This window comes from Haliotis rubra, unplaced genomic scaffold (assembly GCF_003918875.1).
Source record: "Haliotis rubra isolate DU_JTF1 unplaced genomic scaffold, ASM391887v1 Scf369, whole genome shotgun sequence".
Taxonomy (NCBI): domain Eukaryota; kingdom Metazoa; phylum Mollusca; class Gastropoda; order Lepetellida; family Haliotidae; genus Haliotis; species Haliotis rubra.
Window position 1 is genome coordinate 612,644 of NW_025767045.1, and position 140,928 is coordinate 753,571.

The window sequence follows — 140,928 nt, forward strand, 5'->3', positions numbered from 1 at the left end:
ACTGGTGCATCCGGCTACTGATACACCCGGCTACTGGTGCATCTGGCTACTGGTACACCCGGCTACAGGTGCATATGGCTACTGGTAAACCCGACTACTGGTGCATCTGGCTACTAGTACACCCGGCTACTGGTGCAGCTGGCTACTGGTACACCCGGCTACTGGTGCATCTGGCTACTGGAACACAAGCCTACTGGAGCATCTGGCTACTGGTACTCAAGGCTACTGGTGCATCTGGCTACTGGCGCTTCCTGTACCCCAATTCTGGCTCATCAGCATGGTTGCTTTCAAAGAGTAATGACAAATACATGTATATAAATAACGAAGTTGTAGTTGGTTCTATTTACTATCGCTGTCATCACCAATTCCATCATCACAAGAAGAAGTATCTTCATATTATTTTATTTCGTAACGTGTCAACCAAGTCAACGAGTCTGACCACCCGATCCCGTTAGTCGCCTCTTACAAGCATAGGTTCCTGAAGACCAATTCTAACCTGGATCTTCACAGGTTCACATGTTATTTACCTCAAAATTAGATACAGTGTACGATAAAGTACATATACTTCATATGTCAGTATATATTAGTTTCTAATGTCAATTTAGAACCTTTCCATCAATTAGATTTCAAATGCTTCGTTTTCCAGCCCAGTAATTCTGGGGTGATTCGTGGTTATGTAAATCCAAACTTGGTCTTTGTGTCGCGGTGGGGTTTTGTCCGTGTTGACAAATGTCCACCAGATTGGGAATGCTAATTCACAGCAAAAACACGGTTAGTTTCAGCGACTGAAAACTGTCGGAAACGAACAAGGTTAGTTTCCAGAAATGGAAACTGACAGTAAAGTATCATTGTTAGTTTCCATTGCATAAAGCAACTGGAAACCTTCATTCATGCTTCTATTAGTGAGAACTTGAATGAAACGATCGTAGAAAAATAAATTTAACTTCATATGCATATATCCAGAAACCTACATTAACCTACGTTAAACTGCCTATGTATTATATAGGTTTTAGTTTCGTGATGTCAGTGTTTCTGTACATCAGAATTCAAATAAAAGATATTGTCACATAAAATAAAATTAATTTCAGGAAAACGGAAACCTAATTGAAAGAATATGGAAACTGAAGATTCTTTACGTTTTGTTTGGTAAACTTACGGAAAACTTAAATTTATAAGAGATTTGATGGTACATTTAAAAGCTATTTAAGCAGTGTAAATCAAATATAGTTTGCAACGACCACAAAAGTAGCGGATGATTTGGCCTATTTTCAGTGTACCATGGTTTCCCTTTTGGTTTTTGTGGGAACCATATGTTATCGATTTTATTCGTTTGATTAGTTTTTCACAGATACCTGTGGTGAGACACACTTTGATCGCGTTTTTTTCGCAAACATCCGTTACCATGGCTATTTCACAGCAAGTCATATGTCTGCAAATTTGGTAGTTGCGAATGAGATTACATACGACTAGTCATTGAAGACAGCGGTGTGTATCCACAGTTATCTAGAATATCTATGACAAACATTAGCCAAGTATTTTGAGATAGGTTTCTGTCATAATCTAGTTTCACATAGTATTTATACTTTTACCTCATAATCCTAGCATAATTAATTATTATTATATTTATATGCGCTTTGAAACCTCATAAAGAATTGCACGATTTGTTTTTAGTGAATTTATAAAATGACTTTAATTTCTAGATATGGTATAGAGTACCTAAAATATAAGTGAATCATATTTCACACACATTTGTCTGTCTCGCCTAGAAGAACTTCACAGCGAAACATTTGAAGGGAAATGATTTTGTTGAATGCAGCAACAAACATAAGAAGAAAAGACAGATAACCAAGTAACGTTATAGCAAAACTATTAGGCTATTACCTTGTGGGTTGCGCGGTGGGCGAACTGGCTAAGGCGCCAGGCTAGTGATCCAGTGAGCTTGAGGTGACGGGATCGAGCCCACCTGTGACCGGGTGTAAAACCTTGGAGTCAACTTTGTGTGCAGACTCTTTCAGTGTTGTCACAACCCCTAGTGTACAGTACACAACCCTGTGCACTTAAAAGACCCCACGAATCCGTAGGTATATGACCAGATGGTGGCCACATGAATACGTGCAAACACCCAGTTGCGGGTACAGCAACGTGCAGTGAACTTGGACAAAGTACTGTGACTATGTGTCCCAGTGCACCCAGCTGTGAATGGGTACCTCGTAAGGATGGGAATGCCACAATAACTCGGTGCGCCTAGTGGCTGCAAGAGTTTGTATGCTCCCCAGGGAGTTGAGATTGACAATACGTTGTGCCGTTGAGATTGACATCCAGTGAACGAGGGAAAAACAAAGCGCCTTTGAGCAGCTGAGCGGAGCTGGATATCGGCGCTATACAAATGTATATATGATGATGATGATGATGATGGTTGTAGTCAAAAGGCCAAAATTGTAAAAGTCAAAAGGGTCAAAGGAAAGTCAAAAGGGCCATAGACTTAAGTCAAAAGGGCCATGGGTAAAAAGAGAACATGCAAACTAATATATATTGTATATGTTTTATTATATTAATATTTATTATTATTATTTGTATCAATATGTAAATAGTAACGAAAGTAATAATTTATAGTGTGACCATCATACATTCGATAGTTGATGTTTGATTAAATATTTATGTAATCATTACACAAACAGTTGTATGGTATAAAGTAAACAATTAACCACTCTGAGATTTTTGAAATAAACAACACTGAGACACTCTGATATGTTTAGAATGTTTAGGATTAGAACTACTGCAACAACATGTTGTGGATTTCTGTTAATCTTACTATTTTCTTAAAGTTTGATATCCTTACTGGTGACGAGCCAACGCTTTAACCACTAGGCTACCCCCACCGCCCCCCAAAAGTACAGAACAAACAGACTTCAGTTTAAGTTTCCTTTGAACCATTGAGAGGTGAGGTGAAATTGGGGTTAACGTCGTGCTTGAGAATATTTCGCTCATATGACGACGTGCATGCATGTGTATGTGTATGTGCGGCTGCTTCTACTAGCCCAGACTTAAGCGGGTTTTATAGTGCTAGCCCACTGAGATACCATGCCGCATTAAAGCATGAATACCCCACTCAGACACATTCTACTGACTCCGAGCCGACCAGTCCTTGTTGTACCCATTATGCCGAGCGCCAGGCAGGGACCAACAAGTACCATATTTTAACGTCTTTTGGTATGACGCGGTCGGGGATCAAACCCGCGACCTTCCGCTCTCCGGGCGGACGCTCTAACCACTACACCACGGAGGCGGTCCTTAAACCATTGTAGATCAATGTGGATCAAAGTTTCATTTGAATCATGTGTGTATTCATTAGGGCAAAATGTATTTTGCATTTATGTGCGAGTGTACATGTGTTACTGATAAATAAAGATGAACAACAAAGTATTGACTTGTTTTCTTTGAAGCCAAAGAACCTCTAACTGTCCAATATATGCCACCGTGGATATAATGCCATATTTTTCTCCCGGACAAACGGTGGCATTATAACCAGGGTTTGCTGTATACTTCAGTATCACATCAGTTTTAGTTTCACTTCAGAACTGTTCCATCAATTAGAAGTTCTAGATTTCAAACCGTATTTATGGCTGTGGATAGGACAAGCCTTTGTTGAACCACGTGGTTATGTCGTCATATTGTTTCCTGTACTTCTCGATGTCCCACAGTCTCCTGCACACTTCACACATTCCCTGGGCCTCCAGTCTGTACGCTCGTTGAACAATCACACCATGTTCCTTAAATGCGTATTCTTCATATACAGATTTGTATTTATCCTTTCTCTTCAAATACCCTGTATATTCGGTTTCATTATTGGCAAGCTGTTTGACAAAATCTGCTAAATGTTTGGCAGATTCAAAATCCATTGCATTTATGTAAGTATTGTTTTCAGCCTGTTTAGTATAATCACCACCCCCGCGAGTTATCAAAATGAAATTAAGTTCGTAGTATACAAAGAACTTTTCTGTTACATAATCTTTACAAAATGCATTTTCAAAAGACAGATAAAATTTATACTTTGAGCTCAACATCTCAAAACATGCTGGGCCATCCTTCTTTGGGCATTTATGGTTTCCACAAGCTCCATATATGTCAACTTGGACGTACTTCATGAGCTCCTTCACATACTCCATTCGTTTGCTGTCTCCGGCGCAATTGCTTACCATCCATGCAATTGTACCATTTTTCTGTTTAAAAATCGCAGAATAATCTTTATCGATGGTGTCATTTCTAGCTTGTAGAACGCCATAAGGAGCAGGGATATCACTATCCACCCTATAATCAAACGTCCAATTGAATACATTTTTCCAGCTCGGTAGCCAAATGCTTCGTTTTCCAAGCCAGTGTTTCTGGGGTGATTCGTGGTTATGTAGAATCCAAACTTGGTCTTTGTGTCGTGGTGGTGGAGTTTCCAAGCGCAGGAAATTCGCAGCAAACATCACAGCACTGCTGTTTGGTAGATACAGCTGGTTTGTGGTCAGACGACACTTCACTTCCGGGCAACCACGAAGGGTAGACAACTCTTTAATGACCGGTTGATATTTGGTCTTGACGTACAACAAAATGATCTTTGGGTTCTCAGTGACATTGCCCCGAGGACCTGACCTCAAGGAGTAGTTAACTGCACGTGAAGGAAGGGCTGGTTTCTTTGAGGTCAACCTTTGTGCTGCCAGCAGCAGACCCACCATGACCGAAACTTTCAACAGGAACTTTAAGAAGCGGCTAAAGATCTGTAAATTGAGGACACATTTGTTAAGCACTTGTACAAACTGAAAATCAGGGAGACATTTGACACGATGATATAAGATGGCGTTTTGTCCGTGTTGACAAATGTCCACCAGATTGGGAATGCTAATTCATGACACATGATCTAGTTAGTTTTGCGATTGATGAAATTTTCTGTTGTTTGTGTGCGTGTGTGTGCATGCGTGCAAGTGTGCGTGCGGCTCATGTTTGTCTAAGGATCGCTGTCTTGATTGATGCACGTCATCGTATCCCAAATACGTGGATGGATGCTCATGAGATCAATCCCTGGATTGTCTGGTCCAGACTTGATTCTTTACTACCGTTATACGGGCTGGCACATTGTGTAGTGCAGCATTAAACAAACAAACAAACAGTAGCGGAACCTTCCGGCGTGAAAGGTAAGGCAGTGGTGAAAACTACATGTATATGGATGCATGACTGGGGATGGCTGATGACACCAGGTGTTTGCGAAAAGAATAATACAAACGGAACAATCAGTCTCAACCACCAGCAAACATTCCACAGGATATTAGCGATAAAATAATGTCACTGGACCAATCAACGCTGATCCGTGGTGTTCTGTATTCTGCGTATGAGGGTACATGGACCATCATAATGCTCAGAGCTTACCAGCTACACCACTTGCCCCCCTCGCCATCAACAGCAGTTCATCCATCTCTCTTGATGCCATATCACACTGACACATACCAGCCTTGACATCCACTCTTCTGGGATCCAAGACCTCATATTCCTCAGGTGCAGTATCAACCCAATTTATCCATCCACCCTTTTGATTCTATACCAAATCACACCGATACATACCAATCTTGACATCCAATCTGTTGGGATCCAAGACCTCATGTTCCTCAAGTGCAGTATTGTCGCCATCTATCCGTTTGAATCAGCAATGTGGGAGGTACAGTTGTATTCCTCTTTTCACAATAATGGGTTCACCTTTGCACTTATATTTTGAAGCCCCGTTCATCCGATGAAATGCAAAAATGCTCTTTAGACACATCTCCACATTTCGAAAAGTTAACCGGGTACACGATAACAAAGTTTAACTGAACCAAATTTAGCCAATAATCAAATCTATCTAACACTAGATTCAATCTCTTTAGAGAAGCAGAAGGTTGGCGTCAATATGAGTCAAGTACGACAAAATCTCTTCATCTGGCTGCTTACTCAGTTTCAATATTAATTTATGAGCTTTAAATCGACCCAATTACATTTCATGGTAGCAGGTGCGCGGTATGTCACAATTACTAAACAGATTGCCACCTTGTGGTCCATCTATCCTAGATTATATTCACATAGGCCTATTGCAGATGACAGCAGCAGTTATAGTATGCAGAGATACACATAATATATTTACAAAAACACGTCTCTCAGATTATTTACAGATGTGGATGTAACGAACAAACACAAAACTCAACAATGTAATGACGTTGTTGTATAGTCAGTAACTGTTGTTTCTTGCCTTGTGGGGAGTTTTACATAATATATTTACAAAAACACGTCTCTCAGATTATTTATAGATGTAGTTGTAACGAACAAACACAAAACTCAACAATGTAATGACGTTGTTGTATAGTCGTTAACTGTTGTTTTCTTGCCTTGTGGAGAGTTTTACATAATAAATTTACAAAAACACGTCTCTCAGATTATTTACAGGTGTGGATGTAACGAACAAACACAAACTCAACAATGTAATGACGTTGTTGTATAGTCAGTAACTGTTGTTTTCTTGCCTTGTGGAGAGTTTTACATAATATATTTACAAAAACACGTCTCTCAGATTATTTACATATGTGGATGTAACGAACAAACACAAACTCAACAATGTAATGACGTTGTTGTATAGTCGTTAACTGTTGTTTTTTTGCCTTGTGGAGAGTTTTACATAATATATTTACAAAAACACGTCTCTCAGATTATTTACAGATGTGGATGTAACGAACAAACACAAAACTCAACATTGTAATGACGTTGTTGTATAGTCAGTAACTGTTGTTTTTTGCCTTGTGGAGAGTTTTACATAATATATTTACAAAAACACGTCTCTCAGATTATTTCCAGATGTGGATGTAACGAACAAATACAAAACTCAACATTGTAATGACGTTGTTGTATAGTCAGTAACTGTTGTTTTTTGCCTTGTGGAGAGTTTTACATAATATATTTACAAAAACACCTCTCTCAGATTATTTCCAGATGTGGATGTAACGAACAAACACAAAACTCAACATTGTAATGACGTTGTTGTATAGTCAGTAACTGTTGTTTTTTTGCCTTGTGGAGAGTTTTACATAATATATTTACAAAAACACCTCTCTCAGATTATTTACAGATGAGGATGTAACGAACAAACACAAACTCAACAATGTAATGACGTTGTTGTTTAGTCGTTAACTGTTGTTTTTTTGCCTTGTGGAGAGTTTTACATAATATATTTACAAAAACACGTCTCTCAGATTATTTACAGATGTGGATGTAACGAACAAACACAAAACTCAACATTGTAATGACGTTGTTGTATAGTCAGTAACTGTTGTTTTTTGCCTTGTGGAGAGTTTTACATAATATATTTACAAAAACACGTCTCTCAGATTATTTACAGATGTGGATGTAACGAACAAACACAAAACTCAGAAATGTGCAGCTCTTGTAACACTCGGACGGAAGGACTCGACATCATCACCCCGCCATTACTGGTGTTGTCACTGACTGGGTTCTCTGGCCTCGTTAATCCAGCCATCACTGTCATAGACAACACATGTGCTCATTCCCAGATCAATTCAATTCAATTAATTTCTCGAAACACCACCAAGGGTGGTACGTGAGAATACAAAAATGTGAATATTCATATAAATTAAAATGTCACGATGGCAAATAGAAACCAAAACATCCAAAACGTTAATGGATCTTTGTGGACTTAAATATTAGTTATATTACATTAATATACATAGCAAGAATGTTAAGATTACGCGTTTGTTAGGGTAATTGAATTCTTGTAAAAAGGTAAATGTGTTTGTCTGTACAGTAATAAAGCTTCGCATTTGAACAGATAACGGAGTTCATCTCCCACTGCATGGGAGTTACATCAATTACAAAGACGATATTCTCTAGGAACATTTGCCCAACGGCCAACTTCTACACGGAGGTGGTGATTACTTGTTCTGAATCTTAAAATCTCAAATTCTATATTGGTTTACAAGTTACGTAAAAGATTTGGAGCTCTGTATCATGGAGGTACTTACCCAACTCTCTTGGGGGATTAAAAGAGATTAACAGCTATGGGTTATTGATTGTGCAGGGTGAATTTGTTACCCCTGCTTTGGCTGTGACATACCTTCACCCAGCACTCCGGCTACTGGTGCATTTGTGCATCTGGCTCTGGTACGACCGGCTACTGGGTTACTGTTGCATCCGTGCATCTGGCTACTGATACAGCCGGCTACTGTTGCAGCGGCTACTGATGCATCCGTACATCTGGCTACTGGTACACCCGGCTAATGATGCATCCGTACATCTGGCTACTGGTACACCCGGCTACTGATGCATCCGTACATCTGGCTACTGGTACACCCGGCTACTGATGCATCCGTACATCTGGCTACTGGTACACCCGGCTAATGATGCATCCGTACATCTGGCTACTGGTACACCCGGATACTGATGCATCCGTACATCTGGTTACTGGTACACCCGGATACTGGTGCATCCGGCTACTGGTGCATCTGGCTACTGGTACACCCGGCTACTGGCGCATCCGTATATCTGGCTACTGGTACACCCGGCTACTGATGCATCCGTACATCTGGCTACTGGTACACCCGGCTACTGGTGCATCCGTATATCTGGTTACTGGTACACCCGGCTACTGATGCATCCGTACATCTGGCTACTGGTACACCCGGCTACTGTTGCATCCGTACATCTGGCTACTGGTACACCCGGATACTGGTGCATCCGGCTACTGGTGCATCTGGCTACTGGTACACCCGGCTACTGGCGCACCCGTGCATCTGGCTACTGGTACACCCGGCTACTGGGCTACTGTTGCATCCGTACGTCTGGCTACTGATACACCCGGCTACTGTTGCATCCGTGCATCTGGCTACTGGTACATCCGGCTACTGGTGCATCCGTGCATCTGGCTACTGGTACACCCGGCTACTGATGCATCCGTACATCTGGCTACTGGTACACCCGACTACTGGGCTACTGTTGCATCCATGCATCTGGCTACTTAAACACCCGGCTACTGTTGCAGCCGTGCATCTGGCTACTGGTGCATCTGGCTACTGGTACACCCGGCTACTGGTGCACTCGTGCATCTGGCTACTGGTGCGTCCGGCTATTGGTGCATCCGTGCATCTGGCTACTGGTGCATCTGGTTACTGGTACACCCGGCTACTGGTGCACTCGTGCATGTGGTTACTGGTGCATCCGGCTACTGGTGCATCCGTGCATCTGGCTACTGGTACACCCGGCTACTGTTGCAGCCGTGCATCTGGCTACTGGTGCATCCGGCTACTGGTGCATCCGTACATTTGGCTACTGGTACACCCAGCTACTGGTGCTTCCGTGTATCTGGCTACTGGTACACCCGGCTATTGGTGCATCCCGTACCATCATTTTCGCTCAGTAGCTTGGTTGCTTCAGAGAATAATGACAAATTTATGGATAACATCCGGCTACTGGTGCACCCGGCAACTGGTGCATCCGGCTACTGGTGCATTCGTTTACTGGGGCATTCGGCAACTGGTGCTTCTGGCTACTGGTGCTTCCGGCAACTGGTGCTTCTATCATTCCGCCTCAGTAGCCTGGAGAATAATCACAAATTTATGGGTAACAACTTTTTTTGTGAGTGCGACGGTTCGGTACAGATTCGTATACTGTTGTCATTTTTGCTGGGCGGGAAACGTGGCACTCACAGATAAAAGAAATCTAGACCAAGCATTCTAGGCCAAAACAACTATTGCTTTCTCTTGTATCCAAGATCAGTCAGACATTATTTGCCAAGGCCTGTTTCCGAATAAGCATCAGGATTCTTTCAACGCACCTAAAATTATAAGCACCAAACAGTCTCCATTCCACAGCCATAAGAAATCTCTGCTAAAAGCAGAGTCGATTGTTGTGACACTGAAAGCGGAATCTGTTGAACGTATCTGACCATATATAAGCAAATGTTTTATAACCAATATCAGATTGTGATGACGCCATTTGCTCGGGGATAGGTGATAGTCTCCTGTCCGACTTGTGGCACCCAACCTAAACTCATGCAAAATCAAGTTAGAATTTCATCGGACAGTCTGTCAAGTTAGTCAAATTTGGAAATTTCATCCACATGTCTTTCATTCAGCGTTTTTAAAGCTTCACTGAGTGAGTGCACTCAGCAATATTCCAGCTATATGGCGGCCGTCTGTAAATAATCGAGTCTGGACCAGACAATCCACTGATCAACAGCATGAGCATCGATCTACATAATTGGGATACGATAACATGTGTCAACCAAGTCAGCGAGCCAGACCACCCGATCCCATTAGTCGCCTCTTAAGACAAGCATGGCTTACTAAAGATCAACCCGTGAAGGTCCGGGTTAGACTGAGCCTTCAGTAACCCATGCTTGTCGTAAGATGCCCATCAAGGGAGGTTATCATCTCTTGCAATTAAGCGGTTCAACAACGGATCATAGCCGGATCCAACAACATCATCATATATGCTATCCTCCAGAGATTCGGGATATTTTGCAACTGCTCCTTGGGCAATGTTGACAATTGTAAAGTCACAGCCCTGACCATATCAATTGTTTGATCGGTATTCTAGACGTTGGTGAAACAAAAATGAAGCATACAACTTTATGGATGACAACGTCTTGTTTATTACATAGAGATATATGCAGTAAGCAATAAACAAGACGTGAATCAACTTAATAACGTAGTATGTTTCATTTCTTACCATATCCATTAAATGTCTAATGAGGTCACTCTTCAGTCTTGGCACGAGTTTAGATTTCAGAGGCTTCACATGATCCCTTCTCACCGAGCTCCATTTTAAGTCGAGTTTGATGGCCAGTTTGGGTCTCTATTCCTACCCTCAAACACAATAGGTGGCGCTGGAGATGGTGAGAATGTACCAGTGGTACGAGGTGTAAAGCAATCACTGAGATTATTTTCACTTTCTGGAAAGACATGATGATGATGATGATGATGATGATGATGATGATGATGATGATGATGATGATGATGATGATGGATGATGCTGCTGTTGCTGCTGCTGATGATGGATGATGATGGTGATGATGATGATGATGGTGGTGGTGGTGGTGGTGATGATGATGATGATGATGTGTGTGTGTGTGTTTGCGCGCGCGCGTGTTCCAGTCCTCCAGTCAATTCATTCTCTTGGACCAAAGATAAATCCCGCACACACTCCACCCCAATCAAATTAGTTTGTCTACAACATGCTCCACAGTTTTACAAATATCTCGATAAGGTAGACCTTAGACACTTATCCGCGTCATTTTTTGTGGCCAATGCCAGATTCGTCTAGTGTACTTGTCAATGATCATGCATAAGACTGTCTCCTACAAAGAGAAATAGAAACTGCCTGACAAAAGTCATCAGGCAATGGCCAGATATCTGCAAACTCTTCCTTCAGAGTGTCTTCCACATCGTCGTTTGTCCAACATATTGTTTGATGTTTAACGCCACACTCAGCAATATTCCGGCCAGCCTGGTTCCCTGGGTCTGTTGCGCCTGCGCTACGCTCCGACAGTGTGTCAGACCCAGGGACCAGGGGGACCAGGCTGTATTCCAGCTATATGGCGGTTGTCTGTTAATCAGGGGTCCCATATTTTTGTGGATGGATGCCATAGCCATTGTAGTACTGTTAAGATATACAGTTTTGTTAGATAAAAATCCTCAAGATATTACGGCAAGTACGGATTGCTGAAGACCAATTCTAACTAGCTGGTTCTTCACGGGTCCATCAACATAGTCTATCACTTCGAATGAATGAATAATCTACGTCACTGTAGGCAGTCCTACATCATAATCACTGAATACCCGGGGTTCGATTTCCAACATGGGCACAATGTGTGGAGCCCATTTCTGATGTCCAGCACCGTGGTATTGTTGGAATATTTCTAAAGACGGCGTAAAACCAAACTCACTCGCTGAACTCACAGTTCCTGAACCGCATTGTTTTCCCTACTGCCTCCCTCATCTACCATCTCACTGGGGCTCCTTTTCAGTTTAAATGGTATTATTTGTTACTGACAAAATTATATGCATTCAAGGACTAGGCGTTAGTCTACATGAAAACCAAAGCATTAACTACCTTGCATGGATAAATCCTATTTCGGCTGTAAACCCATCTCAGTTTTAGAGAACCCCAAATGGCGGTAGATATGACATTTTGAATGTACACAGCAACACAGAACTCCAAAGAAGAATACATGGTATGTCACATGAAATAGAATAATACCTGTTTGTACGAGAATTCCCTCCATCTGTATGTGTACCCTTAAATAAGACCAATGAATCTTATGTTAGCATCGTAGATTTTTGTAACGCGTTCAATGTTCGACGAAGGGGTAGTTCAGCAAGCTAAACGTCGTGTTCCTGCCGTTTAGCTTGCTGAACTAGACGAAGGGGCCTAATTTTCGCGCACTGTCAGCGCCGACAACTCCACCAGCTGATAATCAGATTGCGAGTCTATTTCCATGAAACATGATGCACACAGTACTGAATGTTTAAGATAGAATAAGCAAATGTAGAATTAATGTTTTTATCTTGCATTAATCCCACAGACAGTCAAACCCTCTCTGCAACCGACCAGTTATCAATATCACATCTTTTTTCTATTTTAAAAAGTAGAGACCGAAAATTCCCATCAACTAATCGAACAGCACGAGATGTAATCAAGCTATTTGTTGCGTTATTTATAATCTCAGACATCATATTCACATCTTTTGTTCATTTACATCTTTTAGTGATCTTGTCTGATAAATATTTCTCCCCTTCTAATGACAAAAAGTAACTGTAAAATGAGCCCAGCAGTATTAGGAGGCTGGTGGACCCTGATGATAACTGCTCAATAGCCAGTTCAAGTATATCCTTATATCATTTGTTTTCTGACTCTAAAAATATTTTGTTACCTTGCTATTAAATAACATGAACAACTGTAAAATGGATTACTAATTTACAATACACAACTTTATCTTCAACACAAGCAGAGCTACAGATAACGTTTTGGGTCATTGAGTTATGTTCTTGCTTGTGTTCATCTCAATATTGGGTAGGGCTGGGATGATTCACCGATGCACCATTACATCACGATACATTGAAGTTTGATACAGCTATCGTATCGTCGACTGGTGTATCAATACAAAAAGATTCACGACTTTTTGTCAAAACAGTATTATCTTAAACATGTTAAAGTACTTATTTTAGAGAAAAATACGCAAGTATGATGGAGTTACTTGTTTGTTTATTACAATAGTGTTATAGTTATACACAAATACCTTGAAATAAATCATTTTAAATCTTAATACTGTGTCATTCTTTCAAGGTGTATGTATCGTGATGTGTATGTATCGTGTATCGTATCATAGTGTATCATCCCAGCCCTACATTTGGGTATCCTAACTTTTCCTTTAAGGAACCAAATATATTGTACTCACCTCACTCAAACTCAGGAAGTAAGGTCCTAGGATAACAATGCATGGATGAACAACTGCTTTATTGCTGTGAGAGTGATGTTGATAACAGTGTTAGAACCTACACCGAAACGTCGCACTCACAGCAATAAAGAAGTTGTTCATCCATATATTGTTATCCTTCCTTTCTGCCCCAACTTCTATATGCCTCTCAAAGAAGTCACTCAAACTCAATTGGGTATTAAGCCATTTTCCATTTATTTTAAAAATACATGTATAATAAAGTTTAATTGTTAGTGTTTGTTATTTATACATGTGTACATTATATGTATTTGATCTGTTATACGAGAAACGATAAGAAAGACTGCAAGCTGTGAAGTTCATGTCCTGAAATAGAACCTCTTAGTATACCACAGTTACTTTTATCTATTCACTGGTACGAAAGCTAAGATTTGACATTTTGTGTGTACGCTTGTAAGATCACATTTATCGAGTATTTACAAAAATTCAAACGTACTTGTACACAATAGATTAATAGGAATTGAGTTTTCACATAAATATTTGTGTAATTTACGCAGATACGCAGCTTATCTGTACCTCTGACACAAAGCATCATTTGAGAATTTTCGATGTCTGTGTGATGCAACACACCTCGTCCGAAAATCTATGATTTGATGATACTTCAATATTGTTTGTATGAAAATATGATTATTAGTAAAAAATGGTAATATATTATTATCTATATTGGTATAATGGTAGAATTAAGGGTGGTCTTAAATTTTAATGTAACAGTCATTATGAAACCATGGTGACATGGTCATGATTTGTGACTTACATTTATTATATTAGATTTAAGTTGAGCATTGCATCTTTAGTCTCCATTTTTCAGTGTTAACAGACAGATGAAGCTGGAACCATGAGTGGACAGAAAACTAAGACAAAGAGAAGATCCAGCTTCACAGCTAACAGAGTGTCCCTGCTCTCTCGGGATGTGTCATCAGCTAATGGTAAGCAGGGCTTGATTTAAGAGATGTTCACCTACTTGCACCAGGATAAAAAACTAGTTGCACCAGCCAAATTCCGGTTGGACTGCTTTAATTGCAAAATGTAATGAAAGAAACATGCTATTGAATTATTTATATGTTTTATTCAGAAGTTTACCCACTCAAAAATTGACTTGCACTTGGTGCAATTTAGATTAATAACTAGGTTGCACTTTGTAATATTTAGTTGCACCAGTGCAAGTAACAAAGCACTAAATCAAGCCCTGGTAAGGTACAGGACCTACCATACTGCTCTTATTTAGATGTGACAACTGCCAGAGACTAACAGATACACACAGTATTCTTTAGCTGCTATACAATTATTGAGAAGAATTAACTTTATACACTGTCTTGGCAAAGCCCCTCAGTTGAATATGCAGTTGAATCCTTTAACACAGTCAATATTGTTCTTACAGATTTACACAGAATGGTGGAAAAGGAATTGTCAAAAGAAGATCGACTAACAAAACTAACACGACTCTGTCTTCAGGTAAACTGTTAATCATATCGCTCGTGAAGCTGAAGACCCTTTTTCGATTCCACACATGGGTACAATGTGTGAAGGCCATTACTGGTGTCCCCCTCCAAGATTTTGCTGGAATAGTGCTAAAGCAGCGTAAAACTAAACTCACTCACTCACTCTTGGGATGCCAAGGCGTTACCATTGATAACAGAGTTGTGTCCCTTGCTTGACACCTTCTCTGTGGGTTTGTTATTCACCTAGATTTTTTATTCCCCGTCTCACGTTTAGTGTGAAGCGGGGGATATAGTATTAGGCTCCGTCAGTCTGTCCGTCCGTCCGTATGTATGAATTAGAATATCTTAAGAACAGTTCTCTAGATTCTTTTCATATTTGGTAACCTAGGTTCATCGCAGTATAAGAAAGGTCCAAGTCAGGTTTGGTGACCTTGACTTTCATTTCAAGGTCACAAGGGGACTTTAACATTTTACCTGCATGTTAAGCTATCTGAAGAACCATTTGATGGATTTTCTTCATACTCAATGCCGAACTTTATCTAGGGAAGGTGCAGGGCCCAGTCGATTTTGGTGACCTTCACATAATTTTCAACGTCATGGCGACACTTTGAAGATTTCATCATATAAACCTGCATGTTATGCTTGTCAGCGAGTTCCCTCAAGAACCATTCTATGGAGTTTCTTCATATTTGACACCAAGCTTCATCCAGGGAAGGCGCAGGGCCCAGTCGATTTTGGTGACCTTTACATCATTTTCAAGGTCACAGAGACACTTTGAAGATTTCAGCATGTTAAATTGCACGTTAAGATAGTCAGCAAGATATCGCAAAAAGATATTCACTGGATCTTCTTCATATTTGACACCAAGCTTCATCTAGGGAAGGCCCAGGGCCCAGTCAATTTTGGTGACCTTCACATAATTTTCAAGGTCACAGAGACACTTTGAAGATTTCAGCATGTTAAATTGCACGTTAAGATAGTCAGCAAGATATCGCAAAAGATATTCACTGGATCTTCTTCATATTTGACACCAAGCTTCATCCAGGGAAGGCGCAGGGCCCAGTCGATTTTGGTGACCTTTACATAATTTTCAAGGTCACAGAGACACTTTGAAGATTTCAGCATGTTAAATTGCACGTTAAGATAGTCAGCAAGATATCGCAAAAGATATTCACTGGATCTTCTTCGTATTTGACACCAAGCTTCATCTAGGGAAGGCCCAGGGCCCAGTCAATTTTGGTGACCTTCACATAATTTTCAGGGTCTTGGCGACACTTTGAAGATTTCAGCATGTTAACCTGAATTGTCAACAAGACATTTCAAGAACGGTTCACTGGATTTTCTTCATAGACTTTCAAGACTTCCCTTGAATGTTTTTCAATAAGCAATTTCTTTAGTACTGTTTTACATATTTCGTACACTATGACATTCATGCCAAGGTCAAAGTCAGTCTTGAAACTATGTGCGTGTTTGAACAACTAAAGAGCAAGATATCATGAGTGGTTGACTGGTCATGTTTTTGTTGACATTTAACTTCATCTTAAACTTTCATTACTTTATAAGTTTGATTTGATAAGTTGCGGCGGGGGATTATGTCACCTAAGTGACAATGCTTGTTCATTATTTGAACATGTTAGCATTTGATCCGTGTTGATATTCTTAAAGTAAGACAGATGAACAGAACAGCCATGTTAAAATGTTCGGGATATTACAGTTTCTTATGAACATGGTAAGTTTGAAGATTCATCCTTTTTATCCCTTACTTACAAGTGATAGAACAATTCCTTGTACTTTGAAAACAACCTTGACAATACTTTAAAGGATTTTGTGGTTTATGAACTGGTCATATCCTTCATGTAAAATGTCTTGAAACAAATATTCAGAAACTCACTAGTTTAGAATAGAAAATAGGTTCACATGAAGGCATTTATCTATGCCTCCTCAAAAACTGATCTTCATACCCAGTTCTGTTGTTATTTATTGTAACCATACTCACTCAGTCACTCACTCGATCCAGGACCGTTCTGTTGCCACAATGGGGTATTGGCCATTTGCAAAATATCGTCTTGTTACCTCATAGCATTCAGGTTTCCCAAAGTCAGGAATCCTTGCTGTAGCTGGTGTCACACACACTCTTTTGTTTCTTCCACCATTTAAACTCACTCTAGCTCTGGTTCAAATAAGAACACCCATGAAGATCCAGGTTAGAATTGGTCTTCAGTAACCCATGCTTGTCGTAAGAGGCGACTAACGGGATCGGGTGGTCAGGCTCGCAGACTTGATTGACACATGTCATCGTATAACAATTGCGTAGGTCCATGCTCATGCTGTTGATCACTGGATTGTCTGGTCCATACTTGATTATTTACAGACTGCCGCCATATAGCTGGAATATTGCTGTGTGCAGTGTAAAACAAAACTCACTCACTCTTTTATTGTAGCAGTAAAAAATCAAATTTAAGGTAAAACAATTTCCAAATTTCTCAGAATGTTCGCAGACTTGAAAATGAAAAACGTTTGGACAATTTCACCATAGTTTTCCAAATTTGCTAGCCGAAGACTCTTAGTTTGTAACTCAGATAAATGCCTGGTAAGAAGCCAGATGTACCAACGGGTCTTGTTTTTGTGAAATCAATAGTTTGTGTTTCTTAAGTTACCTTCAGTGTAGTGACTTACTGAAATGGTTATTGTTGTGTTATTATTTCAGTACACAGTAGATACTTTAGCAAAAGAGTTCAAAGGTGAAGACTGGTTTGACAAGTTCCGAGTTAACGGTTGGTATGGTTCATCTTTTACAACTTTCTTCATTTCCTGGATACTTCATTTCCTCATTCATCTGGGATGTCAGTTCATAACAAATTATCCTAAAAATGAAGGATAGTTTTGGAAATAAAAAATGTATATATACTGAATGTCTGGAGTGTTCCTTCTGGATTGGTAGGCAGTATGGTGTCACTGTACCAAGAAGACGACATTGAAGGTGATGGGTATTTTTCTGTAACAATTGACATTTGGCAATGTGATGGACGTACAAGAATGACATTGTAAACCAGTGAAGTGCTGGAGTGGTCAAAATGTGTAAAGCCCATTTTTGGTGACCCAAACTATGATATTGCTGGAATATTGCTAAGAGCAGTGAAAAACCACTTTCAGTCACTGACTCTCTTGACACTCAATCAAGCTCTTACTTCCTCATACATTATCTCTCTCTCTCACTCACTCACTCACTCACTCACTCACTCACTCACTCACTCACTCACTTCACACACATACACTCACACACAAACAGTACTTTTCCACCCACTCACCATCTCACTCACTTATTCAAATCACACAACTCACAATCTCACTCAAACACTCACTCGCGCACACAAACTCATTCACGCAAGCTCATTTACCCACTCACTCTGTCTGCAGCCGAGGAAGGCGGCAATGAGGTGATCTCCCGCCTCCAGGATGAGGATCTGTTCAAGCATGCCTGCTCCAGAAAACAGTGAGTATAGCAGCCTACCTACATGTAAGGATATTCTTTGTCCGATACAGGTCTTATATTCCCCCTGATTATGTTTCTCTGTTCGTAATACCAGTGCTCCGGGGTTCCACCAAAATGGTATTTTGATCCCTGAAACTACTATTTGCAACACTTTGGGGTTGGCATCTCTGGGCACCCCCATGTCGGTGTTCACGAATAGCGTCTGCCCCTCTGACAAATCCGGCAGATTCGCCAACGGTCCGACAGAAGTCTACAACCTGCCAGCCCTAGTGTCTGACTGTATATTTCACAATGACTTTGACTGAAGTTGTTATATGTGACATGTGACACTTGTTTGCTGCTCATAAATCTTATGTTTGTTAATAATTTCAATACCAATTATAAGAAATGTTCAATCTGAAATGTATGTTTAATTTTATTCTATGGGTCCTGTGAATTTTCAATTGGTCAGGCCGACATCTGAAACTTACAGGACCCAATGTCCTGTTACTTTGAAACACCATTCGTGAACACTGCCATGTGAGTTGAGGTAAAACCCTGGAGTAAGTGATTTCACTAGTGATACAACAGGGAGGTTTGGTGCAGGTGTCTAACACATGCTGCATGAAATCTGCAAGTTTCTTCTGTCACACAAAGAATGCACATGATATTGATCCAATGAGAAATTGAACAGATCTTTTCTATGTGTATGATTTTATGTCATTTAACTTGCAGGCAACTTCTGTCACACAAAGAATGCACATGATATTGATCCAATCAGAAATTGAACAGATCTTTTCTATGTGTATGATTTTATGTCATTTAACTTGCAGGCAACTTCCTAATCCTCTGAATGACAATTTTACTGCTAATATAGAAGCAATTGAACTTAACATGAACAGGTAAGTGTTTTACAATGTATTGTGCATAGGGCTGTGATGATTCTGTATTTGGTGAATTATACAGTTTTCTTTCATGAATTCATTATTTGTGGTTACTATAAGTGAACATTTAGCATAATTTTTGAGACATAGTGTTTCTTGCTTTGAACTTGTCTGTTATTTATCAAAGAGATAGATGGAAAATGGAATGTATAACGTCAATGCATAAGCGTAAGTTATGTCATTTTGCGAAAGGCCAGCGTCATAGGCCTCTATACCACAGCATTGTTAGAATGCATTTGCTTTACAAAATGAACACTGAATTGCTTCAAACTAATCAATTACATGACATGTTTGTTATTTGAATTCTTTGACAATAAACATTAAGTATTCATAAATAAATATTCATATTTGTTACCCTATATTTGTAATGTGTATGGTATTTGCTCCATAGTGTTTTCATTGTAGCCCTAATTGTCTCTGTATTGTGTCTTTAATGCTGAATTTTTATACATATCTAGATAGTATTGTAGCAAATGGCAATTCCTGAATATTTTCTACCAGTGTAAATCCGAGTTGGAATTTGTTTTCAGCAACCAATGATTGTCATTGGAGGCGACTAGCTGGATCAGGTGGTCAAGCTCGCTGACTTGGTTGACATGTGTCATTGTATCCCAATCATAGATCGATGCTCATGATGTTGATCAATGGATTGTCTGGTCCAGACTCAACTGTTTACAGACCACCACCATATAGCTGGAATATTGCTGACAGCGGCGTAAAACAACAAACCGTCACTAGACATAACAAATTGAAATCTGGTTACATCTGTTGGTGCTTATGTAATTAACATTTCATGAGGAAAAATGTTTGGAAGGCTAGTTCTGTCTGGTGCTCTTTGCTATGACCGAGGAAATTTAAGGTTATCCATTTAGGAGATAAACATCATGTGTTGGCGAATTTCCGGGTGTTATTGAGTATTTGAAGCACGGGAATTCATTTGGAACTGACGGCGTCAGCCGGAGGTTTCAAATGAAATATTCCCGTGCTTCAAATACTCAATAACACCCGAAATTCGCCAACACATGATGTTTATCGACATTGTAAACACAAAAGTAAACCGAAAGGTCCACACTCGTTTTTTGTGTCTGCTCTCATTGACATCGAGTACGGGTACAGCAGTGAAATGTCATCAGCCGGCCGTTTCGGCTGTCTCCCATGGTAGCATCTGGAACTGCTCATTTGTGACGTCATTCGGACTTTACGTCACAATATGATTTTAATGACGTCATCACAGCTGACGACGTAACAATACAATGGTGTGAGCGATGTTTGTATGTATTAATACGCAGAGAATCTCCGGGAATCAAATACCATTTGATCACGTTTTTCAACCAATCAGATTAAAGAACACAGTGACTTTTGGTTTACAATGTCAGTTGTACAGAGATGTATAAATTTGTTATACATTATATCCTGGTTATAATGCCACCGTTTGTCCAGGAGAAAATATGGCATTATATCCGGGTTAGCATTATAACCAGGTAGGACAGTTAGATGCTATTTGGCTTCAAATAACAAGTCATTACTTTGTTGATCATTCACAGGATGGTTTGTTTTACGGCATTGTTTATGCACTCAACAAGGTGATAGAGCTGTCTTCCATAATGTATATGTAAAGATGGGCCACCCGGACCTGAGTCAGTGTTTGTCCAGTGTGACACTTGTCTCTGTTACAGGTTGGAAGAGGAGAGTGTGAGGTGGGATGCCATGCTGGGGAAGTTGAAGATGGACAAGGAGGCCGCAGACAAGTATGTGTATGTAAAGTTGGGTAGGGGGACTTGAAAGTGGAGTAACAGGCAACAGACATCGTGTAGACTCACCTAGGAGAGAGTGGGGGTGGGGAGGGGAACAACTGGTGAGTTGAAAGTAGAGAAGTATTTGTGCCTACCAGGGAGAAGAGGAGGGGTTGGAACACTGTGTTGGGGGGCTTTAAGATGGACACGTAGGCCAGAGACAAGAAAGAACAGTGAAACCTGTCTAAACTGGCACTCCATGGGACTGAAATAAAATGCCGGTTTAGACAGGGTGCCGGATTAGACAGTGACGATCATTTTCCAACATGGCTGCCATTTACTCTAGTCAGTCTCTCAATCTAGCATGCCAAGAAGAGTGTATTGGATTAAGGGACCTTGATTGGACTGCTCATACCCATGCCAGCTTAGAGCGTTTGATTCATCGTGCAATCACTACTTCCTGATTATCTAGCGTGCCAAAAGGATTAATTAGTGTATTGGATTATGGGACCTTAATTGGACTGCTCATACCCATGCTGGTTTAGACAGTGTTAATTACAGTTAAAATTGCTTGTTAGGACCGGAAAGTCATGCCAGAATACGGAATAGACAGGTGCCGGATTAGACAATGTTTTGATGATCATAATATCGTTGTAAAATAGGCCTACCAAAATTTTATGCTATTTTTGACAGTGTGCCGGATTTGACAGGTGCCGGTGTTGGCAGGTTTCACTGTTATAATTGTTTTTGTGTAAGCTCATCCCACATAATGACTGTAAGGTGTGTTGTAGAAGTTCAGTTTTGTCATTTTGCTGTTTCAATGGCTTATTGCATTCTTGGTGTTCTTGGTTTGTATTTTATGTATTTCTTATCGGATGTTTGCCAGGAAAAATGAAAACCTTGAGCTGAAGGCAGCATCCATGTCTGAGGATGTGAAGACACAAGCTATGGGCAGCTACATGAAACCAAGCCCAGACTACCAGGATCTGATACAGTCCACTCAGATGAGCCTCAACAAGTGTGCCCTTCAGGTGGGAACATGTCCCGTCTGCCCAGGGTGTTGTCTCCCTTTGGGGAGTCTGGTTGAGAATAGGTCTGCTCTCAATACGTGTTGTTCCCATAGTGTGGAGTATGGTTTAAAGTGTCACCTCTACAGTATATGTTGTTCCTGCAGTGTGGAGCCCAGTTTATGAAGGGCCTCCTGAACACAATACACTGTCTATCTATATCCAATCCAGTTTTTAAAGGGTCTTCTTTACAGAATTTACTGTGTATCTGTATGATGTCCAGTTTAAGAAAAAGGTATCTGTGCACAATATGCTATCTATCTGTGTGGAGTCAAGGTTAGAATAGGTCCACTCTACACTCTTACACTGGGGTTATAATCATTCCCCTCAATGTATGGGGAGTCTGGGGTTAAAATCGGTCCCTTCAACATATGGGGAGTCTGGGGTTAAAATCATTCCCTTCAACATAAGGGGAATCTGAGGTTAAAATTGGTCCCTTCAATGTATGGTGAATCTGGGGTTAAAATTTGTCCCTTCAATGTATGGGGAGTCGGGGGTTAAAATCGGTCCCCTCAATGTATGGGGAGTCTGGGGTTAAAATCATTCCCTTCAACATACGGGGAGTCTGAGGTTAAAATCGGTCCCCTCAATGTATGGGGAGTCTGGGGTTACAATCGGTCCCCTCAATGCATGGGGAGTCTTCAATGTATGGGGAGTCTGGGGTTAAAATCGGTCCCCTCAACGTATGGGGAGTCTGGGGTTAAAATCGGTCCCCTCAATGTATGGGGAGTCTGGGGTTAAAATCGGTCCCCTCAATGTATGGGGAGTCTGGGGTTAAAATCGGTCCCCTCAATGTATGGGGAGTCTGGGGTTAAATCAGTCCCCTCAATCTGGGATTAAAAATCGGTCCCCTCAATGTATGGGGAGTCTGGGGTTAAAATCGGTCCCCTCAATGTATGGGGAGTCTGGGGTTAAAATCGGTCCCCTCAATGTATGGGGAGTCTGGGATTAAATCGGGGAAAAGAGAGATGACAACAGGGACTGTATGGTTAGACTTTGTGACCAATTGGCTGAATTAGTTGACAGCAGACTGAGAGCCTGTTACACCACTGATCTGGACATAAACTCAGAATGTTAAATACTACTTTCCTAATTATGATTGATACATGACTAACGACATGGAAGTAATCCCAGCTAGTTGTGTTTCAGATGGAGGTCTACTGTAAGAATGTTCACCTGCTGGAGAGAGCCAACAAGATGGCTGATGCTGTGGAGGAAAAACAAACACAACTCTTATGTAAGCTATTCAATAATTAGCTTCAATAGATTCTGAATAGCGATTGGGGTGGTGGGGTAGCCTAGTGGTTAAGGCGTTCGCTCGTCACGCCAAAGACCCCGGTTCGATTCCCCACATGGGTACAATGTGTTAAGCCCATTTCTGGTGTCCCCACGCCGTGATATTGCTGGAATATTGCTAAAAGCGGTGTAAAACCAAACTCACGCACTCACTGAATAGCGATTACTGCAAATTGTGTGCACTGGATGTTTTTTCATTTATACCTAAAATAGCCCAAAATAACATTGAAGTTTTACATATAATCAACTCAACAATAGTGATTTCATCACATCACATTTACACAATCAGTGACACAGGCACAATAATGCAGCATAAACCTCACCCACTCTAGTATTAGCCAATCAAGGAACAGGTAAAAGCTTGTAGGCGTGGCCTTTTCAAAATAGGCTAATGGATACATAAAGAAGTAAATGTGATTGGTTTTGATTGACCTGTTTGATTGTTTTTGACTGACCTCTGTGATTGTTTCAGACAAGGAATCCTTCAAGGGTCTGAATACCCAGAACTCCATGCAGCAGATCTCCAACCTCGTCTCTCTCCCATCACCCACCAAGCTGATGAAACATGCCTGATTGTACATTTCCTTGTGTATAAAAAAACTGTACATAGATACCAGCTTGTTGTCAGTGCTCTCAAATCTTTAAGAGGAGTTGAGCATGATCTTGAAAAAGGGTTTAAGATGGAGCATCACCTTGAAAATGGGATCAGGATGGAGTGTCATCTTGAAAAAGTAGCCATTTCTTTGAGAGGCATTTTAGAAGTTTGAAAGATGAAAGGAAACCAAATTCTGTGGAAAATCAACTTCTTTATTGCAATGGGTGTGACATTTCGGTTTAGGTACTAAAGGGATATGACCACCTGCTTGATAATGGATTTAGTACCTACACAGAAATGTCACACTCTTTGCAATAAAGAAGTTGAGTAGCCATAGAACTTGGTAAAAAAATCAAATGTTGCCATGTCTGTAAAAAAGGTTTCACATGGAATGGTGTCATGTAACAGGGTTTACAATGGTGGATTGTCTTGAAAAGGAGTGAGATGCAGTGTTCTCATGAAAAGTGTGATGTCATACAGTGGACATTGACTGAGTTACAAATATTTTATATATACATGATAGGTAGTACAAATGGATTATACCCATGAAAATGTACCCTGATGTATTTGAAAATGCCCCAAGAAGATTCCTGGTAGATTAGTTCCCAAGCAACCTATGTTGCTCAGCTGATAGTGTGTCAATGTGGATCACTGCTCACACTAGTCACTGGATTATCTGGTCCTCAGTTAATTACAGGCCACTGTCATATTACTGCAGTATTGCTGGGTGAAGCATCAAACAAGAAGAACTCGTCTCCTCGCTGCACTGATTGGCCTGAACTGTATATCAGGTCATGATGGCCTAGCGTGTGGGGAAAAATGAGTCTGGCCATTGTATAAATGATCATCGGTGGGCATTTAACAAGAGAGGCCTGTAGTCTGACCATTGTATCAATGATCATCAGTGGGCATTTAACAAGAGAGGCCTGTAGTCTGGCCATTGTATAAATGATCATCGGTCGGGCATTTAACAAGAGAAGCCTGTAGTCTGGCTGTTGTATCAATGATCATCAGTGGGCACTTAACAAGAGAGGCCTGTAGTCTGGCTGTTGTATCAATGATCATCAGTGGGCATTTAACAAGAGAGGCCTGTAGTCTGGCCATTGTATAAATGATCATCGGTCGGCATTTAACAAGAGAAGCCTGTAGTCTGGCTGTTGTATCAATGATCATCAGTGGGCACTTAACAAGAGAGGCCTGTAGTCTGGCTGTTGTATCAATGATCATCAGTGGGCACTTAACAAGAGAGGCCTGTAGTCTGACCATTGTATCAATGATCATCAGTGGGCATTTAACAAGAGAGGCCTGTAGTCTGGCCATTGTATAAATGATCATCGGTCGGCATTTAACAAGAGAAGCCTGTAGTCTGGCTGTTGTATCAATGATCATCAGTGGGCACTTAACAAGAGAGGCCTGTAGTCTGGCTGTTGTATCAATGATCATCAGTGGGCACTTAACAAGAGAGGCCTGTAGTCTGGCCATTGTATAAATGATCATCGGTCGGCATTTAACAAGAGAATCCTGTAGTCTGACCATTGTATCAATGACCATCGGTGGGCATTTAACAAGAGAAGCCAGTAGTCTGGCTGTTGTATCAATGATCATCAGTGGGCACTTAACAAGAGAAGCCTGTAGTCTGACCATTGTATAAATGATCATCAGTGGGCATTTAACAAGAGAGGCCTGTAGTCTGGCTGTTGTATCAATGATCATCGGTGGGCATTTAACAAGAGAGGCCTGTAGTCTGACCATTGTATCAATGATCATCGGTGGGCATTTAACAAGAGAGGCCTGTAGTCTGGCTGTTGTATCAATGATCATCGGTGGGCATTTAACAAGAGAGGCCTGTAGTCTGGCTGTTGTATCAATGATCATCAGTGGGCATTTAACAAGAGAAGCCTGTAGTCTGGCTGTTGTATCAATGATCATCGGTGGGCACTTAACAAGAGAAGCCAGTAGTCTGACCATTGTATCAATGATCCATCGAGGTCTGGGCATTTAACAATAGAAGGCCTGTAGTCTGGCTGACCATTGTATCAATTGATCATCAGTGGGCATTTAACAAGAGAGGCCTGTAGTCTGACCATTGTATCAATGATCATCAGTGGGCATTTAACAAGAGAAGCCTGTAGTCTGGCTGTTGTATCAATGATCATCGGTGGGCATTTAACAAGAGAGGCCTGTAGTCTGACCATTGTATCAATGACCATCGGTGGGCATTTAACAATAGAAGCCTGTAGTCTGACCATTGTATCAATGATCATCGGTGGGCATTTAACAAGAGAAGCTGTAGTCTGACCCATTGTATCAATGATCATCGGTGGGCATTTAACAAGAGAAGCCTGTAGTCTGACCATTGTATCAATGATCATCAGTGGGCATTTAACAAGAGAGGCCTGTAGTCTGACCATTGTATCAATGATCATCGGTGGGCATTTAACAAGAGAGGCCTGTAGTCTGACCATTGTATCAATGATCATCGGTGGGCATTTAACAAGAGAGGCCTGTAGTCTGACCATTGTATCAATGATCATCGGTGGGCATTTAACAAGAGAAGCCTGTAGTCTGACCATTGTATCAATGATCATCGGTGGGCATTTAACAAGAGAAGCCTGTAGTCTGACCATTGTATCAATGATCATCAGTGGGCATTTAACAAGAGAAGCCTGTAGTCTGACCATTGTATCAACGAATGTAGTCTGATCATCAACGTGGGCATTTAACAAGAGAAGCCTGTAGTCTGACCATTGTATCAATGATCATCGGTGGGCATTTAACAAGAGAAGCCTGTAGTCTTGTATCAATGATCATCGATGGGCATTTAACAAGAGAAGCCTGTAGTCTGGCTCCATTGTATCAATGATCATCGGTGGGCATTTAACAAGAGAAGCTTAGTCTGACCATTGTATCAATGATCATCGGTAGAGAAGCCAGTAGTCTGGACTGTTGTATCAATGATCATCAGTGGGCACTTAACAAAGGAAGCCTGTAGTCCGACCATTGTATCAATGATCATCGGTGGGCATTTAACAAGAGAAGCCAGTAGTCTGGCTGTTGTATCAATGATCATCGGTGGGCATTTAACAAGAGAAGCCTGTAGTCTGACCATTGTATCAATGATCATCATCAGTGGGCACTTTAACAAGAGAAGCCAGTAGTCTGACCATTGTATCAATGATCATCAAGTGGGCACTTAACAAGAGGAAGCCCTGTAGTCAATGATCAGTGGGCTGGCTGTAGTCTGGCTGCAGCATAAATGATCATCAGTGGGCACTTTAACAGAGCCTGTAGTCTGACCATTGTATAAATGATCATCGGTGGGCATAACAAGGGAAGCCAGTAGTCTGGCTGTTGTATAAATCGGTCATCAAGGTGTCTGGCACTTTGTAAAATGAAGCCTGTAGTCTGGCTGTTGTATAAATGATCATCAAGAGAAGCCTGTAGTCTGGCTGTTGTATAAATGATCATCAGTGGGCACTTAACAACATCGATTGGGCTTTAACAAGAGAAGCCTGTAGTCTGGAAGCCTGTAGTCTGGCTGTTGTATAAATGATCATCGGTGGGCACTTAACAAGAGAAGCCTGTAGTCTGGCTGTTGTATAAATGATCATCAGTGGGCACTTAACAAGGGAAGCCAGTAGTCTGGCTGTTGTATAAATGATCATCAGTGGGCACTTAACAAGAGAAGCCTGTAGTCTGGCTGTTGTATAAATGATCATCAGTGGGCACTTACCATTGTATACATGATCATCAGTGGGCGCTTAACAAGAGAAGCCTGTAGTCTGGCTGTTGTATCAATGATCATCAGTGGGCACTTAACAAGAGAAGCCTGTAGTCTGGCGATTGTATAAATGATCATCAGTGGGCACTTAACAAGGGAAGCCAGTAGTCTGGCTGTTGTATAAATGATCATCAGTGGGCACTTAACAAGAGAAGCCAGTAGTCTGGCTGTTGTATAAATGATCATCAGTGGGCACTTAACATGGGAAGCCAGTAGTCTGGCTGTTGTATAAATGATTATCAGATGTATGGAAATCATCCAACATAATCTTCACGTCCCGTGAATGTTGGCCTCACTTCATGTATCTATTATGGTGTATGGAAGTAACATGGATTACAAGATCTTGTTTGTTGTTTAACACCGCTTCGCAATATTCCAGCGATATGATGGCAGTCTGTAAACATTAGAGTCTGGATTGGAAAATCCATTGACTGATAATTTGAGCAATGATATATTTCATTAGGGTATGATACAGTCTAGAAAGCCACCATCTGATCTCTTACAATCAACAATACCCATGAAGATCCAGGTTAGAATTGGTCTTCAGTTTCCCATGCTTGTCATAAGAGGCGACTAACATGATCAGGTGGTCAGACTTGCTGACTTTGTTGACACATCATTGTAATTGTATCCCATCTGTGTAGATCAAGGCTCATCATGATGATCACTGAATTGTTTGATCCAGAAGCGATTACTTGCCACCTTCGTATAGCTGGAATATTGCTGAGTGCGATGTTAAACAACCAACAAACAATCAGCAAAGGATGCTGGGAACTGATACATTCTGTAATCCCCACGAGAAGGATTAGGATGCAACGTACACCAGACCGGCCCCGGCGGTGACGAACACCCACACCATGGGGTGGATCCAAAGAATATGACAATGAGAAATATGGCATAACAAGAACTTTTATTACAAAACAATATTATAGGATCAACTTTTCTTGACTTTCTTGGCATTCTTCTTTATTGTTACGATCACCATAAATAAACCTGAAAGGAGAAAAGAAACCATTATGACAAAGGTATTTTTGTTAACATCTTGGAGAGAAAGATTATTGTAGTACACACAGATGGAAATTTCAATCTCATTTCCTTTTGGTGCATACATGATGACAAACGTATTTATGCTAACATCTCAGACATACTGAGAAAACAGCAGTGTTGCAGAATAATAGTTAATCTACATTATTGTTAAATCAAAAGTTCTTCATGTCAACAATAACAAAGTATGCCACTGGGTGGGTGAGTGAATGAGTATGGTTTTACTCCGCTTTTAGCAATATTCCTGCAATATCATGGCAGGGGACACCAGAAATGGGCTTCACACAATGTACCCATGTGGGGAATTGAACACAGGTTTTTGGCGTGACGAGCGAATGTTTTAACCATTAGGCTCCCCCATTCGCCCCGCCACTGGGTGACTGGGTGAAGTAATACATAGAGAATACTACACGAGGTCTCATTACATCTGAAACGAGTGTCCTTCCTATGGTATCTGACTGAGTGAAAGCGAAGTCAGAAACCATAGGAAGGTCACGAGTTTCGTATAATTCGTATGTAATGAGACCGAGTGTGGTATTTTATTTATTACCCACGTCTTACATGCATTAAATTGACAAAATAGCGTATTTTTGTTATTGTTATGGTTTCAAACCGAAACTGGTTTCATAAAGAGGTTGCGGAAGAATTTTGTTCTGTAGTATATTTTTGCATGACGTCACACTGTATTGACGTCACCATGCCATTCTTGTCTGTCCCCTTGGTAACTGATATCACGATGCATGTCAGTTGTCATCGCCTCGTACAGCCTCCTACCATAAACTACTCTGAAGCACCCCGTTTCTTGGTTTGCAACTGCTTCACTCAGCTAACATCACTGGTGGAAACATTGCGTTTATGTTTTTCGAGGGATATAATGTCTCAGTTCGACTCACAATTAAACAGCGACACGGCCATGTTCGCAATGTTTACATTCCCACAATGCATTTAAGTTGTAGAATGAATGAATTCACGTGTTTGTTATGAATGAACAAGTAGTTCTGTCACAACGTGATCTAATTGAGAGGTCATCGGTTATCCAATCAAATCGTTAGAATCTCAGGTCAAGTCGTTACGACACAGGTCAACGCGATACGACACTCGTTGTGACGTACGAGATTAGTATGCAACTACTCATACGTTGACCACGTGGGTAATAAATGGAGATATAAAAGCGTCTGCATATCTTTGGGATTCATGCTTCACTTTACAACAGTCACTGATTACTTTCCTCAGTAGATGATATCTCACTCACTCACACAAAGACGTAGTTCCAAGTAAAAACACTCTCTTAAAAATATTCCTAAATATTTGATACAAGTGACAATGAAATTGAATTGAATTCATAAAGGCACATGGTTCGATTCACTGAATAGACAAAATTGCAACAGGACTGGTATATATGTCATACCAGTTTAACCCTTTTTAAATAAGGAACCATTTATAAAAAAATATCAAGGAGGATGGTGATTGTAAAGAAAAGGGGATGGGGTGGGATTGTCACCCATTTTTGTACACATGTACTAGGGGGGTCAGCATTTATGTACATGAAATATTTAAAATACTATGATTAAAAATTACGGGAAGGGTGTGTGTGTGTTGCGTGCATGGGCATTGATTTTGTACACAACATCTTGAAGGGGTTTATCCCCCTCCCAGCCCAGTCTCTCTCTCTCTCCTCCTTCCTTTCTCCCCCCCCATCTCCACAGCACCCAAAACATGAGGACTAACATGATCAGGTTGTTATGTGTAGGACAGATGTTGGCATCCTATGGTCTTTATATCACAGATGCTTCTTGTACAATCACAGGTTATAACAAGAACTGATTATCTACATGTTGCAAAGGTATGGAATAAGTAGGCTGTGGCATAAAACAACCTTCACTCACTCATATTACTTTTGTCTCCTTAAAGAAGAGATCCTCCTGCTGGTGGTACCCAAGAATACGTTGTGAGAGGGTGTACCACGTTTTACTCTACTTACAGCAATTCTCCAGCCTCATCCCAGCATGGGTCACCAGAAGAGGCTTCACATATAATGCCTTTCTGGGGAATTAAACCCAGGTTTTACAGAGATTAAAAAGCACTTTAAGCTCTTGTCTACTCCCCCATCTGAGATCAAAGATATGCTGAAAATCAGAACTCCTTACCAATCAAAACTAAGGCCAGTACTCCAGCAATGAGAGGAACAGCGATGGCGTAGAATCTGTCTGGGAAGAACTGGTGAAGCCACTGATCTGGCTCTACAAAGGGCTGGACAAAAACAAAACAGGATGAAATTAACTTAAAACTGAAAAGAAATGAAATACACCTGATAAGTGACAACATGGTATATAAAATATATTGCTTTAAGCTTGAATGTTGTACAGTAGAAGTGGTGTAATGTGTATTGGAACTACTCTGATTTTGGAAGATTGAAAAGGGAGCAGAAAACAAAATGTGTAGTTATATACTCCGAGGCAAAACTTATTGTGACATAAGTGTTTTATTGGTCATCTTGTGAATGATGTTTTGGGTTTGAGTGAGTGAGTGAGTTTAATTTTACGCCGCACTCCACAATATTCCAGCTATATGGTGGCGGTCTGTAAATAATTGAGTCTGGACCAGACAATCCAGTGATCAACAACCTGACCACCCTCGCTTCTTACGACAAACATGGGTTACTGAAAGATCAATTCTAACCCAGATCTTCATGGGTTTTTGGATTTGAACCAGAGGTAGAGTGTATTTAAATGGTGGATGAAACACCAGAACGTGACACCAGCTACAGCAAGGACTGACTGACTGACTGACTGAGTTTAGTTTTAGGCAACAAATGGCCTTTATCCCAATATTTGCAACAGCAATATCCTGGGTGAAGATGGTTTTACACCAGAAATGGGCTTCACACAATGTACCCATGTGGGGAATCGAACCCAAGTCTTTGGTGTGACGAGTGAACGCTTTAACCACTGAGTACCCCATTGCACAGAACGGCCCTGGAATAATGTTTCAACATGATAATGCCAGACCATATGTAGCTCAGATTGTACAGCAGTATCTGATTCTTTCTCAGAAGAAGTCCTCCTTGGGGTACATATAAGCATTTAAATGTCCATTTTAAATCCTACGACAGTTGTAACTATATTTTTTAATAAAATATTTACAAAACAAAAAACTCGTTTTGTCTTGTGAGACCACCCCTACAGGGCCCCACCGGACCCCCCTACAGCCAAGAGCAGGTAACTCTCGCCGTCTACCTCGTACCTCACTTTTCATGCTGTCGTTCTGTTGAATAGACGTGCGTGGTGATAATGCCAGACCATATGTAGCTCAGATTGTACAGCAGTATCTGACATTTTTGTTGCTGTTTAACGCCGGACTCGGCAAAATTTCAGAGATTCCATCTTAATGAGAACCTTGTTGACGTGTTACCATAGCCTGCTGATGATCTATGAATATTATGACTCATTGAATGTGGGGATTCGAACCGGATCTTGCGTGGACGAGCCAACATAGACTACCCTTCCACCCCCTGAACATATCTACAATGAAATGGAGCAACATTTAGGATGTCATCCGAATCTTCTAAACATGTTGCAGAAACTTTGCCATTTCCTTCCTCGAATATGAAATGATCTTCCCAAGAACTTTCATTGACTTTTAGAGGCTTCAAAGTTCAATGAGGCGAAGGTGCCAGGCCTGCATTAATCCACTTGCTACTGACCGTGTGAAGTTGCTGGTGAACCCCCATTTTTGCGTTGTGGTTCATTAGCACATGCCAGGAGTGCTGTTCCTATAGACTGTTACCTTGAGGCACTTGTCTTTCCATGTAATGACATTTCATTCACGGAAGTATATGTTTACCACAGATTCTGTTGGTTGTTTGTGTGTCACAATAACTTTGTGTATATATATAGTGACAATCCTTTAATCTTCTTAGTATTGCACTGTGACTGATCAGTAAGTTTTGCACAGATGTGGTTCATATATCATATACTATTCACACTTTGCTAAGGATCAAATCATGGATTCAACAGAAAACTATGATGTGGGGTCAAATTTGGTTTAAATATCTAAGCTTATTGTTAGCATGTATGCTAGGTTTCAGTATGTCATTGCATCTTGTTGATTCAATCCCTGCTATTGACATGTGTTGTTTATTTGTCAATGACGCGTTCCATGATTTGCAAAATGGTTGATTGGTGCCATGAAAACCATTTTTATGGTTACTCATGTATCAAGTGCACATGGTTAGATTAAAGTGGCTGTTCGCCTAAAGAGGGGTTACCATATCATTATTTATCATTTTAAATGGATACAGTTTCAAATTATAAATCTACTTTTAAGTAAAGTTGTGAATTTTAGTGATCCTTATCAAAGTGTGAGTAGTATATACAGTACAACCAGAAATTATTGAGAATTTAAAGATTGTAATTTTTAAACAATTTTCACTCATTACTCACGTATTAAATGTGAATATTAGCAGAACATAACTCCAGATTCAAAGACAGGGGAACAGTTAGTATTTTGTCAAGTCACCATGGGCAGCAATGCAGGCTTCAATGCGGCGGGGCATACTACTGATCAAAGAAGTTAGAAAAATCCAACAATTTCCATAGAACATGTGAGCAGATGGAAGTAAATGTCCCTCGAGAATATCTGTGTACCGCTCACTGTTCATATTCCCTTCAAATACACAGAGGGGCGTTGCCCCTAACACAGGGGCTTGTAACGCTAAAAACTGCCATCAAGGTATATACTGTCACTAACGGGGTCTTTTATATAGTACTAAGACCCCGTTAGTGACAGTATATACCTTGATGGCAGTTTTTAGCGTTACAAGCCCCTGTGGCCCCTAACACAGATATGCCACCCCACACGTTAAATTTCGGACTGTACTTTGGGCGCTGATACAAAGGTTTTTCAGTTTGTTTGGTCCAGAATTTCAGTGTATTAGGAAACAGCCACACAGAACTTTCATCTGAGAAAATCACATTGTCCCAGTTAAAATTTCTATGCTGTAAGCACCAGTTCAACCTTCGCTCCTTTTGTTCAGGTTTCATGATCGGTGATGGAATTCCTCGACTTTTCTGCCAACCCATTGCATGCAGCTCAGTTCTAATTGTCTCCTTACAGACAGCCACAGTTCCTCTATCAATCATATCCAGCCTTAAGTTTTCTAAACTCCTTCGTTTGTTTTAGAAACAAGAATACCAAGCCGCCTCCTGTCACCGACAGTCAATTTTCTGGGCCTACCTGCGCTTCCCTGGTGCTCAATGCCATATCCATTTGCAATATTTTTCAAAACACGATACACAGTAGACAAAGGGATGCCTGTTCTACTTGAAATCACTTTAGCTGATCTGATGTCCTTGTTATAATACTCTAAAATCAACTTCCTCTTCTCTAAATCATCCATACTGAGGATCACTGAAAATGTCGTCTGCTAGCAAGTAAACAAAGGGGGTAACTCTTCACAAACTAATGAAAAGGGATTAACGAAGTTGTCTCTCTTGAATGAAACCAAGCACTTGATAGCTGGTCAAGGTTGTTTATACTAGAAATCCAATTAAACATATTCCTAAAATTCTCAATAATTTCTGGTCATACTATATATGTATCAAATAAGGTCACTTCCTTTCCACTTACCAACACTATGACCCACAGTGTGTAGTAGGAGAAGATGAAGCCTGCAAGGCCAACCATTCCCATCCCTGCAACCTGATCGGCTCCTGTAGCCTGCAGCATCAACATAACTCAACATCATTGTCTGACAACACCGACTGCAGCAAACTCCTGCTTACATATTCAAAGTACAGAACTGAGAATTCCCAATAAATTTTGAAAGATAAAAGTGATGAATATAAATATCTAATACTTACCATTGTGGTGTCCTCGATGGCAGATCTATCTGTAAAGACAACATCAATCAGCTGTATCTCATATTTTAAGAAAGGCCAATAACAAGCCCATAGATGTAAGTCACCATGGTAACTCATCTACTGTGAAACATGTAAATGTGATTCCACACATGGTGCTGTCTCACTAAATGGTTCATTTTCATATGCGTGGCATAAGCCGATGTGTCAAAGCTAAAGGGGTAGCCTACTGATTAAAGTATTCGCCCGTCATGCCAAAAACCCACGTTTATTCACCACATATGTACAATGTGTGAAGCCTATTTCTGGTGTGCCCTGCCGGGATATTGTGGGAATATTGCTATAAAAAGCGGTGTGACACTTAACTCAAAGTTAAAAAATGTTTAGGTAGTCTAGAAATGGAATTCGTAAGTCTAGGCAGTGATTAGTTTCGTGCAATGTGAACAGACTTGTCCTGGCTCCATTGACTTACATTGTCACACTAGGGTACATTTGTGCATTCCAATTTGGATAGGATTGTCCAAGTGCCGTGATGCTGACATACAGTCAAGACATGAGGCAAGGTCATATCTTGCCTGTAGTGACACATGGTGCAGGGGTGGAAGTAAGTTAGTAACCCATTGCCCGACATCCCAGTCCAGAGTTTTGGCTAGAGTGCACTTTACCGTGAGCAGCCCTCGCTGCGGGTCAATTATCGCACTATAGCGCTGTCTCCAGTGCTGTCTCACTATATCACGCGGTAAGTGCTCCTTCTCCCTTCACTTGCCAGTCAACCAACCTGAGGGTTCCGATCCTTAGGGAGCTGACACATCTTTAGAGTCAAACAACCCTTTACAATCCCTAGGGTTAGGGTATAGCACCCTTTACGATCCTTAGGGTTAGGGTGAGTGAGTGAGTGAGTTTAGTTTTACGCCGCACTCAGCAATATTCCTGCGGTCTGTAAATAATCGAGTCTGGACCAGACAATCCAGTGATCAACAACATGAGCATCAATCTGCGCAATTGGGAACCGATGACGTGTGTCAACCAAGTCAGCGAGCCTGACCACCCGATCCCGTTAGTCGCCTCTTACGACAAGCATAGTCGCCCTTTGTGGCAAGCATGGGTTGCTGAAGACCTATTCTACCCTGGATCTTCACGGGTCCTTAGGGTTAGGGAACCTTTACAATCCTTAGGTTTAGGGTTAGGGTATGGCACCCTTCACCTGCTCCTTGCAAGCAAATTTGTATGTCACGCTGTACCGGTGTCCAGTTGACTTTCTATTGTTAATTATGTTGCGTATTTAAAAAAAACCCAAGAAATTCTGCCGGTATAGTTGAAAAATTATCAGGGCAACTGATTTTACATGTGCCACTGTACCGGAGTACACTTGAAATTTTAAGTTATTTTCACCCCTGTTGGTGGCTCTCGGTTAGATTAGGATATACTTCATTTTTCAGTTGCAAATACTTGTACAAAATTTTCTTAAAACGTCTTCCTGAACAGCTGAAGAACACGGTCTGGTGATCGATTTCATCAGAACGTCTAACCACTGAGTTTTAGCATTTATGCCGATATACACAGACAGATTTTCCTATTGCAATACACATACTGTCAACTCGACTTGGCAACTGAATATTAATCCTTTTCTAATAAACAGGAAATAATGAATTCTAATTACTGTGTTCGTTTACGTGTTTACCTGAATTCACAATTTTCGGAAACGGAAACGTGGACCCGGAAGTTGTCTTGTACTATTAGGCACCAAACTAGTTTCAATACAGCGGTGCAAGGAACACATTATTTTCAACTTTGTCGGAAATTATTCTTAATTTTATAACAGATAAATAGTAATGTGAACAATGTATAAGTTCTTTTAAGTTACTTAATAAATCAAGTGTACTAAAATTTTAATATATAAATACACTGACACAGTTGTATAAGTAGTTTTTTAAAATATATGTAAAAAGTGATAATCAAGCACTTTCTGAGATCACGGGAAAGAACACTTTAGTTAATTAGTTCAATATGCGCTGAATATTAAAGGGCACATCACATTAAGTACAGTGAAAATTCTCATAGCATTTATAGTATGTAACCATCAGTTATTTGACGAACGCGTTAACGTCAGATAGTGCGTATTTCGTAAGATTTTCATTTATACATTTTTACGTTAACCCAGTTTGTTTCACATGGTTATATCAGCATGTTGAAACAATAATGTAATACGAAATGTTTGACGTTCTGTGATATGTTTGTGATAGTGTCAGGTCTTTGGATAGTAATTCGGTATTTTATATATTCCATAACTCGCAAAGATACTGCAGAAAAGGCTGTGCAAGTCGAACTCATCAAAGAGAAACCAGTTGAAAACCACACCAGACCATGTAGGACTTTAAAACGTGTGTCTGGGAACGATTGCCCTTCTCAGTGTTGCCACCAAAAGACTTGTGAAGGTAATACAGGACTCCATTGTGCTTGTATGGGGTATAAATATACAACCTTTAAACTGACAGTCCACAGATAAGAGAGCAGACGGCAACAGTGCAGTTGTATGATAGTAACCACTAACTTTAAACTGTGTTAAAGTAAACAAACTGAAGAAATTGTGTCTTGAATAGACATTCCCGGCATTGATACTGTATGATCCACACTAAACCAAGGCAGCAAGTGTGACCACTTGGTAATGCTTTGTAACGTTTTGAGAATTTTATAATGTTTTCATGGATTTTGTGATTTTTTTAGGTAATGCATTGTCATCTCTTTGTAGAAGCTTTTTATAATGTTTACATGGTGTCCTCACAGTGTTTGGTAGAGACTTCTTTTCAAAAGTGAGGACATGACAAATTTGTTGTAGCAGTATCATTGGAGGGTTGTGAGCAGTTTTATGGGTCTCATCTTAAGTTATTTACCACTTACCTCTCTGCTATTGTTAAAATTGTAAGGTATATGTAAGGTATGGATTGTATGGGGTTGAGTGTGCTGCAAAACGGGTGCCAGTCAAATCGCCCCAGCTACAAAACGCCCAGGCCAATTTGGTCAAAATGCCCCAGATTTTTGGTCAAATCGCCCCAAGGTTTGGTCAAATTGCCCCAGGGGGGTAGTCAAAATGCCCCAATGTATTTAAGTGGTTAAATATATGCCACAAATGCATAGTTTTTGTCAACTTCCATATTATATTCTATATATAATTTTATATAGTGATATTTCTGATAAATTTTCTATTAGTAAACTGATAAGAGCAAAAGTAATATTCATGTACATAAACAACACTATAATACCAATAATTTGGTAAAGAATTACAAGAGTAAAATGAAAGGTTTGTATAATATGTTTATTGGCTGTAAATAGTTTTTGGTCAATAAATGGCATTATGTAATCATAACAATTATGGTATAATATTTATTATTTAAACATATTTATTTCCAAAGAAAGGAACCGGATTGGTAAACAAGCATAAGCTTATATGAATACCGCTCTGGGATACAATGGAAGGAAGAATAAACTCGTCATGATGAATGTACAATGTGAATGATATATAAATGTTGCAAAAACGAGAAATAACGCCTATCATTGTCAAAAGGTATATGTCATATAAACAAAATACTTTGGATCAAATCTGCCTGTTAAATTTATAAAAGAGTGCACTGAAATTAAAAGTTCTTTGTTTACTATTGAGGAGCAGCGTTGGTTTCCAAACAAAATTGATTTTAGGTCAAATCCTTTAGTATAAAAATACATAATTTGGCGTGATATCGTTGTAAAGAGTACATGAAAAAAGAACTAGTGAGCAGAGTCTTCATAGTTATGGCCACAAGAGCAAGATGATGTCGGAGATATAAATCTTTCATACTTGTGCGCATTAAGGTCACTACATTCAAGCTGGAGACGACAATGTATAATTAGACAAAATCTGCTACCGAAATTTAAGTCAAAATGACTAGATATTAGAATCGTTCAAAATTACATTTTTGAATCTCGATAGGTGATGGTCAATTAGTGAATATGTTTTTATAGCCTGAAATGTTCATACATTCGAGCCTCAACATTTCTTTTAACTAAACACAGCATTGAATGTCAATTAGTGAACATGTTTTAATAGCCTGTTTTTATCCACACGGGCGGTTGGGGTAGCCTATTGGTTTTAGATTGTTTTGATAAGCATTATACCATTTCTTGTTGAGAAAATCTATGCATTAAACTCAGTCCTCACCTTTTTAGATTGTTTTGACAAGATTAATTATAATAACAAAATCTCTAGATTGTTTTGATAAGTATTATACCATACTTGCTTGATAAGACATAAAACTTGCTGCATTTATGGCATTTATGGCCAAACATTTTATACAAACATTTCATTTTATTCTTGTAATTCTTTACAAAAGCATTAATAACATGCAAATAATTGGTATTATAGTGTTGTTTATACATGAATATTACTTTTGCTCTTATCAGTTTATACTAATAGAAAATCTATCAGAAACATTACTATATAATATTATACGAAGTATATAATATGGAAGTTGACAAAAACTATGCATTTATGGCATATATTTAATCATTTTAAATACCCTAGGGCATTTTGACTACCCCCCTGGGGCAATTTGACCAAACCTGGGGCGATTTGACCAAAAATCTGGGGCATTTTGACCAAATTGGCTGGGGCGTTTTGTAGCTGGGGCGATTTGACTGGCACCCCTGCAAAACAACATTCAATCACCTGTGTTCATGGGAACTGATGTTTAACCTGTTCTCATTTCAGATAAGTCTGTCTGTGTTGCAAGAACAGAAAACAAGAGACCCACCCAGTCTTGCTACAAGTCATCAGAATTAATACAGACCACACAATATACCAAAATGGCAGAAGCTCCAACAAATTTTACAGAAATTCGCAAAGCGAACCCAATCTCTTCCATGTGGCTGCTGAACGCTATGAAACAACCAGCTCAGACATCGACAAATGAAATGAAAGAATGGCTTGACCAAATTGAAGTCAAATGGTTTGACGAAGCCAATGCAAATAGGGCAGCCGTTAATGCTCAGGTGTCAGAACTGCTCACTCAGCATTTTATGGCTGCTTCCAATCCCTACTCAGCGTGTATACATATGATAGAGCGATGTCGAGACTTCTACACGGGTAAAACTACTACACTCTCGTTCTATATCATGAAAGAGTTTGAGCGATGGACACGACATACAAAGAAGAAAATGGACGATCTGTTGTCACAGGACATCCGATTTCATGCCTTTCACATGGCCACCGAACGTCACATGACATTGTTTGATATGGCAGTGAAAGCATTTAAGCTCAGACATTTAGGTAATGACTATTTTCTTCCTGAAATAAAAAAATTCTTGGAGAAAGGAAAGCACAAAGAGGTAAGTCCAATTTCATCTTTGTTCGTATTCTTCTGACTGAACAATGTTTAATGAAAAAAGAATAACAAAGTGACTTTGTTTCATATTATTTAATTTAATACCATGTTAACATGCAGAATTTAAGAAAATAGGAATTTTACAAAAGAAAGTCCATGGAGCATGCATGTTAATAATGGCAAGATTGATAGCAATGTTCAAGTATACTTTTGTAGTCATTATTTCATCTCAACTTCTTGTGGTTTATTTGAAGGCCTGTCATTGTGCTGGGAAGCTTGGATTACAGGGACACTTCTCCATGGAAGAGGTAAACACGCTATTTTACATCCTTCTCATTATTATATTTGATCGTTCACATTTATTAATCACAACCTGGCCCCGATTTCACGAAACAAGTTAAATTTTTACTCAAATTTCAAACTGAGTTGGACAATTTGAAACAGCTGACTTTTTAACTCAATTGCATTTTTTAAATAAAAATGCCCAAACAACTTAAGTAATCTATCCACCAAACTCAAATCGTCTACTATGTTTGAGTTTAATATTGATTTTAGTTCATTCTGGGAAATGCATTTTCTCAAATTTGAGTAAAAACTCTAACTTAAGTTGAAACTAAGACTAAAGTTTGTTTCGAGAAATCGGGTCGGACTGTGTGGGAGCCTAGTGGTTAAATTGTCTGCTCATTGCATTAAGACCTGGGTTCGATTCCCCACTTGGGTACAGTGTGTCAAGAAAAATTTCGGTGACCCTGCCATGATACTGGAATATTGCTAAAAGCGGTGTAAGACCATACTCGCTCATTCACAACTAACCCACTGTAGGTTTTGGTTCAAATAGGCCCCAAGCAGCCTGTGGGGTTATTGACTTAAGGGATGGACTGGGTGACCAGCCTAAATGTTTTGGGGGATTGGATGTCATTGTACCTTGACGGTGTAGATTGTTGATTCACGATATCAATCAAAGGTTTTCATGTTGTCATGCTGCATGGTTCAATCTTCAAAAGGGTGGGGTGTGATTACAAGCTTTAGGGCTAACAATTTTGGGCATTATTAGGTATATTAGGTACAAATACATTTTATCTGTGGTTTAATAAACATTTTTGTCTTCTGGTTGACTTATAAGACCTTGTTTAATGGAATGGTTTCACTAGGAAAGGGAGGTATCTAAGATTCTTGTTTGCAAGACAATAAAACCAAGTTCACTCACTCACTTTCTCCCAATATCGTCTTTTCGAGCTTCAACCTTGGACTGCATTTATATGCTGACGACACTCAAATTTACATATCATTCAAACCCTTACTTTCCTCATCAGCTGTGTCTTCATTTCTCTCCATTGAAGAGTGTGTCAGCTGCATCAAAATCTGGATGTCGTCACACTACCTCAAACTGAATGATGATAAAACTGAACTCATAGTTTTCCACCCTAAGCGTCTCCAACCCAGTATCTCTCTTCCTAAATTCAGCATCGGTCAGTGTGAGATTCAGCCAAACCATGAGGTGCGAAACTTGGGAGTTATTTTTGATTCTTCACTGTCCATGGAGCCACACATCAATAACATCTGTAGAAGGGCTACACCACCACATTACAAACATCGGCATGATTCGACGATACCTGGACGTCAAGACTACAGCATCTCTTATTCAGGCATATGTAACATCTCGTCTTGACTACTGTAATGCGCTTCTTGTGGGCCTCCCAAATTATCTTATACACAAGCTTCAGAAGGTGCAGAATACTGCAGCCAGTGGTCTCTGTCAAAGAAATCAGACCACATTACTCCCGTTCTTCACTCACTTCATTGGCTTCCGTCCACTACCGCGATAAAATATAAAACTCTACTCCTTGTTTTCAAAAGTTTACATGGTCTAGCACCTCAGTACCTCTGTGCTCTGTTCCACCGTTATACTCCTGTACGTTCCCTCCGATCAAATGACCAGTGTCTTTTGACAATTCCTGTGACTAGGACAAAAACATATGGTGACAGGTCACTCGAGACGACTGGCCCTCATCTCTGGAACAATCTTCCATCTCACCTCAGAACACAACCAGAGTTAGCTGTTTTTAGATCAAATCTGAAGACGTGTCTCTTTGCTGAAGCATTTGAACTCTATGTGATATCTAGACCATCTTAGAGCCAGAGCGGATTACGGATGGGTCATTTTCAAAATTGGTAGGATTTTCTGTCCGTTCCAAATAAAAAAAAAATCTGTTAACTTAAAAGGATTTTTTTGTGCTAGAAAACATATTTAGAAGTTTACTAATCAGTAAATGTGGTATATCATTAGTCTTGTCATTTTGAAATGTATATTTAGCCACATTTTAGGGTCATAATTGGCAGATTTGCTCCGTCCGGAGGTGACGGTCCTAATATCAATGTTCACAAATAATGTAAATATAAATGCAAATAACCAAACTAATTCATATTATGCCGGTTACAATTGAACAGGCATACCCAAACTGCATTTAATTTTTTTTTTAACTTAAAAAGTTTTTTTCTACAAATTGTAACATGCTTGTCCTGTCATTTTGTGTCATGACCGTTACCAGTGTATGAAATTCCTGCAATAACTTCCCCCTGGAGCTGGTTTGTAATACTACTTCCTGTGTGTGCTTGAGCTAGCCCCTGTGCATGTGACAGCAAATGAAATAATGAAATTCAACACATTTTGCAGAAAATTGACACCATCAAATAAGTATAAATGTTATGTGTCAACCTTAATTGTCCAGACCGTTACCAATGTATTTTGTGTCAAATATATCTCTTTGTTTTTTTACATTTCAATGGATATGCTGCCCAGAAATGGAAGAGGTGGAAGGCATGTCCTTTGAAATCTTTTAGGGATCATTCATTTTTTTATTTTAGATTTACTTACAAATTGTCTTGACCGTTACTGTCCAAACCGTTACCATACTGCAAAGTAAAGGTTTGGACAGTCCTTGTAACGGTCTGGACAAAATGATTTGTATTTCAAAAAGTTGTTCATTACTATTTGAAATTTAACAAATTTATAATTACTTTAAGGGTTAAGATAAGTTTAAGCATGGAATTTTACTGTTCAAAGGAGTTTTGATGTAGTATCATAAAAAAACAGTCTCTGGTAACGGTTTGGACAAATAATAGTAACGGGTCTGGACATATCTTTAATAAATTTCAATTTTAAAGAATATGTTCCATGGTGTGATAATATTTTTTTTATTTACTTATCTATCTGCTTTTAAATAATAAAACCAAAACGAATTTATCAGGTTAAGTTTCTAGTTTCTATAAGATCTATAGTCTTTATAAATTAAAAGGTAACGGTTAGACATCTATGGTAACAGTATTCCAACCTTTAAAGATTTTTGGGTGTAAACTGTTTTAACTTTAACTGTGAGATATGTAAGGCTACCATTTACTTTGAATATTTGCTAGGTGCTAATATGTTGGCCAAACCTTTGTATTTGATAAATATGTGTTACCATCTCACGACATTAACAAAAGTAAAGGTATCCGAAAGTGAATGAAAGAAGTATATTTCGTGGAGACTAATATTGCACCATAATATCAACAGCAAAATGACATTCATGCAGTGGCCTGTGTAGCATGACCATGCGCATAGTATCATAGTTGTTGCAGTACCTTCAGAATTTAATCTTTTGCAACTTTTAGAGGATAACATTTGATTGTTACACTGATGTCCTGACCCGCTACTCAATAATGTCACAAACCGCTACTATTCATTCAATTTTCGCTCCCCAATTGCACTCTTCTTTCTCGATTATAAGTGATTTTCAACCTAGACAGGTGTGTTTTTCTGTTCTTTAGAAGCTACCGCTTTGTTTTTATCAAAAGCCTAAATTCATTCACAAGTTTCATATTGATATAACAAATGTCCAAACCGCTACCACAGCATGGAAGAAAACATGTCACATTTGTTACAAGTTAAAATTTCTAATACACATTTCACTGTCGGTCCAAAAATAGGGGTAGCAGTTGAAGTAAATAATATAATTTTTTTTCCTTTCATGTTACCTGTTTCTATGTTCAATTAAATTGTTTAAGGTTTATGTCCAGCCCAAGCTACCATTCCTGTCCAAACCATTACCACTATTGTCCTAACCTGCTACTGGTGTTAATTGACTGCTTTAATTAATTCATGATAATACATGAAACACTCCTCTTTATGCTGGTGTCATCAAAAGATGTCCTGGGCTTAGTAGCTGATGTGAATTTTAGATGATATTACCTCATGAAAGCTATATGCATAATAATGATAAATGAAAGATACAAAATAACACTTTCAAAAAATAATGATAATAGTTTTTACCTTCAAGTTTGATTAAGTCGGTGTAAAAGCTGTGTATGCCATCTTTAAAAGATTTTTATGAATTATATTTTAAAATCCTTATTCTGATTAAGAAGTGGTAACGGTCAGGACTTTCCCTCACCCTATTAATTACTTATGTATCAATTAAAAGGCCAATTAGTAAATTTGAGCCTGCATGTTTGTATTATTGAATAATTAAGTATTTGAGATTTCATTTGAATAAAACCTAAATCAATTTTTATGAGTTTGATTTTATTGTAATAAAGAATTGAAAATCCTACCAATTTTGAAAATGACCCGGATATTGGCGCTATACAAGTGTGTGTGTGTGTGTGTGTGTGTGTGTGTGCGTGTGTGCGTGCGTGCGTGCGCGTGCGCCGCTATATCTGTTCGAAGTCACTCCATCACCGGAAGCCCATTTTCTGGTGTCCCCCGACCTTGATATTGCTGGAATATTGCTAAAAGAGGCGTAAAACTAAACTCACTCGCTCACTCATTCACTCCATCACCGTGTCTCTCTGGTTCCAGATTATACTCCCGCTGCTGCTCCAAGACAAGGTGAACCTGCTGGAATCGTACGTGATCGGTAACCCCGAGCAACAGAAGGCCGTGGTGCAGCTGCTTGACCACTTGTGTGACCGGGAGACAGACATCAACAGGATCATCGAGTAGGTCACACTGATTCACCTGCCTGGTAGAGCTATCAGTCAACTCGAGACTCTTTGGAATAACACCTCCAGATAAAAATGTTACAGAAGTTGACATCCATACATTTCCCCCTTAATGTGTATCACTTCTAAATGCTCTTCAAATACTTTATGTGACATCAACATGGAGATGATACAATAATGTCCAAGTGTTCCCCATGTTAAGAAGATTCGGGTTAGAATTGGTCTTCAGTAACCATGCTTGTCGTAAGAGGCGACTAGGGCATCGGGTGGTCAGGCTTGCTGACTTGGTTGACACGTCATTGTATCCTGGTTGTGTAGATCAATGCTCATGCAGTTGATCACTTTATTGTCCAGCCCAGACTCGATTATTTACAGCTGACATCACTGCATTTACCCCTTGACAATAAACCAGTTCTCCAATTAATTTTTAGTTGCTTGCATACAGATATGTATTAAAATTTATAAAATCAACAGTATAGCAACACTGCGTATTCATCCAGTGCATCCTTTTCAACTTGTCCCTGTGTTTTTGACACACTTCACACATTAACTCTAGTTTACTGGAGTGAATATTGATGAAAATACCTGGTTGGACTGTATGACTGTTTCAGGTCCTCGGGGGTGCAGAATGTGAAGAGAGACAAGATCCAGAAAAAGACGCTGAGCAAGCTGGCAGTGAGGCTGATGAAACTCTACCAGATCCCTCAAGGTACATAATACTACATATGCAGTTTTCTTCATTCATCACACCGAAGGCCTGGGTTTGATTCCCCACATAGGTTCAAAGTGAAACCCATTTCTGGTGTCCCCTGTAGTGATATTGCTGGAATATTGCTAAAAGTGGCATAAGAAAAGGCACTCACATTTGCAGTTTGCTGTGCTGAGTTACAGCCCTTAGTTGTGTAACATGATCCGGTAAATGTGGGTTTGACACAGATTTGCGCTGATTATGATACTCGGCTTGTCAGAGCTACATCTGTGTTTTCACTTTCACTATAGTGTCAGACACCTTCTTTAATAATCTTGTACTTTTCATTTTAGAGCACTGTCCGAACATCTCCAATGCCCGAGGTGTTGGAGCGCTGAAGTACCTGATGTACAAGAGATACATAGAGGTGAGGTGCTGAAGAATTGTTGTAGTCATCAAATAAATGCTTGTACAATGAATAGTGGTTTGCTGTTTTGAGTATCTAATTGTTTATGATTACTATCTTTTTGTGTTTTATGTCAGGGGTTCAAAAATCCCACCGCCCGACACCCGGGACAAGTCAGTTTTCATTTCGGGCAATCAAATAATGGTATCTTACTTGTCCGTGGGCTACTAGATAATTTCCACTTATGGTTTTAAACTGCAAATAGACTAGGATTTAATTTCATATCAAAATGTAGCTATTAAATTTCGCAATGATAATAAAGTAGAGTTATCTTTCTTTGCTTTTTATCACTTTTCAATAAATAGTCCAGTAAACATTAACATCAAATACCATGTTGATTTATTCTTTCATAATTACATCATCATGATTATTTCATAAAATCAGGGCAAGTGGAAAATTAGTCAGGACAAGTTACTTTCTTAAAGTCACTTGCCCTGTGGTAAGTGGCTTTTTAAACAAATTTTGAACCCCTGTATGTTACCACATTGTCAATGACGTCAATGTCAATGAAGATCCAGATTAGAATTGGCATTCAGCAACCCATACTTGTCCTAAGAGGTGACTAATTGTATTGGGTGGTCAAGCTTGATTATTTACGGATTATTTACTGGAATATTTCTGAGAGTGGCGTTAAACAACGAACAAACCACATGATCAAATACTAGAAACTTGCTTATAGCAATGGAAACACTTTGTAGATTCCAGTTTTGAATGCTATCAGTAACTTAAGTTTGTCTAAGTGAGTTTAGTTTTACACTGCACACAGCAATATTCCAGCTATATGGCAGCGGTCTGTAAATAATCGAGTCTGGACCAGACAATCCAGTGATCAACAGCATGAGCATCGATCTACGCAATTGGGATACAGTGACGTGTCAACCAAGTCCGCGAGCCTGACCACCCGATTCTGTTAGTCACCTCTTACGACAAGCATGGGTTGCTGAAGATCAATTCTCACCCAGATCTTCACGGGTGTTTGTCGTAAGAGGTGACCAAATAGACTTGGTGACTTTGTGAAGCATTTAATCACTGCATTGTATGGGCTCAATTATTTACATACCACCATCACACATCCGGAATATTTGCTGAGCAACTCATGATTAATCATGCTTAATAGCCATGGGCTAGCAGGATACCATTTATTTCAATTCCAGAATATTTGGTGCCTATTTGGTGTCTTTTGGCTGACACTCTGTAGTTCCTAGATATAAACCCGTGAAGATCCGGATTAGAATTGATCTTCAGCAACGCATGGTCGTAAGAGGATCAGGTGGTCAGGCTTGCTGACACGGTTGACACACGTCATCGTAGCCCAATATTGATCAGTGGTCATGTTAGATGCTTGATTGGCATTTTAGAAGATGCTATTTAATGAACATAAAGGATTTTGTGGATTTCATCTTCGTTTTATTATATATTATTTAGAATGAAAAGAAGAGGAAATCCAGAAAATTCTTGATGTTCAATGCTCATGTTGAAGGAAAACCGAGTTCTGTGGATAGTCACCTTCTTTATTGCAATAAGCAAGTGATACAAAGAGTTCATGTTGTTTATCACTGGATTGTTTGGTCCAGACTCGATTATTTATGGACCACTGCCATACAGCTGAATGTTGCTGAGGGTGGAGTAAAAAAAACAAACCACAACATAAATATTAGATATATATGACTTTATTTCTGTTACAGAAAACGTTTGGATCTGGCAGCTGGGATGAAATGGTGAAGGTGGGTAGTTCCTGTCTGTCTGCCGCATGTGTTAGTGTGTAAAGTGCGCTGCAACTGTTGGTTCACATCCTAAATATGCCTCATTTTGAATCCTTGGGGTGGGAGAAACCCAAACCAGGCACCAAACAGCACACACTTTATCAGTCACAGACACACACTGTATCAGTCACAGACAGCAAAAGAGTCTGAAATGTTTTTCAGTGTTTGAAATCATGTAACAATAGAACAAGGCAAAGATAGTATTGTTTCCACTACCACACACAAGCCCTCGTGTCTTTGCAAGGATTAAAGATTTTACAGAATATATACACAAATTTGAGATGACCCCCGACTCGAAATGCTTCACATACAATACATTATGACAAGGCTGGACACTTCGGTGTACCCCACCCGCCTGCTTTGCCGATCGCTACGCTACCATCGATTAAAACTTAATGTAAACATAATCATGGATGATTGGCCTATCGAGCACCACTCATGACACCTACCAATTCTTTATTGTTATTTCTGCAAGTTGATTAAAACCCGATTTTGACTCTCAACTAAACGATCTTGACACAAATGGCTGACGATATATCCGCACAAAACGGGGGTGTGGTCGAAGCAAGCCCTCTGGTTGGTTGATGTTTGTTAAGGAGACATTTACAAATGATGCTTTCTTTTGAGAAGCCATTGCTGGAAAAAAAATCTTACATTTCTGCCAAGTCAAGCAGTCGTTGAAAGTAAAAAATCCAGAGAATTTATAAATAATGTGCAGATTTAGCAGCGTTGACCAACCAGAGGGCTTGCTTCGACCACACCCCAGTTTTGTGCGGATATATCGTCAGCCATTTGTGTCAAGATCGTTTAGTTGAGAGTCAAAATCGTGTTTCAATCGACTTGCAGAAATAACAATGACTGGACTGTCTCACTGACTGACTGGACTCTCTCACTGACTGACTGGACTCTCTCACTGACTGACTGGACTGTCTCACTGACTGACTGACTGACTGGACTCTCACTGACTGACTGGACTCTCTCACTGACTGACTGGACTCTCTCACTGACTGACTGGACTCTCTCACTGACTGACTGGACTCTCTCACTGACTGACTGGACTCTCTCTGTGACTGACTCTCTCACTGACTGGACTCTCTCTGCTTGACTGGACTGACTGACTGGACTCTCTCACTGACTGACTGGACTCTCTCACTGACTGACTGGACTCTCTCACTGACTGACTGGACTCTCTCACTGACTGGACTGGACTCTCTCACTGACTGACTGGACTCTCTCACTGACTGACTGGACTGGACTCTCTCACTGACTGACTGGACTCTCTCTGACTGACTGGACTCTCTCACTGACTGACTGGACTCTCTGACTGACTGGACTCTCTCACTGACTGACTGGACTCTCTCACTGACTGACTGGACTGACTGACTGGACTCTCTCACTGACTCTCTCTCTCTGACTGACTGGACTCTCTCACTGACTGACTGACTGGACTGACTGACTGGACTCTCTGACTGACTGGACTCTCTCACTGACTGACTGGACTCTCTCTGTGACTGACTGGACTGTCTCTCACTGACTGACTGGACTCTCTGTGACTGACTGGACTCTCTCACTGACTGACTGGACTCTCTCACTGACTGACTGGACTCATTCACTCTTGTTGTAGAATGCAGTGGGGGAGAATGACTTCTTGAAGGAACAGCTGGTGGAACAGCTCATGTGTTACAATGATCTCCAAGAGGCTGCCAAGTGGGCCATGATATATCACCTTGGTGATGATAAACTGCCCCGCCCTGTTCGAGAAGCCAAGGAGAGGATGGCCAGGTATGTAGAAACTGTCAAAAATGTGGAGGAAAGTCTGATGTATTGGTCTGTTGTTTCAAGTTTGTCACAAATTTTAGATGAAATAATGATGGAAATGTTTTGTGGTACATATCGCAATACATGGATCATTACTCACTCATCATTACTGCAATAAGTTGCAATATGAAAGTCAGGCCAGTACTCATCTCTACCATCCAAGAGACCCGTGAAGATCCAGATTAGAATTGGTCTTCAGTAACTCAAGCTTGTTTTAAGAGGCGACTAACAGGATCGGGTGGCAGGTTTGCTGATTTGGTTGACACAAGTCTCCCAATTGCGTAGATTGATGCTCATGCTGTTGATCACTGGATTGTCTGGTCCAGGCTCGATTATTTACAGACTGCCGCCATATAGCTGGAATATTGCTGAGTGCGGCTTTAAGCAACCAACCAACCATTCAAGATCTCTCCAAGTTCAGCTGACTCGCCTAGGCGTCTGACTGTTTTATCATAAATCACAATGCTCTCCATTTCAATGTCCTGTTTTGTTGTACAGTGTTAAGAGAAATGCTGACTCCATGCACCTACAAGAATGTCACAAGTATTAGTTCAACATCCACAGGGGGCAGTGGGGTATAGACCCGGGTTTGATTCCCCACATGGGTACAATGTGTGAAGCCCATTTCTGGTGTCCCTCACTGTGATATTGCTGGAATATTGCTTAAATTAAACTCACTTACTCACTCACTCACTCAACATCCACAGGATATTTGCCTGGCTCAGCGATGCCCTTTTTGCTATGGTTACAGTGAGCAGGCTGGAGATGGTGCTACCGGAGGGTGGGATGACACAGGGGGAGAGAACTGGGATGACGACTGCTACACGGAGCAGGATCTGCAGAAGTACTATCATTCCCTGAGCGTTCCACTGGAACAGATCACGCTGGTTGACACTCGTGACAAGCTCAGCGTGTGTGTGGCCAGACTTTGTGTGGTGAGGCTTTGTTTGTGTTCTGTATGTCTCAGTCTCTCTTTCGTAGTCTGTCTGTCCGTCCTTCCTGGTTGACAGGATCTGGCTAAATGGCTCTATGCCATACAGAGCTCCAGATAATGCCCGTATTTGCATATTTTACGCTATAGAAATCACATTTACTCAATTAATTACAAATCTGGGAGTACAAAAAACGCATAAGACTCACTTAAATCCCAATAGGTCTTAATACTTCGCGTACTTTTACTCAGTTAACTAAACTGGCTTGCGTATGATAAATTCGTTGTGGCTCCCAAACTCTACAACAGCATTAGCAAATGTTAAACGATGCCTATATATAGATATACTATTTTAGCCATAGCCACTGTCCGGACTTTACTGTAGTTGTCACAGTGACTTCCATGTTCGAGTGTTTAGAAATGGCTGCGCGAGGCAGGAAAACGTGCGTGAGTCAGCCTCATCAAAAAAAAAATTTTTTAGACTACTTCAAGGCAAGTAAACATAGTGAGGCAAATGGTTATGCTCAAGACATAATCAGTGACATTACGGATAGGTGTGATGTAGCTCAATGGTTATGTGCAGACATTTTAGCTAACCTAACTGACACTGTGAATGTAACGAAGAGAAAACGGCACACCGGTGATCATGTCTCAAAACGAACTTTGGTTGATTGGCAAAGAAAGTTCCTGTGGCTAGTCTTACAAGAAATAAACAACGAGTTGTACATGAGACTTAGGTCTATTGAGAAGCATTTATATACTTCCCATCAAAAGTTTAGACTCACTGGTGTAGATGTAGCCACTTACTTTAGTCAACGATTCTAAACTAGATTTTGCAAAATATTCTATACAGTTTAAGGATACTGTTTACACATGAACTGATGTATTGTAAAACACATTCCGTAATGTTGAAAAAATTATTGTCCTGAGTTCAATAAATGATGAAACTCAGTGAAAATTTGTGAATTCTTAACAAAACTTTACAGAAAAACGCAGCATAAACTGCTGCGTTTTGCTGTGACGTTTTGTTAAGAATGAATGATATTTGCACATGCTTTTCAGCAAGTTGATGCATGATCCTTGTGCAATTCATCCGCATAAGGTTTGCTGTTGGTTCTCCCAAGTTAGGGGAGACATTCATCTCTGATGTAACCACATATATACACATAAAATATAGTGAGTGATTAAGTGAGTCTAAACATTTAAAGGGTAGTATATTTATATATTTAGAAGTGTTAATTACCCAATAAGGATAAGAAACTCTGTGTAAAAGTACTCAATTCTGTAAACTAGTGGGAGTACACAAATTGCTAGTTACTCCTCAAAAAATGCAATTTTCTCCTACATAAACAGACCTAGGAGTAAATACCCAACTGCTTGAAAAATTATGTGGAGCTCTTTGGGCCATAAGATCAACACCTCCATCCTAATTATATGCTTAACACATTTGTCATTGTGAGTTGAAACAATGGACTTGTGTGTCCACCAAAACTACTTGATTCCTGCTGATGACAAATCAAAAGGTGTGTCCAAAGCGACATTATTTTATAAATGTGTTCTGACAACATATAAAAATTAATTTTTTTTGGTGGAAAAAGAAGGAACTGTTCCTAATGCAGCAGCATGATTAAATCCTGTGAGCTGTCGTGTTTTAACCAATACCAAAATTTCTAATTACCCACTTCATATGAAGCGTGTTATCCCTCCTTGACTATTGATGTGTTGCTATCAAGTTCTGTCAGAGTTGTGTGGTTTGTTGGTATTCATGGTGAGAAATGTGCAAATTTTGAGAAACATTTTATACTCCAAGAAACGAATAAGGGAACACTTGAAAGTACATGTGTTCCTTTATTTATTTCCAGAATTTCACCCACAGTGCAAATGCATTCCTTATGAAGAAACCTGGAAAAGAATATAGGAACACTTGTATTTTCACATGTTCCCTTATTCATGATGATTATATTTTCTTTCAACAGTGATGGGTGCAATGTGTCAAGCCCATTTCTGGTGTCCCCCGCTGTGATATTGCTGGAATATTGCTAAAAGCGGCATAAAACCAACTCGCTCACTCTTTCAACAGTGATATACGTCTGTACAGACTGGCCATGTGTCTGGTATGGGATTCAGAGCTGTCTTATCATTTCCTCAGACTTAATGATTAGTTATGATAATACCAATGATACTGTCGTCGTTATTTCATAACGTGTGTTGATCTGATGTTTTTCCAGCCTGGAACAGTGATTGGCATCGACTCGGAGTGGAGACCCGCATTTGCAGCACAGCCTCAGAGGTGAGTTTGTCATGGAACGCCAGGGTGTTGTCATGACAACCTGAATCTGTTATGATGACTTTATTAGTTTACATGTTTCAACTTTACACATGAAGGTTGGTGGGATAGCCTCTTGATCGAAAGTGTGTACCTCAATTGCAGATAGATTTGATTCTTAACTTTCTCAAGACATTGATATTGCCGGAATATCTGTGAAAGCGGAGTCTGTCTCCCTATCTCCCTCCACCCACCTCCCCCCCTTGCCAGCCTCTGCCTGCCTGCCCGCCCCACTCACTCACTCACTCACTCACTCACTCACTCACATGCTTACATAAACGCTCACACAAAAATAGCCCACAATTGTTGGCACTGTACAGATGGATGTCAAACCCCAAGTTTTGACATAATAGTGATTGCAGTTTTCTTTCTGAGTTTCCACATGTTCATTATTTTGTCTTAATTTGGTGTTAGCATCTGTAGCTGTAATTATGTGTGGATCATACGTAGTGCAAGTAAACAATGTAGGCAGCCATTCTGATTGTATGTCACAGAGTGGCCCTGATGCAGTTTGCTGTGACGGACCATGTGTATCTGATCGACTGCACTACGCTCAGGTCAACACTAACAGACCAGGACTGGGCAGACTTCACAAGGAGAGTTTTCTGTAATGAAGACACAGTGAAGCTGGGTAAGTCTCAGGTTGTGATGCTGTGTACATAGAGCTGCATAATAGTGGTAGTACTGGTGGTTTGTAAGGCAACATACAGCACTCAACACTGACACTTCAATCATCTGCTGCCACTGCACAACATTTTACTGGCACTTCAATCATCTGCTGCGTCTGACACTTCAATCATCTGCTGCCACATACAGCACTCAACATTTTACTGACACTTCAATCATCTGCTGCTCACAGCACAATTTTTACTGGCACTTTCTTCTGGCACTTCAATCAACATTTTACTGGCACTTCAATCTCTGCTGCCACATACAGCACTCAACATTTTACTGGCACTTCAATCATCTGCTGCGTCATGACAGCACTCAACATTTTACTGGCACTTCAATCGTCTGCTGCCACATACAGCACAACATTTTACTGGCACTTCAATCATCTGCTGCCACACTTTCAGCACTCAACATTTTACTGGCACTTCAATCATCTGCTGCCACATACAGCATTCAACATTTTACTGGCACTTCAATCATTTTAGCACTGACTGGCACTTCAATCATCTGCTGCCACATACAGCACTCAACATTTTACTGACACTTCAATCATCTGCTGCCACATACAGCACTCAACATTTTACTACTTCAATCACTTCAATACAGCACTCAACATTTTACTGGCACTTCAAATCGTCTGACAGCATTCAACATACTTTTACGACAATCTTTAGTGCCACATAAGTGCAGCCAAGTGCAAACAAACCTATTTTTGTGGCAGGTTACGGCCTGGAGACTGACCTATCCATGTTCACCAAGACATTCCCCAGCATGAAGGATCCCCTGATGAGGATGAAGAGGGTCGTCAATGTGGAGGACCTCAGCAAGCAGGTAGGTCATACACCTCAAGGGATGTTGTGGGGTACAGTTATCTTAAAGGCATAATGTCACACATGTTTTACAATATTTTGTCCCATATTATACATATTGGGGCATATGAACTCACTTTAGCTTCCTATTGATGCAATACAAGTCTTATTATCCCTTACGACTTGCCTGAAATCGATAATTGAAACTTCATAGCGAAGGACTTCCAAACAGGGAACACTTACCGTATATGGAATGTAAACAATTGCTCCATACATCGAATACTGTCGCATGCTGTGTTGTCGGTGTTTGCTGAACTGGTTTCAATCACAAGTTGTGCGTAGGATTTTTGTAAAGAGAGCTCAAGGGACATAACTCGCTTGAAATAAAGTTCGGCGGTTAAGGGCGCGAGAGTCGATTCAATGCAATGCAATGTTGCATTAATTCATTGGAACTTTTTAATATATTGTTGTAATCTAAATACATAATTTTTTGTGGAATAAATTATATGGTAGCCTCCCTGAGGGCTGATAGTTATTATTATTGAGAGAGTGCATTATGGTTGTTTAGAAAAGTGTGGTGTGAAATAGTGACTTTTACTAACCTCATAAACTGTAGTTGGCACATATTGCTTATGGCGAGGAGTTGGTTCTGGAATCTCAACCACATAGACTGTGATAGGGTACAGGGTGCTGGTATCGCAAGTCTCCACCTTTGTTGTCGGATTACTTTTGTAACATTGTGGTCTCCCAAAAAATCAAATTGACATCCATAAAACTCTCTTCCTTGATGACCGCCTCGTGGTGTACCAAAACACGTTAAAATATAGTACTTGTTGGTCCCTGCCTGGCGCTCGGCATTAATGGGTACAACAAGGACTGGTCGGCTTGGAGTCAGTATAATGTGTCTGAGTTGGGTATTCATGCTTCACTGCGGCATGGTATCTCAGTGGGTTAGCACTATAAAATCAGCTTAAGTCTGGGCTAGTACAAGCAGCCGCACATACACATACACACGCATGCACGTCGTCATATGAGCGAAATATTCTCAAGCACGACGTTAGACCCAATTTTCACCTCACCTCTTCCTTGACCTGATAATCTGTGATGGGGTACAGGTTGCTGGTATCTTAGCAGAACTTACACTCATGTTGTGTCTGGTGGGCATGGATGAAGACATCTTAATGTGGATGAATGCTCAAAATAACCATTTGTTTATTCCTTTAGTCTGACCTGTATTGAAGTATATTCAGGCTGCAGGGATATTCCTGGAATATTGCAGACTATGGCATTCATACAATAAATATATCAAATTCAAATTTGAATTCTCAGTTTCAAATACTTCTTGTACACGTTATGATGACAGCAATAGCAATATGATGTCATTATTTTAATGTACCAAAATCCACCCGCTAAAGCTCAAAGTGCCACATTATTACCCAGGTTAATGGAACACTCAATGTTCACAGATATTTGGTGATGGCCCTGTTGTTTTGGATGAGTCTGCGTTCATGTCTGATGGGGAAGATGGAGGACCTACAGGTAGTCAACAAGACAAGGGAGAAGGCTCTGTGAAACCTTATTCTTTCTCCAAGAAGGAAGAGCGTGGCTTAAGTGAGCTAGTCAGACAGTGTCTGGGAAAACCCTTGTGTAAAGTGGAGCAGATGTCGGACTGGGAGAAACGTCCTCTGCGGCAGGCACAGATGGTGTATGCAGGTAGGCACTTCATTCTCTCTAGGGAAGATGGTTTCGACTAATTCAAATGAGAAAGTGTGGTGGGGTAGCCTAGTGGTTAAAGCGTTTGCTTGTCCCGCTGAAGGACCGGGCTTGATTCCCCACATAGGTACAATATGTGAAGCCCATTTCTGGTGGTGTCCCCTGCAGTGATATTGACTAAATATTGCTAAAAGCGGCGTAAAACTAAAATCTCAAGCTCACTCAGATGAGAAAACTGCCATATTCAGTTTTGAATAAACTTTGCAGGTATTAATCATTGTTTGAAACCTCTAAGTTGAAATGACAGCTCCTATTCAGCTGTACCCATGAAGATCCGGGTTAGAATTGGTCTTCAGGGTAATTTTCGTAAGAGGCAACTAACGGGATCGTGTGGTCAGGCTTGCTGACCTGGTTGACGTGATAATATCCCGACTGTGCATCAATGCTCATGCTGTTGATCACTGGATTGTGTGGTCCAGATTTGATTGTTTACAGCATGCCGCCATATAGCTGGAAAATTGCTGAGTGAGGCTTTAAACAACAAACAAACAAACCTAATCAGCAGAAGTTTTTAACACATGAGACTAGGACATTTGTCTTCTGTCCTAGGGGCGGTGGGGTAGCCTAGTGGTTAAAGCGCTCGCTCGTCATGCCGAAGGCCCGGGTTTGATTCCCAACATGGGTACAATTTGTGAAGCCCATTTCTGGTGTCCCCCGCCATGGTATTGCTGGAATATTGCTAAAAACGGCGTAAAACCATAATCAGTCAGTCTGTCAGTCTGTCAGTCTTCTGTCCAGAACCTACTGCCACTTCAGTGTCCTGTCATCTGTTGCCAGCTCTTGATGCGTACGTGCTGCTGGAGGTGTACACGGTACTGACGTCGCACGCACAGCAGTCGGGGCTGCAGATCAACCTCGAGCCTCCTGTGTGTGCCAAGTGGTCGAAGCCTTCAAAAACAGACAAAAAGAAGGCCAAAGCTGCGGGGAAGAGCCTTGAACCGAGGACACTGGTGAGTGGAGGGTAATACTACTCAGGTGTAAGTGTGTGCTCTGGTAAGCAGGGGGGTAATCTTGTAGGGGCATTGGTAAGTTCCAAAGTTCCAAATTATTAATCTGGATTTTTCAGGTTCATCAATCACTTAATTGACAGGTTCGTTTTTAGTCAGGAGTAATGCTATGCAGGTTGGCTGAGGTTATAGTTTTGAGGGCACCAGTGAGTGGGGTTATGATACTTGGGGGCACTAGTTAGTTGAGGTTATACTTCTGGGTCAGCTGTGAACAGGGATTATAGTACTCTGCTCAATGTGTAGATTTGATAGAGAAATTCGTAATTATAAAAAAGCATTATTTTGATTAAATATTTAAGAATTGAAATCTTTGAACTGTAACTGAGCCAGGGTGTTTTTGGTCAGCCAGAAGCGTCCGGCCCCGCCCAGTCCGGACCTCCAATCACCCCCCACCAGCTGAGGGTGGTCGTGGACACCATGCTGCAAGGCCTCGGCAAGCACCTGCGCAGTTGTGGTGTTGATGTCATCATCCTAGAGGCCAACGATGACCATCAGAAAGCTGTAATAGTTAGTATGGAGTTCTGCCTCTGTATTGAACATGTAACCAATCCCATTAAGATCAGCTTTTCCACTCTTGAACAATACCCCACTTCTTAAAGAATACATATCAGGTGAACTTACAGCCAGTCAACGTTGAAGCCTCACAATGTTTGAGGGAACAAGTACAGCTCATTTCTGTTTCTCAAGGACCGCCTCCGTGGTGTAGGGGTTAAAGTGTCCGCCCAGAGAGCGGAAGGTCTCAGGTTTGATTCCCTGCCACGTCATATCAAAAAATGTTAAAATACAGTACTGTGACCCTGGGACAATGTGCATGCATGTGTATGTGTATGTGTATGTGTGGCTGCTTGTACTAGCCCAGACTTAAGCTGGTTTTATAGTGCTAGCTCACTGAGATACCATGCCGCAGTTAAGCATGAATAGTGAGTGAGTGAGTGAGTTTGGTTTTATGCCGCTTTTAGCAATATTCCAGCAATATCACGGCGGGGGACACCAGAAATGAGCTTCACACAATGTACCCATGTTGGGATTCGAACCCGGGTCTTCAGGGTGACGGTCGAACGCTTTAACCACTAGGCTACCCCACCACCCCTTAAGCTTGAATACCCCACTCAGACACATTATACGGACTCCACAAGTCCTTGTTGTACCCATTAATGCCGGGCGTCTGGCAGGGACCAACAAGTACTATAATTTTTCCTTATCCTGACTCATGCTCTTTTGCTTGTCTCCTTCCTCTTGCGAACATAGTGGAACACTTGTATCTCCCTAATTGAAGTTCCCTTCAATGTAAAATCACTAATTAGTACACCACGAGTTACCTCCCTTCCACAAGCGCGGGAACGAGGGCGCCACCTCTACCCATGTGCCTCACTCTCTCCTTCTTCGCCCAGTGAGCTGGACGTGAGAGCGCCTGTGTCTCCCGACACACTATATCCTTTGATTATATTTAGTTAGTTACCTGTGATAGAGATCTATAGAGGTTTAGCTAGTATCTTTCAACAATTATATATTGATATTTAGTCGTGTTTCTACTGTTTATGCGGGGCCCGTGCTGTTGCAGTGGATTACGTTGATAAAAATTCTGTACTGTTGCACATTACGTTTTTATTCTGCTGCTGATCCGCATTTAATATGCCCTAGCTGTACTGGCGCCATGTTTCATGTGATTCACGTTGCAGTTCGCGATACTAATTTATCCAATTCTACCTTTAATAAATAATTACTGCGTTTGAGGCAGCGCAGCAGATAGAGTCACGTATGCAGAGTCTAGCATGACTGATACACCTGAACCCTCGCCAGTCTACTGCTGTTGGTCGACCCCCCCCGTCTGGGTTTCCGCTAGAATGGTGGAGTGGGGCGTAGTCCGCCGCCTCAAGAAGCGCCCTGCTTCCCCAGACATCCCTTCGTCGCACTGAGGGGTATTCAACGAAGTCTACTAGAACTTTCTCAGCCCGAGATTGTTCTCATCGCAGATTGGGCCTGTATGATGATCAGCCGATCATCATTCCTGATGTACATCAAAGAATGACTGATGTCGGCAACAGTGATGTCAGCGCCAGATCAACATTCGATGATCTTCCTGAGGGTCCCGTCGCTACCAACACTCAACGCATGAGACTTCGCACCCCAGGGCAGCGTCGACCTCTGAGGGGAATTCAACGAAGTCTACTAGGACTTTCTCAACCGAGATTGTTCCAGCCGCTGAACTTGGCCTCTACGATGATCAGCCGATCATCATCCTCGGCGTATGAGACAAGTAGCGACCGGTGACAGCTACAATGACATCAGCAGAGATCGTCATGCAGCCTGATGTCTCTACACTGATGTCAGACGACTTACCTGAGGGCCCCACCACTAACAGCGCAGAGATGGCACCGACTACTTCGTCGCGAGACCATCCCAGACGAGCTACTACGGCAAATCATGGTCGTGATGATGGAGGTCACTACAGACTGGAGAAGCAGCCAGCCCAGAGTACGAGCCTTCGAAGGCTCCAACTTAGACAACACTCTAGAGGCACCTCCAGTCAACGTGGCAGCCAAGACGATGCAGCCTTCGCTGAAGGAAGTCGCAGACCACCTTGACGAAGGACCCAGATGAACAGCTCACTGAAGGCCTTCGGCGGCGGGGATAGATCATCACATTCCTCGGCTTCATCCTTAGATGCAGACTCAGCCACCAGACCTCACGGAAGCCTTCGCGAAGCTCAAATCGCCGTTCCCCAGCACCGGCGCGCAGAGGAAGCTTCGCTGAAGGCTTCAGGGCAGCGTTCGTGGAAGGCGTTCGCGAAGGCATTCGCGAAGGCACTCGGGAAGGACACCCGAATATAGATCGTCATTTAACAGAGTCAAGGGACTACTCAAGAGCTTCGAAGCTGTCAATAGTCTCCGATCTCCTCGTACATCACCACATCGATCGCCTCACAGGTTACCACACAAGTCTGCACACAAGTCTACATCACCTTCCTAGAGTGGCAGTACGACGCAGACATACCTGATGAAGGAAGACGACGCGAGATGCTATCACCCTACCTCCGATCGACCGATTGCTGCGGTAGCACAGAATCTAGACATAGCATCCCATAAAGCCACAAAAGTTCAGACACCATAATTGCGAACTTTCACGCCTAGAAGTTTCCACGCACAACATGGACCCTTCTTCAAGGCTTAAGACATCGATGAAAACTACAAGTTGATCATCGATATCAACAATAAGAACTACAATCGTAAATTGGTTCAGTTGAATCCATGGCGAGACGGTATGTTCGTTGGCCTAAATAGATCTAGAACGATCATTGAGACACTTATCACCAGATTTAAACAATCCGACTTCTGAAAATGATAAGATGATCCACTCGGCCCTACTTATGCAGAACCAGCAAGTCCCAGGTCCTCCTCGAAGAGAGCTAGAGCCTCACCAGCTACAAGGGGCGTCATGGAGGAGTAGCTTAACCACCGACCCACATCCTGTTAAACACAGAGGCCATTCGCGAAGCAAAGCTCTTATATATATATATATATATATATATATATATATATATTCTAATCGGACTTTGACTTCGATACCTTCGCGAAGGTCGCGAAGGCTAAGTAACTCAAGTCTACTTCACCAGTAGATCTAGAAGGGATACTTGAGAGCTTCGTGAAGTCTCAGGCGTTCACCGAGGAAGTCTCCTCCAAGGTCTCCATATACTAGCCACTTTCGTCATATATAGCTACTCCTCAGTCCGTTCAAGACATCGCATAAGTTGTCTATCAACTGTATGCCAGATGCCGCCTCTATAAGCCTACGCCAAGACAATTGCACAGGCTATTTACAACACAGAGCGCCGCTGTATTAATTTGTCAACGACGTTTCATAGATCTTCACAGAAATCAACTATTCGTATAAATTGCTAGTATATGCAATCCCGGACGACGATCACGATTATCTACATGCGTGAACATTACGCATATCTGCGAACAATTCAATATCGAAATTGAACAGCAGCCTTGTTACAGCGGTATAACTCATAATGTCGTCAACATTTCTGAGAAGAAATATGTACAACAAATTCAGCTTTAATTCTACAATTATGACGATACATTCATGTATACAGTCTACAAGCTGACAACTTACAAGTTATTGTACCTTTATATATAAAGAAGTCGGAATTATATTCAAAACTGAAGTACTTTCACGACAGCCAGGAAAATAACCTACCCAGCATTAATATTACAGAGCAAGGTATTTTTCGCGAAGCTTTCGCTGCGTTTACCATTAATCCTCGAAACACGTGGTCACTTTCGGGTAACTTCGGGAAGTTACGATGAAGACCGATGATTGTTCTAATATCAGCGGCGGCACTATATTATACAAGGTTCCTTTTCCTGCTACACCGGTGACATCACAGCGCTGGGTACTCTACAGAATCAAAATGCCTTATTCTGATTGGACCCGATGAACAACGCCTACACAGAGGTCGAGCATAGTTCACAGTTCAAGACATAGGTTGCAAGTGACAACTTTATATCAATGAACGAGCAAGCCTCCTTACAGCCCAGTTAACCTGAACCTTCATGATTAGGCTGCTTTCTTCAGGTTAGAGACCTCCCTGTCAAGTTTAGACAAGGGCACAGCAGTCAGGCGATTTTACATAAAGTTCATCGAGGACACAAACTCCGGTTGTGCACATACATCGTCAAGGACATCGCATACGATTTACCTAGACGACGTGATACAAGTGGATCGAAATCCACAGCGTTTCAGACTACACCTGAATTTCATCATCAAGCTACTAACACAACTAGATGGTTAGTAAACCTACTAAGTTTCTGTTTGGAGAATAAACGGAAGTTTCCGCACCAACTTGGGGATATGAATATAGTGCTACAACACCTCACAAGTGAGGTTTATGAACATGCCTGGATGACATACTTGGACTCCATGATACGATGATGCTATCACGCTGGCCAGCAAGAGCACTGTAAATTTATCTCCACCAAACCAAACAGGAAGAAAAAATACAACAGATTTTTTCCTCTATCATCAACTTACTTAGAGTGTAGTCTCACGTACTATATCTCCGTTTTGATCAGAACTGTCATACTACGTGCATACAAGACAGATGGACCTAATCCGACCCTCCATGAGCTTTAATACTCTTGATATTAGAGCCCTAACTTCTACAATTTCATCTACACAAATGTTATTTGAAATAATGGAGGGTTTATTACTGTAGATCCGATATGGTGGTTGCCAACCATTATCTGAGAGATATCACCACCGAGGACATCTCAGGTATCCACCAATTCGATCCCATGGTCCTTGCACAACAGTTGACAGTTCCTCGGAGAAGATAAGTCAATCTTACAGATTTTACTTATCTTATAACAGTACTAAATAGCTTCATGCTATATATAATTTGCTTAAGCTCGTTTTTATCATCACAGTGGTTACATGATAAATGCATTAGCTAACAAACTCTACAGAGTTTTTTTGGCTATTATATAATGAGCTTAAGTCAAGTATATTTTAAGCATAGTACTATACTCATATTGTAAAATACATTAGCTAACAAACTCTACGGAGTTTTGCTATTATATAGGTAGCTTAAGCTCATTCATATCTTAAGCTCAGTACTATGTTTATATCATATAACTATATTAGCTAACAAACTCTAAAGAGCTTTTGCTATTTGGCTTAAGTTTCATCATATCTTAAGCAATATGGTTACATTATAACATGTATTAGCTAACAAACTCTATGGAGTTTTTTATTATTATATATGTAACTTAAGCTTATTCATATCTTAAGCAGTACTATGTTTATAGCATATAGGTATATTAGCTATCAAAACTCTAAAAGAGTTTTTTGCTATTATATATTGGGCTTAAGTTTTCATCATATTTTAAGCTTTATGGTTACATTATATCATGTATTAGCTAACAAACTCTACAGAGTTTTTGCTATACATATGTAGCTTAAGGTTTCTTCATATCTTAAGCTCAATACTATGTTGATACCATATAAGTATATTAGCTATTAAAACTCTAAAAGGTTTTTGCTATTATATATTTAGCTTAAGGTTTACTTCATATCTTAAGCTCAATACTAGGTCTAAATCAACATAATAAAATGTATTAGCTATCAAACTCTGGGAGTTTTACTATTATATATATATAGCTTAAGTTTAATCATATCTTAAGCTCAGTACTATGTTTATAACATAAAAGTATATTAGTTAATAAACTCTAAGGAGTTTTTGCTATATACATTTAGCTTAAGTCTAATCATATCTTTAAACTTAGTACTATGGTTACATTATAAATCTATTAGCTAATAAGCTCTACAGAGTTTTTGGCTATTGTATATGTAGCTTAAGTTAATTATATCTTAAGCACAGTACTATACTCATATTGTAAAAATATATTAGCTAACAAACTTTACTAAGTTTGGCTATTATATATGTAGCTTAAGTTAATTATATCTTAAGCACAGTACTATACTCATATTGTAAAAATATATTAGCTAACAAACTTTACTAAGTTTGGCTATTATATATGTAGCTTAAGTTAATTATATCTTAAGCACAGTACTATACTCATATTGTAAAAATATATTAGCTAACAAACTATACTAAGTTTGGCTATTATATATGTAGCTTAAGTTAATTATATCTTAAGCACAGTATTATACTCATATTGTAAAAATATATTAGCTAACAAACTCTACTAAGTTTGGCTATTATATATGTAGCTTAAGATAATTATATCTTAAGCACAATACTATACTCATATTGTAAAATGTATCAGCTAACAAACTCTACAAAGTTTGCTGTTATATATATAGCTAAGCTTATTCATATCTTAAGCTCAGCACTGTCTATATCATATAAATATTTTTAACTAACAAACCCTAAAGAGGTTTGTTATTATATAATTAGCTTAAAATTAATCATATTTTAAGCTTAGTGCTATGTTTATATCTTAAAGTATTTTTAGCTAACAAACTCTAAGGAGTTTATACTAGCATATTAACAAGCTTAAGTCTATTAGTCTTAAGCATTGTATTAATATTATATATACTTATCATAATAAGTACATTGTAATAACCTCTATATGGCAGCTGATAAGCTGGCAGCAGGAATTCATCAGTTCAATGCCTTTATGAAGTTCTCATAGGGTTATTACAATCATCACAGTTCAAATCACTAATTATTAAAATCCAAAGTATTATATATTCCCACCTCCGCTCTGTTGGATTCTACAAGCAAAGAGCATGAGTCAGGAGGTGTTCATGCTGAAAGATGAAGATTTGAGTTAGATGAGAAAGGATGTGTAACTATCTGTTTATAAATGCTGATTTGATTGGTGATACGCTGTATCAATGACAGAAGTACCAGTACATACAGGGGTGGTGGGTTAGCCTAGAGGTTATGGTGTTCCCCACATGGGTACAATGTGTGAAGCTCATTTCTGGTGTCCCACAACGTGATATTGCTGGAATATTGCTAAAACCAGCGTAAAACTATACTCGCTACCTGGTGGTAGTTCCATGTTTTTTAGTATCCTGTAACGAGTAGTCAAGTTGATTATGTCATTGAAGGCATCGATTGTCCCTCACACATAACATGACTTGACTATTCACAGGCTGATAAATATAAACCATGAGTATTACTGAGTGCATTATAAAGCTGCAAACATTTGATGTTACGTGACTGATATTGAAAGTTTCCCTTTCAGATTAGTAAGGAGCAAGGCAGGATAGCTCTGTCTAGTGGCTACCCCTACAAGATGGTGGGTATATCCTCTCTCACAGGTCCTCAGTACTTGTTGTGTGCTTCCAGGTTGATGAGATCCCTAGCAACTCATGGTATCAGTTAGCATCTGTTTTGGATTGATTGCCTGTAACCCATATTTGTTTATCTGTAGAATTCCACCCGTGAAGATCCGGGTTAGAATTGATCTTCAGTAACCCATACTTGTCATAAGAGGCAACTAACGGTATCGGGTGGTCAGCTTCACAGACTTGTTTGACACATGTCATCATATCTTAATTTCGTAGGTCGATGCTCATGATGTTGATCACTGGATTGTTTGGTCCAGACTCCATTATTTACATTATATACACCATACAGCTGAAATATTGCTGAATAGAGTTGGGAATTGGTTGAAATCTCACAATTGATAATTGGTTCCTTACCAACAACATTCATAAAAAAAAATTGGTTACCATCAATTTTCAGATTTCCCCATTCAGCTTTTATTGCAGATAAGTATAACGTGGATCTCTCTTGTGTTTTGTTTTATTTAGACTTCCTGGAGTCTTCAAGAAATATTCAGTCACGACTTTTCAGTTTTCTAAGAATTAAACACGTTTTCAGACCCCGACAACTTCTAAGATGTGTTCCATCATCTAGTGTTTCAAACACTAAAACAGTAGTTCCAAAATCGTTTGTGTTCGATTATGAGAAAATGTGATAATTGCTTGGCTGTTTTGTCACTGAGACCAAGCTTCGATTATTTCAATTAATCGGACAACCACTATTGCTGGGTGGGTTAAACAACAACCAAACCAGACTAAACTGTATGATTCCAGGGTAGACTGGATCCCAAATACCCCATTATTGGTTCTCAGTGGCATACATGAGGATGTGGCCTTGAGACTACTTGCCCTCTCTGCTTGACAAACTGCCTTTGTGGTGTAGTGGTTAGAGCGTCCGCCCGGAGAGCGGAAGGTTGAGGGTTCGATCCCCGACCGCATCATACCAAAAGACGTTAAAATATGGTACTTGTTGGTCCCTGCCTGGTGCTTGGTATTAATGGGTACAACAAGGACTGGTCGGCTCGGAGTCAGTATAATGTGTCTGAGTGGGGTATTCATGCTTCACTGCGGCATGGTATCTCAGTGGGCTAGCACTATAAAACCAGCTTCAGTCTGGGCTAGTACAAGCAGCCGCACATACACATACACACGCATGCACGTCGTCATATGAGCGAAATATTCTCAAGCACGACATTAAACCCAATTTCACCTCACCTCACCTCTGCCTGACAGAGAACATCTACTGATGGAATGAATGTCTTAAATGGCGTGTCAGAGTTAAAGAATAATAACATGTTTGGCTTCAGATTCGGTCCCACGTGGGAGAGGCGATGTGCTACAATGTTGTCTCTCAAAAGGCCGGTGAACAGGCCACGGAGGTCCTCAAACACTTCAATGTCAAGGTCACACAGAAGGACATTTTCAGTCGATGTCAGGTCAGTAATGGAAGCTCTGGTTGAAGAAAAACACAGGTCACATGGTCTTAAGGATATTTGTTTGTCTGGAGTAATGTCTAGCTCTCCTGACTGTAAGTTGATTGGGATTATGTTGTGTTGTCCTTCATTTGACATTAACTTGGTAAGGCTCGCTGAATGGGTTGACACATGTCATCTTATCCCAGTTGTGTAGATTGATGTTCATACTGTTGATCACTGGATTGTCTGGTCCAGACTCGATTATTTACAGACCGCCGTCATATAGCTGGAATATTGCTGAGTGCGGTGTAAAACTAAACTAAATCACTCACTCACTCTTGCCGTTTTAAATATGGTTGCCATGACATCTTTGGACTACCTCGGCCATTTCCACATGCATTGTTATATTGTCTGTTAATCTTTTTAGCAAGTATGTGGCTTTTGCATAATATGAAATACTTCTGTTTAGTCTAATTTTTGTGTTTTTATCCAGTTGACTTTGACTTTTAACATACCACTGTTGTAAAAATGTCACTTCATTTTCACATCAACGACAGCTACATAGCTGGAAATTTGTAGACGCATTGAGTTTGAAAATACCCCTAAGTTTCAAAACCAGCTCAACATTGACGTTCCATCCATTTCCACAGAGATTTGTTGCTTCACTTATTGTATAAAAAGGTGACATGATTTTATGTCTCTTCATTCACTTACACGTTCTGTTCACTGATATGTTTGTTGCTTGAAGTTGTACTGAGGAATATTCTAGCTATGTGGTGTGGAAGTCAGTGTGCGAAATAACTGCTGCCCTGCTGGCTCGCAGCTAGTAAACTTTCTGTCAGGTTAAAGAATCTGAAATGCCTCTGTCCGACTGGCCAGGAAATATTTATGGTGATTGGTTCATTATCCCCTGCAACGCGTTTTTCGGGGGTATTAAAATGGACTCCGTCCGTCCGTGCGTGCATCCGTGCACATTTTTCTTTTCCGGAGCATAACTTAAAACCGTTCAATATTTCTTCACCAAACTTGGCACATAGATAGATCTGGTGGTCTACTGGTGCCTTTTGGTAGTTTTGGATTTCTGAATAAAATATTTTTGTGTTTCCATGGTAACAAGTTGGACATAGACTGAAATTGGTGGTAGTGCTCTTTTCCAGAGCAGAACTCTAAAACCGTTCTATGTTTCTTCACCAAACGTGGCACATAGATAGATCTGGTGGGGTACTGGTGCCTTTTGGTAGTTTTGGATTTCTGAATAAAATATAGTAACAAGTTTCACTTTGACTGAAATTGGTGGTAGTGCTCTTTTCCGGAGCAGAGCTTAAAACTGTTGACTGTTTCATCACCAAATTTCATGCATAGGTAGGTCTACTGGTGAACTGGTGCCTTTTGCCTTTTGGCCTCAACTGAATTTGGTGGTAGTGCTCCTTTCTGGAGCAGAACTTTGAAACCTTTCAGTACTCTCCTTCCACTTTGCTATATACACACCAATACATTTGATATAATCATAACTCGTAGACATATTCATGAAGAATATTTTGCCATTGCGGGGGATATTGATGACTTTGTCTTCTTGTTGCTATGTACATCTCCGTCAACTACGATCTCTTGCTTGTGAAATTTGATGTTGTAAAAGGACTGAATTTGTGTCTTATGTTCACTTACACTCTCTGTTATCTGGGGGTGGTGGGGTAGCCTAGTGGTTAAAGCGTTGGCTCGTCACGCCTAAGACCCAGGTTCGATTCCCCACATGGGTACAATGTGTGAAGCCCATTTGTGGTGTCCCCTCACTCACTCACTCACTCACTCACTCACTCACTCACTCACTCACTCACTCACTCACTGTTAACTGAGTTGATTTTATGTCCCATCCCTAACCTTCCCTCACCTTCCCTCATCTTCCCTCACTGTTTACAGGTCTGTAACGGTGATGAGTACCTACAAATCCCAGCCTCGGACCTGAAGATACTTTACGACAGAAAATTACAGCTCGAATCTCAGAAAAGTCGAACTAAGTCATCCAACAATGTAGCCTCCATGCTGGGGAACATGTCAGCTGATGGCGCCCACTTCCTTCAGCAATATGACGTGGACTGGGGCACAGTTACCGTGGCAACAAGCGGAGCACCACTTCAGGTGGAGGCCGTCCACAAGTCCAAGTTTGAGAGTGTAGAAATGTTCTACTGTTGTGCAGACTGTGGCAAGGTGTTCTGGGAAGGAAGTCACTTCAGTCGAGTGTGTGATCAGTTCTCTCATGTGCTCTCTGTTGATGATAATCAGACTGTGTATGATCGGCTTCGGAAACAGAGCAGCTAGACGACATTCAGCCTCTCATCCCTGGTATCTACTTACATACACTCAAGGAGGTATGGATTATCTGCCCCTGAATGGGGAGGGTACTGCATCAGCTGTATTCACCTTGAATCAGTAAATACAGTGTACACCTTTATTCCTGATGGGAGGGTTCTCAGTGAAATTAGGGGCAGCAGGGTAGCCTAGTAGTTTAAGCATTCGCATTCACCCATCATGTCGAAGACCTGGGTTAGATTCTCTACATGGGTTAGATTCTCTAAATTATTTATCGGACACTGTCTGGCAACCTAAACCTTTACTGGTCATGAATGAAATTTGCCGGTCATATCCTATTACCATACTGTTAGTACTCATTTTAAAGTTATTTTTAGCCTGGGTATTTCCGAAACATAACAATTATTGCGACCATGAAAGCACAGCCAAGACTGTCATTTCGCTTACCCATGATTTTTTTATTTTAATACATGATTATTTACCGGACACGGTGTCCGGCTGGCTTTCAATTTACCGGTCCCCAACAAATTTTACCGACGATTTTCAGGTATATACTGGAGAACGGAAACACTGATGGGTACAATATGTGGAGCCCATTTCTGGTGTCCCCTGCCGTGATAATGCTGGAATATTGCTAAAAGCAGCGTAAAACCATACTCACTCAGTGAAATTATGAACACACTGCCATTTAGATGTAACTTAGGTTGTATTTTGGATTACACTCTCTGTAAAGAACAGATTCTAATATTTTTGTTGGGTTGAGTCCCACCTGGGATTGAAACCCACATGCTCAGAGTCAGGCACCTAAAACGCGTTTCTGTTAGTTTCATGTTACGCAGTTATTTCCCTTTACCTTGCTTCTAATCATTTTGGTTACTGAACACTAACAAAGAAAGGGTACACAAGCATTTATCCTGAGGTAAACCTGGGTAAGAGTTATCTCCCCTTATCAAATTTAATTTGGGTATGCTGCTTTAATTGGAAATAATGTTGATACCCTCTGGTAACATATATATTTTTTATGTGTCAAACTCTTCATACTGCCTTGAAAATTGATTTTCCTGCTTTATTTCATATCAATACTGAAATATCTTTATAAAACCTAAAATCAAATGTAACCAGGAGCATGGGTGTTGTGCTCACAGACCAAGGAAGATGTTGAGAGTGAGTCTGGGATTCCAACCAATACTACCAGGTTTCTGGCATGCCTAAGGGAGGTAACTCTGTACAGCAGTAGTGGTGCCTTAGATTCCTAGGCTACCTATGTCACTTATGGGAAAAGAAACACTTGATGACCAGGGCCTAGATTTTCGAAGCTCTCTTAGCGCTAAGATAGTCGTAAGTGCCATACATTAACATTAACTTACGACTATCTTAGCTCTAAGAGAGCTTCGAAAATCTAGGTCCTGAAAAATAATGAAGCTACCTTCAAATTGTACTGAAATAACAAAACCATGAATCAAATACATAAAGTCACATCACAATGTTGTTTTTAAAAAAAAAATGGAACACACAGGTTCTGTTGTACAAAGCGATCTTAGTGGTAAGGTGATCTCCCATACCTCAAGCCACCTCCATGGTGTAGTGGTTAGAGCGTCCGCCCGGAGAGCGGAAGGTCGCGGGTTCGATCCCCGACCGCGTCATACCAAAAGACATTAAAATATGGTACTTGTTGGTCCCTGCCTGGCTCTCGGCATTAATGGGTACAACAAGGACTGGTCGGCTCGGAGTCAGTATAATGTGTCTGAGTGGGGTATTCATGCTTCACTGCGGCATGGTATCTCAGTGGGCTAGCACTATAAAACCAGCTTAAGCCTGGGCTAGTACAAGCAGCCGCACATACACATACACATGCATGTCGTCATATGAGCGAAATATTCTCAAGCACAACGTTAAACCCAATTTCACCTCACCTCACCTCCAACAGAACACCAAACAATAATTTGAAAGCATTCATATGCAGTGAAAAGTCAAGAAAGCCATTTTAGGCTTCAGATTGTGTAACAAATCAGACTACAGCACACACACACTTAGCATGATGTTGTAATTCATTTAACAATCAACTGGTAGCTGTACTACCAGGATGTATATACTTAAGATTAAGCTCATGGGCTCAAGTACAAGGGTTTTTCTCAAATGTTTATACATAAAGAAACCAATTGGACTGATTCCCTCTGCTTTCCCAAATATATTTAATCGTGTAATGTAAACATTTTTTTTAATGAACACTATGAGAGGCTTCCATGTTTAAGAGACAATGGTTTCCTCTAAAGTATTTCATGGTGTTTTGATGTTTTAATCTGATTTACTGCACAAACGTTTGTTAATATGGAGAGTGATTTCTCAGTTGGATGACATTTCAATCCGAAAAAAACATTGTTTAACTGAACTTAAGTACTTTATTCAGTTGATGTTTTAAATTGATACTTTTCATGTTTGCAAAATTCTGTATTAATGCCATGAGCTTTTTTTTTTTAAAACTGTTGGTTCTCAGGTGATAAAAACTGATTTTACGAAATTGGGGCTTGTTCCAGGAAGTGATCCTAGTGTGAAGATGATCATCGTCCCCATACTTTAACATAGACTTATGACAGTCGTAGTGCTATCACCCGGAAGACCCGGGTTCAATTTCCCACATGGGTACAATGTGTGAAGCCAATTTCTGGTGTTCCCTGCCGTGATATTGCTGGAATAATGTGAAAAACCATGCGTTCCCTCACTCCCACTGCTACGGTCACATTGCTAAACAAAGGTCGCGGGTTCGATCCCCGAAAGCCATACCAAAAGATGTTAAAATATGGTACTTGTTGGTCCCATTCCTCCTTCCTGCCTGGCTCTCCGCATTAATGGGTACAGCAAGGACTGGTCAGCTCGGAGTCCGTATAATGTGTCTGAGTGGGGTATTCATGCTTCACTGCGGCATGGTATCTCAGTGGGCTAGCACTATAAAACGAGCTTAAGTCTGGGCTAATACAAGCAGCCGCACCAATAAATGAGCAACTTCATATCCTCAAGCAGGACACGTCTTTCACTACCCGCAAAACCCAATTTAAAAGCCACGTAAAACCATGCGCTCCCTCACTCCCACTGCTACGATCACATTGCTAAACAGGGCACTGGACCCACTTGTACCAAGTAGTCTTAGCGCAACATGGGTACAGTGTTTGAAGGCCATGTCTGGTGTCCCTGCTGTGATATTGCTGGAATATTGCTAAAAGCGGTGTAAAACTAAAGTCACTCACTCACTCACTCTTAGCTCAACAACGATCTTAAGTCTGTTAAAGTATGGGAGTTAAGACCATCATAGTACTACGAACATTTTGTTGAACAGGGCACTGGGCCCACTCGCATCAACTGGTCTTAGCGCAACAACGATCTTAAGTCTATGTTAAAATATGGGACTTACCATCGTAGTGCTACGAACGCTTAGTGGAGCGGGATATGGTCTTTCATTCCTCCTTCCTGGGTCTAGATTTTTGAAGCTCTCTTAGCGCTAAATATAGTCGTAAGTTAAAGTTAATGTATGGCACTTACGACTATCTTAGCCCTATGAGAGCTTCGAAAATCTAGGCCCAAGTACTAGATAAACCAACCACATAGAGGATGAATGAGTTGTACGTGTACTTATGGTACCATTCTTCTACACAAGACACACCCCTCGCTTTAATACCTGTGTGTGAGAGTTATGTTGGACACTGTTTAATCTGTACATATGTATGTGTATAAATGTTGCGTCCCACTTTCACAGAAGAAATGGGTTCTATTTTATTATGAATTTATTTGACTTATGTCAGCTTGAGATTCGGTGTGAACCAATACTGTAATTTTTCTCAAAAGATGAGTCGCAGCTGAAATTAAATTGTAACAGCTTGGTAAACCAATAAAATCACACAACTTCACACTGATCATGAAATTTGGTTTTCATTTACCATAGAAATGGACACTTGTCTTTCACTACTCCGCAGAAAATAGGTTCGGAATAACTGAGGGGCAGTGGGGTAGCCTAGTGGTTAAAGCGTTCGCTCGTCACGCCGAAGACCCGGGTTCGATTCCCACGTGGGTACAATATGTGAAGCCCATTTCTGGTGTCCCCGTCGTGATATTACTGGAATATTGCTAAAGGCGGCGTAAAGATAAACTCACTCACTCACTCGGAATAACTAAGCAAACATCCGGGTTAGAATTGGTCTCCAGCAACCCATGCTTGTCGTAAAAGGCGACTAACGGGATCAGATGGTCAGGCTTCCTGGCTTGGTTGACACATGTCATCGTAACCAAATTGCGTAGATCGATGCACATGCTGTTGATCACTGGCTTGTCTGGTCCAGACTCGATTATTTACAGACCGCAGCCATATAGCTGGAATATTGCTGAGTGTGGCATAAAACTGTGAAGATCACCTCCAATTTGAGAGACAGTGTGTTTCGTAGCACGGTCGTTCTGTTGAAACCGTCTTGTGTCACCCTTGGTCTACCAGATCCACGTTTGTCAATGGTTATAGCCCAATGGTTATAGCGTCCGCTCATCACGCTGAAGACCCGGGTTCGAATCCTCACATGGGTACAATGTGTGAAGTCCATTTCTGGTGTCCCCCGCCGTGATATTGCTGGAATATTGCTAAAAGCGGCGTAAAACCATACTCACTCACACCCCTATTTCAACAATACATGTACTTCCCACATTCTCACACCTTTATCAAACACTGCACTCGTTTAAACTGTCGTCACATCCAGCATACACACATACTGTACCGAGGATTGATTGTATGTTTAATAAATGCCGAGTGATTTGATTCTCCAACAATTCTCTGGGGCTTGAACACCTATAGTCTTGGGAAAACTATTATGAAAAGGACAAATTAAATGGGTCTGTCGGTGATCTAAGAATACCTGAGATTCCGTGGATTCAACATTCCCACGGAGGTGATCCGTACGGCGTGGTATAGATGGTAAAACTTCCCTTTATTCTCGTGTGCATGAAGTGACTGCCACTCAATAATTAATCAACGACATTCAGGGGATAGTGATTTCAGCAAAATAGGTTTTAGGAAATACAAACGAGATATGAATAATGCATTATGGGAAGACAGGTGTTCGTGAAAAGCCAGACAGGAACTTGGAGAATAAAACCAATTCCGTTAATTATTCATTGATTTTTCTGACAGTAATTATTGGCAATTCCTTTAATACGGCATACGTCATTTTGTTAATTTTTTTATTAACGTGTGTACTGTTTCATTTACATACTGGAAGAAAATAATGATGGATTACTATATGTTTCTGTATAAAAGTAACCATTTTTAAAATTTATTCTGTATTTGATTTGAGACAAACATACCTAATTTGATGTGGATTACAAAATGACAAAGGCATACAGAAATTACGGAACCGAAATCGATTGCAGAATACTTTTGTTTCATTTCCATTTCGTCAATCTTAGATTTTCGTAGATCTTCGTAGAGATTAAAAGAGTTTCGGAATCTCAACCAAGTGTCTTTTGATATCAAATATATCAAATTCGTCGATAAAAGTTTTAACTTTCAGGCTTGCGGGGGCGTTTTAAATATTTATCTACGACTGTTGATATATCTAATATATAAATGTATCAACATTAGCTGATAAAAGTTTAAAACCTTGAGGAATGCTGTAGCTTTTTAAACATTTATAAACGTTTTTGATAAAAAGTTTAAAGTCAAATATATCTACACTCTTCGATAAAAAAACTTTGAAAGCACATTGTATTGGTGTAATCAATCAGAAATTGTAACGAAAGTTGCATAGTAAGAATGTGGCAATACATCACGGACGATAACGTTTCATATCTCTCAGGGTTTCCGGAAATGTAGTAATGTGAAATCACTTTATAAGATACGACGTCAAGTCCATGTGTAAATGATGCTCTTTCAACGAGCATGGGTACAATGTGTGAAGCCCATTTCAGGTGTTCCCCCTCGTGATGTTGCGGGATTATTGCTAAATACGGCGTAGGACTCCCTCTCTCACTCTGAATGTGACGGAACGTATTTTTCTTGTAACTGAATGCCTAATGAGGGCAAGGTATTCCGTTGGGTCTGTTTGGTCAAATTTATGAAAGATCAAAGTGGGGAACATGAAGTTGTTGGGTGACGACGACGACGACGATGATGATGATGATGATGATGATGATGATGGACATTTTACGAGCGCTCCCGCCATTCCGATCTTGTTCGTTTCACAAAATAGTATTATGGTATAAAATCTTTGTAAACTGTTATATTGAGTTATCCATTCAGGCTTACGAGAGACTATAAAACAAAATTAAAAGAAATTATAAGGTCAGCAGTCCTTATTGTTATTTGCTTAACTCAATCCGTCACCACCTTCTTTTCACACTGGAGCGGTGGGGTAGCCTAGTGGTTAAAGCGTACGCCAGTCACGTTAAAGACCCAGGTTCGATTCCCCACATGGGTACAATGTGTGAAGCCCATTTCTGGTGTCCCCTGTCGTAATATTGCTGGAATATTGCTAAGGCGGCGTAAAACTAAACTCACGTTAACTCAGCACTAACGTTCAATGTCGCTGGGAACACCACCAATTGCATTCATACTTGTACCCACATGAGGTATCTATCGACCCGGGCATTTGGCGTGACGAGCGAACACTTAAACCACTGGGCTACCCATGACCGTAACTTCAAATGACCATTCATCGTGTTCGGGCGGGAATATCAAGTTATTGCTATGAGACAAAAGGTAAAACCACTTAGTCCCAACTAGGAAGTACGGACACAATCATGTATGGTATTGTAATTCTGTAATGCCGTGTTTATGAAACAAGGAGTACATTGAAGACAACGAGCGAGCCAGTGATCACATTGTGTACGGCCAATCAACCGTATCATTCATAGCTGCCTGGTTCAAAACTCGCCGATTTTAAACATCACCTGCGTGGACATGTAACCACGGGTCGACGGCGTTGCTGGGAACACATTTAATTAAGAGGATTACGAAAATATGAAACTGAATAATAATAAAAAGATTATCATATTCCGCTGTTCCAGGGAACACAGTTAATGAATGGGATTGCGAAAATATGAAACTGGATAGTAAAATTCAAATTATCTTATTCTGCTGTTCCTGGGAACACATTTAATGAAGAGGATTCCGAAAATATGAAACTGAATAATAATAAAAAGATTATCATATTCTGCTGTTCCAGGGAACACAGTTAATGAATGGGATTGCGAAAATATGAAACTGGATAGTAAAATTCAAATTATCTTATTCTGCTGTTCCTGGGAACACATTTAATGAAGAGGATTCCGAAATTATGAAACTGAATAATAAAATGCAAAATTGATCTTATTCTGTTATTCCAAGATCAATCAGTTATGTGGGATGCTTTATCCCATACCTGATGTATAACGGGGCATGACAGACACATGAGTAGTGTATACGTATATAGCATGTAACGTCCCACACACGGACATCATAGTCGCCTTACCGTGTCCCATACACTGGGGTTTTCCCACGCCACAGACAGGAAGCATTGCCTCTCAGTGCATCCTACCTTTTGTAGTCTATCAACCTGGAGCGTTATCTCTTGTTGAATGGCTACGCAAGCGATTTCATTGTCATATCAATCTATGAATTTGTATTATTTTTTATCACTCTGCGCTTACACATTTGAAAACTGATATGAATACTTCGTGTAATGTCAATCTTAAAACTGTTCCGGAAATGATCTTTTACGAAGATTGTACTAGAGGAACAACGCATTGATGTGGACTTGAGTGAGTGAGTGTGTGGCAATGTAATGTTTACGTAAGTGAGGAGCAATAATAAGATATAAGATATTTTATTGCGCAAACGTTCCATGCAGAAACGGTGACAATATTCTATAAACTACATAAACAAGATATATAATGAAGCAGGGCAATAAAACATACAATAATGTGTACATTTCATAGAAATACCGATATGACTCAATCGGTTAAATGTTCATAACAAGGACTGGAGGATCTGTGTGATATAAGTAAATATGCTGATATAAACATATCCCACTTACCAGATGTAAATTCTGTGTAATTTGTTGTACATACATTTCAGAGAGGGAAGTTAAGGATGTGATGACTTGTACTTGATCCATTATGAATAGAAATGAGCTTCAGAAACTGAACTCCTGTGAGGAATCGAACCTGGGTGGAGGCGTGAAGAGCAAACTTCTTAACCACAAGGCCATACCGCCGCACGTATAAAGCATGTTTAATATAATTTTTATTATACTTAATGTTCACGCATAAGTAATGCTGGTGATAATGTCCCATGAAAAAGTATGTTCTCGCCGAAGTCCCGAACGATTCCCCATGGGTACAACTTGATATTTCTGGTGTCCCCATGATATTGCAATATTGCTAAAAACGGCGTAAAACCATACTCAGCCAGTCAGCCAGATCGATCTATACGCATTAGGGATACGATGACATGTGTCAACCAAGTCAGCGAGCCTGACCACCCGATCCCGTTAGTCGCTTCTTACGAAAAGTATGGTTACGGAAGACCTATTCTAACCCAGATCTTCACGGTTGATTAATGTAAGAATTTCGACATCATTTGGACTTGAGAAATACCCCCAAACTTTCAAACATGGATATGTGGTATATATCGCGTTAAGTAAGAATCGATTTTACACGTTGTCTTTGAAATACTTTCTCACGACTTTCGTATGAATAATACACAGTTATTAAATACACCCTTGTTAGAGGAATTCATTGTTCTACCTGTCGGGCATTCACGAAGCAGACAGGCTTTAAATAAAATATCGAAATCAATTACAGGTGGATAAATAAATTATTCGAATCAACGTCTTCGGGGTACCGAGATACGGAAACAGGAGGTGGATGCTACAAAGAAATACGAGCCACAAATTCAACCGTACACAAGACCTCTGGTCTGTCTCACAGTCTATTAAACTGTATGATTGCAGACTTGATCTCGTCACTGTATGGCTGGGATAATGTCGATGTGACGTAAGGCCCAATTCAACTCACTGTCACTGAACCACATTATTTTCCCTACCGCCTAGCCCCCTCTGCCATGCTAAAGCCCTAAATGAAGCAAATCTAGATTTCCACAGGTTCAGGGTCTCCCACTGGGGTTCCATTTCAATTTAAAAGAAATTGTTGTTGTTGTTTATTTATCGAAATTATAATATATATATTCAGAGACTAAGTCTAACAAAATCTCCCGTGCAGAACCATTGCACTAATTGATCCAGCTGATCGAGTTTCAGGTCGAACTTGTTCACAACTGGTTGCAGGAACACATTTTTAAGGTTAAAACAACCGGACGGACTACAACCTATGAATTTTATCATGTTTTTCTCCCACTTTATAAATATAATAATAATCACAAGTCCGCGATTAAAAAAACTTGTTTTGAGGAACATCTGTTTGTTTAGCGACAGGAATCGCAGTAAATATGGAAACACTCAATAAGTGTATTTTCTCCATTTCCACATCAAAGATTAGGACCTTAAGTTCCGGTCGCAGTAGAAAAACACATATCTGAACCTTCTTAAGGACAGTCTATACCATTATCTTCAAAGAGAATATGGAGCTTTCATCAAAATGTAGAGGCATCCTAATTAAAACCCTTGGTCAGGTTTTACTTACGATATATGAACATTAATATATACTGTTTTCATGCTTGGAGAGACATTCATATGATAAAAGAAATGCCCTTTCGACGCTACCATGGTAGCAGATCTTATCAATACAAAAACAGATGAAAGCACAAATAAATATGCATGCATCGGTCCGGGAATAAATTGCCCTATTTAGAAACCTTTAGATGTCAAGTGTAAATACATATGCAGTTAAATATTGGCACGGAAAGAGTTGACAGGATCGACACTCTCGGTGGGTCTTTTATCCATCAAGTCAAATAAACGAAGCGACAGGACGCAACCCATTTAAAACCTGCATCCCACGAGAACATGGACGTCTTCAAGACAGGTCCGCATAAAGCTGTCACGTGTCACGCACCGCGGGGGTCGGGCGTGAGAACTGACCGGTCCGAGTAGGACCAAGTGACGGGATAGGGGTCAGTGTGCGATAACTCATCATAACCCACTGCCGTGCTTTGAAATCTGATATATACCCTGCACTGTATCTAAACACGCTCTCTGACCACCGTGTACAGTTTGTTACATGTAAATAAAGTAAAAGGTTTCTGCTTTTGAGAAAGAAGCTCTGTGTTTGTAATTATATACCAGATGTACGCCTGCATTGGAAGTGAAAGACAAAATTGTCTACGTTTATTTCTATGTTTTAAAAACCATTAACATTTGTGGCAGTTTGAGACGACCACGTGCGCACGTGAGTGAGTTAAAGTAGAGAGAGAGAGAGAGAGAGAGAGAGAGAGAGAGAGAGAGAGAGAGAGAGAGAGAGAGAGAGAGAGAGAGATTTACATTGCACACATAGCTAAACCTTCATGTTAGAGGCACTGAAACGTGTGTGGTATTAGTATAATATTTTGACTACTTTCCCCATACATATATGTAAATTAATGATAATAACAAATGAGCTGAAATTACACTTAGCGGGGGTCCTCTATGTATGCTGATGCTATCATGTGTCAAAAAGTTAAGTCTTCAGAGGTTGTCAGGAAGTATATTTGTCTACACTTGAACATAGCAGGTTTTCGTCCCCTGCTGATTTTCTCAGAAGATGCACGATGAAGTAAATTTCGGGTCAAGGTCTTGGTCACAATTATACGTTCTCCGTGAGTTGGAACATCGGCAGAATATTTTACTGTACTTGATTATGTCATAACTTCCTTAATTTCTTAAGGCTATTGACAGTCGTGTGATCCTGTCAGTACTGTATATGTCATAACCAAAGCAGGCTATTGGACAGTCGCGTTTTCCCGTTGACATGTCATAAAGAAAACTCTTTAGTTAACAGTCACGTTTTCCCGTCAGTAAGACTAGTTGACAGTCTCGGTAACATAGATATACAGTACAACCAGAAATTATTGAGAATTTAAAGATTGTAATTTTTATATTTTTTTCACTCATTACACTCATTACTCACGTCATTAATAAGTGAATATTATAATTTGTAGAACATAACTCCAGATTCAAAGAACATCTGGTGAACAGTTAGTATTTTGTCAAGTCACCATGGGTAGTGGGCCGGTCAAGTGCCCCTACTGCCTAACATTTTACTGTTGGGAAACTTGCAGCCCACAATGTCACTTTGACACTAGATGACCAAGGTGCAAGATCTGTGTGGAACACCAACAAAATTATTTATGAATTTGAACTTATCTCCAAATTCAAAAGTTTCCATTTGTATAATATGCGAAGAGGATATAGATAACCACCTTTTTTTAAACAAACTGTTCAATGGAAGTGAAAAGGCCAGCGTCTGTCTTACGCTTGAAGATGTTCTGGGTATTTCTAGATACTAGATCATCCTCACTAGATTTCACCTTGCATGCGTCACATCACGAAGGTAAACAGATTTAATTCCGAGATGCTGTGCCTTTTGAATTTGGTTCTTCACGAGAAGGCGACTAACAGGGTCGGGTGGTCAGACTTGCTGACTTGGTTGACACATGTCATTGTATCCCAATTGCGTAGATGCTCATGCTGTCGACCACTGGATTGTCTGGTCCAGATTCGACTTATTTACAGACCGCCGCCATATATGGAATATTACTGAATGCGGTGTAAACCCAACCTCACTCACTCACTCTTCATGAGTGCTAAGTCCCTGCCATATGTTTTACTGTTGAGCAATTAGATAAAAAGAGATACTCAAAACACACCAGAGTTTCACATAATAATCTTATATCAGGAATAAGAAAAATAACCCTTGTTTTAATTACAATTAAATCCTTAACCGCATTAACAATTGGGCTGCTATGTGTGGACCCAAGTTAGACAATGAAACAATACTTTTTACAACATAACATTCAGGAGTAACCTTTCCCCAAGATTTTGCTTGATTTGTCTCTTCAAACCAGAAACTGTGCACAAGGACTCCACTATAGCTTCATGTCACCCAATGTGCTTGTTAATTAAGAGTTGACAGATGAAAATGTGAGGGCAAGATTCCAGACCACTGGTGAGGATGTTGGTCCGGCCAGCCATGATAGTTAGATATGTTTACTTTGTAACCCGACCCCCAAAGTGAGTTAGTTTTCTTGCAGATGTTAACAGACCCTGAACCTGAGGAAATCTAGACTTGCTTTATTTAGGGCTTTAGCACTGCAGAGAGGGGCTAGGCAGTAGGGAAAATAATGTTGTTCAGGGACTGTGAGACAGACTACATGGGTAGTAGACTAAGGCTTAGTCTCTGAATATATATAATTTGGATAGTAACAAACAAGCCCATTTATATTGAAAAGGAGCCCTAGGGAGACCAGAGATTCAGAGACTAAGAACATCTGCATTGGGGCTACACGTGCTGGGGTCATTACCAATTAGATGTCACATCATACAACCATCAGATAACGCTATAAGTGAAAGGCATATTTATTGGCCCTCCTGTTAAGCCCTGTCCTATCTCCATGCTGTCATCACCTCATGTGGGCCGGTCAAGTGCCCCTACTGCCTAACATTTTACTGTTGGGAAACCAATGCAGGCTTCAATGCGGCGGGGCATACTATATATTCTAATCAAAATAACTCCATTTAAGGTACCGTAACCGAGTGCATAGACAAACAGTTTGTTATACACGCCTGTACCTCAAATGCATTTTTCTGAATGAAACTTTCAATCAAAATTATCGGCTGTTAAAATATATACAAATAGCGATTGAACTATTCCGTGTTTACGCGATGGAGTTTACCTAACACCAAGGCAGATAAATACACATATCAAATGCATCAAACAACTATTTGCTGTGATGTTAGAGTGAAACATCAAGGTAATATATATATTTCTAATAATTTTATTTTTGTTTAACAGCTATTCTCTTTTCATCTAATTACAGAGATCCAGGAAATTTGAAATAACGTATTTACTATCCACAAAACAGAGTTACACTTGTATTATCAATAATATTCTTTTGGCAATGGAAATACTGGAAGTGCAGTAGGAGCACTGTTACAGCACACATTTCATACCTTTCAGTATACCTTTTAACCCCCCCGGTATTTTTCCCGCTTAGTCCCAAAAGTGAGGGGTGGGCTTCGTTTCCGGAGCATAACTCAAAAACCGTTCAATACTTTTCAACAAGACTTGGTAGATATATCAAACAGATCCTAAAGTTGTGCCTTTTGCTATTTGCAGATTTTTTGCATTTTTGTGTTTCCTGGTTTCCATGGAAACGATTCGGACTTAGTCCCAAAAGGGAGGGGTGGGCTTCATATCCGGAGCACACCTTGAAAAGAGTTCAGTATCTTTCAACAGAACTTGGCAGATATGCTAGGGAAATTTTGAAATGGTGCCTTTTGCTATTTACAGATATTTGGCATTTATATTACTCATGATTTCCATGGAAACGATTTGGACTTAGTCTAACAAAAATCAAGCTGGACTTTAAGTAACTGTCAGATGATTTGTTCTTTCAAATATGTAGGGGCCGGGGGGATATGTCATCTTCTGATGACTCTTGTTTAAAATATTTCTGACTTTATTTTAGAGGAAAGTGATTTTTTCTTCAACAAAGCCTATGGATTCACACGAAACATTTCTTTTAAATAAAACATTCATATTCTGAGATTACCTATGGATTTGCCGGAAATATTTACAAAGTTCCATATTTTTATCTCATTACAATATACAAGACCACGGTATTTAATGTGGTCTTTATTAAATAATTCAGCGCAGCCCAAGAACCGATATCATCGCTAAAGAAATTTCGGTCTTTTATCTGAAATCAAACTTCACATGAAATATAACACATACTTGAGGATCAAACAAGTTGATTAAATTTTCTAATCTGTGAAGATAAGAATCATTCCTCTGATAATGAGAAACAACCGATACGAAATTGTTAAACCTTGTCGCGAAATCTCACGCGATGCGAAATAGCGTGAGAATCCGCGTGGTGTGACGAGACTTAAGGCGGTGGTTGTTCTGAACCGTCAGTTAATTGTACAAGTCAGTTTCCTAACGTGACAAATGTTGAAAGTTTTGAATATTAGGAAACTAATGTTGGTCATGTAATGAATACGTGGCAGGTTATCTGGAATTATCAGGAGTTTTAATTTGTGTTTAATAGTGTTTTGTCGTTTTTTTATTTATGCATTGCTAACATATTGTAGTCTACTCTATCCCACAGGTTCATGTATCGAATCTTCAATCTTCATGGTTCTTTTCACATGGATTGCGTCTAATATTAAAATTCGCGGAATAAAAGAAACGAGATAAAGATAAGAGATAAAATATTTATTGTGCGAACGTTCAATACAGAAACAGTGACAATATTCTATAAACTACATAAACAAGATATATAAAGAATCACATATATATGATGCGCAATAAAACATATAATAATACAAATGTGTATAATAATAATAATGGCTTAGCACAATCATATCTTCTATATTTGTTTAAAGTTGTACATGTGGTAGCAAATAATTTCTATACTATTTGGACCATTATTTCTATAAAGGAGGTTAAATTTTTCAGTGGTAGTAAGTCTGAGAAAGTTATTAATTGAAATTAATTATGCTTCGTCAAACTATGCAGCACGAACGAATATTTTCTTCGTCTGGTTTATTTAACTGTTTCATAATATAAAAAGAGAGTGATACCTTTCAAGATAATTTAGTTGTTTTGTTGCCCAGTACCCTAGTCGAGTGCCAGGTAACATCGTTTGAAAGAAAATACGAGAAAATCACGAGAAATATTAAATGAGATTGCATACGATTAAAACTGAAAACACGTTTCTTTTTTTGTTTCACGGCTGGAACCCATATGTCAAGCAAACATGACAGATGGCTGACAATAATTTATTTTATCATGGAAATTTACCTTCCGATTCATTTCCACCCCCATGAGAAAAGCCGTTCTCGTTGACCCGCTGTCCGTCATTGTAGGAGTTGCCTCCCTTGGGCTGTATGCTGCCAGCGTTTGATTGGCGGGGGCGCGTGTCGGTCGCCTCACGTGCAGTTGTCAGTCGCGTGGCGTAGCATTGTTCCCAGGGTCGTCGACGTGAACTGCTTTCACACGCTTTCAGCGACAAACACGACGTTTTACAGCGTATTTTTCATTAACGAGGTTTTATGCTTTAACTTCCGATCTGTGTGAGAAAATAACCAAGTAATGTAATGAAAGGCTTGAGAATTATGTTTAGTGCGTTACGCCGCACGTGTAAAGCACAGGTTGCACGTGGTCATATGAATTATTCCTTTTGTGTTGGAGCTGTGTTTGGCTTTAGAAAGAATGGTCGGCGATCGAACGCAGTGCATCTGTCCTGTAATTGAGACTGACTGACGCTTACAGAAAGTATTGATAAATAGTCTGTAATTCTTGCTTGTGGGACCGACGGTACTTAAAACTTCTTGGGAAAATGTCGGCAACGTCGCCCGACCTCTCGCGTTGTCCGGAATATGTCCTACAGCACTTAATGTAATGAAATTGTATCGATTCCTTTCAGTGATAACGTTTGGTTACCTTGGAACTTTTAGAATGGAACAGATTTGTGGCGGTAAATCTATAACAGATTGTCGCGATAATCACGCATGTAAACATTCCGTTTGTTGTTCACGCTAATTATAGTTTTCTATATCTGATAAAAATGTCTGATTAAATCTTGTCGATCGTGGCAGATGAACACTTTCTGAATTCTGACATTTTTTTTAATATGTTGGATATGTATGGGGAAATAACAAGCGTGATTTTCCTTCAGCTAAATATAGCAGTTTGACAAATATTCATTTATGTATAAAGGGTGAGTATGGTTTTACGCCGCTTTCAGCAATATTCCAGCCATGTCACGGCGGGGGAAATGTTTTTCACACATTGTACCCATGTGCAAAATCAAACCCGATTCTTTGGTTAACCAAAACGATTGAGGCAGAAAGAGTGTGTGAGTGAGTTTAGTTTGTACGCCGCTTTTAGCAATATTCCAGCAATATCACGGCAGGGGACACCAGAAATGGTCTTCACATATTGTACCCATGTGTGGAATCGAACCCGGGACTTCGGCGTGACAAGCGAACGCTTTTACCATTAGTCCCTGTTACATGACGGTAAATAATCGAGTCTTGACCAGACAATCCAGTGATTGACATCGTGAGCATCTATCTACGCACTTTCCATACGATGACATGTGTCAAGGAAGTCAGACCAGACCACTCTACGCATTCAGTGGACTCATGGGTAGCTGAATATCAGTTCTAACCCAGGCTCTTGGTTTCCTGTATGGGTATAATCAGAATAATACATAGTCATGACAAACTCAAAGGAACAAGTGAGTGAGTGAGTATGGTTTTATGCCGCTTTTAGTTTAATTAATGAGCAATATTCCAGCAATATCACGGCGGGGACACCAGAAATGGCACTTTGTAGACTTTGGTAATGATGATGTATATATTGAAGAAGACAATGCCCCTGTCGAGCAACGGCGTCAGCATGACTAGCAATATTCCAGCAATATCATTTCTACCGTATCATTGGCAGAAAAATTCTCATGAAGAGGGGCATTGGTACATTGTCACAGCTTCAAGTATGAAAAGACAAAATGAAGCAGAAATGGTCTTCTCAAGACTTGAGCGACTTAATAACTCCCTAAACAGCCCGAAACTATTGTACCCATGTGTGGAATCAGAATTTCAGAAATGCTAAAATACCCGGGAGCTTCACACATTGTACCCATGTGGGGAATCGAACCCAGGTGACGAGGGACCGTTTTATAACCATTAGGCGACCCAACGGCCCCAAAATATACAGAAAGTGGCCGGAACAAAACACAGTACATCCGTCAGTCCGTCATAAGCGTGTTTGTTATAAACGTAGTTTGTTGTATTGTCTATATGGAATCATGTACATGCTGGTACGTCGCTCTGTGAGTGTGATAATTTCACCTCAAACCCGTGAAGATCTGGGTTAGGATTGGTCTTCAGTAACCCATGCTTGTCGTAAGAGGCGACTAACGGGATCGGGTGGTTAGGCTCTCTGACTTGGTTGATACATGTCATCGCATCCCAATTGTGCAGATCGATGCTCATACTGTTGATCACTAGATTGTCTTGGTCCAGACTCGATTATTTACGGACCGCCGCCATATAGCTGGAATATTGCCGAGTGCGGCGTAAAACTAAACTCACCCATTCCACCTCATCTGTTAAAAACAAAATTGACCAAGGCCAGCATTAATTACATGTCTTTTTATATCTACCCGTGAAGGTCCGGGTACGAATGAACCTTCAGTAACCCATACTTGTCGTAAGAGGCGACTAACGGGATCGGGTAGTCAGGCTCGCTGGCTTGGTTGACACATGTCATTGGCTCCCAATTGTGCAGGTCGATGCTCATGCTGTTGATCACTGGATTGTCTGGTCTAGACTCGATTATTTACAGACCGCCGCCATAAAGCTGGAGTATTGCTGAGTGTGGCGTAAAACTAAACTCACTCACTCACTTTTTATATCTAGACTCATTTGATTATTTAACATCTGGATGTTCGACAGTCGCGCCACAGCACAATAAGTTCTTAAAGCATTACTACCGCCAAAGATCCGAGTTCTATTATTCCCAGCAAGGGCACTTAGTGGCGATAACAGCGTCATACTTTCTAGATGCAGGATGCTAAACGCCCGCAAGAGCACAGGTCTCCGAGTTCCAGCGAATGCTTAGTTCTCAAATGGGTTAAAAAACATTATAACTGCACTTTACAAGGGTTGATCTCTCAAACCATGACACGTTAACGCTCTTGGACACTACTATGAAACTCAGTAAACCGGTATTCTTTAAGTACTTTTGAGTTGTATCCTTAAGTCGCTGACCGTTTTATATTCTGGGGTTACCCATAAGGCTGAAATATGTTTTTGCTTCAGATTTCACACGCACACGCACACGCACACGCACACGCACACACGCACACACCTTCCCTCCCAAACACCACACACCCGACCACTCATGTACACACACAGCCTCACACTGTCAAGAATAAAAACCCTGCATGTCATAGCGGCACTGAGCACTAACTCAGACTGAAAGAAATCCGTCTCAGACAAAAACTTCCACTCCCCAGCCCCCAGCGAATAATTAAATAGCAGGTCCCTTACGCTTACATGCAAACGTTTGCCAACCGGCCTTAAAAACACATAACTCACGATGTTTTATTTGAGTGTACCCTAAATAATGTTCACATCTGCATTATGTAAAGTTGTGACACCATACTTGTCCACGGCATAATGCATTAAATCAGCTCTCCTTCACTCGGCTTAGAATTATTAATGCGTTCATCAGTTTTAAGATGCAGATGTTTATGCGACCTCGGTGCTTAACTCTGTACTACGTCCTAAAATCATAAAGATTGAAACGGACCTCTTGAGTTCATATGAACATATTTTACAGAAAATGCTTCCTAAATTATATTAATATGATAAAAAGGAGCCCCGAGACTTTCTTTATTGATTTTCAGAAACAGGAAGATTTGCCACATATTCCAGACTTGCATGGGTTGAACCCAGGGGCGGATGCAGCTTTTGAAGTGTGTGAGTGTGTGTGTGTGTGTGTGTGCGCACAGAGTACATTTTCATCCGTTATCACTAGAGTTTCAATGGCCATATAATAAACTCTCAGGACAACAACAACAACAACAACAACTCCATTGGTTGTATGAAATAGAAACCTTTGAATAGCAACGGACACACAGGTTACAAGAGGACGCAAAACCCATATAAAGTTTGTAATTTGTATGGCTATTTTTAAAGAAGGCGGTGGGGGTAATTTAGTGGTTAAGCGTTCGCTCGTCACGTCAAGGACCCGGTTTGATTCCCTACAAGGGTTCAATGTGAGAAGCTAATTTCTGGTGTTTCTCGCCGTGATATTGCTGGAATATCGTTAACGGCACCGTAAAGCGTTACTCACACACTCTATTTAAAGTGTGTATACATATTCCAGCTATATGTCGGCGGTCTGTACATAATCGAGTCTCGACAAGACAATCCAGTGATCAACAGCATGAGCATCGATCTACGCAATTGGTAACCGATGACATGTGTCAACCAAGCCAGCGAGCCTGACCACCCGACCCCGTTAGTCGCCTCTTACGACAAGCATGGGTTACTGAAGGCCGATTCTAACCCGGATCCACACTGGCTTCACTGTTGGTTTCCGTTGGTAGGCCCCCAAAAAACAAAAGCAAAACAACAACAACAACAAACAACACCGTATCCACTTCACAAAGCTAAGACTGCGTGATCCACCTTTGGAGGACCGTCTCTGTGATCAATGCTCAGTCCTTGACGATGAAGTCCACTATTTCATGTCTTGTACCAAATATTCAGATGCACGACACTCCTTAACTCCCTTTCCTCTCAAATTAATAACTTTCAAAGCCTTACTACCACAGACAAATTTAACCTCCTGTTTACAAATAATGAACCAAATAGTATAGATATAATATGCTACCACATGTACAACTTAAACAAATATAGAAGATCTCCAGACACATGAATAAGACACATTCAAAGGGGTTGAACCATATTGAGATCAAGTTTCTCAATCGTAATTATACAGAGTATTGAAAGGGTTATCAGATATTAAGATTAACATGTAGGTCGCGTAAAAAATGAAAAAAGTTAATTAAACAGTTTATGTCGGGTGCTCAGCGGTAAGAAAATATATTAGCTTTACGCCACATTAATTTTGTATAGTATTGCAATACATTCAATTACCTGCTATATATTCATTATTATGTAAGTTGGTGAAACATGATGCAACACTTTGAAGGGGTTAACTGGCATTCATAATTCACAAAATGGTCAGTCGCAATACACCATACTCAAAGGGTTGACCTACATATTATACAAGTAGGTCAATCGTAATGCAACACGTTTAAAGGGTTAACCGACTTTCATATTTTACAAATTGGTCAATCGTAATGCAATCCACTGTAAGGGTTAACCTACATTCCAGCACGTGAAACTGGGGTAACCGGGCTCCCCCGTGCTCGACAGAAGCCAATTGGAGAAGACAGCCAGTTACTCCCTTGCGGGGAGGTACTGGTGTATATTGTCAAGTCTACTAAATTGAATTTCTTTCATAATAAAAAGATTTGAATATGACAAAAACTCGAGTTTTCTTTCTGGCGTTTTCGTCTATAACTTTTTCTTTATGGAGTTTGAAGAATTTTGCACCCGATGTTTTGTTAAAGAAAGAAATAAACTTGTGTCGTCTGCCCTGTAGGAGGTCACGTGACCCGTGTGACAGACGACGGCGGGTATAGAGGAAGCGGCGAGGGGAGGAATGCGGACAAGGGTGTCTGCCGCGGTGAAAGGACGGGAACCAGTGTTGTGACTGGGTGATTGGATTCGGGCGTGCTCGTTTCTCAATGAATTCACCTGTATTCGCCAACCGTTCAATACCTAACAGCAGTAGGTTGTAGTGCTCTGTGATACTTGGATCCTCAATCGACTTGTGTATGACATCTCCATTTTAATATGATTAATACCCTTGTATTCGTTTTGAGCTATGTTTGAGTGGCTCGGCTTAAAAAGTAATCGTCCAATCAAAGCACTCTCATGAGCGAGAGGAGGTCTGTGCAATGTTAGATATATACTCATCGCTACTATTAAGTGATCGCACAGATAATACAAGGTAAAACTATGAAAATGTCTCATTTTTTTAACTTCCAAAAGTGCAGCAAACTCATAAGTATTATTATTAGTAGTAAGGTGAGGTGAGGTGAGGTGAGGTGAGGTAACATGGGGTTTAACGTCGTACTTGAGAATATTTCATTCATTTGACGACGTGTATCATGCGTGTGTATGTATGGATCATTGTACTAGCCCAGCTGGTTTTATAGTGCTACCTCACTGAGATAATCCACCCAGACACATTATACTGACTCCGAGCCGACCAGTCCTTGTTGTACCCATTAACGCCATTAGCGCCAGGCAGGGGCTAACAAGTACCACAAGTACCACGTTTTTGGTATGAAGCGGCTGGGGATAGAACTCGCGAACTTCCGCTCTCCGGGCGGACGCTCTAGCCGCTGCACCACGGAGGCGGTAGTAGTAGTAGAAGTAGTAGTAGTAGCAGTAATAGAAGTAGGAGGAGGGGAAGTAATCGAAGATTAAACGAGACTTACCTGTAAGTTGAAGGTTGATCTAGATTAAATGAAACTAATCACAAGTAGGAGGGATCACGAAATACATGTATAATGGTAGTCGAGGTAGTAACAGTAGTATGAGTGGTAGAAGTCCTCGTAGTGGTAGTAATACTAATAGTTGTATTCTTTTAAGTAGTATTAGACGTCGTCGTCGTCGTCGTAGTAGTAGTAGTAGTAGTAGTAGTAGTAGTAGTAGTAGTAGTATTGTACCTGCAATAGCAGCAGCACTGGTTAAATATATGGATTCACACTACACCACCTGTTTGCCCCGTGACACCTCTCACTTACATCCGTGTACTATGTGTGATTACGCTGGTATAAAGAACGTCCCTCCATCATGAGTTTGGATCTCAGAGTCGTCCAGGTAGTCCTCTCTCTTAGGTTAGCACAATACCAGTGCTCATAGGTTTCATTAAACACGCTGTTATGAAACCTAACTTTCTCGCCCGTTCAAATGAGTGAGAGTGAGTGAGTTTAGTTTTACGCCACACTCAGCAATATTCCAGCTATATGGCGTCGGTCTGTAAATAATCGAGTCTGGATCAGACAATCCAGTGATCAACATCATGAGCATCGATCTTCGCAACTGGGATACGATGAAATGTGTCAACCAAGTCAGCGAACCAGACCACCCGATCCATTTAGACGCTCTTATAGATTGCTAAAGACCAATTCTAAACCGGAGCTTCTTTGGGCTCGCACATGTGACATCAGCAGCGTCTGATATCTGAAATCCTGAAAGAGGGTCCTTGTATTTTCTACGTTTATCACACAAGTGGCCTGACATTTTCACAGGTGGCTTCGAGGACCCTAGTTCACTTCCTCACATGGGTACTATGCCATCGTAACCCAATTGCATACATCGATGCTCATGCTGTTGATCACTGGATTGTCTGGTCCATAATCGGTTATTTAGAGATTGCGGCCATATAGTTGGAATATTGCTGAGTGCAGCATTAAACAACAAACAAACAAACAAACAAACAAAGAAAACCTCGGTACGATGTGTGAAGCTAATTTCTGGTGCTCCTGTCGTGCAAATTGCTACTGACACCTTAAAACACAATTCATCATTCTTAAAAAATGTCATATCCACAAGTTTTATAACATATCTTCATGATCTTACTCGAGAATAGGGCGATGGGCAGCCGATGGGTCTCTCCGGTTCCATATAAGGAGTTTGTACAAGGGCTTGATGTTTTTCAGCTTGATTTGTTATAATGTATAACTACGAGCGTCAATATATATATTAAAAACACCTTGAGACAATGTAGTATTGTGGCATTCTTTTCCCTTTTTCAAGAGTCTCAAACATTTTCCAAATGCTCGATCCCCAAATAGCATATACTCAAAAGTAGGGCTGCGCAATATAACCGGTTTACCGGTATTTATCGGTTCAGACATGAAAACGATACGTATTGCGATACGCTGATCGAAATCCGGTATTTTGACATGCATTCGGAAAACTTCGTAACACTCGGAAATCTTCGGATATTTCCGTTTTTTGAAGTGTTCTTTTCCCTGTTTCATTAGTGCCAAATGTTACTTACATTTTTATTTTGTCATGATTAAAAGTTTTTATAAAAGGTTAATCAATCATAGTGATTTTGTTGTGTTTTTGCTTTATAATCAAGTATTAACTCGATTATAAGTAGTTTTTGTTAAAACAATAATCCTTGCAATATATTGCAATACATATCGCAATATATGCTTCCGCATCGCAATATATCGCATTATGAAAATTCTCTGCAATACCCACCCCTACTCAAAAGAGAAGAGACGTTGATGGAAGAATGGTGATGAGAAACAAACAAGCCCCCTTGCCGCGCAGCTCCGAGTCGCTGTAAGGTCGCCAGAGGGTGGTGTGGTTTGACACCTATAGGTTTTATCAACATACCACTGTCTTTATTATACATCACGCAAAGTAAAAGTGACAGCGCTCTTAAACCCGCTATATGAAAGCAATGAAAGATGTGTAATATTTGTCCATCTCAGCAAGTGAAGCTAGATTGCTGTTATTTCTGAAGCTATAACTTCACATAGTTTGCTAAACACAAACCCACTGTAACTTGAACCGATTTAATCTTCTTTTTGACTCACGTTATTTAGAGTGAAAGTTTAAAGTTCCAAAACGAAATACTTTCCCATTGAGTTAGTGAGTGAATGTGAAGCAGTGATACTCTTGTAACAGAGGGCTGTCATTATATCAATCACTGGTTTGTCGTGACCAGGATCCATTATTTACAGATCGCTACACACTGGTGTTGGGAATTGGTTAAAATCTCATAATTGATGATTAGTTCATTACAACCGATCAATCATCGAAAATAATTGGTTATCGTCATTTATGAAATGTTCCTGGTTATTTTTGTCAATGCTCAAATAAGGAAAAAAACCATGTAGTTCTTTGGGTTTTTTTTGTGCAAAATTTCATATCGTTAAAGGATGACAAGTATGTAAGGAACATAAATTTCGTAGAGTCTTTAAGATATATTCAATCATGTCTTGGAACGAGCTTGTAGTGCTTATGAAATGTAACAGACAAAACCAACCTTGTGAATATATTGTTAATGAAAACAAGTGTTCCAGAATTGTTTGTGTTCGATTATGAGAAACCATGATCGATTGCTTGGTCGTATAGTCACTGCGACCAATCTTCGATTATTTCAATTAATCGGACCACCATTACTACACACCCACGCCGTACAATATATACATACATATAAGACCATGGGGATACGATGTGGATGTTGACTTCGCAAAATGTAAGCATATAATCTTAAGTATTATATAATAGAGGATTGTTTGTTTTTGCTTCCGATGAATTTTGGTAAGGGGTGTAACTGACTAGATTCAGATATCCTGAAATACGTCTGTGTCCGGATCAGCGAAATTCGACTGTACTTGTGAATCTTGATCACCCGTAAAGGTTAACTGTACAGTACTGAAGTATACCGTCCTTGTACCAGTATTCCATGTCTTGACCGCAGTCCACCCTTGTACCAGTATTCCATGCCTTGACCGCAGTCCACACTTGTACCAGTATTCCATGTCTTGACCGCAGCCCACACTTTTACTAGTATTCCATGCCTGACTACTAGCGACCCTTGTACCAGTATTCCATGTCTTGACCATGGACCACCCTTGTACCAGTATTCCATGTCTTGACCATGGACCACCCTTGTACCAGTATTCCATGCCTTGACCATGGACCACCCTTGTACCAGTATTCCATGCCTTGACCATGGACCACCCTTGTACCAGTATTCCATGCCTTGACCATGGACCACCCTTGTACCAGTATTCCATGCCTTGACCATGGGCCACACTTGTACCAGTATTCCATGCCTTGACCATGGGCCACCCTTGTACCAGTATTCCATGCCTTGACCATGGGCCACACTTGTACCAGTATTCCATGCCTTGACCATGGGCCACACTTGTACCAGTATTCCATGCCTTGACCATGGGCCACCCTTGTACCAGTATTCCATGCCTTGACCATGGACCACCCTTGTACCAGTATTCCATGCCTTGACCATGGACCACCCTTGTACCAGTATTCCATGCCTTGACCATGGACCACCCTTGTACCAGTATTCCATGGACCACCCTTGTACCAGTATTCCATGCCTTGACCATGGACCACCCTTGTACCAGTATTCCATGCCTGACAACGGGCCACACTTGTACCAGTATTCCATGCTTGACAACGGGCCACACTTGTACCAGTATTCCATGCCTTGACCGCAGTCCACACTTGTACCACAAGGGTGGCCCATGGTCAAGACATGGAATACTGGTACAAGGGTGGACGCTTATTTCCAGTTTATTTCATCTCCCCGGATCCGTTAAAAAGACAGGTGTATTCTTTCATTTTCTCGAGTTAGATAACACTTAATACCGGAACTATTTTCAACCTACCCGTGAAGATCTAGGTCTCACAAAACAATCTTCGCGCTGTGTTGATCGTAATTCCCATACTTAAACACTGGCTTAGTTGGTTAGACTTGGTCTTCAGTAGACTAACTCTTAGTCCTTGGATATATTTAATTTTGAAAGTAACATATAAACCCATTGAAACTGAAAAGGAGCACCAGAGGTTCAGAACCTGAGGAAATCTAGACATGCTTTAAGGCTTTAACATTGTGGGGAGGGAAGGCAGTAGCGAAAATAATGTGGTTAAATGTCTACACTAAACGTCAAAAGAAACGTTACCCTCCTACCTAAATGACGGGGGTACCTATCTTCAGCTGTCGTTGTGATGCGTGGACGTCCACTTCTTGATCTGTCTACGGCAGTCTGTCTGTAGCGCCGAATAAGTCTTATAACAGTGATACGGTGGCATTCGAGGGCGTTGGCAACAACATTTTATGTCGACCCCATCTGCACCATCCCAATGGCTCTTTCTGTCTCTCTTCAGCTGTTAATCGTGGCATATTTCTCGTACTTGTGTATCATATCATGCATTCTAGTGTCTCTTTATACCCTATAGAGCCATTCTACACGTGGAATTGATGCAAATATTGCTTGAATATTATGACTATGAGACAGACTTGGTCTTCAGCAGTACATGCTTCTTGAGACTACTATATTCTTAAAAAAAGTAGGGGAACCTGAAGTTGGATATGAAGTATATGACATTTTATGAACGCACAACGTTTCTCTTTACACGCACAACGCATGGGATGCATGGGATGCAGTAGCCACATACACGTACATGGGGTGTCATTCTTGATTTTGACGGTTTTCAAGAAGGTTGACAACCACTGCAGACCATTAATTTGACAATCATCTTGTATTACACAGTTAATAGTGTTTGTTTGTAGCCGTTGTTTTTTAAAAATGAAAATTGTACACATTCAAATTTCACGTCATGCACCAATCATCTTTCAAGAACGATTACTGTACAAACAAGTATGGTCATAAGGAAGTGCGTGCACTCAAAACATTTATTATTATCATGTCAACATTGTTTGACTGCGATATATCTCCCAAGTTTTTCAATCGTAAATTAGAAATGAAGTTCCGATACTTATTTTGAAGAGTATACAAACGGGATGGGGAGCCCAGGATCGCAATGTCCATGCTAGTCATGGTATCCAAGTTGATGGATGCTCATGCTATGTGCATCACTGGATCGTCTGGTCCAGACTCGATTATTTACAGAATGGCATATAGCTGGACAGACTGACTGACTGAGTTTGGTTTTACGCCGCTGTTAGCAATATTCCAGCAACATCACGGCGGGGGACACCAGAAATGGGCTTCACACATTTTACCCATGTGGGGATTCGAACCCAGGTCTTCGGCGTGACGAGCCAACGCTTTAACCACTAGGCTACCCCACCGCCCAAGATAATATAGCTGGAAATTTGTGGAGTGTGGCGTTGAAAATCAAACAAAACAAGCCCCCTCCCCAAACAAATAGAAATAATATATTCATGCCGATAATGGTTGCCACCCCTCCCCACCCCAACCCCCACACACACCCTCTCCAATAAAAAATTGAAGGGGTGACAACCATTATGGGCATGAGTATAATTTCAAACTGCCTCACAGAGCCTTTCATGCGAAAGATGAGAGAACAGTCAATACTTAGAACACATGGCTTTATTGTCATACAAATTGTTTACGCATATTGTAGCCTACTGATGAAAAATACTACGAGCAAAATTTGTCTCTGTTGTATTTGAAAACAGAAGCTAAACATCCGCTACAATGCTTTACAATTGAAATTATCTATAACATGAATCCATGGCCAACTAAAGAATATACAGTACCACCAGAAATTATTGAGAATTTAAAGATTGTAATTTTTATATATTTTTTTCACTCATTACTCACGTATTAAATGTGAATAGTAGCAGAACATAACTCCAGATTCAAAGACAGGTGAACAGTTAGTATTTTGTCAAGTCACCATGGGCAGCAATGCAGGCTTCAATGCGGCGGGGCATACTACTGATCAAAGAAGTTAGTAAGTCGTGGTCCATGCTGTCCCAATATAGGACCACCTCTTCTTTCATTTCAGCAATATTTGTCAGATTTTTCTTATTGACACTTTCCTTCATAAGTCCCCAAACATTTTCTATTGGATTTATGTCAGGGCTATAGCTTGTCCAATCTAATTAATAAAAAACCAGGCCTGTCATATTTTTGGGTCCCTGAAACCAGGCCTGGAAAGATAATAATGTCCCTCGAGAATATCTGTGTACCGCTCACTGTTCATATTCCCTTCAAATACACAGAGGGGCGTTGCCCCTAACACAGATATGCCACCCCACACGTTAAATTTCAGACTGTACTTTGGGCGCTGATACAAAGGTTTTTCAGTTTGTTTGGTCCAGAATTTCAGTATATTAGGAAACAGCCACACAGAACTTTCATCTGAGAAAATCACATTGTCCCAGTTAAAATTTCTATGCTGTAAGCACCAGTTCAGCCTTCGCTCCTTTTGTTCAGGTTTCATGATCGGTGATGGAATTCCTCGACTTTTCTGCCAACCCATTGCATGCAGCTCAGTTCTAATTGTCTCCTTACAGACAGCCACAGTTCCTCTATCAATCATATCCAGCCTTAAGTTTTCTAAACTCCTTCGTTTGTTTTTAGAAACAAGAATACCAAGCCGCCTCCTGTCACCGACAGTCAATTGTCTGGGCCTACCTGCGCCTCCCTGGTGCTCAATGCCATATCCATTTGCAATATTTTTCAAAACACGATAAACAGTGGACAAAGGGATGCCTGTTCTACTTGAAATCACTTTAGCTGATCTGATGTCCTTGTTATAATACTCTAAAATCAACTTCCTCTTCTCTAAATCATCTATACTGAGGATCACTGAAAATGTCGTCTGCTAGCAAGTAAACAAAGGGGGATAACTCTTCACAAACTAATGAAAAAGGATTAACGGAGTTGTCTCTCTTGAATGAAACCAAGCACTTGATAGCTGGTCAAGGTTGTTTATACTAGAAATCCAATTAAACATATAAAATAAAATTCTCAATAATTTCTGGTCATACTATACCTGCTATGCCTGACAAGTCATTTTAGCTTCTTGTCGAGTTGCTGAACGCTACGGAGTAAAAAGGATGAAAACAGATAAAATCAATAGATTATGTCATATCACGTTTCACAGCAATGTTTCACGGTTTACCTGTTGGAATGTTAAGTAGATCGCATGTCGAGAGCCCATACACGACACACTGTCGTCCTTTTGTATGCGAAGATGTTAACCTCTTATACGATTAACTTTAAAAATTGTTTTTCATTTCAAGTAAAAGCTCGACATTCTTGTGTGACCATTCATTTGAAGCGAAATTTCATCAGCTTTCATATGAATTGCCACACAGTTAGGGTTAAACCAAAGTTTAGAGCCAGCATCCCCTGGAGGCAAGTCGTCAGTTATGTGGTTAAGTTTCATTGCAAATTGGGGGTGTGCATTTTCTTCACTCCGGTGCCTTCATTAATGTTTATCAACCCCTGTTGGTCCCGGTTTCCACAATAGCGTAACACGGGAGTTTTGACAAGACCAGTTTACAACAGGTATTCATAACCACACTGGGTGCCTGATTCGCCGCTTTTCAGGGAACTGAAGATTTTAATCTATCGTGGCAGTGCTAAGTACGGGTGTTCATTCATCGTCCAGTGATTACCTATCTTTTTCTACATCAGTATCTTTTCATAATAGCCTCCTTTTAAAAAAGCAACCATTCATAAAGTCGAGGTTGCCAAGTAGTCATTTGCCCGTCCCCCAACACAAGTGTAATTCTAGCTAACTCCTACCGGCATAGAATGGCGACGTTTTATTATCCACGTTATTAAGTTGGAGTTCACGTGGACGTGTACTTATCTCATTCAGCACGAGGAATCTGCCTATCTTTGCTTACAGAGTCGGGTGATCTACATTGATGTACGAGCGTACATTCTGGGGAGTCAAACATGCAAGTCATCGCCGACTCCATTGTGAAGTTCATACGGGGATATACTGAAATACTACCGGGATGTATTGCCAGCGTCCCTTTGTATGTATCTTGTATGTTTCACAAAAACACTAAATAGCATGATATATGTAGGTATGCATAAAGTTGCATGCTATATGACGATATACATTAAGCAGAATGATATATGTCGATACATATTAAATAGCATGATATATGTCCATATTCATTAAATAGCATGATATATGTCCATATTCATTAAGCAGCATGATATATGTCCATATTCTTTGAGCAGCATGATATATGTCCATATTCATTAAGATATATATATGTACATATGCCCTCATACATTAAGCGGTAAGATATAAGTTCATATACAATAAGCGGCATGATATATATCCACATACATTTAGTAACAAGATACATGTATATGTCAATGTTTATTAAGCAGCATGATATATATGATGATATCTTTATACATTAAGTGGCAAGATCTTTGTCAGTATACATTAGACGACATGATATATGTCCTTAACGGTTAAGTAGCTCTTTGTAAGTATACATTAAACGACATATATGTCCTTAACGGTTAAGTAGCTCTTTGTAAGTATACATTAAACGACATATATGTCCTTAACGGTTAAGTAGCATGTTACTGATTAGGGATTAGATGTTTATCCCCTTATTTACCTCTCGGCATGATACTTATCCTCAAACTACACAATCACCCCGGAAATAACCACAAGATACAGCACTTACAGGGCAAATATACAAGATACACAATATGTATCACGCAAATAACTAAATTAATACACTATCGTAACCGAAATAAACGATACATTCTTTCAAATAACATTAACATACGACAATTGATGTGCAAATAACATAACTGTACGTGAATTACGCGCAGATTGAATACGATAATTACCACACAAATATCTTGTATATAGGATAATTACACAAATATCTTGTATATGATAATTACCACATATGCGCAAACAACTTGCAAATATCCTATATGTGATAATTACCACACAAATATCCTATATATGATAAACTGCGCAAACAACCTGCACGTGAATTATAGCATAAATGAACGTGAATTACTCGCAGATTGCCATAAAGTACAATAATTACCACACAAATTCTCTATATAGATGATAATTACTGCGCAAACAAGCCAGATATACGATACTTATCGCACACATAACTCAAATGTAAGATGCTTATCATGCAAATATCATAAATATACGATTCTTATCACGCAAATAACTCAAATAGACGACGTTTTTCAGGCGATGACCTATCACAATATCTCTCTGGCAACTATCAACTCAGTTCTGTGGCGGGAACGCCGATGCCTGAGTTGTATTTTATTCAAAGCGGCGATTCACACACCAGGGGGCAAGGCGAGTTTGAACACCATCAGCGTGTCATATAGATGTGCTCTATGATACGCTTTGATTCTCATAGTAACAAGCACTCGGGGAATAACGAGGCTCCGTCTCGTTGTAACGGTTTTTCGTGACGTCAGTCTACCGCGTGGACGACTGGAAAGCAGACAGCGTGTTTAAATCGACAGAATATATTTGTTCAATTTCGAAGAGGGTGGAAACCTACGGTCATCACTTGAGACTAGACACCATGTCGTTTCTAGTCATGGTATACTAGACTGTATCTCGCACTTTGTGCCGATTGCAATCTGACTGTATATACGTCTGTAGCATATACAAGCTACTTCACACAGACAGTCTACGCCTAAATAGTACATCACATTAAGAGTCATTTTACGTTCGTTTTCCCTATACAGCAGTCGAGAATGTTTACCCATTTTGTCTGGTCACAAATACAGAGATAATTCTTCCGTGAATGAGTGAGTTTAGTTTTCCAACCACATTTAGGGCTCCTTTTATTTTCAATTTAAATGGGTTCAGATTTCAGGTTCTGAATCTCTGGTTCCCTAGGGCTCCTTTTCAATTAAATTATATATATTCAGATCCAAATTATATATATTCAGAGACTAAGCGTTAGTCAGCACACATGGTCTCAACCCAACTAAGTTCTCTACAATAGCGTTTTAAAAAGCCAAGGTCCCTATATTTTGAGTGCGTGTTCCAATGTAATGAAATTAAATTGAGTCTGTTTTCGTAGTATATATTCGTGGTTCGAAAAACTTGGAATATCTATGTCAGAACAAACTGGACAATGTTATCTCAACAATGCATTGCGTTTTGAGAAAAGAGATCATTTCATATCATGGTGAGGGGAACTGGACATATCTCATTTTGACATGCTGGATTACTACCCTGAAGCAAATATATCCAAGAAAATCCACGCAAGTCTAGAAAATGTGGCAAGTCTGAAAATGAAGAAAGTCTCAGGGCTCCTTTTCATTATATTTTTTTTACTATTTTTCTTTAAAAATGTTCATTTCAGAGACTAGTTGTTAGTCTAATGCTGGATGTGCAGAAAGACATAATTTTGTCGAGTCTAAAATAATTGTTTGGTTTTAGACACAAATATCTGTCGTGAAGTCCTGACACAAAATAAATTGGTGAGAAAAAAATCCAAACTAGATAACATATGTATTTTTGGGATTACACTTTTTCAGTAAAGTACAGATTCTGTACATATTGGTTGAGTTCCAACAGGAATTCGAACCCATACTCTCAGAGTGAGACGCCTAATGGCCCGCACACAATGTCAGCGATCTCACCCATTCAGCTACCTTTGTACTGCCCCGAGCACGTGTAATCCCAAATATAACATACATTACATTTGATCACTCTCTGAATGGAATTGTGCATTCATATTTTCTATTTTACCATGAGTCCGCGTTCAAAGGTACCACTATTTTTTTATATATTGGGGATAAATCTGGGTAGTTACTAAGTTGTAAAAATTTAAGAAAAAAAATGGTCTTTAATTGACTGGAATTAGATATGTGCTGCGCCTACTTAATGTCTGCGTCTCCGCCTGCCATTCTACAAATATTCCTAAACTTCGAGGTATTTTATTTTCATTGAGACAAGAAAACTGGGTATGAGATAAAATGGCAGGGTTATCAAACTGTCTGTGGACACCGACAACGATGACACTACCGCGATAGTAATTACTTCAGCATGAAAATATGCCCGTTGACACATGCCCCAACCCCACTCACCATCTTAAGGGAAGGGGGCCGTGGTGATGTATGGACGCCAGCCGGTAGACGGGCGAGTTGAGACAGGTCTTGAAGGAACAGACACTGGTCAAGAGGTCATCCTATCTGGCAGTGTTTAGAAAACATCCAAATAATAGGCTTTGCGTGGTACTTACAGGGATTGTAGACATTTGGCGAGGAGGCACATGCTTTTATGGGGGAGAATTTAACGTTCATTTGTCAGATGGCGTCTTGACAGGGTCAGGTGAGCGTCCTCTCCCCCCGGTGAGATCCTTGTCCACCCCCGGGTCCCCTCAACACATACTTAGGACTAACGTCATTAAAGTCAAAACAAGAAGCATTGTCACAGGAATAGTCTCTTACTTCATTTTTTATGATACAAGATATTTTATTGCGCAAACGTTCCATGTAGAAACAGTTACAATATTCTATAAACTACATAAACGAGATATTTAAACGAGATATTTTATTGCGCAAACGTTCCATGTAGAAACAGTTACAATATTCTATAAACTACATAAACGAGATATTTTATTGCGCAAACGTTCCATGTAGAAACAGTTACAATATTCTATAAACTACATAAACGAGATATTTTATTGCGCAAACGTTCCATGTAGAAACAGTGACAATATTCTATAAACTACATAAACGAGATATTTTATTGCGCAAACGTTCCATGTAGAAACAGTGACAATATTCTATAAACTACATAAACGAGATATTTTATTGCGCAAACGTTCCGTATAGAAACAGTGACAATATTCTATAAACTACATAAACGAGATATTTTATTGCGCAAACGTTCCATGTAGAAACAGTGACAATATGCTATAAACTACATAAACGAGATATTTTATTGCGCAAACGTTCCATGTAGAAACAGTGACAATATTCTATAAACTACATAAACGAGATATTTTATTGCGCAAACGTTCCATGTAGAAACAGTGACAATATTCTATTAACTACATAAACGAGATATTTTATTGCGCAAACGTTCCATGTAGAAACAGTTACAATATTCTATAAACTACATAAACGAGATATTTTATTGCGCAAACGTTCCATGTAGAAACAGTGACAATATTCTATAAACTACATAAACGAGGATATTTTATTGCGCAAACGTTCCATGTAGAAACAGTGACAATATTCTATAAACTACATAAACGAGATATTTTTATTGCGCAAACGTTCCATGTAGAAACAGTGACAATATGCTATAAACTACATAAACGAGATATTTTATTGCGCAAACGTTCCATGTAGAAACAGTGACAATATTCTATAAACTACATAAACGAGGATATTTTATTGCGCAAACGTTCCATGTAGAAGCAGTGACAATATGCTATAAACTACATAAACGAGGATATTTTATTGCGCAAACGTTCCATGTAGAAACAGTGACAATATTCTATAAACTACATAAACGAGATATTTTATTGCGCAAACGTTCCATGTAGAAACAGTGACAATATGCTATAAACTACATAAACGAGATATTTTATTGCGCAAACGTTCCATGTAGAAACAGTTACAATATTCTATAAACTACATAAACGAGATATTTTATTGCGCAAACGTTCCATGTAGAAACAGTGACAATATTCTATAAACTACATAAACGAGATATTTTATTGCGCAAACGTTCCATGTAGAAACAGTTACAATATTCTATAAACTACTTAAACGAGATATTTTATTGCGCAAACGTTCCATGTAGAAACAGTGACAATATTCTATAAACTACATAAACGAGATATTTTATTGCGCAAACGTTCCATGTAGAAACAGTGACAATATGCTATAAACTACATAAACGAGATATTTTATTGCGCAAACGTTCCATGTAGAAACAGTGACAATATTCTATAAACTACATAAACGAGATATTTTATTGCGCAAACGTTCCATGTAGAAACAGTGACAATATGCTATAAACTACATAAACGAGATATTTTATTGCGCAAACGTTCCATGTAGAAACAGTTACAATATGCTATAAACTACATAAACGAGATATTTTATTGCGCAAACGTTCCATGTAGAAACAGTGACAATATGCTATAAACTACATAAACGAGACATTTTATTGCGCAAACGTTCCATGTAGAAACAGTTACAATATGCTATAAACTACATAAACGAGGATATTTTATTGCGCAAACGTTCCATGTAGAAACAGTTACAATATGCTATAAACTACATAAACGAGGATATTTTATTGCGCAAACGTTCCATGTAAGAAGTCAGTTACAATATGCTATAAACTACATAAACGGATATATATTATATGGTCTCTGCATATACTAATAGAAATGTGTATAATGACCTAGGATTATCTAGAGATCTTCTAGATTTGTTTCAAAATGTATGTATGGTAGCAGATTGTTTATATTCTATCTGGTTCATTACTTGTAAACAGGAGGCTAAATGTTTCTGTGGTGGTAAGGCTTTGCAAGTAATCAGTTTGAGAGGAGAGGGAGTTAAATAAGGAATGTCGTACATCTGAATATTTACTGCAAGATATGAAAAGGAGTTCTTTATATGTCTAAGATATAAATGATAAAATCCAAACGGAGACAATTAAATGCTTCGTTTCTGGCGATCTGGTTATACCAAATCAATCTAGAGTTTCAGTTGCATTCTGTTTCTTATTCTACGATGCTTATAGATTTCACATAGCATAGAATTTGGTCTGGTATTAATTTCTATAAAGGTTTTGGCTTTATATAATGAACACATATTCCTATTCATGCAAACCGAGACAGAGCACGCGGCACGACGTGTTTGCAAAGATTAGAAGGAGCATAGTGTTGCAATATACAAGTGATTAGATGTATCAAATAATACTGATTAATATTACAGATAAATATTTATATATCCAGTTGAATGAGTTGGTCTCAAAATTCTGGACTGGTTATTGCACTAAGTTGCACAATAGGACTGAACCCAGTCAGCAGGAAACGAGGCTTGTGCAATCAATGTTTTGACTTGTGAAGACCTAGACTAGTAGGATCAGTAGGACTAGTAGTACAAAAGGGCTATAGTAGTATGAACTAGTCATGAACTACTTGTAGGACTAGTATACTCGCAATAAGCGTAGCAGAGGTTGCAGGGATTAAAGTAAGGATACGTCTTCAGTCACTACAGTTCGAGAATATTTAGTTCTCTTGTTTAAGAACGGTTCAACATTTAACATAAAATGGAGCACAGAGCAATGGTTATTTTTTGGCGCTGAGGCCAGCCATCTACACGTGTCAAGTCTTGTCAGACTGAAGTCATGTCATAATATATTCTCTGGTGTCAGGGAGACAATCTATCTCACAGACCTCGAACCAGATTAATTTCCTTCCACCCAACCATTTATGTAGTTTAATAGTCCTAAATAAAGCAAGTCTAGATTTCCGTAGGTTCTGATTTTCCGAACTCACTGGAGCTCCGTTTCAATGTAAAAGGAGATATATATTTATTTATTTCAAAAGTATATATAGTCAGAGACACAGCGTTAGTGTATGCCGATGTTAAATGATAGCCTGAGGTGAGATGTTAATAGAGAATTCGATATATTACTAAAAACAAAATACAAAATTATTTGTTTCCTATCAAAATTACATATTTTCAGTAAATAAACGTTGGTTTAGGAGACAGCCCACGGTGGGTATTGTTTCGCAAATTGGAGCCTCATCGGCCTTGGACTGACAGCGGTAAACCCTGTCCACTACTGTCTAACGGTCAAGAATGTCCCCTCAATCTCCTCCCAAACCAGTTTACAAACTGACACCCAGCGTTGTCCTTCTTTGACGGTGTGGAGATCTCAGAATGTTTTCATACACAACGCTATCTCACGGACTCACAAAGGATTTCGCGCTTTTTAAGATGGGTTTGAACTATCCAACGGGTAATAAATCACCCCCTTTATCACGAAATATGATAGGTATGTAACTGTTGTTTTGATTGGTTCCCTGATTGTGTCGTGGAATGTGATTTGTCAAGCCCTAAGTGGCGCTGATCGTCGCCGACATGTTAATGCAGTCATCAAATCTCCTCATTGAAAGGAGACTGTTTGGAAATGGTTTATCACTGAGAACGTCTCCGTGTGATTTATACGCATATAATTAGCTTAAAAGGGCAACGGTCATATTTTCAAGCTTCCAAAGATTTTATTTATCTTCCCGTAAAGAGAAAAACATACAATTAGGCTGTGTTCCCGTTGGACGCGAAACCCGTGGTAAATGGGGCGTTGATGCTCTGTACCATATAATCATCACTTTAAGTTTTAACTTTTGTAAACTCCGTGAGGGATGGTTATGTCTTATTTGCCATTAAATTAGGAAATAACATTTTCAGGTTGTCGGTGATGTTATCTTTACGCCATGGGAACAACAGAATTACAGTGACGTAGAATCTGTAGAATAAATACTTTCCAGGTGTTTTCGTCAAGGTTACAGCAATGAAAGTAAACAAGGTCACCTTGGCAACTGTGTCATCACCTAAATTGTTGCACCTTTGGCATTGAAGGTTCATATATTCACTCGAGGTTGCAAGACTTGGGGAATATATTCCTGAGAAAGCGTGGGATTTCACAAAGAATAATCATTATGGTTTAAACGTCCCACATGAAAATTGAAATTAGGTCCTAATATTAGTCGCCAAACCACTTCAAACTTCAGGTACAAAACACTGCTATGATAACAAATCAAACAATGAAATGCGTCGTCATCGATTAACTATTTAATGTACGTTATTTACCCACCATCAAACATAGTTTTAGTTATTTAATGTCTTAAAAGAAATTGCATCACATCTTTTCGGATTCACGAACTTTCTGTAAGGTTCAATTATGATGTCATGATCATTTTTGCCCTGTGTCAATATCCATATTTACTGTTGCGGCAAAACTTTGAAGCAATGGTTTGAAAATGTTCAAAAGGTTGAAGAGGAGCTATTTTCTAAACCAGACACTGTCAAGTGTTATGCTTCTGCCATTTTCAAGTTCTAAAGCCTGGCATAGGTGGACGAAAATTATTATTTCCCCCAAGTAAAAGTCAGTAAGTTGAAATATAAAATTCGCACTCACATCATTCGAGCCACAGAGCGACGGGTTAATACTTCATAAGAATATGTAACCTCGAGCACGTGCGTGGCCACACGTGCCTGTTTCACCATACGCTTTTATTTCTTAACATTCAGCTTGAGTCGAAGACCTGTTCCTATTGAAGTATCAATATAACGATTCCAGAATTTATTTTAAATCAGTATTATGACACAATTTGGCATTATGTATAAATTCAGCGTTGTATAAGCCCAACACAAGGCAAGCTACGATTCATGTTATCATATCTGATGATAGACTTGCATAAGTCCATAAGGTTAAAATTATTAGTTTAAATTATAATTTCATTTTCCTTCTTACAGACGACCCATGAAGACCCGAGTAACAATTGGTCTTCAGCAACCCATGCTTGCAAGAGGCGACTAACGGGATCGGGGTGGTCAGGCTCGCTGACTGGGTTGTCATCGTATCCCAATTGCGTAGATCGATGCTCGTGCTGTTGATCACTAGATTGTCTGATCCAGACTCGATTACTTACAGACCGCCTCCGTATAGCTGGAATATTGCTGAGCGCGGCGTAAAACTAAACTTACTCACTCACTATTTAAAGGATAGAATTACTATACATTCATGGCCTTAGCATTCAGTACAGCCTTGGAGCAAGGCTAATCTGATGACTGCCACATCAATTTCTAAAGGATTCTCATTTTGTACATCATCCCGTGGACATAGAACATCGTCATTTTCTGATTACCAAAAGTGTGTGAATGTAGTTTTGTGCCGCAGCCACGTGACGACAATCCGTGTATTACAGTCATATCATGTTACACCCAGCAACGCTTCACGTCGACAGGGAATGCTGACGTTGGCTCACACATTGTATCCGCTTCATTAAAGATCTTTTTAACAATTTTAGCTCTCATTTAATTCTTGGAGTTTTAAATAAGATTGAACTGATTCATAAGGTTTGGTGTATATACAAATATTTTATAAATTGGTAGTTCTTACAAATAACTATGATTGTTAGTGGATATACCCTCTTGGGGTTTAAAGTTACGTGAAATAATTGTCTCCCCATAAGAGGGTATGTAAATTCCACACCATTTGAAGTATTTATATCCTGGCAGAATTTTAATTGCAGCATATTCGTAATTTGACTAAATTTTGGCTAAACTCATCAATTATAGCCAGTGACTGAGGGGGTGGTGTAAATCCATCTCCAGCTAGGGCAGGTAGCAAAAGTATCGACGTCCCCGTGGTCTCTAGAGTGGTGATCTGCCTTCAGTTGCTGGCGATCTATAGCCCACTTTTACAATGTAGTCTTGTTTAACAATTCTTTTAAATGTTATCTAGTTATTCTACTGTCCATCCATGACAGGTTTTCTATCCCTAAAACATTTAGTATTTATATTCAAATTCTCGTCTCGATATGGCTGAAATATTGCCGATGTGACGTTGATTTTAAACTCACTCACTCATTGACTCTAAATGACCAGCAACACCCCAGGGCCACATATGACACCGACAGCTTTAAGATAGACAAACAATAAAACAGTGATAAGCTGAGAATATACTGAATGTCGGGTATTCAGTACTCGTAAATATTGAAAGATAATAAACAGGAAGGCTGTAGAATACTCAGCGGACAAACACGCCGAGCAATAAATATTCATAGATTATATGACAAGGGAATCGTCAAGCCATTCTATAAAAGAGGGTTGTTTAGGCTGAAGTTAGGGGTAGAATGGTAAGGGTGGACATACAGGCAATACTTCCTGTTGTTGGAAGCGTGGGAATAACCCGGATGTAACGCTGCAGGAGATATCAGCCTGATAAGCCTACTCCCATTCAGGTTGGATATATAATATTATATACCTGTCTGTAGCCTTGCTCTAAGTCTCTACTGACTGATACGTCCATGGATTATATAGGAATTCTTTTCTTATATTGGTCTTTACTTGATAAGCGGACTTTACAACCTTTTGAAGTCCAGAGTTATACAGACCTGATGCATGTTTGGAACATGATATTAACAGCTGGAGTGTCTATAACACACCCCGTTCCAACCCCTCACCCCGAGCCCCTCTCCACGACCCACCTATTCCCCCGCCACCATCTTCCTTTCCGTGTCTGATTATATAAGGAGCTCGTGGCTAAATAAGTGAAATTGGATCGAACTCAACGTTGGAGCCATTGCATTTCAAGTCCTCACTTCTTGTTCCCTCGAAGCTTTCTGGATAGGGGTGGTGGGGTAGCCTAGTGGTTAATGCGTTCGCTCGTCACGCCGACGACCCGGGTTCGATTCCCAAATGGGTGCATGAACCCATTTCTGGTGTTCCCCGACGTGATATTGCTAAATACTGCTAAAAGCGCCTTAAAACCATAGTCACGAACTGATTACAAAGGACACTTTTCTTTTATAGGTACAACTTGTTCATATTAAAGGGGCGGTGGGGTAGCCTAATTAACGTTTAAAGCGTCCGCTCGTTACTCTGAAAACCCGGGTTCTTCACATGGGTACAATGTGTGAAGCCCATTTCTGGTGACCCCTGCCGTGATATTGCTGGAATATCGCTAAAAGCGGCGTAAAACCATACTCACTCACTCAGTCACTCACAGATTATGCATAAAATGTACGTATATTACTAATAATCTTTGCCTTAGCGACTAGTGCAAGTCTAACACCTGTACATTATCCCGGTAAGTGCACGTATATCACAGACAGTTAAATGTGACAATGGCCCTTGTTTCGATCGGAATATCCATTGCAGTGATGAGATCCGTTTTAAGACTGATGCTTTTAATATGCTTTGGTTCTTTTGTGAATGTTTCAGGAACACCATCGACCCGTGGTCACATGTCCAGGCAGGTGCTGTGCCGTACCGGCGAGGTTTGTACCAGACAGCTGGGTATCCGTGGACTGAATGGTGGACGGCAGTGTGATCACTGGGTCGCTGTTCGACTTTACTGTACTGTGTGTGTGTGTGCGTGCGTGCATGCGTGCGTACCTGTGTGTGGTACAGCTTGATTTAATAACAAACAGATAATCCGTCATTCCACTTCCCTTATGTACATTCACCATTTGTTTGTTGTTTAACGCCGCTCTCAGCAATATTCCAGCTATATGGCGGCGGTTTGTAAATAATCGAGTCTGATCCAGACAATCATGACAGCATGAACATCGTTCTACGCAACTGGGATACGATGACATGTGTCAACCAAGTCAGCGAACCTGACCACCCGATCCCGTTAGTCGCCTCTTACGACAAGCATGGGTTGCTGAAGACCAATTCTAACCCTGATCTGTGGCCTCTGGACCAATCGAAAGTGGAAGTAGGCTTAATAATATTGCAGGTGTAAATTATTCCTTAAAACGTAGAAAAGGAGGCATTTACATGTGGGAATGACATCAGCAAAAGTCCTCTTTTTCGTGTCCTCTCGCCGAGATATTGCTTTTGTGAAGGTAATGGAACACTCACTCATAGTTAAAGCCACCACCTCACCTTACCTCACTTCATCCTACAACACTGAGACAATAAGAAGTAGACTGACTGGAAGATAGGGAACATAAGAAAATGAAAGTAGGCTTTCCTGTCTGCAGTGAGTGACCGTCCCTTACGTGGTTCATTTGCCCCCTCATCTACAATAATACTTTAACATATTGTCAGATTATTTGGATAAGCTTTGAGATATTTCGATTTAAATTAAATTTCAGTCATTCTTTAAGTCAGTCATTTCACCACCTGCTTTATTTGAATCCAACAAGACCCGTGAAGATCCGGGTTAGAATTGATCTTCATGCTTGTCATAAGAGGCGGCTAACGGGATCGGGTGGTCAGGCTCGCTGACTTGGTTGACACATGTCATCGGTTCCCAATTGCGTAGATCGATGCTAATGATGTTGATCATTGGATTGTCTGGTCCACACTCGATTATTTACGGACCGCCGCCATATAGCTGGAATATTGCTGAGTGCGGCGTAAAACTAAACTCACTCACTCACTGAATCCAACAATGAAAGCAGTTTGACACTTGGTTAAGTGTGGAATTGGAGTAACGCAAGGACAATATTTTCAATTTTCCTTTCACCGAACGATGTTTTAGAGACTTTCTAAATGCTAATTTTAAACATTTCTTGCATGCTAATGTTGAGAGTCGTTTTAATGAAGGATGTATAATATATGACAAGGCTATGCTAGTACATTGTTTTAATTACTTTTTAAACGTTTCTTCAGTGCATGTGTACTAAGGTAATCATATTTCTCTGTATATCTCTGGATATTGATAAAGAATGCCTAAAAAATCCCTTCATTGATGTAGCTTCTTTATCACTAGATAAAGTCTTCCACTCTGACTTTAAATTATCATTATCTGCATCAACTTGCATTACACAGCACATATGGAATGCTGGACCGGCTTTTGTCTAACCCTTGTTGGCCGTGAGTAAGCAAAATGCTATACATGGCTATCATAGGGCAGGAATATTCTGACGAAGAAGTAAACTGCCGGGTAAAAAAGATAATGTTTCATGGTGGTTAAAAACAACTCAGCTGAAGAAATTGTTAGTGAATGATATTTGATACAGGTATAATTTTTTTATCCTTCAGTTTGCAGCGTTTCGGTGATTGTTCAACCTGATGACGTTTTGATAACTTTTGTAACATTTTGGTCAAATCCAATTTTTAAGATACAAGATACAAAATATTTATTGTGCAGACGTTCCATGTAGAAACAGTGACACTATTCTATAAAGTACATAAACAAGATATGTAACATGTCAAAGTTACAATGCATGTACAAATACAAGGTGTTAATGACCTAGAATTATCCAGAGATCTTCTAGATTTGTGTGAAGTTGTATATATGGTTCTTCAAGGGTAACCTTTGTTTTGTCCGTCTGTTGTAGATGACATGGAATAATATTCATTTTTGAATTAATTATTTTGACATGCTGATCACATGACAGCATATTTTATAGCCTGCTTAGATGTTGAACGCCTTAATCCCGTCTATCTTACAACCCCGTCAAGATCCCGTGAGAACTCGGATATCATGCGATGATATATTTCATAGGACCATATCAAATGATACTCCACCCATGGAGGGACACACAGATGTGCGAGGGAGGCTGAATGTTTGGTATTAACCATGTCCTTATCTTCACCTGGTTTCCAGTCCCCCTCTGCCCTACCCCTCCACCTATCCCCACCCCAGGGGGTTTCTGTGACACAACTAACCCCGTGTTTCCCAAGCCCCGCATATTACCGACACATACTACCGTCTTTTAAGTCACCAAATCAAAAAGAATTTCCTGCGGAAGTTGGTCCTGAGAATCCAGCATGTCTCCGACTTGACGACAATAGCCGGGGCCCAAGTGGCCCCTGACATTCCTGTGTTAACTGCATCACACGGGATCAACTCCCGCTCCGTGACCCCACGGCATTCAGCTGGCAAGGAGGGAGCACTAAAACTGACCCACGGGGCAGAGTATATGAGACGGTAGACTGAGTGAATCTTGGACATAAGTGACCTCTGGTCGCGCGGGATAATTTGCCTTTAACGGTACTGTGAATGGAGTGTCCCAAGTGTCTTTGAGCCGTGACCTTTGCTCGGCAGGGGATCCCCTTGACCCTCAAGGTTTCCCCCTTTCCCAGAGCGCTCGGCCCCGTCAATGAATGTACGACGTTGGTGAGAACCTTACTCCGTAACGAGGTCTTCAGTACTAGATTATTGGTTCTCGGGGGGTAGGGTTACAGATCATGATCGGAGGGGTCAGAGGGGGTGAGGGGTGGGGATTGGGGTTATCCAAGACGGGGTGTATGTGGCCAAGGATGCAGGTGTGGGTGGTTGGTGGGTAGGGGAGAGGGGGGCGTCAAGTGACATGGAGTAAGCAACAGGTGATGTCCGTGTTCCCGTTTCACAGCATGGTGTAGGGGGAGGTCAGAAAGCATGTGGGGAGGGGGGAAGGGATCACAGGTTGAAAGGAGACACAGCATGTGGATTAGGCGACCTACATGTCTCACCTGAGCGCATTGTTAAGAACATTTTATGTGTTATAAGATAAAACTGATTTCATCAATATGACATTCATATTCATACTGAATATCGTGAATTATCACATTTTATACCTATGGGGGATCAATAGACTTATTTACAGGGTCATAAACCGACTAATAGTGTCCCCTGGATTTGGTTTCGACAGCAAAACAAACAACGATACCGTCACAGGTAAAACAACACTGTAACTTTTCTTGTACTTGTTAAATTTGCGAATTCTCACCTGTAATAAACGATTTTCAGTTTAAATGATGTGCATCGCATATATAAACTGCAAACAACTGAAAGTACATTCGCTGCGACCTCCCACTGACATAAGAGAAAAATAACCAAAAACACAAAGAATTCAATGAAAAAATGCCCTTACCCCCTAACCGCCCACAGACACATCCAAACCCCTAAAATACCCAAACAAAATTTTTTGAATTTGTAAAAATTTAAATAACACTTGCAAATTTATTGAAATTGGTAAATGCAATATTCTAACGACTTGAATCAATCGTAATCAATATCTGTCAATTAGAAGTCAATTAGATTTTTCTTTACCACGTGACAGTCAACAATGTTTATAGTGAATGTAGAAGTGATCCCAAACTTTGTTTCTCTAGCTGTTGGTTCGTGGTCCCACTTCGATGTTTAACCTACTGTCCACACCTGTCCACCAATTGTGAGTGAGTGAGTGCGTGAGTTTAGTTTTATGCCGCTTTTAGCAATATTCCAGCATTATCACGACGGGGAACACCAGAAATGGGGTTAACACATTGTACCCATGTGGGGAATCGAACCCTGAGGGTGACGAGCGAACGATTTAACCTCTAGGCTAGCTCCCACACCACCACCCATGGTCTACAGCTGACCACCCGACCCCGTTAGTCGGCAATTGAGTAAAGCTTACACTTTATCTTTTTTATTTTCATACGATCAGGCATATCCCTGCGAATTATTTCTCATCTAGTCTGTCATACAGACCCTGAAGCAAATACATCCAAGAAAGCCCACGCCTGTCTAGAAAATGTGGCAAGTCTAGATTTCCACAGCTTCAGGGAAATTTCTGAAAATGAAGAAAGTCTCGGGGCACCTTTTTATTAAGCATTGTATTATATTTGTTACTATGAACTATTTTTTCTGTAAAATATGTTCATTTCAGAGACTAGTTGTTAGTCTATTTCTCATCGTAAATGAGTGGATTTATGCTCATAAGGTTCAAGACGGGTTTACCTGATCTACTCTCGCGTTATTTTTCAACTTTATAAGTTGAATTTGCAGTTTTGATGATTCGTTTCGGTAAGTCCATACCGAAAGGTATCAGAATCTACAAAGTTGTGTTTTACGTTGCATGTGACCTTTAACACAGTCGAGCTGTAGCAGGGATATTGATTACTGCAGACAATAAACAAACACAATGAATAAACAAAATACATAAAGGAAGATCATATTGAATAGACTGACATAGAGTATAAACACTGACTATATATTTTAGATGGGTTCCACCACAGCGAATGATCAAAATAAAATATCGCGTTGTCGTAATTTGGTTAATTTTACACGCAACAATTTTACACGTTTTGACAACGCAACAATGACCCAAGGAGTCCATACATTAGTGTGTTAGTTTAATCACCATTGTAACAATATAGAAATATCTAGACTTGTTATATACTGTTTGTGTCAGGCTCTAAATGGGTGAAAATGTACAAATAAAATTATCTCGGCTTATCCTATCTTAAGCTTTATCCAAACATGCGTATTTTTCTTTTTAAATTTTAAGAAAATCCCCTTTGTTCCTGAAAAATTGACCGTTACCTCCCCTTCCCCCTCCCCACCAATCACCCTCCCCCCCATGTGCGGGACCTTCTTCCCACCATTCCCGCGTAACTCTGTAATTTATCCTCCCCAAACAGGTCAAAGGTCAAGAAAAACTGGTGGACCACTTTTTTTCAAATGTTTTCATTTGACCAGCTCGTGACCCGACCTCTGACCCCATCTCAAACCGTTGACAGTTTTTGTCCGTTGTCACTTTGCGGTTTAATTTTCTTGTTCAAATAACACAAAAATAAAACTTCTCACCCCCGTGAAAGATAACGGCTAAAATAATAAACACAGACCTAACGGGTGATTAGATTGCTGACAAGTTCATTTCTGACACTAATCGTTTTTCGTGATTAGAACACAAAAGTTCCCGACAGATATTTACAGTTCAATCATTATGGACTGGTATTTTAACTTAGCGACGCTGCGCGATGCCATCGAGTGTGAAATATCCAAATCAGCATTGACTGCTGTTGGTTTAGCCTTGTTCCAAGTCTGTACAGAATAACAAGTCCATGGTCAACTAGTAACTTTGTCCTTATAATGGACAGGTCTAGATAAACCGAAAGGACACCTGTCCTTTACAGGAACAACGTTCGTTCTATTTATATAATCTAAAATTATGATTGAACCTAATTTACAAGATACAAAATGCAAAATATTGCATATATTATTAAAAAAAAATATAAGATATACATATTATTGAGCAAAGGTTCCATAGAAACATTGACAATATCCGAAACGAGGTACATAAGTCAAAGTAATTGTGAGTGAGTGAGTGAGTTTTACGCTACTTTTAGCAATATTCCAGAAATATCACGACGGGGGACACCACAAAATGGGCTTTGCACATTGTTACATAACGCAATACAAATGTGTATAACGACAATCTTGGGATCTAGATTTGTTTGGAGCTGTATATATGATTGTTTATATTCTATCCGGTTCGTTATTTGTGAAAAGGGGGCTATTTTTCTGTATTGGTAAGGCTTTGAAAGTAATTAATTTGAGAGGAAACGGAATTCAAAAGGACTGTCTTACATCTGAACATTTATTACAAGACATGAAATGGTGTTCTTCATCCTCAAGGACATTGATCACAGAGACAAGTGACAATTGTGCAAATCTTCGAATTTGTGTTGCTTCAACTTGGTTCCTTTTGCTGAATCTAACAAGATGATGTTTCGGCATGTAAATCACTGTATTTGGTTCTGATTCGATTATCTATAGACCGCAGCCATATTGTGTGCAGCGGAGGGGTAGCCTAGTGGTTAAAGCGTTCGCTCGTCACGCCGAAGACCCGGGTTCGATTCCTCACATGGGTACAATGCGTGAGGCCCATTTCTGGTGTCTCTCGCCGTGATGTTGCTGGAATATTGTTAAAAGTGGCGTAAAACTAAACTCACTCACTCTTGCTGTGTGCGGCGTTAAACAGCACTATAGTGCCCCAGTTGGAATCTTGATCAGTGTGGGACGTTGGGGTAGCCTAGTGGTTAAAGCGTTCGCTCATCACGCCGAATACCCGGGTTCGATTGCCCAGATGGGTACACTGTGTGAAGCCCATTCTGGTGTCCCCCGTCGTGATATTGCTTGAATATTGCTAAAAGCGGCGTAAAACCCAACTCACTCACTCTTGATCAGTGAAGATAAAATCAATCTTTGCTGCTGTAGAAGGACTGAGTGGATTGGATGGTCAGGTTGGGTTACATGGTAGATTGTACAGTATCGTTTCAAGGGTCGTAGATCGATGCTTATAACAATAATTACTGGAGTATCTGGTCCGTGCTCACTCACCTACTTCGTGCTTAGACCCGTGACAATCCGGGTTAGAATATTGATCTTCAGTAACCCATGCTTGTCGTAAGAAGCGACTAACGGGATCGTGTGGTCAGGCTCGCTGACTTGACACATGCCATCGGTTCCCAATTGCGAGGAACGATGCTCATGCTGTTGATCACTGGATTGTCTGGTCCAGACTCGATTATTTACGGACCGCCGCCATATAGCTGGAATATTGCTGAGTGCGGCTTTAAACTAAACTCACTCACTCACTTCGTGCTTAAGGCGATCGCACAAGGGAAGACCTTTGTTGAATTCCTCACCTGGGCCTAATGTGTGAAATCCATTCTATTTCTGGTGTTGACGTAAAATCTCACTCACTCACTCACTGTAGAAAAGTACTTGAAGCCACGTTTAGCTCAACTCACTCACTCACTGTTTAAAGTACGAGAGCCACGTCACCATTTCATATAAACCGATGTTTTCTAGCGGTATCAGGTTAACAGAACCTAACTCTCGGACAAGCCGCTGGATACGATATGTTGCACAAAACAGGGCGGGTCCAGTTGGTATATGAGATTAACACTCACCCCACAGACCCACCCGGCTATACTCCCGCCGTGACCACAGACAATCACAATAGACCGTGGCGATCAGCTAAACTGTAAATACATACGCCCTCATGTGGCATGACACCCTCAAGAGATTACACAGATATATGTGTGTTTACTGGGCAGGGATGATTCGGTTGAAACGTTGACATGACTCTGCATATAAGTCCTGCATTGTGTGTAGACACGGGAGTGGTGGCGACATCTCTAGTAGGTGTCAATAATTTTCTATGGGAATACTCAGGACAAGAGAATTATTTGTTGTAAAGAGATGAGCCAGATTTTCAATGTATTGTCAGGTTAAAGACAGCTGTTTGTTTTTATCCAGAGTGAGTGAGTGAATGATTTCAGTTTTACGCCGCACTCACCAATATTCCAGATATATGGCGGCGGTTTGTAAATAATCGAACCTGGACCAGACAATCCAGTGATCAACAGCATGAGCATCGATCTGCGCAATTGGGAATCGATCATATGTGTCAACCAAGTCAGCGAGCCTGACCACCCGATCCCGTTAGTCGCCTCTTACGACAAGAATGGGTTGCTGAAGATCAGTATTCCAACCCGGACCTTTTATCCAGACAAACCAGTGACTGATATTATGAACATTTGTTCAAGCTCTACAATGAACCAATTGAACGCGTCCCAACATCAAATAGTACCTTACGGTTGACAGGATGCTTGGTAAGTGAGTAAGTGAATCGGGTTTTACGCCAATTTTAGCAATATTCCTATGAAATGAACATATTTTACAGAAAAAGGCTCATAGTAACAAAACAATATAATGAAAAGAAGCCCTGAGACTGTTTTCATTCCTGAAGCTGTGGGAATCTAGACTTGCCATATTGTCTAGACTTGCGTGGGCTTTCTTGGATATGTTTGCTTCAGGGTCTGTACGACAGACTATAACATTCCCACAGTATCAAGTCGGGGCACGCCAGAAAAGAGTTTCCAGCATTGTGCCCATGTTGGGAATCGAACCCTGGTTCTCGGCGTGACGAATGGACGCTTTAACCACAATGCTACCATACCGCTCCTCATGGTGCTGGGATCTAATTCTTAGTTTATAAATAACATACATATACACATGACAAAAAACAAGAATGTGACCAAAAATATATCCTGCCCAACAGAGTCTGATCAACAGTGTCTGAAGAGTGAGTGAGTGAGTAAATGCGTACGTGCGCCCGTGAAAGAGTGCGTGACCGAGTGAGTATGTCAGGGGAGTAGCTACCATTACAAAAAAAAGCCCGGGTTTACATATGATTGTTGCTAAAAAGGTTGGACAAGCCCTCAATACTATCTGAATATAAAGCTTTGCAACCTATCGGGCTTACACGAAAAAATTGGCTTGCTACGCGCCTGTGAGTGAGTGACCGACCGAGTGACCGAGTGACTGAGTGAGTGAGTGAGAGAGAGAGCGGTTTACCGCTTAGAGCATGCTGAAAAGTATTTCCACGGGAGGAACACCTAGACTCCTTCCGTGAAACAGATCAGCTTTACCTTCTGAGTCCCCATGAGTAAAAGTACAGAGTGCTGACGAAGCACAAATGTTATCTGTGTCTCACTCCTTTGTTAGAGCGCGCTATGCCACAGCGCATACCAAATGATAAGGAAACGAGAAGACTGTTTTACTGATACAATCTAAACTTTAGGTAACTTCAAGACTCCTTTAAAAACCACCGACCCAAATCACATCTGATGACTAGAACCTGGTCAAGAATAACGTGATGAAAGTCGAGGATTTCAATCAATGATATTCCATAACAAAGCTGCAGCAGAGGTCGTCTCAAGGTCGTCGAGTCACGAGAAACGTGTCGCTATATAGAAAGGGGAGATTGGGGGGACTTAAAGCGTTAAAAACATGTAAACACTTACTTTGATCTTCCAATGACGATTGACTATACAAAGAAGGACTATTTATACATTCCACACGTAGCTTAACGTTACTGGATCGGGCTGAGTGATTATACCATAACATAGTTTAGGGATACGTCTTTCTGATGCTGGTTTCCCTTTGATGTACAGCTCGGCGCTTGATCTTACACGGGGAATCACAAAGCACGTCATCGCCACATTCCTCGCAACCAGCAACATTCACGATAATCGCCTTCTCTATGAAATCGTTGTCTCCAAAACAACGGAAGGATAACAATATATGGATGAACAACTTCTTTATTGCAATGAGAGCGACGTTTCGGTGTGGGTTCTAACACCATTATCAAGTGATTACAAGATACAAGATATTTTATTGCGCAAACGTTCCATGAAGAGACAGTGACAATAGTCTATAAACTACATAGAAGAAATATATAATAAGTTAGCGTAACAATACATATACTAATACAAATGTATATAATGACCTAGGATTACCTAGAGATCTTCTAGATTTGTTTGAAGTTGTATATATGATGGTGATCGGAAAAGTCATAGGAAAAAAGTCATGGAAAAAAGTCATGGGGAAGAAGTCATCGGAAAAATAACTGTTATAAAACTTCAAACATCTCCCACAATTGTATTAAAGCATCCTGTTCACCTGTTATTTACTTTGTTTACCTGTTATTTACTTTGTTTACCTGTTATTTACTTTGTTTACTTGTTTTCTGCTTTGTTTACCTGTTATTCACTTTATTTAACTGTTATTTACTTTGTTTACCTCTTATTTACTTTTTTACCTGTTATTTACTTTGTTTACCTGTTATTTACTTTATTTAACTGTTATTTACTTTGTTTACCTGTTATTTACTTTGTTTACCTGTTATTTACTTTGTTTAACTGTTATTTACTTTGTTTACCTGTTATTTGCTTTGTTTACCTGTTATTTACTTTGTTTACCTGTTATTTACTTTGTTTACCTGTTATTTGCTTTGTTTACCTGTTATTTACTTTGTTTACCTCTTTTTACTTTGTTTACCTGTTATTTACTTTGTTTACCTCTTATTTACTTTGTTTACCTGATATTTACTTTATTTACCTGTTATTTACTTTTTTTACCTGTTATTTATTTTGCTGACTTTCGTGTACTCTAGGGGCATGTTTGACGGTTTAGCTTTCCTACCTATTGACGATCTTAAAGAGGACAAATGATATATGTGAAGGCTGGAACAATAAGTTCTTTAACCTCGTGCGACACCAGCATCCTTCCATCTGGCGTACAATCGAATGGTTCCAAAGAGAACATGCAACAGTATCTACGGTGACGTAGAGTTCAGATGACGTAAACCAGTTATCTTACTGAACATCGACGCTTGTAATCCTCTACTTTTGTATGTACAACATTGATCTGGGCTACCAGTTTTCCGACTTCCATTTTTATGGAATGCGCGATGGCTGAGTGAGTTAGATCGCTGACCTTTTGTGCTGGCGATTAGGTGCCTGACTCTGAGGGTGTGGGGTCGAATCCCGGAAGGGACTCAACCCAAGAAAAGTACTAGAATCGGTACTCCCAAAATTGTCATCCCAAATATAGCATATGTTACACTTATATACACAGTCAAACCATTCGAATCTACATGGGTACAATGCAAAGCCCATGGTGGCCGAGATAGCCAAATAGGTAAAGTGGTCGCTCATCATCCGAGTGGTCCGAGCCAAATAGGTTAAAGTGGTCGATCATCATCCGGGTTCGTTTCCAACATTGACACACTTTGTGGCGCCCATGTTTGCGTTCCCAGGCATCATGATTTAAAGGATGCGTTGAATCTGGCCAGCTCTCTTTGAGCTAAGATAGTCGTAAGTTAATGTTAATGTATGGCTCTTACGACAATCTTAGCGCTAAGAGAGCTTCGAAACTCTAGGCCCAGATAAATAGGTTGTTCTTCATTGGTATCCCAGCTTTAGATATAATACAATCATGAATAAAACCTTTCAGTGCATTTTATAATAATATTGATAAATCTGATGACAAACGTTTTGTAACATGGCAGAGTTGACGAAACCGGTCATCTCCTCATCCCGCTAATACACAACAGCGCCTGTGGCAACACCCTTGGACTGTACAAGTCTCTAAGGCAAGAATTGTTACTTTAAATCGTATTTGTAGAATGAAATTAAAAACAAATATTACCTTGGAAAAACACGCATTCTTACTGTCCACCTATCTGATTTGACATTATGAGGATAGAATTATTACACATTATTACACATTCGTGGACTTCTCATACGGTACAGCCTTGCAGCAAGGCTACAACACAACTCACAGCGGCGGTAAACTGTACTCGTTCGATCCCAACCAACTTCAGAATCAGCTGATGGTAGACCGAGCAAGCTATGAACGCTAGACATTTACGTCATCTCGTTTTACACGAGACTTTCTTCGTGTTCCACTGACACTTGAATGGTGGAGATTAATTCCTGCCAATTACGGGGAATTGTAGTTCAGACGTAATTCTTGACACGTCAGATTATTGGCAGGCAGCGACAGGGACGTCTCAGAGCGATCATCGGTGAGAAATCGACACCATAGTGGCATTGTTTTGTGTTTCTGTGTAAATAGCCTCCAATGTCTGTCCTCCATTAAAGCACAATGAAAATGTTAAAAGAGTTAACTTACACTGACAAAAACACTCGGCGGTTTAACGTGAACTTTTCTTAAAGGTGGGTGTTTTATGAAAACAACGTGAAAACATGACATTTAGGATAGGATTTCACTGTTTGACGATAAGTGTTGATTGACGAGGACGGTCTGGACGATCCCGACGCCATCCAACCGTTGGTTTAAAACCAAATGTACACCACCACCACTGATGCTGCTGCTGCTGCTGATGATGATGATGATGATGAATGAGTTATGTTCACGCGGATTTGAACAGTATTTCAGTTCTTTCCCTTTCTTTCTATTAACTTCGAGTGAGCGCGTTTAGCTTCACGCCGCTTTAGCAATATTCCAGCAATATCACGGCAGGGACACCAGAAATCGGCTTCACACATTGTATTCGTGTCTTCGGCGTGACGAGCGAACGCTTTAACCACTAGGCTACCCCATCGGTCTTTTTTTCTTACTGAAAACCCAAGCAAGTCTAGACATTTTAAACCATGTTAAGTTTCCTTGATCCCTTGACATGAAAACAGAAGAGCATTGGCGGTTCTTTGGGGGAAAAAATATTTTGAAAATGTTTTGTGCAAGTTCACATTTCTCGTTAGTGGTGTACATAAGTTCGCTCGATTTCTCGATAATGCCGATGCGAAGTAAATTTCAACTCTCTCTCTCTCTCTTTTCTCTCTCTCTCTGTATTCAGTATTCCTTATTATAACCGCTATATTTTACAGAGGCAGCTATCACAGTATTTCTGCTGAAGAAAGCATGTAAAATATCCCCAGTCTACTTGAAAAACTGAAAAAAACGTCGGCTTTGAGGGCGTTTATAAGAGTTTAATTTTTGTGAGCAGCTAGTCACATCCGGGGTGGTGTGCTATCTGGGGGCTGACAAGCCCGCGGCTCTTGTTCCTCTCGTGTCTGTGGGAAAGTCAGCTGGGTTTTTTTCTGTAAAATTCACTCTGACCTCTGACCCGAACATTTCTCATTGTTGATATGAGCGGCCCTGGCCACCTACAGCGGAGCATCACGGGAGAAATTTGATAATGACGTAAGGGGCAATGTGGAAAAAATATATCTCAAATAGGCGGAAAAAAGTCTGAAACTCCACAAAAACAAATACATACAATAATCAAGATAACAATCGATAGCCCAGCGAGAAGCAAGGATTTCTAAAAATTTCTTGAAACTAGATCTTGTCGTCTGTAGAACATACTGAACCGCTTACAACAGGTGGTTGTACGCGGCTATGTCTGGTCAACTAGACTTGCTTGGGGCTTCTTCAACTAGAAGCCGTGAGACCGTTTGAAACCCTGGCCATTCTGAAATCAGTCCACAGTTGTTTACCAAAAACACAACGTTTCAAAACTTTCAATAACGAAGTCAGTTTCTAAACTTATCACGTACTAGTTAATCTGCACGTCATCTCTATTCCATAACTCTTTAGGGGCGGTAGGGGCACAGTGGTTCAAGCGTTCGCTCGTTACACCGAAGACCCGGGTTCGATTCGCCCCATGGGAACAATGTGTGAAGACCATTTTAGTGCCCCCCCACAATGATATTACTGGAATATTGTAAAAGCAGCGTGAACTGAATTCACTCACTAAATATCCCATTAGCTCTTAGCCCATTTATGGTGTCCCCCGCCGTTATGTTGCTGGAATATTGCTAAAAGCGGCGTAAAACCAAACTCAGTCAGTCAGTCTTAAGACACGTGGGGTGGGGTGGGGTGAGGTGAGGTGAGGTGTTAAAGCGTTCGCTCGCCATAATATTACTACGTAGAATCAGGGATACTCTACAACTCTTATATAGTCTCCCTGGTAGAATATTGCTAAAAGCGACGTAAAACCCAACTCACTCAAAATGATAATGGTACCCTACTCACACATAGCATTCCAACTCCAAAACACATTCCAACGGGTTATTGTGAGACATAAAACCATCATGCTATTATTATAATGCATAAAATCATATTCTATTCACTGTGTATGTATTTTCAATTACCCAAAGTGGATGTATATGTACAAAAAATGATCTGTAATATAACGCCAACAACTTCTCTTTAACGTTGGAATGTACGATATGTCCCCATCTGCGTTTTACCTGGAATTATGAATGACGGCTGAAAGCCACTCTACCTCAATGTATGGCATTGCAATTATTGAATATTAATAAAAACACAAAAAATAACAACAAAGAAAAAAACCGGAAACGAAGAGAAAATCCCTAAAATTCTAACAAAAAATAAAATATAAAAATATAAAAAAATGAAATTTAGATCTATATAAAATATGACAGATAAAATAAAAAATATAATAACTTCAAATAAATATTCATTTTTTGTTGACTTTTAAGGATTTTGTCTTCTTTTCCTGTTTTGTTTTTGTTGTCATTTTTTGTATTTTTAATATTTACACAAACAAATATAAAGTTTGATATTCCAGAAAATACATTTGCTCTATATTCTGCCGATATTCACAGGTTATTCACCTTAACGTACGCGTTCTCTCCTTATGTCGCGAATAACATGCCCCGATGTGTCAAACACCACATCAAGACGCGACACGCCAACTACCGATTTGAGATGAGGCAAATTCCAAAGCTATTATATCCTCAAGAGAAATGCAAGATGCTTCGATAAGATGTCACCTTTCAGAGTTTTCCTCTAAGGTGTCGCCCTCTCGACAACAAAGTCACGTGACGAACACAGCACGCAGGTTGGACATCATGTATTACGCTGTCTCAACGCGTCTATAATTACGCCACAATGATACGTCTATCAATATGCAGATAACACAACCGTAACCGCTATTGTCGGGCGAAATGCTAATAACCAGCATCAAATGATATTTGAAGGTGTTTAATTATAACGGAGATTATGAGCGGTGCCTGCATGAGGAAAGACGCTACACAACGTGTAAAGGTGATCATTCCGTGAAGCCATTGCTCAGTGACACGTGTCATTAGCACGGTTTGTGGATAGCGTAATGGGCAAACCCTTGTCTATTTCTGGGCGAGTGTAATTGACAACAGCGACGTGAATGACATCCGTGTAATACACACCTCGCAAGACATTCAAGGGTGCATAACACTGAAATTGACATGAATAAAATTAGGATGCTGAATGGGTTACGGGGTGTCTGTCATGGCTTCAGACGCTGCCGATGAAATCTGGGAAATATGACAAGCTGTCTTCACATTTGTAAAGACATCTCTGATATCTTTTGTTTGTTATCAATCGATTTAAAGACACATGCGTTACATTAAAATATATCAGTTTTGTTTTGAAACATCAGTAAATAATTGAGGATATCTTATATTCAAGGTTAAACTACTGATATATAAAATCTTGCTGTGATATCAAGGAAATATTTCGTAACATATCTAAATTTCTTGAAGATATCAATAAAACAATTACCGATTTTATCGCAAGTGCTTTTAAAATTAGCTATATCAAGTTAAAGGTATAATTTGGTGTAATGATATTACACTGTTTCAAACCTCCTTTATGGCGTGAAAATACCACGGAAATTCAATAACTGATATTTGTACACAATCATGTTTTACAAGTCACGTTAAAACCCAGAAAGACACTAATAGTCTAATTCTTGTGTACAGTTAGGCGTGTCTGTGAATGAAATACACAATGCCATTTTAGAAAGTGATCAAATGTAACATATGTTATATTTGGGATTACACTTTCTTTGTGGAAGCCGCGGTGGCTGAGCGGTCTAGGCGTCTGACTTTGTGTGACTCACTCACTCACTCACTCACTCACTCACTCACTCACTCACTCACTCACTCACTCACTCACTCACTCACTCACTCACTCACTCACTCACTCACTCACTCACTCACTCACTCACTCACTCACTCACTCACTCACTCACTCACTCACTCACTCACTCACTCACTCACTCACTCACTCACTCACTCACTCACTCACTCACTCTCACTCACTCACTCACTCACCACTCACCACTCACTCCACCACCTCCTCCTCCTCCACCACCACTCACTCACTCACTCACTCACTCACTCACTCACTCACTCACTCACTCACTCACTCACTCACTCACTCATCACTCACTCACTCACTCACTCACTCACTCACTCATGCCGTCTGGAGTCTGATGTACCTGACCCTGAAATAACAATCTATCTCGCGTTGTTGATTTCAAATAAAGAGAAAACTGGCTGTAACGTTATACGATTGTACGAGAAATCACAAAGAATAACCTCTCCCTTGAATGCTTTACTAACTTACGAGGTAAGGAAGAATCTGTTTCTCCGTGCTGCTGATACACATCGCAGTTATCTCCCTTGTTATCATTTCAATTTCCCAGACAATCCAAAAACACAATTGGTAGTTCCAATCGCCGCTTAATACTTTCATCTCATTTCCACAATTATTTAGAAAACACTTTTGTTTGTTTGTGTATTTAAACAAAGATGTTTCCGTGGATAACGATATTGTTTTGTCACAGCCGCGGGCACTACGGGCGAGTCTGGTATAGGCTTGAGTTTTCCTGTGTGAAAAAGGCCGTGCACATACCGATATTGCCCACGGCAAGTTTAGGCCGGAGCTCTCAGCACCTAGTCCGTGTCAAAGACAACAGCGACAACGCATGATTGAGTTATCGAATTCCTAAAGCGCCAAGTAATGTATTACCAAGTAAAGTTGTCAGATATCTAATTGAGCAATAAATACGACTGCTCGTTTCCTGACAAATCTATCTCACGACTTTTTTTTCGGCGTGGTTGCTCCGATTGAATGCATCTGTAAATTACGATGTACCTATTGATATTGAGTGTGAATCAAGGATATGTATGACTAACGCCTTTCGAAAGCAACGATTATGGGGCTTCGAATTAAAATACGTTTCTCACACACAGTGAATAAACTGTCAGAGATCACTTAAAAGCTGTATCAATCATAAATTCTATACAAATTTTATATAAAATAGAATTAAACTTCGGCGTTATGTGGACACTGTTTCGGGTGTGGAGCGAGGTTTTCTCATTGAATTAATGTCCTGGTGTTACGGTAGTCATTGGCTGGTATTATAGCGGGCGTGGGAGCTGGTTAACCGCCGGAATGTCTTCTGTATATGTAATAACGGGGTCACTTCATGTTATTAACACATGCAGTGATTCATCAGCAATCATTCTAAAGGTCGGGTTTGATATGTACACACAGAGACCACATTGTGGTCTCCCGTACACACTTTAGTGAGTGAATATGTTTTTACGCCGCTTTTAGCAATGTTCCAGCAATATCACGGCGGGGGACACCAGAAATGGGCTTCACACATTGTACACATGTGGGGAATCGAACCCGGGTCTTCGGCGTTATGAGCGAACGCTTTAACCACTAGGCTACCCCGCCGTACCGGTACCTACTTTCCTAAACCCAGGTTTGGTTTGCGCCGACTTGAGCAATATTCTAGTTAGATCACGGTGGGGCGGTGGGGTAGCCTAGTGGGTACAGCGTCACGCCGAAGTGAGTGAGTAAGTATGGTTTTTCGCCGCTTTTACCAATATTCCAACAATATCACGGCAAGACACTAGAAATGGGCTTCACACATTGTGGGGAATCGAACCCGGGTCTTCGGCGTGACGAGCGGACGCTTTAACTGTTAGGATACCCTACCGCCGCAGTAGTAGTAGAAGCGGCAGCAGCAGCAGCAGTAGTAGTGGTAATAGTAGCAGCAATAACAGTAGTAGAAGCAGAAGCAATAGTCGTAGTAGCAACTGCATTAGTAGTAGTAGTAGCCTAGTGGTTACAGCGTTCGCTCGTCACGGGTAACACCCGGGTTCGATACCCCACATGGGTACAATGTGTGAAGCCCATTACTGGTGTTCCCCGCCGTGATATTGCTGAAGCATTGCAAAAAAGCGGCGTAAAGCATGCTCACTCACTCACTCACTTCCGTATCCTTCATGCTAATGTCTCGCGGAAATATTTCATTTGAAACTGCATTTACAATTAACATTTGTGTTGAAACGAAGTAATAACAGAACATTGTATATAGTGTCACCTGGATCAAGTTTCTCACACCGATTAAGTACTTACGGGATTTACTCTCAACCAATTACCATTCAAAATACAAGACAGAAAAATCTAAATGTTCGATGTTAATCCAAAGTGCAAAAATACGCTAAAGTCGGTGTATAAGACACCCTTTGATGTGTTTGTGTTCTTTGATGTTTAGGGGTGAATGTAAACATTGCAGCTGTATTTTACCGTCCTTTAATGTAATGTATTGTCATAAATCATACAGATTTATCTTAAAAATTTAATTCAAAAGGCAGTTAGAACGCGTGAAAATAATAAACGTCAAAACGAGCTGCGCGTAACGATATTAATTTATACATTGGTAATTGGTAAAATTGGAATATTGGTAAAAGCGGCGTAAAAGTAAACCCACTCACTCACTCTAAAGTGAAATGCCCACAGGGTTCATAAAGAAAAACTATGCTGAGGAATGTTTATATTTTTTCACGTTAAGTTTTTTTCTGAAGCAAAATGGATGAGTAGAGTTTTGCGCCTCTTTAAAAAACAATCCAGAAACACGATTAATGCTCTGGATCAGATCCGCATGTGGTATCAATGCCTGGTATTGAACCTAGACGATCAACGGACACTTTAGCCACTTGGCCGGCCAACCTAAATATACTGTATACGCTCATTTGTGGTGCCCACCTCTGTTAAAGTGTTCGCACGTCACGCCGAAAGCCCGGATTCGAGTCCCCACATGGGTACAAACTGGGATGCCCATTTCTTGCGTCCCCCGCGATGTTATGGGAATATGGTCAAAAGACGCGTAAAATAATACTCACTCACTCACAACACTCACTAACATCCGTACAATGACCCGTCAACAGTGTCTTGTACATGCTTGCACGAGTATGACTGCCTTTACAAATGTTAGGGCTACCAAACGCTGACTCAAAAGACCGCGTCAAAGAAATTGAAAGCCCGAGACTCTATAGGTACAAACCATTGCAGGCCGGGGCATGTACAAGGACATTTGTTGTGTTCAGGGAAACTCGTATTTCAAATGGCGGGGTATGTTTAAACTTGATTGGGAACGCTACGCAAACCGTACTGTATTTACATCTTTTTTTGACGAAGTTTGCTTGGAAGGGTCTGAAATCTCGAATACTCGACGTCCATCTCGAGGCATTTAAATGCTTCGATTTAAAGGGGTTTCGCCATACGTTTGCTTGAAGTCGTGTTGTATATGTGCTTGCTGTAGTTGTAGTAAGCGACGACGTAGCAGTAGTAGTTAACGATGACGGGGTAGTATGAGGTATGTGACGACAGTCTGTAACTAATCGAGTCTGAACCACCCAAACCCGTGATTGATAGAATGAGCAACGGTCCTCGTCTTCGGTTGGAGGCGATTGAAAATTATAGGCGGCTCTCACGATCGGATTAGGTGTCGGCCTGTATGAGACGTTTTATCGGTAGCTACTGAAGTAGTAGTCGTAGGTACAACAAGCAGCAGCCGAAAATGAGGAGGTCGCAGCGCGAAGAGATACCTGGCCTTGGTGAAACAGCATGGCAAACCATTTTTCTAAGAGATAAGGGATAAAAAGATTTATTGTGCAAACGTTCAAAACAGAAACAGTGACAATATTCTATAAACTAAACAAGATATATAATGAATCATATATATATGATGAGTAACAAAACATATAATAATACAAATGTGTATAATAATAATAATGGCCTAGGACAATCAGATCTTCTATATTTGTTTAAAGTTGTACATGTAGTAGCAAATAATTTCTATACTATTTGGATCATTATTTCTATAAAGGAGGTTCAATTTTTCAGTAGTAGTAAGCCTGAGAAAGTTATTAATTTTAGAGGAAAGTGAGTTACATAAGCACTTTCTTGTGCATCTGAATATTTAGTACAACACATGAAATGGTGTTCTTCATCCTCAAGGACAGAGCATTTATCACAGAGACGGTCTATCTGTTCTTTAAATGATCCTTTGATGTATACTTTCTGAACTATAGTTTAAGACTAAATAGTATGGATGTCAACTCCTTCCTCATTCTATACACAACGTTTCTGGACTTTTCCTTGCCCCTTCGTCAGGTGAATGGTTGTAGATCTCTGTGCTCTGTAAATATCATCTGTTCATATACTGAGAGAAACAAATAAAGGAACACAGGAAAATTCAAGCGTTCCTTCATTATTTTCCAGTTTTCATCACCACAGCGCTATTCAAAGCTGGTGATGAAAACTGGAAAATATTAAAGGAACGCTTACATTTTCCTGTGATCCTTTTTTTGTTTCTCTCAGTATATGAACAGATGATATTTACAGAGCACAGCTATCTACAACCATTCACCTGACGAAGGGGGCAAGGAAAGTATATATGTAACCGATTGATGGTATATTTATGCAATCTTCGAATATCTTTTGGAGGAAATAAAGACATTCATTCATTCAATCATTCATTCATTCATTCCTTCATTCCTTCATTCAATATAGTAGTCAGCAGGAGTAGTGATAGCAGTGATAGTAGTAAGAGTAGAAGTAGCAGCGGCAGTAGTAGTAGAAGTAGTTGTAGATCGAGCAGTAGTAGTGGTTGTAGAGTGAGTGAGTTGGTTTTACGCCGCTTTCAGCAATATTCCAGCAATATCACGGCGAGGGGACACCTGGAATGGGTTTCACATGTGGGGAATCGAACCAGGGTCTTCGGCGTGACGAGCGAACGCTTTAACCACTAGGATAGCCTACCGCCGCAGTAGTAGCTGAAGCAGCAGCAGTAGTAGTAGTAGTAGTAGTGGTAATAGTAACAGCAGCAGGAGTAGCAGTAGTAGAAGCAGAAGCAACAGTAGTAGTAGTAGTAGCAGTAGTAGTAGTAGTAGTTTTAGTTTTAGTTTTAGTTTTAGTAGTAGTAGTAGTAGTAGTAGTAGTATGACAGACAAGGTAGAACTTGTTGATGTAGTCGTAGTTGTTTTTGTCGTCGTAGCACCAGACACAACATTGGTTGTTAAGCCGCAGACAGACAACGCGAAACACGTGCACACATGCCCCGACACCCCTCGTCTTGTGCTCAGCTGACAAAGTACCCCCTTTTCACAGCCGCTGGCCAATGACGCGTAACGTACGCCCTCCGGGGAACGCCAACTCTCATTAGCATTCGGCATGATCGTCCGTCGAACATCTTTTTCTTTGTGTCTTTTGTCGCCAGGCATCGATGGTTGCCTCACTGACACCAAGACGCTCACCGGCTCCTCGGGGCTTTGTTATGGAAATTCTGTAACGAGTTTCAACGCTGCCGTTCTTGACACTCTTATTCAATGAAATGGGAGATTTATTTGGTTTGATTGCTGTATGACTTCCTAATTTAGATTTGGACTTTGTGTGACGAACAGTGTACCTTGCTTTGATTTCGCTGGATTTGTAAAGAGTTCAAGGAGCAAAGTTAGTTTTGGGCCATGAATTTCGAATTTGATTTTTTTCTTCAATCAAATATTAGTTGGGAACACCTGAGCGTGGCGCGCCGTGTACAGACACCTCTTTAGGTCACTGACTGGAAGAAAAATAAAACGTGTACTAACATTGGTGCACGTCATAGTCCTGCTGACGAACAGTTCAGAAATCAGGGTATTATACATTTAGGTTGTTATTCGAGAACAGACAATGTGATATAGTTACAACAAAGCAGCACTGGCAAGGAAAACTTACATAACGGCGGTGTCAAACAGACCCTGAATCAAATATACCTAATACAGTTAGGTGCGCCTTTAACATTAGTCTAGATGTCTGCAGTTTTCAGAAGAAATTCGGGGTTCCATTTATTATATCTATTAAGAGTGAGTGAGTGAGTTTAGTTTTAGGTCGCTTTTAGCAATATTCTAGCAATATCACGTCGGGGGACACCAGAATGGGCACATTGTACACATGTGGGGAATCGAACCCGGGTCTTCGGCGTGACGAGCGAACGCTTTAACCACTAGGCTACCCCACATCTATTAAGATAATTTAAGAAATGTTTATTTCTGTAAAATATGTTCAATTTAGACACTGGGAGTTAGACTAAAGATAAATATAACCTACTATTAGCGATGACATACAGTCGAAAAGATGCAACCACTGAAAAAAAACAGTATTATCCAGGAGGGATTGGTTGGTTGGTTGTTTAACGCCGCACTCAGCAATATCCCAGCTATATGGCGGCGGTCTGTAAATAATCGAGTCTGCACCAGATAATCCAGTGATCAACAATACAAGCGTCGATCTAAGCAATTGGGATGCTATGACATGTGTGAACCAAGTCAGCGAGCCGGGCCACCCGATCCCGTTATTCACCTCTTACGACAAGCATGGACTACTGAAGACCAATTCTAACAAGGATCTTCACGGGTCGTCTTGGAAATAAGACATACATGTTTACGTATTGAGTGGGACAGAAACTCGAACAGGAAACAAACTGTAGTTCCAGATGAAGTACACGAAACATATCATATCTCCTTTCTAATACATATATTATGTATCGGATGTCTAAACCGGAGAATAACAAGTCTCGATTATCCACAAACAGATTCTCTTCGGCGTAAAAGAGCAAGCAAGCTGTCGTTTATTACCAGCCAACCACTAGATTTTCGAAGCTCTCTTAGCCCTAAGATAGTCGGGCCGCCTCCGTGGTGTAGTGGTTAGAGCGTCCGCCCGGAGAGCGGAAGGTCGCGGGTTCGATCCCCGACCGCGTCATACCAAAAGACGTTAAAATATGGTACTTGTTGGTCCCTGTCTGGCGCTCGGCATTAATGGGTACAACAAGGACTGGTCGGCTCGGAGTCAGTATAATGTGTCTGAGTGGGGTATTCATGCTTCACTGCGGCATGGTATCTCAGTGAGCTAGCACTATAAAACAAGCTTAAGTCTGGGCTAGTGCAAGCAGCCGCACATACACACACACACGCATGCACGTCGTCATATGAGCGAAATATTCTCAAGCACGACGTTAAACCCAATTTCACCTCACCTCACCTAAGATAGTCGTACGTTAATGTTAATGTATGGCACTTACGACTATCTTAGCGCTAAGAGAGCTTCGAAAATCTAGGCACTGGAATACAGACGCGAGCGCGTCACACGCATGAATTGCACGTGCTTTTACGGCATACGGGGAATGCGGTTGCCAGGTTACGGAGGCCAGGTTGCTACAAGAAACAATATGGTTGACAGCAGATATAAAACAAAGAAAACTGTATATTCTACAGGTATGACTGGATTAGTGATAAAACCTGGTGTTGAAGGGTAAGCAAGTCTCTTAGCTCTTGAACAGACGGTTCGAAAACAGCAACCACAACAACAACAACAATACAATGAAATGTATGTCCTGAACAATCATTTTCACATTGGCGATGGAACGCTGCTCGCATAGTTCAGCTCAAACATTGCTTATGTGATCGCATTACCTTGAGAAGTTAATGGAGTACTAAATCAGAATGGCCAAATAATTATGTCAAATTACAGAGGTCGGTGCTCAATGAGGTATGATCGAGACTCCGTAAACAGTAACAAGTTCAATGTCTGTGGGAAGATCAGACTGTGAGTCATGTGATAGGAATCATTAAATATGTTTAATAACATCATGAAAATCACGCCTTCTTCGGGTGACAAAAACATACGTTCAATAGTCACCCAAGCTCGTTGATTACAAGCTGCTATGTACTAAGATGAAACGACAGCCAGTGAAGCAGATAGGGGTGTAGTGGTGAGGGTGTGTGTGTGTGTGTGTGTGTGTGTGTGTGTGTGTGTGTGTGTAGCAAATTCGGGTGGGGCAGAGGGGATACAGTTTTGAGCGGAGGGTCAAAGTGGTGGTTGATAGTGTAGGTAAAGCAGGGAGTTGGGGCTGTTTGGTGAGATTTAGCAGTGTGGTGGGCAGGGAATAGACTTGCATATGTCTCTAAGGTAAAAAATAATAGTTTAAATGATAATTTCTAAAAATGATATGTACTGTCCGCTTATCTAGACTTGCCTCTTCGAAGGATAGATTTACTATACATTCATGGGTTCAGCATTCAGTTAGCCTTGGAGCAAGGCTAGGGTGGGATTTGTGGCTAGTTAGTAAGGCGTGGTCTGGGTGGGTTGGGTAGTGAGGGTGGAGATGAGGGGCAGGGTACTGACAGGGTCTGGGTGGGGCAGTGAGGTGAAGGGGCAGTTTAGGGTAGGGAGGTGCAGTAATCGGTGTTTTTGTATTTTGAACTTCAAACTCAGAAGTGATACTAATATTATGAACAGATGTAAAGAGAGTATTTCATATATATGAGCAAGTCTTTTGGTTCAAGACCTTGAGGGGATATTTCGTGTTGGTTCAGGGACCAGCAAAATGTTAATCCTTCTCAAGATGTATAACACTTAAACCTGTTATATATTTTAGTTATAACAGTGTAACCAACTTCATAGCTTTATTAGTATATGTAAGATGCGATATTGATTGTATAGCATTCCATGAAGGAACATTGGTAATATTCTATAAACTACAAATATAAGATACAAAGATACAGAAATACACAGATATATTTCACATATAAATGATGTACATTGTAACAATTTCACCAAACATTTTTAGTATAACGACATGGAAACAATATGAGGAGACTATGGTAATACAAAGAGTTCATTTAAAATTGTAAATATAATATTTTGGAATTTGTTTCTGGACATCTGTTTGTGAAAATTGTTAAGAATTGTTCATCTTTACAGGGTAAATATAAGTTGAAAATGAAAAAATTCACAAAATATCATTGCTTCTATCCAGTCCTTTGTACTCTTTTAAACCAGAGGTAGCCTAGTGGTTAAAGCGTTGGCTCGTCACGCTGAAGACCTGGGTTCCATTCCCCACATGGGTACAATATGTGAAGCCCATTTCTGGTGTCCCCCGCCGTGATGTTGCTGGAATATTGCTAAAAGCGGCGTAAAACTAAATTCACTCACTTTAAAACTCGTCCAGTTTAGTTGTCGTACACAGCTATCATTATGCAATATTTTTGTAAACAAATAGAAATGAAGACCGTAGCAGTATATATTTCTATATTCAACAAAACAAGTTAAGGACCACCCCAATATTCAATATTTAAACATTATATGGATGGTCCTTCGCTTTTTCTCTTGAGTATATTTTGGTTCACTGTGTGAAACACTTCCGTTTTAATAGAGGTACACCAGTTTGTTTTTCAGCGATGCATTGTAGCCATTTTTATGTTACAGTGCCAACGAAGACAACTTCAAGAGATTACTTCAACACAATTATCGATCGCTTATCACAGTTTGTCTCTGTATTGTTGCTAATGAATTGGTTTATCCCGAACGCTACCTCACACATCTTCAATAGCTAACAATAAACGATCCTTGTTTGTCCAATCAACGGGGCGTCTGATCATTGTCGGTAAATTACGTCACATTACGAAAACTGCCGGAAGATAAACCGGCCATGTTTTGTTAAAAGCTGGATCGTACATGGGAACCGCCCATAGTGGGTTAGGCAGGTGTGAATGGGGTTGTTTAAAACCCCACATTTGCAATCCTCAGATCTTTAAAGACCGCTGAGAGATTATTTAATATTACATTGATTTTCTAAATTGCGCTGATGCTAATCGTCTGGAGAAGCAAGATGTTTTTCATCTTATGGCCGTCTTTGGTAAATTACAGACTGGGACCGTGGGAAGAATCTGTGGTTGTCCAGCTATTTACACGTACAGTGACCAACAGGGCTGGACCTATAGCCTTGATGTTCCAGATAGACATCTTGGGGATGTAAGTCGGTGTAATGCGATACAACCACAGCCTTTAAACACCAGTGTATCAATGCTTTGATTGACCGCGAAACAGTTTTCAATATTTGGCTTCATCACATCGTGAGATAGTGTTTCGGATTAACGCCCGACTGCGTGGTCCTATTAAGAGGTCGTGTAGTAGATTGGTGTATAGCCTGTCTCATAGTCCCTGAACCACATTTTTTCCCTACTGCCTAGCCCTCCCTGCAATTTAGTCTGTCTCACAGTCCCTGAACCACATTATTTCCCCTACTGTCTAGCCCTCCCTGCAATGTAGTCTGTCTCACAGTCCCTGAACCACATTATTTTCCCTACTGCCTATCCCTCCCTGCAATGTAGTCTGTCTCTCAGTCCCTGAACCACATTTTTTCCAACTGCAATTTAGCTCGTCTCACAGTCCGTGAACCACATTATTTTCCCTACTGCCTAGCCCTCCCTGCAATGTAGTCTGTCTCACAGTCCCTGAACCTCATTATTTTCCCTACTGCCTAGCCTCCCTGCAATGTAGTCTGTCTCACAGTCCCTGAACCACATTATTTTCCCTACTGCCTAGCCCTCCCTGCAAAGTAGTCTGTCTCACAGTCCCTGAACCTCATTATTTTCCCTACTGCCTAGTCCTCCCAGCAATTTAGTCTGTCTCACAGTCCCTGAACCACATTATTTTCCCTACTGCCTAGCCCTCCCTGCAAAGTAGTCTGTCTCACAGTCCCTGAACCACATTATTTTCCCTACTGCCTAGCCCTCCCTGCAAAGTAGTCTGTCTCACAGTCCCTGAACCTCATTATTTTCCCTACTGCCTAGCCCTCCCTGCAATGTAGTCTGTCTCACAGTCCCTGAACCACATTATTTTCCCTACTGCCTAGCCCTCCCTGCAATGTAGTCTGTCTCACAGTCCCTGAACCACATTATTTTCCCTACTGCCTAGCCCTCCCTGCAAAGTAGTCTGTCTCACAGTCCCTGAACCACATTATTTTCCCTACTGCCTAGCCCTCCCTGCAATGTAGTCTGTCTCACAGTCCCTGAACCACATTATTTTCCCTACTGCCTAGCCCTCCCTGCAATTTAGTCTGTCTCACAGTCCCTGAACCACATTATTTTTCCTACTGCCTAGCCCTCCCTGCAATGTAGTCTGTCTCACAGTCCCTGAACCACATTATTTTCCCTACTGCCTAGCCCTCCCTGCAATGTAGTCTGTCTCACAGTCCCTGAACCACATTATTTTCCCTACTGCCTAGCCCTCCCTGCAATGTAGTCTGTCTCACAGTCCCTGAACCACATTATTTTCCCTACTGCCTAGCCCTCCCTGCAATGTAGTCTGTCTCACAGTCCCTGAACCACATTATTTTCCCTACTGCCTAGCGCTCCCTGCAATGTAGTCTGTCTCACAGTCCCTGAACCACATTATTTTTCCCCTACTGCCTAGCCCTCCCTGCAATGTAGTCTGTCTCACAGTCCCTGAACCACATTATTTTCCCCTACTGCCTAGCCCTCCCTGCAATGTAGTCTGTCTCACAGTCCCTGAACCACATTATTTTCCCTACTGCCTAGCCCTCCCTGCAATGTAGTCTGTCTCACAGTCCCTGAACCACATTATTTTCCCTACTGCCTAGCCCTCCCAGCAATGTAGTCTGTCTCACAGTCCCTGAACCACATTATTTTCCCTGCCTAGCCCTCCCTGCAATTTAGTCTGTCTCACAGTCCCTGAACCACATTATTTTCCCTACTGCCTAGCCCTCCCTGCAATGTAGTCTGTCTCACAGTCCCTGAACCACATTATTTTCCCTACTGCCTAGCCCTCCCTGCAATGTAGTCTGTCTCACAGTCCCTGAACCACATTATTTTCCCTACTGCCTAGCCCTCCCTGCAATTTAGTCTGTCTCACAGTCCCTGAACCACATTATTTTCCCTACTGTCTTGCCCTCCCTGCAATGTAGTCTGTCTCACAGTCCCTGAACCACATTATTTTCCCTACTGCCTAGCCCTCCCTGCAATGTAGTCTGTCTCACAGTCCCTGAACCACATTATTTTCCCTACTGCCTAGCCCTCCCTGCAATGTAGTCTGTCTCACAGTCCCTGAACCACATTATTTTCCCTACTGCCTAGCCCTCCCTGCAATGTAGTCTGTCTCACAGTCCCTAAACCACATTATTTTCCCCTACTGCCTAGCCCTCCATGCAATGTAGTCTGTCTCACAGTCCCTGAACCACATTATTTTCCCTACTGCCTAGCCCTCCCTGCAATGTAGTCTGTCTCACAGTCCCTGAACCACATTATTTTCCCTACTGTCTAGCCCTCCCTGCAATGTAGTCTGTCTCACAGTCCCTGAACCACATTATTTCCCTACTGCCTTGCCCTCCCTGCAATGTAGTCTGTCTCACAGTCCCTGAACCACATTATTTCCCTACTGTCTTGCCCTCCCTGCAATGCTAAAGCCCTAAATGAAGCAAGTCTAGATTTCTTCAGGTTCTGAATCTCCCATCCCACTGATGCTCATAAATAATTTAAATGGGTTTATTTGTTACTATAACCGTTTATATATATATGGTGTACAGCTGGGAGAGGAAACCATCAACTCATTCCCCCAAATAAAGTTTGAGTGAGTGAGTTGAGTTTTACGCCGCACTTAGCAATATTCCAGCTATATGGCGGCGGTCTGTAAATAATCGAGTCTGGACCAGAGCATCGAGCATCGACCTACGCAATTGGGAACCGATGACATGTGCCAACCCAGTCAGCGAGCCTGACCACCCGATCCTGTCAGTCGCCTCTTACGCGAAGCATGGGTGTTGAAGCCCAATTCTAACCCGGATCTTCACGGGTAATAAAGTTTGAATTAGTTTTAAAACATCTATGCTACTCAAAAAAGTTAAAGAACATCCGATTTTGTAAAGTGGTTATGGTTACTATGTCACGACTGGTGGGTGCTTCAACACAACCATTTAGCTGGTGTTCTGTGTAACGCCTTGTATAGTATGTAAAGTAACTATAAGGAACCCCCTATCATTTCAGAGAGCTGAGAAGGGCGGAGAATGAAATTGAGGTGATCGGTTCATTACATTTGCTCATTGGGTGTTGTTGTACAAAGCGATTTTAGCGCTAAGGTGATCGTAACTCCCATACCTTAACACAGACTTACGACTGGCGTAGCGCTAAAGTTGCTTTGTACAACGGCACGTAGGTCTTTAAGAGACGGCATATTGAGAGACGTTACTTCGAGTCATGATTTCTCTGTCCAGTTCTGGCCCAAATTCCTCCTGAACCCAAATACTTCTTTCACCGTTCAGGTACTTTATAAGATTTCAAAAGCGACATAAAACTAAATTCACTCTTTGAGAGAAATTTAGAAGTTGGAGCAGTAAGGAGAGATAACAATATGTGGGTGAACAACTTCACATTACAGTGAGAATAAGGATTGAGGGGCATATGTACAAGTGGGAGGAAGGGATTGTACAGTACAATGGCAATACTGTACTTGTACTGGACAATACTTCATCACATTTGTCTTATCTTATCACTTATCTCTGTCTAAACTAATCTACTGAAAACAATGGTACAGCTAATGCACTTGTATAAGCCACAGAGACTAGGTCGGGCTTACCCATTAGGTGAGCACCTGCTGTCGTCACTGATTGTCAATGATCAATTCATATAATTATTCATCACTATTTTTTCGTCAGATTAATGTCATCTTTGGTAGCTGATGATCTCGACTGAATTTTCTCGTTTGACGTTATATTGACGTTTTGAATGTTCAACTGTTACAACAACCCAAATAACACCAGCAATGTGCCGTAACATGCTCACTTATAAAAACCTTTTGAACATACATAAATCTATTTGCAAGGCAGGTCCTAAACACAGGTATTATTTATTTGGAATGTCCCAAGCCGCGGTTAACTATATATGTTACGGGAGAGATCTGATCTCGCGCGAGTTAAGGAAATTTACGAGACGTAACGTGAACTGCAATGGCGGATGTCATCAGATAGCTTGGTATCTCTGTCAGCGTGTCACCTACCCATCATGGCTTCCACAATCCCAAATTATCACCTTCTTGGTGCTTCCATCTTTAATTTATCATCTTTTCGCATCTTTAAACACTCGCCACCATCCACACCTTATCTTTAACCTCTCCACGACCTTGGTCACGTGACGTAATACCGTCTTGGGGTGCTAAACGTTATCTGTGGGTTATCTCCCTTTAAAGAATAACGATAGCCCCTGATGCGCATGACTTGCGCAGATGCTCTATACGTCACGGCACATTTATCTTGAGCATGGGAAATCACCTTTTGTGAAACGTTTGCGCAAATGATTTGATGGAGTACCGTAATTATGTGATCTTAGATACAATTTACATTGCTGTAGAGTTACGCCCCTTTGATAACACGTGTGATACAATTCTGCCCGTTTCAACCGGGACTAGGAGCCTGTCTCCATATATCTGTAGTTGAATGCGATCATGCGGTAGCGCCCCACAACAGCACCACCAGTTAATTGTGAGTTGACGTTTTCAAGATTACACGGAATACGAGCCGATAGGAACAAATTGACGTCATTAATTTCCGTGCAATACAGTGCTGTGTCACAGGGTGGGTGTGTAGAGTCAACAGATTACATAAAAACAGTCGCCACAGTCAACCCGACAACACAGGCTATAACTCGCAAGGGGTCGAGGATTTTTATTCGAATCAGAAAAAAAACTTTCGCCCGCTGCTTCAAGAAATACCATAGTTATCTTTTGAAAGGTGGAGCCTAAAATATATATCTTGGGGGTGGGGAGGTGGGGGCTATATGGTGGATCCGCCTTACCCCGGAAATATACTCCTTTCTGTATTACATAGTATGTGGCTTTAAAGTGCGAATATGTTTCCATACACTACCTACGTTGGGGACATGCATGTTAACATGTCTTTAAAATGCAACTACATGTATATAAGTGCCTTTAAGTTGCGAGGATGCATGCTTTCGAACTGTGAGACTGTTATATGCAACACAATGCCATTTAGAACGTGGTCAAATGTAACGTATATTTGGGATTACACTTTCTCAGTGGACGGCTGACTCTGTGTGCTGGCGAATAGGTGCCTGGGTCTGAGGGTGTGGGTTCGAATCCCGGATGGGACTCAATCAAACAAAAGTAATAAGATCTGTACTTACTGATAAAGTGTAATCCCAAATATAACATGTGTTATATGCATGCTTTAGGTAGTTTTACCCGGAGGTTGCGAATATCAATTGGCATCGTGTTCTCGCATCAATTGTGTTGTGTGCCTTTAACCTCGCATGTGTGGGCTCTGTGGATCAAAATACACTTTCGTTTTCACATGCATTTAAATGAGCGTGTATCCGACTATATAAGTTGTGGTCGATGGCTTTTATGCAAAGATCACACACTTCAACATACAAACACTTGACATGAACTGTTGAACCTGGGAAGTAAATCCTTCAAGTTGGATGTAGCTAGTTTTGTATCGTTCTCTCGTTTCCTTTGCTCAAGCTAAAGTCACAAATACCAAATGACGTACTAAATACTGTAAACGTTATCAAAAACATTATCATCTACTTCCCTGCATCAACACCTTCCCTACGTACACCTGACAACGACGGCAACATCTCCCCTAAGTACACCCGACAACGACGGCAACACCTTCCCTGTATACACCCGACAACGACGGCAACATCTTCCCTACGTACAACGACGGCAACACCTTCCCTGTATACACCCGACAACGACGGCAACATCTTCCCTACGTACACCTGACAACGACGGCAACACCTTCCCTGTATACACCCGACAACGACGGCAACATCTTCCCTACGTACACCTGACAACGACGGCAACATCTTCCTGTATACGACAACGACGGCAACATCTTTCCCTACGTACACCCGACAACGACGGCAACACTTTTCCCCTGCATACACCCGACAACGACGGCAACACCTTCCCCTGCATACACCTGACAACGACGGCAACACCTTCCCTACATACACCTACAACGACGGC

The 140,928-nt window shown here is 40.4% G+C and overlaps 4 protein-coding genes and 1 long non-coding RNA gene across 6 annotated transcripts; 2 read left to right on the top strand and 3 right to left on the bottom strand.

Annotated features, from left to right (window-relative positions):
- Window positions 1–3,617: 3,617 nt before the first annotated feature.
- On the bottom strand, window positions 3,618–8,216 carry LOC124285760 (glycoprotein 3-alpha-L-fucosyltransferase A-like). Its single transcript, XM_046722033.1, has 3 exons — window positions 8,132–8,216; window positions 7,421–7,539; window positions 3,618–4,763 (listed from the first exon to the last, which is right to left on the bottom strand). The coding sequence occupies exons 1-3, from the start codon at window positions 8,214–8,216 to the stop codon at window positions 3,618–3,620; spliced, it is 1,350 nt and encodes a 449-aa protein (XP_046577989.1).
- A 3,950-nt stretch (window positions 8,217–12,166) lies between these two features.
- Window positions 12,167–24,092, top strand: LOC124285790. The gene is made up of 10 exons (XM_046722057.1): window positions 12,167–12,247; window positions 14,337–14,454; window positions 14,907–14,980; window positions 17,675–17,741; window positions 18,385–18,460; window positions 19,273–19,341; window positions 21,060–21,131; window positions 22,003–22,147; window positions 23,333–23,420; window positions 23,952–24,092. The coding sequence occupies exons 2-10, from the start codon at window positions 14,364–14,366 to the stop codon at window positions 24,050–24,052; spliced, it is 783 nt and encodes a 260-aa protein (XP_046578013.1). The 5' UTR covers window positions 12,167–12,247; window positions 14,337–14,363; the 3' UTR covers window positions 24,053–24,092.
- A 4,656-nt stretch (window positions 24,093–28,748) lies between these two features.
- LOC124285791 (dolichol phosphate-mannose biosynthesis regulatory protein-like) lies at window positions 28,749–36,508 on the bottom strand. 2 transcript variants are annotated; one of them, XM_046722058.1, is made up of 5 exons: window positions 36,439–36,508; window positions 34,761–34,789; window positions 34,528–34,617; window positions 31,047–31,149; window positions 28,749–28,848 (listed from the first exon to the last, which is right to left on the bottom strand). In XM_046722058.1, exons 2-5 carry the CDS (start codon window positions 34,761–34,763, stop codon window positions 28,790–28,792), a joined length of 255 nt encoding a protein of 84 aa, XP_046578014.1. In that variant the 5' UTR covers window positions 34,764–34,789; window positions 36,439–36,508; the 3' UTR covers window positions 28,749–28,789. The 2 variants fall into 2 exon arrangements, with proteins under 2 accessions (XP_046578014.1, XP_046578015.1); XM_046722059.1 differs by lacking the exon at window positions 36,439–36,508 and adding an exon at window positions 36,418–36,431.
- Window positions 36,509–36,738: 230 nt separating this feature from the next.
- LOC124285777 (exonuclease mut-7 homolog) lies at window positions 36,739–69,402 on the top strand. Its single transcript, XM_046722047.1, has 18 exons — window positions 36,739–37,192; window positions 39,499–40,115; window positions 40,366–40,419; window positions 44,949–45,088; window positions 45,703–45,800; window positions 46,133–46,206; window positions 47,931–47,969; window positions 49,633–49,790; window positions 50,578–50,761; window positions 52,986–53,047; window positions 53,578–53,714; window positions 54,477–54,586; window positions 56,031–56,277; window positions 57,115–57,287; window positions 57,690–57,851; window positions 65,069–65,122; window positions 66,458–66,586; window positions 68,483–69,402. Exons 1-18 carry the CDS (start codon window positions 36,988–36,990, stop codon window positions 68,879–68,881), a joined length of 3,042 nt encoding a protein of 1,013 aa, XP_046578003.1. The 5' UTR covers window positions 36,739–36,987; the 3' UTR covers window positions 68,882–69,402.
- An 8,421-nt stretch (window positions 69,403–77,823) lies between these two features.
- On the bottom strand, window positions 77,824–86,522 carry LOC124285778. Its single transcript, XR_006900885.1, has 4 exons — window positions 86,512–86,522; window positions 83,122–83,131; window positions 82,766–82,770; window positions 77,824–77,898 (listed from the first exon to the last, which is right to left on the bottom strand). It is a non-coding gene; the product is annotated as an uncharacterized LOC124285778 (long non-coding RNA).
- Window positions 86,523–140,928: the final 54,406 nt, after the last annotated feature.

Coding starts and splice junctions, on each gene's coding strand:
- LOC124285791 (XM_046722058.1), bottom strand. Junction 31,150..34,527: donor CACTGTGGGTCATAGTGTTG/GTAAGTGGAAAG, acceptor GTTTTTGTCCAG/CCCTTTGTAGAGCCAGATCA. Junction 28,849..31,046: donor ACTGGCCTTAGTTTTGATTG/GTAAGGAGTTCT, acceptor TTCTCCTTTCAG/GTTTATTTATGGTGATCGTA.
- LOC124285777 (XM_046722047.1), top strand. CDS start 36,988: ATGTTTGTGATAGTGTCAGGTCTTTGGATAGTAATTCGGTATTTTATA. Junction 49,791..50,577: donor GCCAAGGAGAGGATGGCCAG/GTATGTAGAAAC, acceptor CTATGGTTACAG/TGAGCAGGCTGGAGATGGTG. Junction 65,123..66,457: donor GTGGCTACCCCTACAAGATG/GTGGGTATATCC, acceptor GTTTGGCTTCAG/ATTCGGTCCCACGTGGGAGA.
- LOC124285760 (XM_046722033.1), bottom strand. CDS start 8,216: ATGCACGGATGCAACAGTAACCCAGTAGCCGGTCGTACCAGAGCCAGA. Junction 7,540..8,131: donor AGCCGGAGTGCTGGGTGAAG/GTATGTCACAGC, acceptor TGTCTATGACAG/TGATGGCTGGATTAACGAGG. Junction 4,764..7,420: donor TGCACATTTCTGAGTTTTGT/GTTTGTTCGTTA, acceptor CTCAATTTACAG/ATCTTTAGCCGCTTCTTAAA.
- LOC124285790 (XM_046722057.1), top strand. CDS start 14,364: ATGAGTGGACAGAAAACTAAGACAAAGAGAAGATCCAGCTTCACAGCT. Junction 14,981..17,674: donor TAACACGACTCTGTCTTCAG/GTAAACTGTTAA, acceptor TTATTATTTCAG/TACACAGTAGATACTTTAGC. Junction 21,132..22,002: donor GACAAGGAGGCCGCAGACAA/GTATGTGTATGT, acceptor GATGTTTGCCAG/GAAAAATGAAAACCTTGAGC.